Here is a 133,220-nt window from a genome sequence, read left to right as displayed (position 1 = left end):
TCTTGGAAAAGACAGGAAATGGCTACAGGAGCTAATGGCCAGTCTTGTCTGAGTTCTTTGATGGTGACACATGAACTACAACCATTTTGTTGTTAATTTCTCCGTGTTTTCCCCTTAGTTTTGGATGACTCTGCTCAAGGTTCAGATTCTGAGGAGCGAGTATCTGCTGGGCTATCTGAGGTACTGCTACCATTCCTTGGCCAGTAATAGGTAGTTTCACAGGGATTATATGCAATGGAGGAAAAGTTGTTCCCAAGGAAAACTAGGGAGCTTTCTCCAGAAGAAGATGTAATAGGCAGAAACAACAGGTGGTTGACCACAGAAGGGGACAATAATAATACTTGTAATTTATCGTGCGCTTATATGAGCCTCACCCTCTCCCAGGTGTCAGATAATGCTCGTAAATGCCTTAGTCCATCATCTCAGTAAATTTTTTTTATAACACTATGAGAGAAGCAGTATTTTTTTTTCTGTTACAGATATGGAAACCGAGGCTCTGAAAAGTTAACTAAAACTTCAGAGGTTATAGTACGAGGCAAAACCAAGATTTAAACTCAGATCTGTGCCTATCCAGAGTCCAAGCTTAACTCTGATCTACTGAGTGTTGTCAGAGCATCTGTTTCTAAGACATTAAGAATGGTTACAAGGAGCTCCTTGGCTCACGGTCAAGTGAGTGTTTTTAACAAAGTGAGTGGTCAAAATACTAAGTCATTTCTGGTATATCTACAACATGGATGAACCTCTAGGACTTTATGCTAAATGAAATGTTAGTCACAAAAGGACAAATACTTCCTAATGCTTTGTGAGGCAAAGGTGGCAGGCTTGTCAAAGGCCAGGAGTTTGAGACCAGCCTGGGCAACATAGTGAGATCCTGTCTCTACAAAAAATTTAAAAATTAGCCAGGTGAGGTGACATATGCCTGTAGTCCCAGCTACTTGGGAGACTAAGGTAGGAGGATCACTTGAGCTGAGGAGTTAAGGCTGCAGTGAGCTATGAATGCACCACTGCACTCTATCCTGGGCAACAGAGCAAGATCCTGTGTCTAAAAAAAAAAAAGAATAAAATAAAGTTAAAAGGTTAGATACTGTAAGATTCTACTTATTCGAATTACTTAAAATAATCAAAATTTTACAGGCAGAAAGTAGGATGGTGGTTGTCAGACTTGGGGAGGCAGAAATGGGAAGTTACTGTTTAGGGTATAGAGTTTCAGTTTTACAAGATGAAGTAACAGGGGTCGATGGTGGTGATAATTGCACAACATTATTAAGATATATAATGCCGCTGAACTGTATATTTAAAAATCACTGAGATGGTAAATTTTATGTTTTTCTGTACTTTACCACAGTTTTAAAAAAATACTAAATTAGAGCTGGGCCCGGTGGCTCACACCTAGAATCCCAACATTTTGGGAGGCTAAGGCAGGCAGATCACTTGAGGCCGGGAGTTCAAGACCAGCCTGGCCAACGTGGTGAAATCCCATCTCTACTAAAAGTACAAAAATTAGCCAGGTATGGTGGCACATACACATACCTATAATCCCAGCTACTTGGGTGGCTGAGGCACAGGAATTACTTGAACCCCCCAGAACGGGAAGTTGCAGTGAGCCGAGATCACACCATTGTACTCCAGCCTGGGGAACAAAGCGACACTCTGTCTCAAAAAGAAATTAATAAAAAAGCAAAATTAATAAAGCTGTTGCTACTCTCTCAAGTGAAGTGTGCTGTGCTATCTTGAAAGCAGCTCCAGACGTCTGTCTTCTGTTTGGGGGTTTTGCTCAGGATCAGTAAGACTGTTTTTTTTTTTCTTTTTTTTTAAGAGGATGTTGCTCTGTTGCCCGCCCAGACTGGAGTACAGTGGCACAATTATATTTCACTGCAGCTCTAACTCCTGGGCTCAAGAGATCCTCCTATCTCAGCCTCTTGAGTAGCTGGAATCACAGGTGCATGCCACCACACCTGGCTAAGTAAAAGTGTTTGAAGGAATTCCATACATTTTAAATAACCTCAAGCCCATCCCCAGTGTTTTGAGGGTATAGTGCAGTGGTGAAGGGCACAGAGGCTGTCTAGATTCAGAAACATTCTGCCCCTTATTCACATGTGACTTTCTGTACCTCAATTTCCTTGTTTGTAAAATAGGAATAAGAATTGTACCCGTCTCAAAGAGTTGTAAGGATTAGAATAGATAACATATACGAAGTTCTTTTTTTTTTTTTTTGAGATGTAGTTTCACTCTTGTTGCCCAGGCTGGCATGCAATGGCGTGATCTCAGCTCACTGAAACCTCCACTTCCCGGGTTCAAGTGATTTTCCTGCCTCAGCCTCCCAAGTAGCTGGGATTACAGGCATGTGCCATGTGCCGCCATAGCCAGCTAATTTTGTATTTTTAGTAGAGACGGGGTTTCTCCATGTGGATCAGGCTGGTCTTGAACTGCCGACCTCAGTTGATCCACCCGCCTCGGCTTCCCAAAGTGCTGGGATTACAGGAATGAGCCACCACGCCTGGAAACATATATGAAGTTCTTAGAACATTGCATGGCATTTAATAAATGTTAGGTATCGCTATCACCATTATTTTCATCCTTAGAAACAGTGATCTTGGTGGCAATGTGTAAAAACACACTCAGACTAACTGAAACCATGAAAGGAATTTATTGGAAGAATTAGGACTCTCACAGATCTAAAGGGCAGGACTTCCAACTGGACCTCACAAGAGAATGGAATCTGTACCTAGAAACCTGTTGGGACCAAAGGCAGCCACTCGGCCCTCTGAGATGGCACAGTTTCTAACATTCACCCCTCTGTGTGTCTGCTCCCCTTGTTTTCCCTCTGCAGGCTGCCTTTCTCTTTATCTCTGCAATTGGCCAACAACTGCCCCAGCCCTGAAGGTAAATCATCTCTCCTACACCACCAATTAAATAACCAATATTCCACATACAAACTCGCAGGGGAGAATCTGATTGGCCTAGCCTGGGTCAGGTGTCTACCCCTGGTCCAATCAGCTGTGGTCAGTGGGAGTCATATTCTATGATCATGGCTGCAGGTGACTCACTTTAGTGAGTGGGAAACGAGTTCCTTCCCCTGAGCGTGTTCTTTTTCGGTGGTGTTTGGAGAGTATCCTTTCCAGGGCTGGGCACGGTGGCTCACGCATGTAATCCCAGCACATTGGGAGGCCAAGGCCAGTAGATCACTTGAGCCCAGGAGTTCGAGACCAACCTAGAAAATATGGTGAAACCCCGTTTCTACAAAAAATGCAAAAATTAGTGGTGTGTAATGATGCACACCTGTAATCCCAGCTACTGGAGTGGACGAGGTGGGAGGATCACCTGAGCCCAGGGAGGTGGAGGCTGCAGTGAGCCAGGATAGTGCCACTGTACTCCAGCCAGGGTGACAGAGCAAGACTGTCTCAAAAAAAAAAAAAAAAAAAAGACAGTATCCTTTCTAGAAAATTACATTTTTATAGCCAAATTTGGAATCCCATTCATACTGCCTTTATCCTACTTTATTTTTGCCTTCATAGTACTTTTTACTATATGAAATTATATATTGTATTTGTATATATTTACTCTCTATCTTACTCAAAAGAATATGAGATTATGGCAGGAAGGAAGTTGTCTTTTAGTATAACCATAGCACCTGGCACGTTGCCAGATACATAGTAAGGGTCAAGATCTCATGATGAAAAAAGTGTTTGAGGACTATATTAGTAAGATCAGTTTCTTCAGAAGTGGCACTCATCAGTTGGTCTAACTGCCAGACTAACAGTTACCAGTATCACTTCCATTTAAGTGGGGAAGTCTTTCCTCTTTTGCAAGATTTGCCAGTATAATTAGCAGTCCAGTCTGTTGCCTGTAATTTGCATTGAATCCAGCTGTCTGGGAGAGACTACCTTTGACAAAGCTTGGAAGTGAAGGGTGGGGACAGATGATGGACATGTGTTTGGTGGGGACTACAATTAGAAGTTGTTGGCTGGGTATGGTGGCTCACTCCTGTAATCCCAGCACTTTGGGAGGCTGATGGGGGAGGATCGCTTGAGCACAGGCGTTTAAGACCAGCCTGGGCAACATGGTGAAACCCTCCCATCTTTACAAAAAAATACAGAAATTAGCTGAGCATTGTGGTGAGCACTTGTGGTCCCAGCTACTTGAGAGGCTGAGGCGGGAGGATAGCTGGAGCCCAGGAAGTCAAGGCAGCAGTGAGCTGTGTTTGTGTCACTATACTCCATCCCAGGTGACAGAGTGAGACTCTGTCTCAAAAAATATAAATGTCAGCCAGGCGTGGTGGCTCATGCCTGTAATCTTAGCACTTTGGGAGGTGAAGGCAGGTGGATCATGAGGTCAGGAGTGTGAGACCAGCCTAACCAACATGGTGAAACGCCGTCTCTACTAAAAATGCAAAAATTAGCCAGGCATGGTGGTGCACGCCTGTAATCCCAGCTGCTCAGGAGGCTGAGGCAGGAGAATCACTTGAACCTGGGAGGCAGAGGTTGCAGTGAGCCGAGATCGCAACACTGCACTCCAGCCTGGGTGACAGACTCCATCTCAAAAAATAAAAATAAATAAATAAATAAATAAATAGGCCAGGCGCGGTGGCTCACGCCTGTAATCCCAGCATTTTGGGAGGCCGAGGCAGGCAGATCACGAGGTCAGGAAATCGAGACCATCCTGGCTAACACAGTGAAACCCTGTCTCTACTAAAAATACAAAAAATTAGCCAGGTGTGGTGGCATGCACCTGTGGCCCCAGCTACTTGGGAGGCTGAGGCAGGAGAATCACTTGAACCCAGGACGCAGAAGTTGCAGTGAGCCAAGATTGCGCCACTGCACTCCAGCCTAGGTGACAGAGTGAGACTCTGTCTCAAAATAAATAAATAAATAAATAAATATTCGTTTTGAAGTTAATATTTGTATCTTATGATAAAATGTCCTGCCTTCTGTGGGACCAGCATAATGAATATTTAGAAAACAAAGACCCTCTGAGTAATAGAAGGGCCCAGAGGCAGAAACTTTTTACTCTGTTTAGGCCTGTCATGGGACTTTACAGACTAAGTGACCTTTGAACTGGGTTCTGAGGATGAGTAGGAGTTTCCCAGGTAGATGGGGATTGGAAGGATATTCCAAGGAGAGGGATGAAAAATAAAGCTTCACAAAGTTGGTCAGGACTGGACCAAGGGTAGGAGTCAGGGGAGAGGTAGAAGTGGCTGCTGAGAAACCAGGCAGATGTGAGATCCAAATAATAAAACCCAGATTCAATAGAAAAAAATTAGCTGGGCATGGTGGCATGTGCCTATAGTCCCACCTACTAGGGAGGCTGAGGCAGGAGGATCACTTGAGCCCAGGCAGTCAAGGCTGCAGTGAGCTGTGATTGCACCACTGCACTCCAGCCTGGGCAACAGAGCAATAAATCTTAAATAAGATTTATTATCCTACTTAGCAGGAAGTTCATTGGTAAGGTGGGCTGCAGGGTTGGTTAATTACATGTGTGGTGACATCAGTGAGGGCCCAGGGTCCTTCTCTGTCTCCACCCTCCTGGCCACAGCATCTGCAGCAGCCACAGTTGGCTGCCTGCAGCAGTCAGGCCTCTGCACTTCCTCCTTGGTGTCTGCTGGGGAGAGGGTGGCTTTCTATGGCTGTCTCCCAACAGCAAGGAAACTCCTAAGTACCCTCCCTCTACTCAACTTCCAAATTTTTAGCCATCCCTGCTGGGGAAGTGAGGGTCTCCATAAATCAGTCAGATCCAGAGCTGGAGATGAAGGGGGTCTGCGTGTCCCTGAGGTGCATGGCCAGGTGGGGAGTGGCAGGCACCTCAGCAAAGTTGGGGTTCAGTTAATGAAGGCAAGGAGTTGGGTCTTCATAAGGAGGGAGGTGCAGAGCCAGTGAAATGTTTTAGGCAGGGAAATGACATGAGCAGATTTGTGGTTTTTGAAAGGTCACTCTGGCAACTATGCCAAAGAGAGACTTAAGCAGGAGCAGATGGAAGCAAGGAGCCCCGGTAGGAGAAGATTGGAAAATGAGGCACAGAAAAGGGCTATTTTCATGATAGAGCCATGTTCTCTCATCACGGCCTCTAAGGGCCTAGATTAGGGTTCTCCAGAGAAACAGAACCAACAGGATATATATCTAGGAAGAGAGATTTATTATTAGGTAGTGCCTCACCAAATTATAGAAGCTGAAAAGGCCAAGTGCGGTGGCTCATGCCTGTAATCCCAGCACTTTGGGAAGCCAAGGCAAGAGGATTGCTTGAACCCAGGAGTTCGAGACCAGTCTGGGCAAGACCCCATCTTTACAAAAAATAGAAAAAAAAATTGGCTGGGCATGGTGGCGTGTGCCTATAGTCCCACCTATTAGGGAGGCTGAGGCGGGAGGATCACTTGAGCCCAGGAAGTTGAGGCTGCAGTGGGCTGTGATTGTACCACTGCACTCCAGCCTGGGAAAAGAGCAAGACCCTGTCTCAAAAAAAAAAAAAAAAAATAGATCAGAGGTGATGGCTTATGCCTGTAATTGTAATCCCAGCACTATGGGAAGCTGAGGTGGGAGGATACTTGAACCCAGGAGTTGGAGGCTGCAAGTGACCTATGATTGTGTCACTGCACTCCAGCATGGGCAACAGAGCTAGACCCTCTCTCTAGAAAAAATAAAAATTGATAGAGAAGCTGAGAAGTCATTTGATCTTCTTGTGCAAGCTGGAGACCCAGGAAAGCCAGTGGTGTAGTTGAAGGGCCTGAAAGCTGGAGAGCCAGTGGTATAGATTCCAATCCAAACCTGAATGGATTGGATTGCCTGAAATCCAGGAGTGCCAAGGACAGAAGATTGATATTTCAGCTTAAGCTGTGTGTTAGTCTGTCATTGTGTTGCTGTAAAGAAATATCAGAGGCTGGGTAATTTATTTTTAATTTTAATTTTTTTTTTTTTTTTTTTCCAGGCTGGAGTGCAGTGGTGCAATCTCAGCTCACTGAAGCCTCCACCTCCTGGGTTCATACGATTCTCCGGTCTCAGCCTCCTGAGTAGTGGGGATTACAGGCACACACCACCACGCCTGACTAATTTTTGTATTTTTAGTAGAGAAGGGGTTTTGTCATGTTGGCCAGGCTGATCTTGAACTCCTGACCTCAGATAATCCATCTGCCTTGGCCTCCCAAAGTGCTGGGATTACAGGTGTGAGCCACCATGCCTGGCCTTTTAATTTTTTTTTGTTTTTTTAGAGACGGGTGTCATTATGTTGCCCAGGCTGATCTTGAACCCCTGGGCTCAAGCAATCTTCCTTTCTGTGCCTCCCAAGTAGCTGAGACTACAGGCACTTGCACCACCACACCCAGCTGATACATATTTATATATATATATTATCTCTTTCAGATTAAGAAAAAAAAAACCCATGAAGTAGGCACTTAACCCTTATTTCTTAGATGAAAACAACATAGTTCTAATCACAATGCCTGTACACCCAACCACTACATTAAACTCCTCAACCACTTCCAACCCACTTAGCCTTTATCCTTTCTGTTGTGGTCTCCAGACCATTAGCATCAATGTCAGATGGAGATTTATTACAAAGACAAATTCTGGGGCCTCATTCCAGACCTACTAGATGTGAAACTGTGCGGCGGGGCCCTGCAATTCGCAACAAACCCTCCAGGTGATTCTGACACATGCTAGTTTGAAAACCATTGATCTAGATGTTGTGGGACATCTATACCTTACATCTTTTCTCACCTCTCCAAAGGGTCATGGCCAACACTCCTATAACAAAAGACGGGTTAAGACCAGGTATGGTGGCTCATGCCTGTAGTCCTAGCACTTTGGGAGGATTGCTTGAGCCCAGGAGTTTGAGACCAGCCTGGGCAACATGGTGAGACCTTATCTCTACAAAACTAAATAAATTAGCTGGGAGTGGTGGTGTGTGTGCCTGTCGTCCCAGCTGCTCTCTGAGGACTGAGGTTGCGAAGATCATTTGAGCCTGGGAGGTCGAGGCTGCAGTGAGCTCTGGTGGTGCCACAGAACTCCAGCCTGGTTGACAGAGCAAGACCCTGTCTCAAAAAAAAAAAGGCTAACAAGAGAAAAGCATAACAGATTTATTTAATTAAAGTTTTACAGGCTGGGCACAGTGGCTTACTCTTGTAATCCCAGCATTTTGGAAGGCTGAGATGGGCGGATCATTTGAGGTCAGGAGTTCAAGACCAGCTTGGCCAACATGGTGAAATCCTGTGTCTACAAAAAAATTACAAAATTAGCCAGGCATGGTGGTGGGTGCCTGTAATCCCAGCTACTCGGGAGACTGAGGCAGGAGAATCGATTGAACCTGGGAGGCAGAGGTTGCAGTGAGCCAAGATGGAGCCACTGCACTCCAGCCTGGGCGACAGGACTTCATCAAAAAAAAAAGTTTTATGTTGACATGGGAGCTTTCAGAAATAAAGACCGAGGGAAGGCTGTCTACTTTTATACTTAGGTTTGATGACCAACAGCCAGGTAGAAATAGGATTGAACAAAACGGTATGATTGATCTATTAGACTTAGGTGGGGGGATCCAGCAAGGCCTGTCCAAATTCTTGGCTTACCTGTATATCACGCCTTCCTCCTAGGTATAGGGCAGGAATAAGGGGGCATGACCACTTATTATCAGACAAAGTAGCTCAGATAATTGCTTTTTTTTTCTTTTCTTTTTTCTTTTTTTTTTTTTTTTTTGGAGACAGAGTCTCATTCCTTGCCCAGGCTGGAGTGCGGTGGTGTGATCCTGGCTCACTGCAACCTCCGCCTCCAGGCTCAAGTGGTCCTCCTGCCTCAGCTCCTGAGTAGCTGGGACTACAAGTACACACCAGCACACCCAGCTAATTTTTGTATTTTTTTGGAGACAGGGTTTCACCATGTTGCCCAGGCTAGTCTTGAACACCTGGACCCAAGTGATCTGCCCCCCCCTTGGCCTCCCAAAGTGCTGGGATTACAGGTGTGAGCCACCGTGCCCAACTGAGAATTTCTTTATGGCCAACTCTTAAACAGAAATAAGGGAAGGCTGGAGTAGTATGTCTAGGTTTTGTGGCTGGCTTTAGGGGAGAGGGGTTTGAGTTTCCCTGACCCATCTTGGGAAAGAGGAATTGGAGTTTCTGTGGCTTGCCTTGGGAAAAGAAAGACGGGCAGGAGGTCGGAGAACCTTTGCTTTGAGGCTGCTTCTGAGGCTTTCCACTGTCTTTGAGTTCAAAGTACTCGCTATGCCAAAACACCATGCTCTGGGATATGGTTTTCTGAGCTCCAACAATGTAAAAATGTTAAAGGATTGCAGGTGCTTACAATAAGTAAAGTTTCAGGAGTTGAAGGATGGTCCTTGGCAAGCTGTAGAGCTCATGCGCCCTGTAGCATGTGCAGACTCTAGTCATGTCCAGGTTTTGTTGCAATGTGGAAAGCTGGGTCCAGTGTTGCCAGATGTTTAGAATCTTCAAGAGATAAATATGTATTAAAGATTTTATTTAGGCCAGGTGCAGTGGCTCACGCCTGTAATTCCAACACTTTGGGAGGCCGAGGTGGGCGGATCACCTGAGGTTAGGAGTTCGAGAGCAGCCTGGCCAACCTGGTGAAACCCTGTCTCTACTAAAAATACCAAAATTAGCCGGGTGTGGTGGTGGGCGCCTGTATTCCCAGCTGCTCAGGAGGCTGAGGCAGGGGAATCAGGAGGCAGAGGTTGCAATGAACTGAGATTGCACCATTGCACTCCAGCCTGGGCAACAGAGCGAGACTCTCTCTCAAAAAAAAAAAAAAAAAAAAGGTTTTCTTTAACTCTTTAATGAGGAAACTGGTGAGATGTTCAAATCAGTCCAAAGAATGGATATCATGTATAGATCAGGAATGTTGAAATGGATGTGCAAGTTGGGGCAGAACTGGTTTTTCCACAAGAAGAAGTTTGTGTGTTCCCAGGACAGTATTCATTTGCATGTGTGTGGACAAGAATCATCACCCATTGCTATTCAGTTATCTACAAGGAAGAATTTGTGCTTCTGTATGGCATATGTACCTATGGTCTAAGAAGAATGTGTGTTCTGAGTTCCAAGCTACAGAATCACGGAGTGGCCAGCCCGGAGGTTCACTCTTTATCTAAGAGGAACATCTGAACCCTTGGCCCCATCCTGTGGAACGCAGGCCATACGGGGGATCAAGGCCCTTTGTTTGGGGTTAAATTGAGGTTGCCAGATGGAGGTTGCTAGGTGAAGGGTGCTAGTTGAAAATAAACTGATGCTCTTTACAAATGGTAGTGGTCCTCCTGTCCAGCCCACTGCCACTAGACCACCCGTAAGTCCCCTCAGTAAACCTTCCTCATTCAGTGGCTCTGAGTCTCTTCTGCCTCTCAAACATGGTGCCATCCCTACTGAAGTTAATAGGGTGCGGCACAACAGCTTCAATGGAAAATTATGCGTTGTCTAGACAGCACAACCTTCCAGGTTCTAGCCTTTCTTTGTCTTTGAGAAGTCTTATAACTCTGTTAAGTTGTAGACAGCTGATAGCAATGCAAAATAATTCTTGCCTATAAATAGGTAAATTAATTCCGCTCACTGGAGGGACAGCTCTCACCCCGGTGGAAAAGCCAGTTTTGCGTCCATTTGCACATTCGTCTTACATTCCTTTTTTTCCAGATAAATTTGCCCTTCTTTGACTTCACTTTTGGATTGATTATAACATCAGCTTGGTTCCCTCATGTAATTAAATAAAATATTTAACACGTGTTCATTTCATAATTATGAGAATCATGACATACTTTTTTGGGAAAATTATCTTTTAACAGAATAAGCAAATAAATAATACATCGATGGTGTACTGTGTGATGCAGAAAATAAAGCAGAGTATTGAGGAATGCAGGACATGTTATTTTAGAAGTGTTCCAGGAAACCGGGGAGGCAGAGGTTGCAATGAGCCGAGATGGCGCCACTGCGCTCCAGCCTGGGCGACAGAACGAGACTCCATCAAAAAAAAAAAAAAAAAAAAAAAGTGTTCCAGGAAAACCCTTCTGTGAATAAAAATGCAAGCACATAGGCCGGGCGCCATGGCTCACGCCTGTAATCCCAGCACTTTGGGAGGGTGAAGCGGGCAGCTCACAAGGTCAGGAGTTCGAGACCAGCCTGGCCAACATAGTGAACCCTCGTCTACTAAAAATACAAAAAAATTAGGTGGGTGTGGTGGCACGCACCTGTAGTCCCAGCTACTCGGGAGGCTGAGGCAGGAGAATCGCTTGAATCCAGGAAGTGGAGGTTGCAGTGAGCCGAGATGGCACCACCGCACTCCAGCCTAGGCGACAGAGTGAGACTCCGTCTCAAAAAAAGAAAAAAATAAAAATAAAAAATAAATGCAAGCACTTTGGGAAGTCGAGGTAAGAGGATCTTGTAGCCCAGGAGTTCGAGACCACCCGGGCAACATGGTGAAACCCAGTCTCTACCAAAAACACGGACACACACACACACACAAATTAGCCAGGCGTGGTGGTGCCCGCCCCTAGTCCCAGCTCCTCCGGAGACTGAGGCAGGAGGATCGCTTGAGCCTAGTAGGTGGAGGCTGCAGTGAGCCGTGATCGCGCCAGTGGACTCCAGCCTGAGTGACAGCAAGACGCCGTCTCTTAAAAAATAAAAATGCTAAAAGGATTATTCGTGCTCTTCTGAAAATCAAATTTAACTGGGCATCTTGTATTTTATCTGGCAACCGTACGGTGAGTGGTCTTAGAAGACCCGCGCTGGGTGGAGGGATCTGGGCTGAGAAATGTCCCGGCCCGGCCCGGCCCGCGTGGAGGCGGGGCCTGGGGTGGGCGAGGCACCAGCGGTCACCGCCCCGTCACGTGTCCACCGCTCCTGCCGCGCAGTCGGCAGAGAGCGCCAGGCGGCTACAGCAGCTGAGGAGGCAGTGGCGCCCGCGGCCGCAGCGTCGGGGCTGGAGCGATGGCTGCGACCGCGGTGGCGGCAGGGGCGGGGGCTGTGGCGGGAACCGAGTCGGCCCAGGGTCCCCCGGGCCCGGCAGCGGCGCTGGAGCTGTGGCTCAGTGAGTAGCCTGGCAGGCCCTCGGCGCGGCCGCTGAGCCGCACTTGAGGCCTCGCTTCCCGCCTCCCGGGGCCTTGCTTCGGGGCGGGCGGCCGCAGGGGAGGCCGGCGGCCCGGTAGGGGGTCCGGGCCCGGCGCAGTAGGAAGGATCGCCCAGGGGTCCCCTGAGAGGAGCCCCAAGCATCCGCCGGGGCTGCGGCCCCCTTCTGAGCTCTGCCGCTCCTCCTCCGGCCACCCCCAACCTTGCGGCAGCACAGGACCCCGACCCCGACCCCAATGGCTGCGTGACCTGCGCTTTCCCCTGCGCCAGGCACTGTGCTCACAGCGGCTCAGTCCTGCTTAATCCTCGTTCCCACCCCGAGCTGGCTTCTATTATTAACCCCACTAGGGAAGCGGGGACCTTGAGGCTTAAGGAGACGCAGTCGTGCAAAACGTGCAGTCTGTTTGGGGCTGAGAAAGATCTCTATCTGGCTACCGCGTCAAAAAGAGCTTTTTTACGTTTTGTGTTTACTTTGGCCAGACTTTTTTTTTTTTTTAAACACACACACACACACGTGTGTGTGTGTGTATATGTATTTTTTTTTTCCTCTAAGAGACGGGGTCTCATTATGTTACCCTGGTTGGGCTCAAACCCCTTGGCCAGAATTCTTTTGTATGTCTCCTGTAAGCTTCACAGTAATCTTAGGGGCTATTATTATCTCCGTTTTACCAATGAGGGATTGAGGTTCAAAGGGGATAAAGAATATTCCCCTTGTAGCCAGCTCTGCTAGGTGCCAGGAACACTGAGATAATAACACAGGGTCCTTGCTCACAAAAACATTTTTTAGTGGGTACAAGCCGGCAGTCACATCACCTTACTAACGGGTTTGGCGAGGAGGGCGTTCGTTTCACCTGTGGTGGTAGGAGCTGGTTTACCTGGGGGTCGTCACAGCCGACCGCATTCCAGGCAGAAGAAACTGCGTGTGCAAAAGCTGGGGACAAGAGAATGTGGAGCACTCCGGGAACAAGTAGGTCAGTCCGCTGGAGTGCAAGCCTAAAGCGCAGGAATCCGGGAAAGGGGCTGCACGGCTAATTGGGGCGAGATCTTCAAGAGCCTTGTGTGCTGCAGAAAGGAGTTTATGTTTTATCCGAGGGCGGGGGAGCTGTTTGGGAGTTTTCAGCCAGAGAATCTGATCAAGGAAGCCTGTTAAAGGCGTCACTTGGAGCCATATGGTGCTAAATTGGGCGGAGAGGGTGAGACTTCAGGCAGGGAGAGCGGCTAAAAAGCTCTTTTGGTGGTGGTTGAGGGCCGCAGGAGGACTAAGGCAGTGGGGAGAGGGAGAAGCAATGAGCAGGCGTAGTCAGCAGCCTCGGTGCCTTGGAATGCAGACAGGGGACAGGGAGAAATCTAGGCTAGATCGCGGGTTTCAGGCTCGAGGAACTGGTGGGTTACAGATGCCTCCCCTGTGAGGAGGAGGTGGTTTAGGGAGAGAAGGTTGAGATGTGGAGTTTGAGGTGCTTGTGGCATAGTCAAAAAAGAGATGCCCTCTAGGCAGCTGGTTGGCACTAGAGAGGGCGAGTGTGGGACGTATGGTTTGGGAGTCTGGTTCATTGGCAGTGAGCTTGCGGGAGAAGCTTGTGTATATTAAGAGCAGAGGTTTGGAGAGAGAGCGTGGGGAGCCCCAGCATTGAAGAGGCAGATGGAAAGAGAAGACTGAAGGCTGAGCAGAAACAGACAGGGGGAGACCTGCAGGGGCACCCACTGATAGCAAAGGAGGGATGTGGTTGTAACGTAGTTTTGCGCTTAAAGATGGAGGAGAATGAGGAAGGAGAAGAGGGAACTTTGAATTTGGTAACCAACCAGTTATTTAATGAGACATCCTTGAGTTAAACAGTTGAGACAGAAGGTAGTAGTTTTTGGAGGCAATGGAGAACAGAAGGCTTAGACTGGAGTTGCAAAAAAAAAAAAGGCTGTTCATGCCTGTAATCCCAGCACTTTGGGAGGCTGAGGTGGGCTGATCCTTTGAGGCCAGGAGTTTAAGACCAGCCTGGCCAACATGGTGAAACCCCGTCTCTACTAAAATACAAAAAATAGCCATGCGTGGTGGCGCACACCTGTAATTCCAGCTACTTGGGAGGCTGAGGTGGGAAGATCACTTGAACCCTTGGGGCAGAGGTTGTGGAGGTGGAGCCAAGATTGCACGGCTGCACTCCAGCCTGGGTGACAAGGCGAGATTCTGTCTCAAAAAAAAAAAAAAAAAAAAGTAGCCGGAGTAAGAGAAAGTAGCTGCCTCAGGTGGAGGAGATAAAAGGAGTGCCTGGAACTGAGGCTGCCCAATGACACAGTTCTTCAACTCCAGCTTTTTTTGAAACAGAGTCTCACTGTGTCACCCAGGCTGGAGTGCAGTGGCATGATCTCAGCTCACTGCAGTTTACCCCTCCTGGGCTCAAGCATTTTTCCCACATCAGCCTCCCCAGTTCTAGCTTTTTTTAAATGTATTTTTATTTATTTATTTATTTTTGAGATGGAGTCTTGCTCTGTTGCCCAGGCTGGAGTGCAGTGCTGCCATCTCGGCTCTCTGCAACCTCTGCCTCCTTGGTTCAAGCAATTCTCCTGCCTCAGCCTCCCAAGTAGCTGGGATTACAGGTACACGCCACCACAACTGGCTAATTTGTGTGTGTGTGTGTGTGTGAGAGAGAGAGAGAGATGGAGTTTCACTCTTGTCCAGGCTGGAGTACAGTGGCACGATCTCAGCTCACTGCAACGTCCGCCTCCCAGGTTCAAGCAATTCTCCTGCCTCAGCTTCCCAAGTAGCTGGGATTACAGGCGTTAGCCACCATGTCTGGCTAATTTTTGTATTTTTAGTAGCGACGGGGTTTCACCATGTTTGTCAGGCTGGTCTCAAACTCCTGACCTCAGGTGATCCGCCTGCCTCAGCCTCCCAAAGTGCTGGGATTACAGGCATGAGCCACTACACCTGGCCCGGGCTAATTTTTAATATTTTTTGGTAGAGACAGGGTTTCACCATGTCAGCCAGCTGGTCTCAAACTCCTGACCTCAAGTTATCTGCCAGTCTTGGCCTCCCAAAGTGCTGGGATTATAGGCATGAGTCACCGTGCCTGGCCTAATTTGTGTTTTATTATTATGGTTTTTTTCATGGCATATACATTGTATTAAGCTCCAGCTTTTGGGGGCAGTGTCCCAAAGTTGCTAGATCTTCCTGTTTTTCAGGAACAGCTAGAACCTATATTCTTAAGTGAAATATCTTGGGTTTTCAGAAGTTGGTGCCTACTTTGGACTGTAATTTGGGGAAGGCTAAGCAGAATAAATGTGTGGGGAGGGTGCAGCCAGTGGCCTCCTCAGCCGTTTTTCATGAGGCTTGAATGTAGAAGGAGGGGGAGAGAATAGCGAGAGGGAATTTAGGAGTAAAGGAGATTATTAGAAGGAGAGGGGGACATGTGAGCCCCTCTGCATGTTGATGTTCCTTTGGGGAACTGCCCTTCCCCCATTCTGGGTAGAGTGTCCCATCCATTGCAGAGGGGCCTGAAGGTGCTGAAGGAGCTCAGAGCCAGAGCAAAAAGGGGGGACTTGGCCTCACAGAGAGGAAGGACACCTTTTGTTTTTCTGACTGTCTGGGGAAGGAGATCAAGATGATTGCACATGCAAACAAGTTTGTCAGTGCCACCATTGCCACCTGAGTATTAGGTGCTCAAGTGGAACAGGGGACTTGAGGAAGGTGGGGAAGCGTGGGGGAGTGGCTGGTGAGGCAAACCGAAGGGGGCCCACCCAGACGGAGAGCTGAGTTTCTCAGCCTTTGCACAAGTGACATCTTGGGCCCAATAATTCTGTGTTGTGGGGGCTGACCTGTGCACTGTAGGATGTTTAGTGGCATCCCTGGCCTAAACCCACTGGATACCAAAGCTCACACCCTTCCTCCCAGTCATGACAGCCAAAAATGTCACCAGATACTGCCACGTTTCCCCAGGGTTGAGTGGGATGGGATCACTCCTACCCATCTCCCCGCTGAGTTCCTGAGTGAGGACTGCAGAATGCTGACTGGACATCAGGAATGTGGGTTGCAGTCTTCATGGCTGTATTTGTTGTTGTTTTCTTCTGGGAGTAGGAGCAGAGAAGATGAAGTGAACGATAGGTTAAGCCAGATTTGTTGGGGATGGCGGGCCATTGGTGCTGCAATGGAGGGATAAGGGGGTTGTGGGATTGATGGTATGGCCAAGACATGGTTGTGGTTGAAGGCAAAAGCGCATGGGTCTGAGCTACATGAAGTCACCAGGGGTGGTGTCTGAGGACTGGCCAAGCTCAGGTCCCTGCAAACAAGGCAGCTGTATCTTTAAGATGGGAAGAGAGTAATAAAACTTCTTCTTGGGGTTGTCGAGAGAATCAAAGGCTTTAATACACAGAAAGCACTTAAAATAGTGCCTTACTATGCTTGTAGTAAGTGCCCAAGAAGCGCTAGCTATTATTATCATTAGGCTTTTATAGCTGCAAGTAATCGAAACTAACTCATACCCATACCCGCTTACCAAAAAAAGGAAAGTAAAGAAAGTCCCAGAGTAGGGGTAGGCTCAGTCCAGGAGCTCCACGGTTCACTTCTTTGATTGAATTTTCTGTGCTTTGCTCTTCTCCCTACTGCAATCCCAGCAGAATTTCTTTTCCCCATTGATTCGCAAGAGTTATTGTTCTTCTGCCTGTTGGCTTGGGTTTTGTGTCCACCTTGGAGTCAGCATGACCTGGGGTCGTGAAATATGAAGATGGCCAGACATGGGGTGGGGTGGGGTGGGATGGGAGACAGTACCCAACCCAGAGCCAAGGGTGGGGAGGGTGAATGGGGGACCTGGAATTGAGGAGAGGGGTTGTTCCCAGAGGAGTATCAGGAAGCCGTTACCAGAATCTCATGCCTTAAAAATACAAACGGCAGCGCCTGTGCATTCTGTCATTCAGTTCTGTGGTGTTTTTTTCCACTTCATGTATTTTGGTCATTGTTCCACATGACTGCAGAGGTAGCTGCTCTGTTCTTTTAAATGAAAACCCTTAGATGCCCCGTTGTATGGGTGTCCTAGGATCCATTTAACTGGGTCCCTGTTGGTGGACATCTTAGGTGTTGCTAGCCTTGCGCTATTAAAAACAGCACTCAGTCCTCTTGGGCTGTAGGATTCTAGCTCTGGTAGTGCTGCCAGGGAGGCCATGGCTTAGTAAAAGTTGGGTGCTCAGTAAATCTGTTTCTTCCTTCCACTTGTCCTGCTCCCAGGTGATGTGTAGGACATTCCCATGCTGAGTCTTGGAGGTTTTCACATGTGCTGAATTGGATGATTGCCGGACTCTTGGGGTCCACGTGTCCCTCCCGGGGAAGGAGTCCCCCTGCAGCGTGGACTGCTGAAGGATTGCATTCTGCTCTTCGGGGTGACCACTTCCTCACAGTTTGGGGGCTCCCCTTGCTAGCACAGGCGGCTGCTGGTGCCAGGGTCATGACCCTGGTGGTTGGTTGGCAGCTGACGTGGGATGGTTTGGCTTCTGAATTAGTCACTCCTGGATGAGCCATTTCACTCACAGCCGGAGGTCTCAGCTGTTTTCTTAACACCTCTGGCCCTGTAGCACGCTTGAAATGAATCATACAAACACTGCTTTTAGTGAGGAAATACATGGCAGCAGTGTTATTTCTCAATACCCCTCTGTCCTGCTCAAGTGCCAGTTATAAACCACCTTGGAGTCTGGGATAGCCCAAAACAGAGAAGGCATCCTTTGAATTTCTCCCTGGCCGTGCCCTGTCTGGCCCCTAGCTAGTCCTTGGAACAGATTGTTGTCAAACAGACCTGTGGCAGTTGCTGTGGCCTAGTCAGACCCAGCTGCTGGCTCCCTGGGGGGTCATTTTTTGGAGCTGCTCAAGTCTTCTGAAATAGTTTGTGCAGGCTGGGATTATGTGTTTAGGGGCCCAGTTATTTCAGAACTGAGATAGCCATTTCCCCGCATTATCAGTATGTCCAGCCAGCTGGCCAAACACTGTCTAGCAAAAGAGGAATCATTCATTCAGTAGATACCTGCCAGCAACTCTTCTAGGTGCTGGAGCCTGTGAGAGTGAATGAGACAGGCCTGCTTTTTGCCTTCAAGGAGTTTATGAGCACGAAGATCAAGCTGGCTTCGAAGAGAGGCCCTAACTTTGTCAAGGAACTGAAAGACCTCACTGCAAGAGTAGTTAGAAACACATCCAGGCTGTGGAGCTGGGCCAGCCTGTGACTTAATTTTTGTTTCTGCCACGCCCTTGCTTTGTGGCTGGGTAGGTTTCTTCATCTGTAAAATGGTGTAGATGATCGTGCCAACCTGGATTGTTCTGAGGACATCTGGCATGGTACCTGGCCCATAGTAGGTACTTTTTTTTTTTTTTTTTTTTTTTTTTTTTTTTTTTTTTGAGACGGAGTTTCGCTCTTATTACCCAGGCTGGAGTGCAATGGCACGATCTCGGCTCACCGCAACCTCCGTCTCCCGGGTTCAAGCGATTCTCCTGCTTTAGCCTCCCAAGTAGCTGGGACTGCAGGCATGCAGCACCACACCTGGCTAATTTTGTATTTTTAGTAGAGACGGGGTTTCTCCATGTTGGTCAGGCTGGTCTCGAACTCCCAACCTCAGGTGATCCGCCCACATCAGGCATCCCAAAATGCTGGGATTACAGGCATGAGCCACTACGCCCGGCCCCATAGTAGGTACTTTTAAAAATGACAGTTACTGTTACTTTTGAGCCGTGATAAATCTTTTTTTCCCCCCCACAGGAGAATCCGTTTTCCTTTTATTCAGTATGCAGTGGAGCTAAAGTGCAGGGCACGAAGTATTTTACACAAAATTTTAAGTTCTTATGTATAGGTTTTCATGGAAATTTAAAAATTTAACAATGATGGGATAATACATAATAAACTCATCGTAAGTACATTATCACTAGGTTTCGGCAATTCTTGTTTTGCCATTTATTTTCAACTATCAATCCAAATATCCTAGTAGTATTTTAAATCAAATATAAGATATAATATCATTAATTTTGGAAAAATTTAAGTAACTATATCTGACAAGTAAAGATAAAAAAGAAAATATCATTATTACAACTAATACAATTTTTAATATATAAAATAGATCAATTTGTGTTTCACCAAAGAGGAGACTCTACAACCACTGGAGGCTTTGCATGAAATGTTTTAACATGTTTCATCTAATATTTCATCTTCAGACACATAAAATCAATACATGAAAATATTCAGTTATATATAAAGGGCTATAGACTATGGTTGGAGGAGGAAATCGCAAATCAACAGTGGGATATTCCAAACCACTGTATTGTGAAAGCAAACACAAGAAAGAAAATAGGGATTCCTATTGTTCCCGATAAAAGGAAAGGAAAGGTAACTCCCAAAGAGCCACTCCCTCACTTTGCCATATTCAAATGTTCTGAACAAGGCACAGGTCTGGCCATACCCAAGGAAAGGTGAGGATTCAGGGTGTAACAAAAGACGGCAGAGATCATGGGGCGTCTTAGGATTCTGCCCCCCACATCCACCCTTGCACAAAAACTTAATCTGACATCTCACATTGGTGGGGATCTGGTGTTCTTGTAAGAAAAAAAGAAAGTCTCAGAAAGTGTTTCCCTTGTAGACTCTGGGGCAGTTGATCCTCAGCACTTTCTATTTTGGAAGCCAGAAAATTCTTGACTGAGAAGGGGGGCAGTCCTGTGCACCATAGGATTCCCATTGTTGACTGCATGTCAGTGGGTGCCACCAGCTATTACAACCAGAAATGTCTGGGCAAACTTCCTCAGGATGCAGAAGCTGCTCCCGTGAGAACCGCTGCTCCTCTCCATATGTGAACAGACTGACAGATGCAGGCAGCACCAGCAATCTCTTGAACCACTGAGGTGCACTGGAAAATGTGAGTTTCAGTGTGTCCCTGTGTTAGAATTACTAAGAGGCTTTTGTTGACAATTGCTGAGACCATACAATGCACCACAGCAAAATTAGCTGGGAAAATGATCTTCTGATAAAGGTTTGAACCCAGATGTTCCTCTTTTGTTGTTTTCCTGGAACTGGGTAAATTCAGTTTTCACTTCAGTAGCTCCCCTAACAATCCCAAGGCCAGGTCTTTTACTGCTTCCCTAGGTGGCGTGACCATTATCAGCCTGGGGGAAGATGAACTGATTTCATCTCTTCCTTTATAATCATGATGTAGGGGCCTCATTTCACATGCACAGATTCCCTCCAAAGAGTAGATGAGCAGGCCTGAGCCACCCTGGTGCTTGGAGTAATGACAGCCTTGCCCCGATGCCACTCTCTCTTCCCACCATTGTTGAGTTTTGGGCCATCATGCATTCAGTGCCTCAGTGGACAGAGAACCATACCCAGGTGCTCTCACAAATCTGGAGCCAATTGTGAAGTTTTTTGGACTGCAGCTCAGCTCAGACCACTGTCACATGCTAGGGACTGTGGGTGACTATGGACACCACTGGCACCTGCTTGAGACTGTGGGTGACTGTGGACTCTGAGCAGGAATGTGCTGTGTCCATGTGACACTCCTTTTCCCCAAGAGTTGTTCAAGAAGTTGGTGCCCTAGGAATGCCATCTGGACCCAGTGGAACAAGAAGGGCTGAAAGCACCTGGCACCCACTGTTCATACCACCATCACCCAGTTCCACAATGTGGCTAACTTGAAGATGTTTTCCTCTCGATGAAAATCCTAAACAACAACAAAAAAAGAAAATCCTAATTTTGTTGTTTCTTTCAGCAGGAGTGATATTTTCTAGTCTTTACAGTTGAGAAGTTTAGGATCTTATATTGTTAATTTCTCTCTTTAAGATGGCATTAGTGCACCGACTACCAGTGAAATTCATGCTGATAGCCGTTGTCATAGCAGCAGCATGTTGATGCAAGTCTTTGTATTCACATGGCCATGACACAGCCTCCAGTTTCTGTGCTTTATCTTTGTGAAGAAAACGAAATAGAAAATACAGGTCACGGTCATTTGCCAAGGCACGCAGGTCGAAGTAATATCTTGCATAAACACTGGCAGACACATGAATATTAAACTCAAGTAGCTCCAAAAAACACTTCTCCATCTTGCTCATGTTCTCAACTGCAATGTCCTTGGGATTCTGGCTGTCATCCACACCACAGACCATGATTTCTCCAAACCTTGGAGGCAAGAAGCATGGCTCCAAGGACAATCTTTTTCCAATTAGTAGGACAAAGAGCGATGCTACCATTAGTTAAAAGTCGTTCAATGTACACCAAAGCTACAATTGCACATGGAGCTGTTAGTTTTATGACTTGAAAAAGAGTACAGAAATATCTGAAAGTACAGTTGTGTTTGGGATCATGCTGGAAGGATTTCCCTGGAACCTTCTCTTGTGAAAGTGGATGTATTGGCTTGTCAAAAATAGCCAGAGATCTATTTGCATATCCGTGCTTTATGTTGTAATATATTGCCCGTCACACTTTCTAATGTGTGTCTAAGATCAGGCTGGCTGACTGTGCTGTTATCTAGCAATATGGTGTAACACGAGGTGTATTTTCTATCAAGATGCCGTGGAGGTATATAATATAGGTGAGAGCTCCTCTTTTCTTGCACACTCATTTGATATTTTCTCAAAAATGTACTTTCCCTTGGATGGTCAGAAGCAAAATATTTGGGCATCTCCTGGTCGCTGATGTGCTGCAGGTCATGGCCCTCGAGGGCTCCTAAATCCGACTGGGCAGGCTCCACAGCAGTGGGGTGTGGCGCTACTGCCACCTCCGCCTGCATGATGTTATAGCTGCAGGGCGGTTCCACCCACCACACCCTGCACTGGCTTTGCTTGGGGCTGGCATTGGGGAGCAGCATGTTCCATCTGCGGCACCTCTGCTTCTCTCTGCCTTGGCCTGCACCATTGCTTGACGCTGCCTCATAGAGATGTCAGCACTGCAGGACAGCTCCCCAAGCCCCCCATGCTGGCCCCGCTTGGGGCTGGCATTGGGGAACAGCATGTTCCATCTGCTGTGCCTCCGCTCCTCTCTGCCTTGGCCTGCATCTCTGCTTGCCACCGCCTCATAGATGTCAGAGCCACAGTACAGCTCCGCAGACCCCCTGGGCCGACCCTGCCTGGGGCTGGCATTGGCACTCAAGCAACAGCTCAGCGTGTTCCCCATGAGGCAGCTCGGCTCCTGGCTCCTCTCCGGCAGCTTGGGCCTTCCCTTGCTTCCAAGTCTGCAGAGCTCAGCACTTACACCTCTTCCCAGCAAAGGCACGCTGGCAGGGCCAGCCCTTGGCTGTGGGGCTACTCCCCACTAGCAGCCTGCACCCTGCCTCAGCTGCTTCCCCTGAGCTGCCTTGTCTACAGGGGTCCCTTGGAAACCTGTTTGGTTTCCTTAAAATGGGTCTAGATACAACAAGCCTGAGAGCTGTGATTGCGGAGAAGAGGGCACAGAGGGAGCTCCTCTTCCTTCCACTGCTTCCCACCAACTGAAGGAGGTTGCCCTGCCAACCACCAGAACTCCGTCCTGGTTCCCAGGAACCAATCAGGCCCAGAGTCCCCTCCACATGCCCCGTTCCCTTCGTGACGCGGGAGCCTAGGCATGTGGCTCGCCAGGCCCTGCCCTGCCAGCGGCCCCGCCCCTACCTTTCATTCATTGCTGGCTGCTGGGAGTTTTCAGGTTTCTACACTGTGAGGAAGATCTTATGGTTTCAGCAAACGAAGAGGCTTATGTAAAAGAAAACCGAGCCAAGCGCAGTGACTCACGTCTGTAATCCTAACACTTTGGGGGGCCAAGGCGGGCGGATCACGAGGTCAGGAGATCAAGACCATCCTGGCTAACATGGTGAAACCCCGTCCCTACTCAGGTGATCTTCCTGCCTCGGCCTATCAAAGTGCTGGGATTACCGATAAATCTTGATTGAGTCCTCATGTTACAAGCTCTAGCAAATAAGAAAGAAACCTCCTTACATTTTGTGGGTTGTATTGCTGCTTGGCCTTGGTTAAGGGTTTGGAATGTAATTTAACCTCAGAGAGGTTTTTTCTTTCTTTAAGAAAGCTGGTGCCGGCCAGGCGCGGTGGCTCATGCCTGTAATCCCAGCACTTTGGGAGGCCGAGGCGGACAGATCACGAGGTCAGTAGTTTGAGACTAGCCTGGCCAATACAGTGAAACCCCATCTCTACTAAAAATATGAAAAATTAGCCAATCATGGTGGTGGGCACCTGTGATTCTAGCTACCTGAGAGGCTGAGGCCGGAGAATCGCTTGAACCCGGGAGGCGGAGGTTGCAGCGAGCTGATATTGTGCCACTGCACACCAGCCCGGGTGACAGAGTGAGACTCCATATCAAAAAAAGAAAAAAAGGTGGTGCCCGTCAGTGCTTTCACTTGGCAGCCAGGGAGGAGTGAGAAGGCTTTGGATTCTGTGAGGGGAGCTTGGGCCATGCCTCCTGTTCTCTGCCTCTCCTGTCCTGTCCCTGCCTCCCCTCCCCCTGTTCTCTCCCTGCCTCTCCTCTTCTCTCCCTCCAGGTCCAGTCACATGCTGAGGTCACAATTCTTTTGAGGTGTCAACCTTGACCTTGTAGTGAACTGAAACAGAAGCTTAAATGGTATAGACTTTAGGTGATTCAGACACATAATCACTGAGAATCACTGCTTTAAATAATTTATTTGATGAGTTTCTATGTTGTACCTATGGGTAAGGCACTGTAGGGAAGATACGGCTTCTGCCCTTAAGATTTCATTCTCTTTAGGTAGGACAAGACATGTCTACATATTACAGTAAAAGCCAGAGACTGTACGTAATAATAAACAATTATCCTTCGTAGACCTCTTACTGCATGCTGCTGTACTAAGCATTTTAGACACCTTCCCCTTTAAATCATGACAGTCCCATGAGGAAGGTACTATTTTCCTTTTTTTATTTTTTGTAAATATATTTGTAGAGATGGGGCCTCACTATGTTGCCCAGGCTTGTCACAAAGTCCTGGGCTCAGGAGATCCTCCTACCTTGGCCTCCAAAGTGCTGGGATTACAGGCATGAGACACTGTGCCCAGACTGTTTTTATTATTATTTTTGAGACGGGCTCTCATTTTGTCCCCCCAGGCTGGAGTGCAGTTGCACAATCATAGCTCACTGTAGCCTCAACCTCCTGGGCTCAAGTGATGCTCCTGAGTAGCTAGGACTGCAGGTGTGTGCCACCATGCCTGGCTTTTTTTTTTTTTTTTTTTTTTTTGGAGACAGAGTCTCACCCTGTCACTCAGGCTGGAGTGCAGTGTCGCGATCTCAGCTCACTGCAACCTCTGCCTCCCGGATTCAAGCGATTCTCCTGCCTCACCCTACTGAGTAGCTGGGATTATAGATGCACGCCACCACGCCGAGCTAATTATTTGTATTTTGGTAGAGACGGGGTTTCACCTGTTGCCCAGTCTGGTCTCCAACTCCTGAGTTCAGGCAATCCGCCCTCCTCAGCCTCCCAAAGTGCTAGGATTAAGGCATGAGCCACTGCGCCCAGCCTTCTGACTAATTTTTTAAAAAAATTTCTGTGGTGATTGGATCTCATTATGTTGCTCAGGCTGGTCTCGACCTCCTAGGCTCAAGCAGTCCTCCTCCCTTGGCTTCCCAGAGTGCTGGGATCATAGGCATGAGCTGCAGCACCTGGCCCTATTTTCTTTATTTTATAGTTGAGGAAACTGAGGCTCAGAGAGTCCAAGTACATGTGACTAATGGGTGTAGCTGGAGATCCCTGTCAGAGAAGGGGCAGATAAAATATCTGGTCAGAGGAGGAGGAGACAGCTTTTGTTTTATGGGGGTGGGAGATAAAAAGGTCAGAGAAGTCTTTAGGGTGGAATGTGACTTGGGACTCCAAGGGTAGATAGGATTTTAAGATACAGAACATGGGGAGAGAGCTTTGCGGGGGTGGGGAGGAGAATGTAGGAATCAATCACTGATCCTTCCCTAGCCCTTGTGTTCTCTCTTCACTTAGAATGGAATCAGTGGGCAGGAAGATGGTGATTACCTGTCCGTTGACTCTCCCTATCTAGACACATGACTTCCACGTGACATAAATGTGACTGCAGTCAGGAAAAATTCAACTCTGACTGTGCTGTGTTAAGTAATCAGAGGAAGAAGCAGTGGGGCTGGCGCAGCGGGAGGAAGTTTTCTGCAGGAGCTGGAAATTCAGATGGGTCTGGAAGAATATGGATAGGGCACTGAGAGGCACAGAGCGGACACTCGGGCCAGGAGAAGAAGAATGTCAGAAGTACTGCCCCGAGAAGCAACGCCTCATTTCCAGAGCCTAAAAGAGCTGCTCTGTCAGAACCAGTACGGTTTCTTCATCGGAGAGGCTGGGCAGGCCAGGACCAGATGGCCAGAGGGGAGTTGGAAGGGTTGTTTTTTTTTGTTTTTGAGACAGAGTCTTGCTCTGCCGCCCAGGTTGGAGTGCAGTGGCATGATCTTGGCTCACTGCAGCCTCAGCCTCCCAGGCTCAAGCAGTCTTTCCACTTCAGCTTCCTGAGTAGCTGTGACTACAGTCACATACCACCACGCCCAGCTAATTTTTTTTTTTTTTAAGATGGAGTCTCACTCTGTTGCCCAGGCTGAGTGCAGTGGTGCCATCTCAGCTCACTGCAACCTCCACCTCCTGGGTTCAGGCAATTTTCCTGCCTTAGCCGCCTGAGTAGCTGGGATTACAGGAACACTCCCACCACGCCCAGCTAATTTTTTGTATTTTTAGTAGACACAGGGTTTCAGCATGTTGGCAAGGCTGGTCTCAAACTCCTGAACTCAAGTGATCTACCTGCCTTGGCTTCCCAAAGTGCTGGGATTACAGGCATGAGCCATCGTGCGTGGTCTTAATTTTTTAAAATTTTAGTAGGTATGTGATTTCCCCATGTTGCCCATGCTGGTCTCAAACTCCTGGGCTCAAGTGATGCACCTCAGCCCCATGAAGTGCTGGGATTACAGGTGTGAGCCACCATACTGCCACTGGAAGTTTTATGAACGGGCAGGATGGTATTCCTTCTGGTGGTGTGTTCTTGTCTTCCTGTCACACAGCTGAGACACTTCCAGGTGGCCTCTCTTCTGTCTCCGCTTGTCACAGGCCAGGTGGGGGCATCCCAACTCGAGTGTGAAGACAACACCCGGGCCAACCTCTGCACTAAAAGTGGAGCCGCTTTCAGGAGAATAACTTGTCAGTTAATTATTTTTTTATTTTATTTTTTTTTGAGACAGAGTCTCCCTCTGTCTCCTAGGCTGGAGTGCAGTGGCGCAATCTCGGCTCACTGCAACCTCCACCTCCCAAGTTCAAGCGATTCTCCTGCCTCAGCCTCCCAAGTAGCTGGGATTACAGGCATGGATCACCACGCCTGGCTAATTTTTTTGTATTTTTAGTAGAGACAGGGTTTCATCATGTTGGTCAGGCTAGTCTCAAACTTCTGACCTCAAAGGATCCGTCCACCTCGGCCTCCCAAAATGCTGGGATTACAGGCATGAGCCACTGTACCCAGCCAGCTTGTTAATTTGCTGGTTCATTCAATCAGCAAATATTCAGTAAGGGCATACCATGTGCCCAGTGCTGTGCGGCGTGGTGGCAGGCAGCGCAGGCACAATTCCTCTCCTTCCAGCTGTCTGCCCACTGGTCTGATCCTGCAGATCTGTGATAAGACAGCTCTTGGCCACCATGTATATGGGGAGGGGTGTAGATTTCTTCTTCTTATGTACTCTCTAACTTTATTATTTATTTGACAGACAAAGCCACAGACCCAAGCATGTCGGAACAGGATTGGTCAGCTATCCAGAATTTCTGTGAGCAAGTGAACACTGACCCCAATGGGTAAGGTGACTTCTCACACACATAGTTGACTCTGGGGGCACCCCACACTGAGTGTAGGCCTTTGTCTCTCGAGACTGTTTTAGGGTTAAGCTCTCTAGGCAAGGATCGGTGGCTCACGCCTGTAATCCCACCACTTTGGGAGACCAAGGCGGGAGGATTGCTTGAGCCCAGGAGTTTAATGTTTAATCTGTGTGGTGTCGCATATTTGGCCAGTTTGAACCCAGAGTTTGATCGCACTTTCTGCTCTAGCATTTCCTAGGCATTTATCACAGCCATACAGGGCCTGTGCTGCTGTGGCTATGCATGGGACTGGGCTGGGACTGGCAGCTTGGAGTTTGGGGGCTGGGGGTTGGCTGAGGGGAGGGCAGTGTGCCCTGGGCAGAAGGAGGACCTTGGGTGCTATAGGTGCAACCAGGATGGGTGCGAGGTGGCCCTCTCCAGGGCCCCCGCGTGGGCTGTTTGTCAGGCACGCTCCACCTCTGCTTTTGGACACCAGCCCCTGGAAGAAAAGTGATTGTACTGAGCATGCTCAGCCACTCGGGTTAGTTTCTTTTTGCCTGCCCAGAGTCTAGGTCTTTTTGTTTCCCTGTAGCCCCACACATGCGCCCTGGCTGCTGGCCCACAAGATCCAGTCTCCGCAAGAGAAGGAAGCTCTTTATGCCTTAACGGTGAGTTTGGCTTGCCTTGTAGCCTAAGCTTTCCTGTCCTTGTGCTATAGAGAGCTGAGAGGTACTTTGCTTCCATGCAGATCCTTTTCACTGGGGAAGGGAGGTCCCCCGAGAGGTTTACCCTCACAGCAGGTTGGAGGAGGGAGATCTGGGCCAGGGTCCCCACCCTTCTTCCTCCTGTTTCTCATCTGTTTCTTCAGGGCAGCATTGAGTCTACTGTGGGAGAAGGAAAGGAAGGTTTTATTTCATTTGCCTTCTTAGACCAGGGCTGGCAAGTTCATGTGCCCTGTCTAGAGAGGGCAGTTCTAGCACAGGGCCCACTAGCTGTTGGCAGGTATGAGTATGGGCTCAGGATTGCTAGTTTAGGTCTTTGTATATGTTTGAGTGTTTAGATGTTGGTGACTAATTTGCAGTGTTGAAAGCCACAGTATGGACCAGAGGAGGGGTCTGCAGGCTCAGCTTGCCTCTTGAGTGCCAGTGGGTAACATCTGGCTGGTCTTGGGCACTGGATACCAGATTTCTGCCTCTGGGGAGGAGTTGGTTCTTTAGCCACTTTCCCCTCTCAAAGGGTCTCCTTAAAAGGTGGGGTGACCTCAGGGTTTGACATACCCCACTAAGCTGTCTCCTGGGCATAAACCTCAGGCAGTTATAGCAAGATTGAACAGGGGATGTTTTTTTCTTGATCTGAAAACATCCTCTTCATCAAAACTTCAGTGTCCTCATAGGCTTGAGGCAGGGTTAGCCTTGGTTCCAGTGCAGTCTCCAGCAAGTGATTACCAGCCTGGAAGGGAGCCTGGGACCACTGGCTTTCCACCTTCTCATGGGGGTCCTGTGTCTGTGCAGGTGCTGGAGATGTGCATGAACCACTGTGGGGAGAAGTTCCACAGCGAGGTGGCCAAATTTCGTTTCCTGAACGAACTGATCAAAGTGTTGTCCCCAAAGGTGAGTACCTGGGCTTGGCTCTGCTGATTGTGCCACACCTATGCCCACTGTCAAATGCCTGGCTCCCTCCTCAGGCCAGAGGCAGGCCCACGCATGGACAAAACCCGCTCCTGCCTGTGAAAGAAGCTCTCTCCTCTCCAAGCTCTAGGAGGAGGCTCTGCTCATTAGCTGACCCCTGCCCCTTCACATTTCCCTTTTAAGAAGGCCTTGGGGGATACGTGGCCGAGAGGAGATGAGGAACTCCAGCTTGGAGGCACAGGTTCCTGGTAGAGACAGTGAGAGATCCCAGGGGTGGCCTGACGTTTCCTATCACCTCCTGCCTTGTCGTCTGCACCTATCCTCCTGGCACCTGTCTTAGCTCAGCCAGTCTCAGGTAACCAACATTGAGCCCTACCTTGCTGTGTTCCCACAATAGTGCTGATGCTGGCCATGGGTCCTACAGTTCATTTCAGTTCTGACACTCCCCAGAGTTGCATGCTACCCGGACCCCACGCAGTGAGGGCTCAGTGCTGCTTAGGCTTCCTGTGTTTCAGCTGCCAGCCGTGAGTCTCATGTGTCCTCAAGCTGCTGCACTTCTGCATCCCCAGCTGCAGATTCAGGGGTTCCCATGACCCCCACTGCCCCAGATTCCATAATTCCCTAGAATGATTCACGTACACAGGAAAGCACTATACTTTCTATCCCTGTTTTATTGTAAAGGATACAAATGGAAGCAATACGTAGGCAAGGTCTTGGTGGGGCAAGAGGGGACAGAGCTGCTGTGCCCTCTCCTGGACTCTGAGCTTGCCATCCTCCCAACGTAGGTTCAACTGAGAGGCTCTCTGAGCTTCCTTGTTTCAGTGTTTTCATCTGAGGTTATTTTGTTTTGTTTTGTTTTTTTACATATCATTGCTGACTTGAACTAGCACTAGGTTTTATTACCTAGGCATGATCAGTCAAATCATTGGGCACATAGTTGAACTCAATCTCTAGTTCACACCCCCCTGCCTGCCCCACCACCTTCGTGGGTGGGGGGATGTGAGGGCACGGGTCAGGGGATGGGGCTGAAAGTTTCAGCCCTCTGATCACAAGGTTGATCTCTTTGGAGTGGCCAGCCCTTGAAACTCTCTAGGCACTCACTGTAAGTCATTAGTGAAAACTCAGGTGCACCCTGCGAGTGTGTCTCTTGAATAACAAGACACTTTTGTGACTCAGGAAATTCCAAGGATTTTTGAAGTTCTGTGCCAGGAACGGAAACAAAGACCAAATTTTATTATTATATTCTTGTCTGAGGCAAAAAATGACTGTCCCCAGTGGTGTAGAACAGGCTCTGACCTGGGCTCCTGCATGGTGGGGTTTAGTGTGAGTATTGGGGAGGTGAATTCCTTGAATCCCAGGAAGGGCTCCGGGGCTGGGTGCCAGATGGTGTGGCCTCTAGTCTCTCCTCACACTCATACCGCGCCTGGGAGCTTCTGTCTCTGGGCCTCAGCAGCTACCTCTTTAGTTAAAGTGTTGGTCTCCCAAGTCCCTTCCAGCTCTAGAATTCTCTTTCCTTTTTACTTTCAGTACCTGGGGTCCTGGGCCACAGAAAAAGTGAAAGGAAGAGTCATTGAAATACTCTTTAGTTGGACAGTCTGGTTTCCGGAAGACATCAAGATCCGAGACGCCTATCAGATGCTGAAGAAACAAGGTCTGACTTGCGTTACTGTGTCTTATTTCCTCTTGTCTAGGCCTGTATCTTCTTGCTGTTTCATCTGCCTTATAGTTTTTTGTTGAAAGCTGGACTTCTTATATAAGCCATAGACACTGAGGTAGAGTTTTGATTTTTTTTTTACGCAATAAATCTTTTATCTGCTTACCTTTAAAAGCCATAGTGCAAACCTGGAAAGATGATGTAGGGTTTGCTTTTTTCCCTGTTGCCTGGAAATCATAGGAAACCACAGCATGAAAAAGGTCAAAATACAAGCTACCTATGTCACTAAAGCACTTATTTATCTTTTAAAAGTCTTGTTTGCTTAAAAACTAACCTTTTGGTTTTTTTTTTTTTGGAGACAAGGTGTTGCCCTGTTACCTAGGCTGGAGCACAGTGGTGCAGTCATGGCTCACTGTAGCCTTGACCTTCTGGACTCCAGCCATTCTCCTGCCTCAGTCTCCCAAGTAGCTGGGACTACAGGCATGTGCCACCATACCCAACTAATTTATTCATTTATTATTATTCTCCCACCCACACCCCAACACACACACATAAACACACACACTCTCTCCCTCTCTCTCTGTCTCTGTCTCTGTCTCTGTCTCACTTGCTGTCTCACTTACACCAAATATTTTTATTTTTTGTAGAGACAAGGTCTTGCAATGTTACCCATGCTGGTCTCAAACTACTGGGCTCAAATGATCCTCCCACAGCCTCCCAGGCATGAGCCACCATGTCCATCTTTAACCTCCTTTCCTGAAATAGTGGAACCTTACTATGAAGTACAGATAAATGCTACCCATGAGCTAGAGTTTGAAAAATACTATTGTGATAAAAGTAACAACGTGCAGACATATAATATTTTATAGTTACAAAAGATCTTTCAGTTCATTTAGTGGATTTTTATTTACTTCTTTTTTTTTTTTTTTCTTTTGAGACAGAGTCTCACTCTTGCCCAGGCTGGAGTGCAGTGGGGCGATCTCTGTTCTTTGCAACCTCTGCCTCCTGGGTTCAAGTAATTCTTGTGCCTCAGCTTCTCGAGTAGCTGGGATTACCCGCCACCATGCCTGGCTAATTTTTGTATTTTTGGTAGAGATGGGGTTTCACCATATTGCTCAGGCTGGTCTCAAACTTCCAACCTCAAATGATCCGCCTGCCTCAGCCTCCCAAAATGCTGGAATTACAGGCGTGAGCCACCGCTCCTGGCCATGGATTTATTTTTAATTGACACATACTTATACACATTTATTGGAGTACAATGTGATATTCTGGTACATGCATACAATGTGTGGTGATCAAATCAGGGTAATTGGCATATCCATCAGTGAGGTAAGGAGTTTTTAATCCCTGGAATTGGGTAGAGCTTTCCTTTTGCTAGACAGGATTTGAGCTGGGTGTGAGATTTGTTGTTGCTGTAGTTATTATATCAGACTTCAGATTCCTCTAGTGTTAGCCGATGTTTAGGTTGCGGGCTAGTTTGTTAGTTTTCTTCAGTATCTGTTCTCTCAGCTGTAGGTCTTCACTTTCCTCTGCACCTCAGAGAGAGCCTTTCTCCTTGTTCTTGCCACTCGTAGCAGAAGACAGCCATCCCTTGTCAGAGGGATAGGGTGGCGGGCAGGGCCAGTCTCTGTTCTGATTCAGCCTGGTTCTTAGGCAGACACTGCATCCTGGGTCTTGGTAGGATCTGTTTGTGATCCTGCCTCACCCCAGTGTAGATCTGGGCCCAGGACATAATTCCTGCTCCTCCTCCAAGGGTATTAGGGTTTGTTTTTGTTTTTTCTCCCCTATTTTTTCTCTAGCTGCAGTGGGTTCCACAGTGCTCTAAGGCTGCAGGGTTTGTTACTCTTCTCCCTCTAATCCCGCCTTCAGGCCTTCCCGCTGTTTTCGTGAGCTTATTTTCTTTTTGTTGCAGCCTCCAGAAATTCTGTATTCTCTTGGTAGCTCACACTGGCCTGTAGACAATTTTTAAATAATTCTAGCTTAGTTGTTACTATTGGTATTGCCTTTTGTCAATCCTTGGAGGTTGTTTTTTTCCTTAGATTTCAGGTTACTTGGTTGTTGCCCTGTGATCTGAGCTCTCTGATGGATTCAGGGAAGCTGTAGGCTGGGCATGGTGGCTCACGCCTGTGATCCCAGCACTTTGGGAGTTTGAGGTGAGGAATCACTTGAGGCCAGGAGTTTGAGACCAGCCTGGGCAACATAGCGAGACCCCATCTCTACAAAAAATTTTTTTAAAAAATTACCTGGGTGTGGTGGTGCCCACCTGTAGTCCCAGCTACTTGGGAGGCCAAGGTGAGAGGACTGCTTGACCTTAGGAGTTTGAGGCTGCAGCAAGCCATGATCACACCACTGCACTCTAGCCTGGGAGACAGAGCAAGAATCTGTCTCAAAAATAACAAAAATGTTGTGAATTTGCACACTTTCCAGTGTTTTGTTGTTGTCACGGTGGGGGTGATAGTTCCTACCTTTGTGTGTCCTGTTTGGAAGATGGGAATCTGAATTCCTTTTTATGTTGGACTCTTAAGGAACTCAGGTTCAGGATGGACTGTTGTTCCCTGTCACATACACTCAGCATTTTCTGGAGCTTCATCAGGGACCCTCCAGAAACTTTTGATCCCTGGCAGGTTATGTAGCTGGATAAACTGATCCATGTTTTTACAGCATAAGGCCCACAGACTGCAGGCCTTCAGGACTGGCTCTTCTCTGACATAGTTGGCTCTGCTGTCCTGGCCACCATGGTCCCTTGGATTCCCCTAAGAGATGATGCAAAACTTCATTCATACACTGGGTGTTGTCTTTGAAGGCTGTTGACAGTGCTTTGCTAGCATGGTATTAGGAACCAGGGGTTTTCAGACTTTATACTGGATTCTGACTGAAGTTTCTGGGTACCATATCGGCGTCTTAACTTTGTAAATTGCATTTTTAGGAATTATAAAACAAGACCCTAAACTACCAGTGGATAAAATCTTACCCCCACCATCTCCCTGGCCCAAGAGCTCCATCTTTGATGCTGATGAAGAAAAGTCCAAGGTAAGGAAACAGACCTACATGGTGTCTGATCAGACCTTTTCTCTTAGGCACTGTAAATGCCCTTTGATGCTTGAATCGGAGTGTGGAGGGGGCCAGGTTACATGGGTTCTCCTCTCCAGACAGGCCCTTAGGAGTGAGGTAGCAGAAGGTTTGGGTGCGTTCTTCACGGATAAGTCAACTAATAAGGGCCAGTCTCTGTTTTGATTCAGCCTGGTTCTTAGGCAGACACTGCATCCTGGGTCTTGGTAGGATCTGTATGTGATCCTGCCTTACCCCAGTGTAGATCTGGGCCCAGGACATAATTCCTGCTCCTCCTCCAAGAGTACTTTGTGCCCTCTCTTTGTGCCTTCTCCCTTTTCTGCACAGCCTTCCTTGGAGAAAGAAGGTGCAGAAGGATAGCCCGTGGGGAGTGTGGGTGATGGATGGGTCATGTCCTGTGTGGGTGTGGTGTTGGGGTGGGGACAGTGGAAGAACTTGCTGCTATGTGTTGATTCAGCTCTTTCTCAGTGCCAGTGAGCCCGGCCCTATCCATTTTCCATCCACTATGAACTCCCCAAATTGTTATTCCTTGGACATCAGTATCTAGAGGGACAAGAAGAAGAAGGTGGCCAAGACCCAGGGATAACTATGGTGCCTGTGAGTGGGGAGCCCTTTGGCCTAGTGCTGGCAGTGCTTTTGGTCGTGACTGTTCTTGGTCAGTCACAAGGTCTAGTTCATGGAGCGTCGGAAGGCTACACGCTGCGTACTCATCTCTGCGTGGTATGCTCTGCCTGTCAACTGCACCCTCTCCCTATACTCACTCCTTGGGCCTAGATTCTCTGTGGCCGTCAGGTCCCTGTTGTTAGAATGAGCAAGGCTAGTCTAGGTTCCAGGCCACCTTTCTCCCTGGCTTTCCTCCTGCTTGGTGCCTTAGGTTTGCAGAGGGTGGGAGGAGCTAGGAAGGAGGTATGGTGTGACTTCTGAGAAAGAATCCTGTGTCACCAGCCCTCATTATGCCTACTTTTCCTGCCATCCGTCCCACAAAGATTGAGCGACTTCTCTGTGCCAGGCATCCTGCTAGGCGCTGGAAATGAAGGGATGAACAAGATCACCAGGGTCTGTTGTGTCATAAAGCACATGGTCCGGGGCAACTGCAGACCTAGTGCCCTCTTGGGCCAGAGAATTCTCTGTTGTTGGGGACTGTCCTGTGCACTGTAGGATGTTCACAGCATTCCTGACTCTACCCACGAGCTGCCAGTAGCACCCCTTCTCTAGTTGTGACAACCAAATTTCTCCAGACTTAGCCAGACATCCCCTGGGAGAAGTAATCCCCCACATCCCCTTACCCCACTGAAAACCAGTGGTGGGCCGGGCGCGGCGGCTCACGCCTGTAGTCCCAGCACTTTGGGAGGCCGAGGTGGGCGGATCGCGAAGTCAAGAGATTGAGACCATCCTGGCCAACATGGTGAAACCCCGTCTCTACTAAAAACACAAAAATTAGCTGGGCATGGTGGCACGCGCCTGTAGTCCCAGCTACTCGGGAGGCTGGGGCAGGAGAATTGCTTGAACCTGGGAGGCAGAGGTTGCAGTGAGCCGAGATTGCGTCACTGCACTCCAGCCTGGCAACAGAGCAAAAAAAAAAAAAAAAAAAAAAATGAAAAGCAGTGGTGTATTGGGATAGTCAGAGTGCCTGCATCGTAGTGTCCTTGGGACCATTTGGTGAGATGGTGCATGTAAAATGTATGCGCTGTTGTTAGTGTTAACTCTTCTGTTGCTGCTGCTTCTACTCTGGGCCTGAGGTAGTTGTGGTCTCACCTACTCTTCTTGTTCACTCTCTGCAGCTTCTGACAAGGCTTCTAAAGAGCAACCACCCTGAGGACCTTCAGGCCGCAAACCGGTTAATCAAGAATTTGGTCAAGGAGGTGGGCATTCTTCCAGTTGGTTCAGTAGAAGCAGCATTTGACAGAGGCTGAAGGACAGTGCATATGAGCCTATGATTGAGGGGTAGAGGAACGGTTGCCTAGGAGAAAGAGTGGCTCCTAGCCCTGAACTCTGGGGAAGAGCTATAGGCTCCCTCAAGGGCAGCAAGGTGGTGATTGGAACCAGAAATCCCGCTGCCATACTTCTCAGCTGCTTTCATCCATGCTGCTCAAAGCATTTCCTAGACACCAGCTTGGGTCCCAGCAACAGGTATTGGTATGGACAAAGTCCAGGTTTAGGAATCTGCTTTTCAGAGGGCTTGAAGCTGGTGGCACAAAGGCAGAGGTCACGGTCACCAGTCCCCAAACTGCATTTTCCTCCCCAGGAATTCTGGGCTTCTGAGTATTTTTTCATCCACTATGTGAGTTCTCCCATGCACTTAACATCCTGGTGATGCCCCTGAGCAAGCTCTCTCAATAGTGACTCTTTCCCATCCCTTGTTCAGGCTTCAGCCAGGGTTTCTGCTCCCTCACTCCCATCCTCCTCTTTTTCCCAAAAGGAACAAGAAAAAGCAGAGAAGGTGTCCAAGAGGGTCAGTGCGGTGGAGGAAGTGCGAAGCCATGTGAAGGTGCTGCAGGAGATGCTGAGCACGTACCGCAGGCCAGGTCAGGCCCCGCCCAACCAGGAGGCCCTGCAGGTAATCTTCAGGTGTAACACAGGGTGCTGCACGTGTTTACTAAAGTGGGTTTGAAATGCTTTCACCTGTTTGCACCCATGAAGCCATCTCAGAGTCAAGACAGTAAACCTATCTGACACCTCCCCAAATGTTCTTGTGCTGCTTTGTCCTCCCTTCGTCTCTCCCTTACTCCCAAATCCCCAGGCAGCTGCTAATTTGCTTTCTGTTCTAATTGGCTGACAACTCCCAGACTCTCGTATAAATGGAATGACGCAGTACATAACCCTCTATTTTTGCTTGGTTTCTGGATCTCACTTGAGATCCATTCACGTTGCTGTGTGTAGCAGTAGCTTGTTTCTTCTTATTGCCGGGTACTGTCCCGTCACCTGGATGTACCACAGCGTGTACCTGTTGATGGGCCTTGCGTTGTTTCCAGCTTTGGGTGATTATGAATCATGCTGCTGTAAACAATTGTGTACGGGATTTTGTGTGAACATCTATTTTCATTTCTTGTGGGTAAATGTCTGGGATTACTAGGTCTTGTGCTAAGTATATATTTAACTTGTTAGGAAACAAAGTGGCTAAGCTATCTTCAAGGGTGATTGCACCATTTTATAGTGCTAACAGCAGCATATGTAAGTTCTAGCTTCTCCACATCTTGAGATCTTGGATTTTGTATAGCATCTTTATTGAGATAATTAACATACCATAAAAGCAACCATCACACCTACCTAGTTATAGAATATCTTAATCACCCCTAAAAGAAACCTTGTACCCATCAACAGTCATTCCCCCTTTCCCAAACACCCCTTTCCCCAGTCCCTAGCAACCACTAATCCACTTTCTGTCTCTCTGGATTTGCCTATTTGGATGCTTCGTCCAAGTGCGGTTACACAATACGTGGGCTTTCGTGTCTGGCTTCCTTTACATAGACTAATGTTTGCAGGTGCATCCATCTGGTAGTATGTGTCACTGCTTCATTCCTTTTCATGGCTGGATAGCGTTCCATTGTGTGGCTATGCCACATTTTGTTTCTCCATTTACCAGCTGATGGGCATTTGGGTTGTTTCTACTTTTTGGCTATTACGAATGATGCCTTTGAATTATTCATTACGAATAATGACTTTGAACTTTGTCCAAGTTTTTATGTGAACATAGATTTTAAATTCTCTTGGGAATATACCTAGAAATGGAATTGCTGGATCTTGGGGTAACTCCATATTTAACATTTTGAGGAACTGCCAAACTGTTTTCCAAAGTGGCCGTGCCATTTTGAATTCCCAGCAGCAATGTATTGGCTCCAGTTCTCTGTATCCTGCCAACATTTGCTGTTATCTTTTTGATTGGAGCCCTCCTGGAGGGTGTGAAGTGCTGTCTCATTGCAACTTTCTGTATCTTGATGGCTTATTTATTTCCTATGCTTATTGGCAGCTTGTACATCTTAGGAGACATGTCTGTGCAAATCCATTGCCCATCTTTTGTATTGTCTTTTTATTTTTGAGTTACAAGCGTTTTTTTTGTATATTCTGGATACAGGTTCCTTATCAGACAGTTTTCTCCCATCCTTTGGGCTGTCTTTTCACTATTTTGATAGCATCTTTTGAAGCGGGAAAGTTTTGTTTTGTTTTGTTTTTTGAGACAAGGTCTTGCTGTATCGCCCAGGCTGGAGTGCAATTGCTTGATCTCAGCTCCCCACAACCTCCGCCTCCCAGGTTCAAGCAATTCTCCTGCCTCAGCCTCCTGAGTAGCTGGGATTACAGGAATGTGCCAGCACGCCTGACTTATTTTGTGTGTGTTTTTTTTTTTTTTTTTTTTTTTTTTTTTTTAGTAGAGACAGGGTTTCTCTATGTTGGTTAGGCTGGTCTTGAACTCCTGACCTCAGGTGATCCGCCCACCTCAGCCTCCCAAAGTGCTGGGATTACAGGTGTGAGCCACCGTGCCTGGCCAGTAGAGACAGGGTTTCACCATGTTGGCCAGGCTGGTCTTGAACCCTGACCTCAGGTGATCCACCTGCCTTGGCCTTCCGAAGTGCTGGGATTACAGGCATGAGCCACCATGCCTGGCCTTTTTTTTTTTTTTTTAATGTCTTGCTGGTACTTTTGTTGTCATATCTAAGAAACCACAGCCCAGCCGGGCGCAGTGGCTCATGCCTGTAATCCCAGCACTTTGGGGGGCCGAGGCAGGTGGATGACCTGAGTTCAGGAGTTCAAGACCAGCCTGACCAATATGGAGAAACCCCGTCTCTACTAAAAATACAGTATCAGCCGGGCATGGTGGTGCATGCCTGTAATCCCAGCTACTCAGGAGGCTGAAGCAGGGGGAATCATTTGAACCTGGGAGGCGGAGGTTGTGGTGAGCTGAGATCATTCCATTGCACTCCAGCCTGGGCAACAACAGCGAAACTCTGTCTCAAAAAATAAAACAAACAATCAAAAAGAAACCACAGCCTGTCTGTGCCAGGTTCAAGGCAGCCATGCTGTTGGACTCCCTTGGAGCTCTGTTCTCCACCTCCTTCTGCAGGTCTGTTTCAGCCATCTCCCTCTGCATTCCAGTTTTTGTTTTTTTTTTATGTTTCTCTGCACAGGAGGAGAGCCAACCTCCACATAACTTCTTTATTTACCTGTCCTTCCACTTCACAAGATTAGTAGAAATGAACTACTGTCTTTCCAAATTCCTAGGAGAAAGCCTCCCGAGTAGCTGGGATTACAGGCACCCGCTAACTTTTGTATTTTTAGTAGAGACAGGGTTTCACCATGTTGGCCAGGCTGGTCTTGAACTCCTGACCTCAGGTGATCTGCCCACCTTGGTCTCCTAAAGTGCTGGGATTACAGACATGAGCCACTCTGCCCGGTCAGATTCTTTTATTTTCAAAAATCATACACTTGTAGCCTGTAGTCTTTTCCTGAAACTCTGCCATGGTACTTCAAAACTGCAGTCTCTAAGTCAGGACCAATGGGAGGCCTTCTGAAGCCCCAGACTCTGCCGTCTGCCTGATCGGAGGCTCCTGGGGCCCTGGAGGGGGGCTTTATGGGGTGCCCGGGCGTGTGTCATGAACCAAGCTCTGCTCTTTCAGATCGTGTATGAGAGGTGTGAAAAGCTGCGGCCCACGCTGTTCCGGCTGGCGAGTGACACCACTGATGACGATGATGCACTCGGTAAGTTTTCTTTCCTTGGGTGTAGCTAGCAGCCCAGTTGCAAGACAGACTCGGTCCCTCCTGTCACACTGCTGTGCCAGGAACAAGACAGAGTGGACTTTAGGTTCCGTGGAGCTTGGGCTTGGGGAGGGTGTGGCCTGAGTTGCCTCAGAACTGACTTCTAGCAGGATCCAGGCTTCAGTAAGAAATCAGCAGCAGGTCTAAAGCCTGAAAAGGGGTGGAAATTGGCCATGGAGATTGGGGTGTGAGAGGTAGAAGAAAGATCCCACTGGAGGCTTCAGGAAAAGCTGACCAATCGCAGGGGCCAGAGAAACAGCTGCGGGTGGTGTCTCAAAGGGATTACGGGCTTTTGTACCTTCAGGGGCCAGGTAGGTCACCTAAGAGGGCCAGGCCGATGGGAAATGGAAGGTACATCTGTAAGGAAGTGGAGAATTGTCCACAGTTACTAAAAAAAAATGTTAACTCTTTATTATGGAAAATCTCGAAACATGAGAGAGGGGAATAGTAAAATAAATCCTATGTATTCTTCACTCATCTTTAATAATTACCAGCTCATAGCTGATTTTTTTTATCTTGTGTCATGTGTACCTCTGTACCCACCCATTCCCTAGTCTGTTTTGAAGCAAATTCTAGACGTTTCTTTTTCTTTTAATTATTTTTGAGATGGAGTCTCGCTCTGTCGTCCAGGCTAGTGTGCAGTGGTGCAGTCTTGGCTCACTGCAACCTCTACCTCCCGGGTTCAAGCCATTCTCCTTCCTCAGCCTCCCAAGTAGCTGGGATTATAGGCACCCACCATCACGCCTGGCTAATTTTTGTATTTTTGTAAGATGACGTTTCACCATTTTGGCCAGGCTGGTTTCAAACTTCTGGCCTCTGGACATTTCAAAATAATCAAAGATTCCGTCAGTGTTCAGATTTCCCTGATAAAATTTCTCCTTAATCATCTCTTGCTAACTTAAAAAAAAATTGTTCTAAGTCAGACATAAAAGAAAAGCCATACTGTATAATTGGTTTATATTTCTTCAGTCTCTCTTAGTGGATAGCACGTGCATGCCCTCTGCAATCCTTTTTCCTTTTTTTGAGACAATCTCACTCTGTTGCTCAGGCTGGAGTCCAGTGGCGTGCTCAGCTCACTGCAGCCTCTACAGCCTTTACGTCCTGTGTTCAAGCTATTCTCATGCCTCAGCCTCCTGAGTAGCTGGGACTACAGTTGCGCACCACCACACCTGGCTAATTTTTGTACTTTTAGTAGAGATGGAGTATTGCCATGTTGGCCAGGCTGGTCTCAAACTCCTGGGCTCAAGTGATTTGCCTACCTTGGCTTCCCAAAGTGCTGGGATTACAGGTGTGAACCACCACGCACAGCCTTTTTTCCTTGCATGAAAATAGCCCCTCTGAATTGAGAGTTCTCTCGGTCTCAGTTTTGTTCATGGCATCCCCCATGATGCTGCTAATGTTCTGTTTCTGATATTTCTTTTTTTCTTGAGATGGAGTTTCGCTCTTGGTGCCCCGGCTGGAGTGCAATGGCGCGATCTCAGCTTACTGCAACCTCCGTCTCCTGGATTTAAGCAATTCTCCCACCTCAGCCTCCCGAATAGCTGGGATTACATGCACCCGCCACGGCTGATTTTTTGTATTTTTAGTAGAAACTGGATTTCACCATGTTGGCCAGGATAGTCTCGAACTCCTGACCTCAGGTGATCCACCCGCCTCGGCCTCCCAAAATGGTGGGATTATAGGCATGAGCCACCAGCTTCAGGTTCTGAGTTAAAGTTAAAAGTTTGTTATTGAAAGGGCCTTAATTTGAGTGCTTACTGCTGGCCATTACTCTGGACAGTACAGGTGTAGAAGGTGAACAGATTTGCTTCCTTCTGCATTGAGAACTACTAACATGTTAGGACTCGGGTTAACTGACTAGGCCTGATAGGGTCCGATGACACAATCTGGAGACAGGAGGTGTGGATAAACTGAACATAGTCGAGCCATATGAAGGCTGTTTTATGGAAAAGCTTAGAAAAGACTGAGATTGTTGGTTGCCAAACCAGGGGGTTCTGAGTCTTCCCTCATTCTTCAGCGGAAATTCTCCAGGCAAATGACCTCCTCACCCAAGGAGTTCTGCTGTACAAACAGGTGATGGAGGGCCGGGTCACCTTTGGAAACAGAGTGACCAGCTCATTGGGAGACATCCCTGTCTCCAGAGGTATGTTTGAAAGCTTCTCCTTGCCTTCTCTGCCTTGGGGCAGCTTGCAACTCCCAGAAAAGAAATGGGTCCTAAACATATTCTGGGTTAAGGAATAGAAATGAGAGAACTCGCCCTTTGTTCCTCTTCCTGTGAAAGTGGGTTTCATGTTGCCACGCCCAGCCTTAGGAATTGTCATGAGCTGGTTGCCAGGCTGGACCCCAGCTTTGACTACACACAAAAGCAGATGGCTAAGCTGTGTCTGCGTTTGAATTCTCATAAATGCTTACATACAGGAGCTAGAGACAAAAGAAATGATCTTCCTTAGTGGTTCCTAGTGCCAGATCAGCTGTATCAGAATCACCTGGAGCACTGGTTGAAATGCAGTCCCTGGCTTGGACTTTCTGAATCAAGACTGCTTGGAGCTGGGCCTGGAGGTCTGCGTCTTTCAAGCACTGTGGGTGATTCTGATCAGCTGTGGTCAGAAGCCTCAGAATGGCCTGAGCTGGAGAAGGCCGAATCTGCTTTCCTCCAGGGTGATGGGACCTTTGCAGGAGGGCCGGTGATCTCTGGGGTAGGAAGGCAGGCCTTGGCTCCCTCTTGTCGTGGATGCCAGCTGAGCTGTGTGTCAGGACACTCAGCTGAGTGGAAGGTTCTTGGAAGGGCAGGGAGGGCGTTACCATTTGATTGGAGGTGGCCTGAGGGAAGCTGATAGGATTTATGTGGAGACTGCTCTCATGTCCAACTGACTTCTCTTCCTAACCCTGGGCTTTCTAGTCTTTCAGAATCCAGCAGGCTGCATGAAGACCTGCCCCCTGATTGACTTGGAGGTGGACAATGGACCTGCGCAGGCGGGGACTGTGGTGCCATCTTTGCTTCATCAGGACCTGGCAGCCTTGGGTGAGGGCAGGTGCTTGTGGGGAGCAGGCACAGGATGGGTGCGAGTAGGGGAGTGAGCTGGTTCCCTTCGCAGAGCACATGCCTGCTGCTGAGGGAGTCGAGATGGTTGTGAATAGCTGGTTCCCTCTGGGAGCATGTGCTTGCTGCTGAGGGAGTCAGGATGGGTGTGAGTAGGGGAGTGAGCTGGTCCCCTTGGGAAGCACGTGTCTGCTGCTGAGCGAGTCAGGAATAGTGTGAGTAGGGGAGTGAGCTGGACCCTCGGAGAACACGTGTCTGCTGCTGAGGGAGCACATACCTGCTGCTGAGGGAATCAGGGTGGTTGTGAGTAGGAGAGTGAGCTGGACCCTCAGGGAGCACATGCCTGCTGCTGAGGGAATCGGGATGGGTGTGAGTGGGGGAGTGAGCTGGTTCCCTCTGGGAGCAAGTGCCTGCTGCTGAGGGAATCAGCAGGGTTCTGAGTAGGGGAGTGAGCTGGTCTCCTCAGGAAGCACATGCCTGCTGCTGAGGGAATCAGGGTGGTTGTGAGTAGGGGAGTGAGCTGGTCCCCTCAGGAAGCACATACCTGCTGCTGAGGGAGTCAGGGTGATTGTGAGTAGGGGAATGAGCTGGTTCCCTTGGGGAGCACATACCTGCTGCCGAGGGAATCAGGTGTTCTGGGCAGTTCAGAGGGTCTCCCTTGCATATTAGTCACAGATTGGCCATGAACAAGTCGCATGACCTTCAGTAAGTTGCTTATTTGTCTAGACTTTCTGGATGTCCTAGAAAGGATGGGTGTGGCATTACTCTTCATCTTGAAGCAAGTGGAGTTACTGTTAGGCATCTCACTCTACTCCTTTCTTACAGGAATCAGTGATGCTCCTGTTACAGGCACGGTAAGGATGCCCTTCCCAGGGCCTGGAGAGAGAAGGGGAGGGTCTCAGACCTGCCCTTGTGAGGCAGCACTGCCTGGTGAGCAGAGAGGTGCTCCTGCACTGTCCTGGTGGGATCATGGCCTTGGAGGTCCAAAGCCTCTTCCTCACCCATACTGTCTGGCTGGTACCCTGGGCGGAGACAGGTTGCACCAGTCGCCTACTTCCTGGAGGTCTGCCCAGGAGCTGCATGTGATCTTGCCCTTTCTTTCCCCTCTTGCCCCAAGAGATGTCACCAGTCTGGGCCACAGCAGCTTGGGTGGGCTCAGGAGAGCTGTGCCTTGGTTTTACTGTGGCTGATGGTCATTCATACCCTGGTCTTATTTTAGCCATTCCTGATTTGACAGGGTTCTGGTCAGAATTGCTGTGAGGAAAAGAGGAATCCCTCCCTCATGCTGCCAGGCGGTGACGTTCAGAACCCTTCTGCAGACAGGAATTTGCTGGACCTCCTCTCACCACAGCCAGCTCTGGGCCCTCTGTGAGTCTTCTGGGCAAGGGGACTGGGAGAGTGTGGCTCCTGAGTGCGGTTCCTTCTCATGGGACAAGGGCCAGAGAATGGTGCTCTAAGACAGCCTCTCGCCCTGGAGAAACATCTTTCTTTCTTTTTTTTTTTTTTGGTCTTTTTTTCTTTTTTTTTTAGAGGGGGTTTCACTCTGTTGCCCAGGCTAGAGTGCAGTGGCACAATCTCGGCTCACTACAACCTTTACCTCCTGAGTTCAAGCGATTCTCTTGCCTCAGCCTCCTGAGTAGCTGGGATTACAGGCACGCGCCACCATGCCCAGCTAATTTTTTTTTTAATTTTTAGTAGAGACGGGGTTTCACCATGTTGGCCAGGCTGGTCTCAAACTCCTGACCTCAGGTGATCCGTCTGCCTGGCCGAGAAACATCTTTCTATTGAAAGTTTAGGCCAGGTGCGGTGGCTCATGCCTTGTACTTGTTTTCACACTGCTGATAAAGACATACCCAAGACTGTGTAATTTAAAAACAAAAAGAGGTTTAATGGACTCATAGTTCCACATGGCTGGGGAGGCCTGCCAGTCATGGCGGAAGGCAAAAGGCATGTGTTTTCTTTTTTTGTTTTTTTTTTTTTTTTGAGATGGAATCTCGCTCTGTCACCCTAGGTGGAGTGCAGTGGTGCGATCTCAGCTCGCTGCAACCTCTGCCTCCCAGGTTCAAGCGATTCTTTTGTCTCAGCCTCCTGAGTAGCTGGGATTACAGGCGTGTGCCACCACACCCGGTTAATTGTTTGTGTTTTTTTTAGTAGAGATGAGGTTTCACTGTGTTAGCCAGAATGGTCTCGATCTCTTGACCTCATGATCCGCCCGCCTTGGCTTCCCCAAAGTGCTGGGATTACAGGCATGAGCCACCGCACTCAGCCAAAAGGCATGTCTTATGTGGCGGCAGACGAGGGAATGAGAGCCAAACGAAAAAGGGTTTCCCCTTGTAAAACCGTCAGGTCTCGTGAGACTTACTACCATGGAACAGTATGGGGAAACTGCACCCATGATTCAGTTATCTCCTACTGGGTCCCTGCTACAACATGTGGGAATTGTGGGTGCTACAATTCAAGATGAGATTTGGGTAGGGACACAGCCAAACCATATCATACCTGTAATCCCAGAACTTTGGGAGGCCAAGGCAGGTGGATCGCTTGAGCCCTGGAGTTCAAGACCAGCCTGGGAGATATGGCAAAACCCCATCTCTACAAAAAATACAAAAATTAGCCAGGCGTGGTAGGTCATGCCTGTAGTCCCAGCTGCTCAGGAGGCTGAGGTGGAAGGATCACTTGAGCCCGGAAAGTCGAGGCTGCAATGAGCCATTACCATGCCACTGCATTCCAGCCTGGGCAGCAGAGTGAGACCCTTTCTCAAAAAAAGTTTAATATGCTGCTTCCCTTTTCTCATTTTACTTCTTTTCCTAAGTCATAGGAAAATACCTGCTTTGGCCAAGACATCTGAAAAGAGGTTTAAGGACTAGGAGTAGTAGAACATGAGGTTTTTGCTATTTGTTTTCGTTTTCCCTTCTAATAACCATATAATTGAAGTTAAGCAAAATTTGATCCATGGAGAAATATACAACAAAGTGCAAAGTGCCACTCCCTAAAAACAAGGTTGAATGTTCCTTCTTTGCTTTTTTTCTATACATGTAGTGGTACATTCCTGTGTCTTGTTACACAAACAGGATTTTAATTTATAAACTGCACTCCAGCATGACCTTTTCATATTATATTATATCTGTGATGCATTTCATATCAGTTTCTATAAATATGCCTCAGTCTTAATAGCTATATTACAGTTTATTGCATGGATGTATTTGATCATTTCCCTTTTGTGGACATTTACATAATTTCAAGTTTGGAGGTGCTTGGGGGAGTGCCTTATAGTATAGATCCCTGAAGGGAGAGGTTCTCTAAGGTGTGAATGTAACAACATTTTCATAGATCCTGTCTCTTTGCCTCTGGAAAAGTGCAGCTTACCTTCACCCAAACAGCCTGAAAGTGCCCATGTTCCTGATAGAAACCACCAGGCTCTGGCAGAAGTGGGATGTCCTGGGAGTTCATTCCCATTTGCCACCCAGAGATCATTTCTTTCAGTCTTCTTTTTTTCAGCCACTCGGGCAGGGTGGGTTATTTCTCCTCTCGGGACTTTAGTTTTCTAAAATGTTTTCAGTTTGTGTCCCAAATGGACAAAATCATGGAGTGGATAGTAGCTGGTGTAATTTGTGTATCATCTGCCTGGCTCAAGTCCCTCTGTGATCACACCTGGGAAACAACCTAACTGAGCTACTTATTGTCAGGGACTGCCTGACAGGTACAACACGAGCAACCTTCATAACAAAGGCTCTAGGTTATTGGGTTCTTATTATGTGTGGACATTTTAAGTGCTTTTCTTTCTTTCTTTTTTTTTTTTTTTTTTTCTGAGATGGAGTCTCACTCTGTTGCCCAGGCTGGAGTGCAGTAGTGTGATCTCGGCTCACCACAACCTCCGCCTCCCAGGCTCTAGCCATTCTCCTGCCTCAGCCTCCTGAGTAGCTGGGATTACAAGCGTGCGCCACCACCGCCTGGCTAATTTTTTCTTTTTTATTTTTTTTAAATTTTTGTATTTTTAGTAGAGACGGGGTTTCACCATGTCGGCCAGGCTGGTCTTGAACTCCTGACCTCAAATGATCCACCTGCCTCGGCCTCCCAAAGTGCCGGGATTACAGGCGTGAGCCACCGTGCCCAGCCTCTAAGTGCTTTTCATACATTGTCTCATTTGATTCTTATAACAGCCCTAGGAGGTAAATTACTTCTGTTATTCCCATTTAACAGATGAGGAAGCTGAGGTATGAGTTCGATTACTTGACAAAAGTCATATAACATCTGGCGCATTAGCTCATGCCTGTAATCCCAGCACTTTGGGAGGCCGAGGCGGGCGGATCACCTGAGGTCAAGAGTTTGAGACCAGCGCAGCCAAAGTGGTGAAACCCTGTCTCTAATAAAAATACAAAAATTAGTCGGGCGTGGTGGCAGGTGCCTGTAATCCCAGCTACTCAGGAGGCTGAGTCAGGAGAATCGCTTGAGCCTGGGAGGCAGAGGTTGCAGTGAGCCGAGACTGTTCAACTGCACTCCAGCCTGGGCAACAGAGCGAGACACTGTATCAAAAAAAAAAAAAAAAAAAAAAAGGCATATGACATCTAACTCTGTGTGTGTGTCTGTGTGTGTCTGTGTATGTGTGTCTGTGTGTGTTTGTTATTTTTTCCTTGTTCTTTAATAAGCCTAACCCAAATTCCAGGAAATCGGTACAATTTTTGCTAATCTTTGATATTTTTTATTTCTTTGTAGGAATTATGTTTCGCAGAAAAGTGTCCCCAAGGAAGTGCCACCAGGTACTAAGTCCTCTCCAGGTTGGTCCTGGGAGGCTGGCCCGTTGGCTCCTTCCCCATCTTCACAGAATACACCTCTGGCTCAAGTGTTTGTCCCTTTGGAGTCTGTTAAGCCCAGTAAGTACAGTTTCACTCCCCACCTTTTTTTTTTTTCCTGGGAATCTATTAGACTCCCAGCTTTTTCCACTCCGATTTGGTAGAAGTGGCCCTTAAATTTGGTTGATAAATGGGAGAGATTTTGCATGAGGGCAGGAAGTAAGAGGTTGTGGCCAGGTATGGTGACTCACGCCTGTAATCCCAGCACTTTGGGAGGCTGAGGTGGGAGGATCACTTGAGGCCAGGAGTTTGAGACCAGCCTGGGCGACATAGCCTTGTCTCTGTTTGGGGGGGAAGAAAAAAATTTGGAGGCCAAGGCAGGTGATCACTTGAGGCCAGGAGTTCCAGACCAGCCTGGCCAACATAACGAAGCCCTCTCTCTACAAAAAATACAAACATTAGCTGGGCATGGTGGTGCATGCCTGTAGTCCCAGCTACTTGGAAGGCTGAGGCAGGAGAATTGCTTGAACCCAGGAGGTAGAGGTTGCAGTGAGCCAAGATCATGCCACCACACTCTAGCCTGGGTGACAAAGTGAGAGTCCGTCTCCAAAAAAAAAAAAAGTTTGCTTCTTTGTCTTTTAGCTGATTTCTTAGCCTTCCTTAGTATTGACACTGTCAAGGATATGGGCAGGCAGAATTTAATGAAAAGGCTTACTTAGGCACATAATGTTCATTGATTTGGGATTAAGAAGGGAATGTTTAATGTGGCCTGAAATGACTGGCAAGAGGTAGAATTCAAATGAGTGGATGAATTTGGCTAGTGATCCTCCTTCTCTAGGGATCCTCATTAAAGCAGAAAAGTGGATATTATCTCTGTTAAAAGGGAAGGAAATGGAAGGCTCAGCTAATTAAGGTGCCTACTGTCTCTACACTAGTATGCAGAGCAGGACACAACTCAGGTCGTCTGTTCCAGGGCCTGGGCTCTTTAGCACAGAGCCGTCCTATGGCTCTTTGTGGTGAGGTTAGATTTCAGAAAGCCCTGAAAGCCAGGCAGACAAATTTATAAATAAACAGAGTTGGTAAACAGTGGGAGCTCTTTGCACATTTCTTTACTGATTTTTGATTTAAGAAATAATACATGTTCAATGTTAATTTTCTGAATTCAATAATTGTACTGTAGTTACGATGTTTACATCTGGGGAAGCTACATGAAGGGTATATAGAAATTTTTGTATTAGTTTTATAACTTTTTATAAGTCTGAAATTATTACAAAGGAAACTTTAAAAAATAAAAAAGTTAAAAATACGTGTTCAAAATGTAGAGTTTTATTAAAGATGAAATAGGCCAGACGCAGTGGCTCATGCCTGTAATCCCAGCACTTTGGGAGGCCAAGGCGGGCAGATCACTTGAGGTCAGGAGTTCAAGACCAGCCTGGCCAACATGGTGAAACCCTAAAAATATAAAAATTAGCTGGTTGTGGTAGTGTACACCTGTAATCCCAGCTACTCAGGAGCCTGAACCAGGAGAATCACCTGAACCCAGACGGCAGAAGTTGCAGTGAGCTGAGATCGTGCCACTGTGCTTCAGTCTGAGCAACAGAGAAGACTCTGACTCAAAAAAAAAAAAAAAAAAAAAAAAAAGACTAGAAAAGTAAAATCATCTATACCATTACCAGCCAGGGATGGAAATTCTGTTCATGTCTTGATAGATTTTCTTCTTGTCTCATCATGGACATATATATGTGCATACAGTTCTTAATAACTTGATACCACAGTGTATACAGAATGTGTTATACTCCATTTACTGTTACTTATAAGCCTATACCATTTTTATGCCCTTAGTTGTTCTTTAAAAACTTGATTTTTAATGAACTTATATATATGCACCATTAAGTAGAGGTACTGTAATCTGTTTATTCAGTCTTTTTTTTTTTTTTTTTTTTTTTTTTTTTTTTTTTTTTTAAGACAGAGTCTCACTGTCGCCCAGGCTGGATTGTAGCGGCATGATCTTGGCTCACTGCAAGCTCCACCTCCTGGGTTCACACCATTCTCTTGCCTCAGCCTCCCGAGTAGCTGGGACACAGGTGCCAACAACCATGCGCAGCTAATTTTTTGTATTTTTAGTAGAGACAGGGTTTCACCGTGTTAGCCAGGATGGTCTCGATCTCTTGACCTCGTGATCTGCCCACCTCGGCCTCCCAAAGTGCTGGGATTACAGGCGTGAGCCACCGCGCCCAGCCCTATTCAGTCATTTTTTTTTTTTTTTTTTTTTTTTTTAATTTTATTTTTGAGACAAGGTCTGGCCCTATCACCCAGGCTGGAGTGCAGTGGCGCCATCTCAGTTCACTACAACCTCCGTCCTCCAGGCTCAAGCCATCCTCCCACCTTGGCCTCCCAAGTAGCTGGGACTACAGGCATGCGCCACTATGTCCAGCTTATTCAGTCCTTGTCTGAAGGTCAATTTCTTTCTACCTGTTTACTGTTAAAAACAGGGCTACAGGCCGGGTGTGGTGGCTCACGCCTGTAATCCCAGCACTTTGGGAGGCCAAGGTGGGCAATCACCTGAGGTCAGGAGTTTGAGACCAACCTGGCCAACATGGTGAAACCCTGTCTCTACTAAAAAACACAAAAAAAATTAGCCAGGCGTGGTGTGGGCACCTGTAGTCCCAGCTACTTGGGAGGCTGAGGCAAGAGAATCACTTGAACCTGGGAGGCGGAGGTTGCAGTGAGCTGAGATTGCACCACTGCATTCCAGCCTGGGTGACACAGTGAGACTGTCTAAAAAAAAAAAAACCAAAAAAAACCCAGGGCTACAAAGAACATCTTTGGATGCCTTTCTTTATACCTTCCTTTTATACCTTCCTGATTATTAGGAGATCATAATACCAGTGAAATGCCACATGTAGACATTTAAAATTTTGATCTGCATTACCAATTTCCCTTCTGAAAAGGTTGCTTTTTTTCCCCATACTCTTGCCACCATACCCCACTGGTATTTTCAGTCTCTTAAATCTTTGGTAGTTTCATTGTTAAACTATGTTTTAATTTTTTTGAGATGGGGCTTCACTCCATCGCCTAGGCAGGAGTGCGGTGGCACAGTCATAGCTCACTGCAGCCTCATATTCCTCCTGGGCTCAAGCAATCCTCCTGCCTCAGACTCCCAGGTAGCTAGGATGACAGGCATGCACCACCACATCCAGCAAATTTTTATTGTCTTTTTGGGGGTGGGAGGCAGATCTCACTGTATTGCCCAGGCTGGTCTTGAACTCCTGACCTCAAGCAGTTTTCCCATCTCAGCCTCCTGAGTAGCTGGGATTACAGGCATGAGACACCATACCCAGCTCTAAGCTATATTTTAGTAATGTATATTTTGATATTAAGGTTTTTTCCCAGCTGATTAACCAATCTGAGTGCCATTCATTGAGCCAGCCCTGATTTTTGAAGGATATGTTATGTTACAGTCTCATTTAGATTTGTTCTGCACGTTTTGTTTATGTCACTTTACTTGAATTGTAATTTTATCTGAGTATTTGCTATAGCCCTGCCCCCCTTTTTAAATTTATTGGTTAGTCTTACATAGTTTTTCCCCCTCAAATAAACATTAGAGTCACTCCTTAGCTAAATTAAAAGTCTCTTTAGAATTTCCATTGGAATGTTATTAAACTTATTAATTTGAGGTGATTTGGTATCTACGGTTTTGTACAATTAAATATAAGGTGGTATATGTGTGTGTGTGAGCATATGTGTGTGTTTGTAGTCATACAAAAAAGACCAGAAGGAAGTAAGTGGTTATTTCTGGGTAGAATTAAGAATGCATTGGCTGGGTGTGGTGGCTCACGCCTGTAATCCCAGCACTTTGGGAGGTCGAGGTGGGCGGATCACCTGAGGTCGGGAGTTTGAGGCCTGAACTCCCCCAGCCTGACCAACATGGAGAAACCCCGTCTCTACTAAAAACACAAAAATTAGCCAGGTGTGGTGGTGCATGCCTGTAATCCCAGCTACCCGGGAGGCGGAGGTTGCAGTGAGCCAAGATCATGCCATTGCACTCCAGCCTGGGCAACAAAAGCGAAAGTCCATCTCAAAAAAAAAAAGGCATTTATTTCATTTTTTAATGATAATCCTGTTTGTGTGTGTGGTTTTTTGTTTTTTGTTTGTTTTTTTGAGACAGTCTGGCTCTGTCACCTAGGCTGGAGTGCAGTTCACTGCAACCTCCGCCTCCCGAGTTCAAGTGATTTTTGTGCCTCAGCCTCTCAAATGGCTGGGATTACAGGCGTGTACCACCATGCCCGGCTAATTTTTGTATTTTTAGTAGAGATGGGGTTTTGCCATGTTGTCCAGGCTGGTCTTGAACTCTTAACCTCAAGTGATCCACCCGCCTCAGCCTCCTAAAGTGCTGGGATTACAGGCGTGAGCCCCCACGCCTGGCTGATAATTCTCTGTTTTCTATAGTGTTCATGCATGATTTTAATCATGATCATATCTTCCTCAAAAATGTGATTTTTAATAACTGGTGGTGTGTGTATGATGGTTGGATGGTGGAGAAAGGTCAGTTTGAAGGGTCATAGGAGTCCAGCTAGAGTCCAGCTAGGACTTGAATTATGGTAGTGCAGAGGAATTCAGTCGTGGACATGTTCTGCATGGAGAAGCAACAGCATCTGGGGATAACATGTACATCTCTTTCCAGCCTGGCTGTCTGGGGGGTTTGTAGTGGTGTTAACCCTTCTGCTCACACCCTCTCTGCCAGGCAGCCTGCCGCCTCTCATTGTGTATGACCGGAATGGATTCAGAATTCTGCTCCACTTCTCCCAGACGGGAGCCCCTGGGCACCCAGAGGTACAGGTGCTGCTCTTGACCATGATGAGCACGGCTCCCCAGCCTGTCTGGGATATCATGTTTCAAGTGGCTGTGCCAAAGGTGAGTCATCTGTTGAGGATTTCTCAGTAATGGCTGTCGTTTTTGAGTGCCAGGTTCTTTGCTGGGACTTATCTGTCGAGTGTCAAGGAAAGAATCTTCACTCAAACTATCTTAAGTGGGAATGTAATGGCTTACCTGACTGGGGATTCCTGAATATCTGGCTTCAGATATGAGTGGATCCAGATAGGTTCTTAAACGATGCCTTAAGAATCTGTCTGTATCTCTTGACTCTGCTTTTCTTTGGCACCATTCTGACAGTTTCGCCACAAACAGGAAAGTGGCTACCCACAGCTCCAAGGTTGCATGGTCCTTAACCCTCTTTATCTCAGAAACTCTCACCAGGCATGAAGCATGTATGTTGATTACCCAGGAAAGGGCTCTGATTGGGCTTGTTGGTGTTACTTCCATACCTTGGACCAGGAACTTGTATCCTGGGATATGAGACACTTGGCCAATGTGAGATAAACATATCCACCCCTTTTCAAGGGAAGTGGGGCCCTACTGATTAACAGGCACCCCACAGTCACAGGGGAAGGGGCCTGTCCTGAAAGGAAAAGATTCGAGACAGACAAAAATATGACCTGCAGTCTCTACTTCTTATGGTAGTCCTGTGGACAATGTTCTGCTACCACCTCTGTTTTATAAGTTAACCCGAGGCTCAGAAATTAAATATTTTACTCAAGGTCACAGAGCTAGTGAGAAGCAGAGTTAGAATTCAACCCAAGATGTGCCCTGGCTGTTGATGCTGCCTCTCAGATGCCGGTTATTGACCGCACAACTCCCGATCCATTCTGTGTGTGGAAGGAAAGGCCTCTTAGATCCTTTTATCAATTAGTGGGAGTCTGTCTGCTTGGGCTCCCATAGGTGCCTCGGGGTACCACGTCTAAGAGGGCCATTTCCTCTTGGAGGGGTGTTGGGGAGGTCCAACTCCCCATCACCTGATCTCCGTCCTGGAAGCTGTGGTTAGGAATGAGTTACATGCTGGTTTTCTTCCCCCGATAGTCAATGAGAGTGAAGCTGCAGCCGGCATCCAGCTCCAAGCTTCCTGCATTCAGTCCTTTGATGCCTCCAGCTGTGATATCTCAGATGCTGCTGCTTGACAATCCACACAAAGTATGTTCCAGTGTCTGTGGTAGCAGGGAGATGGGGGCCTCTGAACTGTAAGGGGAGGTAACTTTGTGGGTAGAGAGAGAGACACATTGAGGCCTTGCTCTAAAGTCTCTGGTTTGCCGGGCACAGTGGTTCACCCCTGTAATCCCAGCACTTTGGGAGGCTGAGGCAGGTGGACCACCTGAGGTCAGGAGTTTGAGACCAGCCTGGCCAACATGGTGAAACCCCATCTCTACTAAAAATACAAAAATTAGCTGGGTGTGGGGGCACGCGCCTTTAGTTCTAGCTACTCAGGAGGCTGAGGCAGGAGAATCGCTTGAACCCAGGAGGTGGAGGTTGCAATGAACCAAGATCGCACTACTGCACTCCAGCCTGGGCAACAGAGCAAGACTCCATCTCAAAAAAAAATAAAGTTGGCCAGGTGCAGTGGCCCACGCCTGTAATCCCAGCACTTTGGGAGGCTGAGGCGGATGGATCACGAGGTCAAGAGATCGAGACCATCCTGGCCAACATGGTGAAACCCCATCTCTATTAAAAATACAAAAATTAGCTGGGCATGGTGGCGTGTGCCTGTAGTCTCAGCTACTCGGGAGGCTGAGGCAGGAGAATTGCTTGAACCCAGGAGGCGGAGGTTGCAGTGAGCCAAGATCGTACCACTGCACTCCAGCCTGGTGATAGAGTGAGACTCCATCAGATAGATAGACAGACAGACAGACAGATAGATAGATGAAAGAGAGAGGGAGGGAGGGAGGAAGGAAGGAAGGAAGGAAAAGAGAAAAAAGAAAGTCAGTCTCTGGTTTGGTTGGGTGTTAGGGGTATATGTGGAATATCCCTCGCTGGAGTCTGTCTTTGGGGCTCATTGAAGGAAGATCAGATGGATTGTCATAACTGGGGACCAAGGGAGGGACACATGAACTCTCCCTAATCCTCTGGAGTCCTCTGAAAGGACAAGGCCTGTTTTCCTTAGCTGGTCTCTGAATTGCAGCCCATCTCAGGATTTCAGGACTGCAGAAGTATCGAAGGGTTCCCAGGATATGTGCCTGTTTCCCCTTGTTTGTAGTCCCAAAGAGAGTATCCCAGGTATTTTGTGTCAGAATTGTTTGAAGCACTCACTTGACTTGAGTTAACATTGACCCCTGTTCCTGGGTTGCTCTCCACTGATAACATCTTCTGTCTCTTCTGTCCCAGGAACCTATCCGCTTACGGTACAAGCTGACATTCAACCAAGGTGGACAGCCTTTCAGCGAAGTAGGAGAAGTGAAAGACTTTCCAGACCTGGCTGTCTTGGGCGCAGCCTAACTTTTCACAAGATGGACCCTTCATTTCAAGCTTAGGCTGGCATTACTTTTGCTGTCTAGTCAAGACTAATCACGGTGTTTCAGTGCAGAGTGCCAAGAGTCCTATCCTGATGTCAGGCTCTGGGTGTCAACCTCTGACTGTGTGTGTGTGTGTGTGTGTGTGTGTGTGTGTGTGTGTGTGTGTGTGTGTGTGTGTGTGTGTGTGTGTGTGTGTGTGTGTGTGTGTGTGTGTGTGTGTGTGTGTGTGTGTGTGTGTGTGTGTGTGTGTGTGTGTGTGTGTGTTCGGGGAGAGGGTGGTAGCACAGGGCTTGGGATATCGGCATTGTGGGAAATGCGAAGCATTTCTCATCATCATCATCTCTGCTACAGTTACGTTTCTGCATGTCAGCGAGCGACACTGTCCCTGCCTCAGGTTGGAGGTTCTATCAGCCAAAGTGTTTTTTTCATGTATTGTTCGTTCCATTCATCCACTCTGTGCCTTGTCAGCCTTTGAAAGTCTTGGTTGCTCCCAGGCTGCTGTTCTCAGGGACCTTAAAAGGGACCTGGTTAGTCTTGGGGCAGAGAGTATCTACTTGGGCACTCTCTTCCAAGAAAGACCTTGTCTCCATTTTCATTAGACAATGCTTCTTGTGTGTGTTCTGGAAGATCTTCTAAATGGAATGCTTGTTGCACTGTTACCAGGCGAGTGGCTGCCATGAGACCTGAGGACCACACTTGGGGGACCAATCATGTCCTTCACCACTGTGCCTTAGAATCACCCCTGGACAGACCTCCCAGGCCTTACTCAGGACTCAGGTCCATGGGTTGGGCAGCCAGTCTGGGCCCTTCTCAGGATCCTCATCTCCATCCTCATCCTCTTCCTTCACAGCATTTACTCAGAGCTCTTTGTGACACACCATGTCAGTCATGGTGAATCGGCCAACAGCAAGCCCTTGCCAGTTGATGTCACAGTCTAAGATGGGAAACTGTGGTACAGATAGACGTGAAGAGAGCTTAGCAGTGATTGAGGTGGTGACTAAATATACAGTCATTGAATAAATACCATGTAGCAAAAGTACTTTGTGGAGTGTTGAGTAAGTGGAAAATGGAAAGCCAGTTGCATTTAGAGATGATAGGCCTAAAGGGAACTGTCTTCTGTCGAGAAGTAAAGGAAACTTCATGAAGGATGTAGAAGCTTAGCTGCCTCAGTGAAGAGAGAACCTGAAGATCTGAGGCAAGTTGGACAGGAGAGGTGGATATTTGTTGATGGAAGAATTCAAGTTTATAATCAATTCCCACTTAGCACCTACTGTGTGCTAGGAACTTGAATGTGTATGTTTGACAAGTCCTGCTTGGCCTGATCTGTGGGAGAAGGAACCTGAGCCTGGCTGAGATGGCCAGGCGGAGGGCTTTGAAGTCCAAGCAGCTGAACTGGCTGGGTGGGTTTCTACCTCCGAAACTGCAAGACTTGTTTGGAGCTCTTAATTACAATATCTGATATTTTTACAGTCTGATCTTTTGACTTCTACATATAGTGGAAATCTGCCAATACTAATTGGTGGAGATGGAAACTATAAAAGATCAAGTATGCTAATTTTAAGCAAATGTAAAAACTCATAAAACAGATAAACAGTGGGGTGATTTCATTTGCCATAATTCACATAAGACGAATTTTAATCTAAAAGTACTTTCTTGCTTGTGTTCTGTGTGGCTTTTTGTTTTTTGTTTTTTGAGGCCAAATCTCACTCTCACTCAGGCTGGAGTACGGTGGTATAATCTCAGCTCACTGCAATCTCTGCCTACCAGGTTCAAGCTATTCTCGTGCCTCAGCCTCCCGAGTAGCTGGGACTACAGGCGTGAGCCAGCACGCCCAGCTAATTTTTGCATTTTTGGTAGAGACAGGATTTCACCATGTTGGCCAGGCTGGTCTCGAACTCCCGACCTCAGGTGATCCGCCTGCCCCAGCCTCCCAGAGTGCTGGGATTACAGGCGTGAGCCACCGCACCCGGCCTCTGTGTAGCTTTTATAGACTCTGTTGCTGTTGCATAGTCTTGAAGAGGTACCCATCATAATGACAGCATCTCCCTCTGAAGGGTTTTGGTCAAAATGAGTGAATGAGACTTATACATAAAGACAGGTTTTCTCCCCTATAGTTAAGAGGTGAACTCACACGTGTGTACCTGAACATTCTTGCTTTTGAGGAGACAGACTTCCAATGGTACTACTATACTTAGGTGTTGGACAGGATAAAGGTAGGAGGAGAGGAGGCAGGCTGCTGTCCTGAAAGTGGCTGTGGTTTATGGCATCACTCCCTTCTAATCAGCAAGTCCAGTGGCCACTTACAGCCCAGCTCCTATCTCTTCATTCACTCAAGTAGTTATTGGCTGTGCACAGTGGCTCATGCCTATAATCCCAGCATTTTGGGAGGCTGAGTGGGATGATCGCTTGAGCCCAGGATTTCAAGTCCAACCTGGGCTACATAGTGAGACCTTGTCTCTGTTTTTTTAAAAGCTAGTTGTTGACCAGCTACCGTGAGCCAGGCACCACGCTGAAGGAGCTTCTGTTCCTCTGGGGAGAAGCAAATTCATGATGTGTGTGCTGGAGATCTGGCACTCATGGCCAGTGCTTTCCAGTATCTTGAACTCCTCGGGGGTCCTGTTGACCCCTATTTCGTGACCTACCTCCGTGACTGCTCTTTTTTCTCTGTCTCTTAAGTGTGGTGGTTTTCCAGAGTCCAATCCTCAGGACTTTCCCATCCACACAGAGGCCTGGTAGTCAGGCGGCTCTAAACCATTAGGTGGATTGTAGACCTCTCTCAAGCTACCACCACCTTGCTGTCCCCAGATCGTATTTCAGTCTGTCAGGGGTTATCTGTATCTGGAGGTTCCACTGCTGCGTCAGTCTCAGTTACTTAGAATGGAACCCAGAGTCCTGCCCCTTTCCACCTACATGGTCTTACTTGAAAGTACCTGAGACTTATTGGGTCCCTGATTCCTGCTTCGTCTGTATCCGCGGAGTAGTTGCATGTCATTTGGCCTGTTTTCTAAATAATCCCACATCATGTCCTCCCTGCACTTACATTGCCACTGCTCTGATTTGGGCTTTTTTTTTGGGGGGGGGGACAATGCCTCTATCCCAGTTCTGAGCACCAGCCCTGGTTCTTGCCACTACCAGAGTTCTCTGGCAAATCTGAGCATCTGACCGGGTGAAAAATTCTGAATGGCTTCCTGATGCCTAACTTTATGGGATCAAATTCAAGTTGCACACTGGCACTCAGTGCCCTTCTGCTATCATCTGCCAAGACCAGGGCCTGCTTCACCACAGCCACAATAAAGTCCTTTCAAGCCCTGATAATGCCATGTTTTGTCGTAACCTTTTGCTGCAGTTAATTACTCTTCCTATTATCTTCCATGAACTTAAGACTGGGCAAAAATGTTTCCTTATCTGTGAGCCACTCTGAACACAAACAGGTCATGAAGATAGTGTTGAAAACAATAAATGACAACCAAAAGAAAAGTGAATATTACCTAGTAAAAATAGTGTAAATTGAGACAAAATGTTAAAGCTAGAAAGCAAGGGCAATATTCTAGAATACAAATAGTGCTTGCCTACTACAATATTAATCTCAAATCCTTTAAATATACCCATTATAGAAGATGCTTACCCAGCGTCAGGAGTATAAAAGTGAGTTTGTTTGTTTTCTTGAGACAGGGCTTTGCTCTGTTGCCCAGGCTGGAGTGCAGTGGCATGATTGTAGCTCAATACAGCCTTGAATTCCTGTGCTCAGGCGATCCTCCGGCTTCAGCCTCTGGAGTAGCTGGGACTACAGGTGCATGCTGCCACGCCCAGCTAATGTTGCAGTTTTTGGTAAAGACTGGATCTCTATGTTGCCCAGGCTGGTCTCCTGGGCTCAAGAGATCCTCCTGCCTTGACCTCACAAAGTGCTGGGATTACAGGCATGAGCCACCATGTCCTGACCCCAGTTTGTTTTAAAGCCAAGCGATGCACCAGGATGTTTGTGTGCCCATCTGACAGGTAATCTTTGGGTCAGGGAATTATAGATAAATTTTCTTTCAATTTTTTCTGAGCTTTCTAAAATCAGCTGAAAATAAAACCTTATTTTTTTGTGCTCAGTGTCGTCTTTTTTTAAGATAAAGACATTGTCATGATTCAAAATTATGAAAGATGAAAATTCTTCCTACCCAGTTGCCATCCTCTCTTTTCAAAGCGATTCTAGGCATGTTCAAGAAAATACAGTATACTGTTCTGTGTTTTGTTCTTTTCATGTAACACCATAGATAGCTTGGAGAGAATGCCATTATCAGTATGAATTACTTAGAAACATAACCCCGCTCTCTTCCCTGAGCTCATATGGTACAAATCAAGCATTTATGTGTTGAAAGTGCTGCATGTTAAAACTGGGGTAGCAATTCCCTCACAGTTTCCTTGTATCTTCTCCCTCCCGCTGGCACCATTCCCAGGCAGCCAAGCAGGCCAGACTTTTCCCTGGCAACCGTCTCTTGCCTCAATTCTGGCAGCCCTGTGCGCTAGAGTGAACCCAGTGTGGGCTGGGGAGTCAGGTTCAATTTCTAGTTTTTTACCACCTGTAGCATCTTGGGCAAGTCAGTGATCTCTGGGCCTCAGTTTTTATATCCGTAAATGGTAAAAATGTTAGAAGTCTACTTCACACATTTTGGTGAGAATTTAATGAGGTGTACAAAATAGCAGATAGGATAGATACTCTATAAATTTAGGTGCTATTTCTCAAATCACCTTCACATCTTAGCAGATAGGATAGATACTCTATAAATTTAGGTGCTATTTCTCAAATCACCTTCACATCTGAGATTTTCTTGACCATTGTAAAGAGTGGTGACTTCCATTTCATCACTGTTCATTTCACAGCCTCTCCTGCTCTCATAAAACCACAGAAATTGTGCTAAGAATACTGATAACTTATGAACATTTTTATAGGCAGCAAAAAAGGTTGATACTTTTAATAAAATCTGACCATACCAGCCGGGCATGGCGGCTCATGCCTGTAATCCTAGCAGTTTGGGAGGCCAAGGCGAAGGATTATGAGATTAGGAGTTCGAGACCAGCCTGGCCTTGTACTAAAAGTACAAAAATTAGCTGGAAATCGCTTGAACCTGGAAGGTGGAGTTTGCAGTGAGCCGAGATCGTCCCACTGCACTCCAGGCTGGGCAATACAGCAAGACTCCATCTCAAAAAAAAAAAAATCTGACCATACCCTTTGTTAAGATCAGGATCAGCTGCAATAAACAAACCCAAAGTGCCAGTCGAAATATTTATTTTTCTCTGTATTAGTTCCTTAGAACTGCTGTGACAATGTACCGCAAGCTGGGTGGTTTAAGTCAACAGATGTGTTGTCTGAGCTCTGCGGGGTGGGAGTCTAATATTAGGGCCACGGTACTCCCTCTTGTGGTTGCTGGCTTCCACCATCTTTGACTTCCTTAGCCTGTAGCTGCATAACTCCAGCCTTTGCCTTCATTGTCACGTGGTGTTCTCCTTGTGCCTTCTTTACATGACCAGTTTTTTTCTTTTTTTTTAAGAGACATGCTGGAGTGCAGTGGCATGGTCATAGCTCACTGCAGCCTCAAACTCCTAGGCTCTAGGGATCCTCCCACTTTGGCCTCCCAAGTAGCTAGGATTACAGATGCGTGCTGCCACACCTAAGTTTTAAATTTTTGTAGACATGAGGGCCTCACCATGTTGCCCAGGCTAGTCTTGGACTCCTGGCCTCCCAAAGTGCTGGGATTACAGGCATGAGCCACCATGCCTAGCCTGACCCTACTGCATCTCTAATCATATTTAATTAGTACTGCATATCTTTTTGGATTAAGTAAAATCAATTGCCCTAGCATTCAAGTTTCTCTACAGCATAGCCTCATCTCAGCTTCAGTTTCCTCTTTTGGAAATAGAAATACTACCTGCCTTAACTCAAAAGGCTGTGAGGAAACCGTGTGGTGGCTTGAGCCTGTAATCCCAGCACTTTGGGAAGCTGAGATGGGAGGATTGCTTGAGCCCAGGAGTTTGAGACCACCCTCGGCAACATAGTGAGACCCCTGTCTCTACAAAAAATTACCTGGGAATGGTGGCATGTGCCTGTAGTCCCAGCTACTTGGGAGGCTGAGGTGGGAGGCTGGCTTGAGCCCAGGAGGCAGAGGTTGCAGAGGAGGCAGTGGTGAGACAAGATCATACCACTGCACTCCAGCCTGGGTGGCAGAGCCAGACCCTGTCTCCAAAAAGGCGGAAACTGTCATACTGGATTGAAAACACCACCACCACCACCAAATTCCACCTCTGTGCTGTCTGCAAAAGGTACACTTAGGTTCACAAATCAGTTGGAAGTAAAGGATAAAAAATTAGCCATGCAAATAGTAATAAGAAAGCTAGAGTGGCTGTGTTAATATCACACAAAATACTTTTTTTTTCTTTTCTTTTTTTTTTTTTTTTTTTGAGACAGTCTTGCTCTGTCTCCCAGGCTGCAGTGCAGTGGCGCGATCTCACCTCACTGCAACCTCCACCTCCTGGATTCAAGCGATTCTCCTGCCTCAGTCTCCCGAGTAGCTGGGATTACAGGTGCCCACCACCATGCCTGGCTAATTTTTGTATTTTTAGTAGAGACAGGGTTTCTCAATGTTGTTCAGGCTGGTCACAAACTCCTGACCTCACGTGATCCACCCACCTCGGCCTCCTAAAGTGCTGGGATTACAGGCATGAGCCACCGTACCTGGCCTCCAATTATTATTGGAGTGTGGTGGTGCATGCCTGTAATCCCAGCTACTCAGGAGGCTGAGGTGGGAGAATCACTTGAACCTGGGAGGCGGAGGTAGCGGTGAGCCAAGATTGCACCATTGCACTCCAGCCTGGCCAACAAGTGCAAACTCCATCTCCAAAAAAAATAAGTAAATAATAGGGCCAAGTGCAGTGGCTCACGCTCGTAATCCCAGCACTTTGGGAGGCCGGGGGAGGTGGGTGAATCACGAGGTCAGGAGTTCGAGACCAGCCTGACCAACATGGTGAAATGCCATCTCTACTAAAAAATACAAAAATTAGCCGGGCCTAGTGGCACGCACCTATACTCCCAGATACTCAGGAGGCTGAGGCAGGAGAATCACTTGAACGCGGGAGGCAAGGTTGCAGTGAGCTGAGATCGTGCCACTGCACTCCAGCCTGGGCGACAGAGCAAGACTGTCTCAAAAATAATAATAATTGGAGATCTAAATACCTTACCTTCAGTAATGACAGAACAACTACATAGAAAATCAGCAAGGATATAAAATAGTTGAACAACACTATTAACGTAGCTAAAATATACATGACACTCCACCCAATGACTGCAGATACATATTTTCAAGTGCACATGGAACAGTCTTCAGGATAGACCAATGCTAGGCCATAAAACAAGTCTCAATAAATTTAAAAGAATTTAAGGGCTGAGCACGGTGGCTCAGGCCTGCAATCCCAGCACTTTGGGAGGCTGAGATGGGATTGCTTGAATCCCCGGGGAATTTTGAAACCAACCTTGGCAGCAAAGCAAGATGCCATCTCTATAAATAATAAAAGAATATAAACCAGCCGGGCGCGGTGGCTCACGCCTGTAATCCCAGCACTTTTGGAGGCCAAGGCAGCTGGATCACGAAGTCAAGAGATGGAGACCATCCTGGCCAACATGGTGAAATCCCATCTTTACCAAAAATACAAAAATTAGCTGGGTAGGCCAGGCGCGGTGGCTCATGCCTGTAATCCCAGCACTTTGGGAGGCCAAGGCAGGTGGATCACGAGGTCAGGAGATCGGGACCATCCTGGCTAACACGGTGAAACCCTGTCTCTACTAAAAATACAAAAATTAGCTGGGCGTGGTGGCGGGTGCCTGTAGTCCCAGCTACTTGGGAGGTTGAGGCAGGAGAATGGCGTGAACCCTGAAGGCGGAGCTTGCAGTGAATGGATATCGTGCCACTGCATTCCAGCCTGGGCCACAGAGCAAGGCTCTGTCTCAAAAAAAAAAAAAAAAAAAAAAGCCAGGTGTGGTGGCAGGTGCCTGTAGTCCCAGCTACTTGGGAGGCTGAGGCAGGAGAATCGCTTGAACCTGGGAGGTGGAGGTTGCAGTGAGCCGAGATCGTGTCACTGCACTCCAGCCTGGAGACGGACTGAGACTCCGTCTCAAAAAAAAAAAAAAAAAAAAAAGAATATAAATCATATCAAGTATGTTTTCCAATCACATGGAATTGAATTAGAAATCAACAACAGGAAATCCAAGAAATACCCAACTATTTGGAAATTAAACAACATGCTTCTAAATAACCCATGGGTTAAATGAGTCACAAGAAAAATTTAAAAACATTTAGAATCAAACAAAAATGAAAACATCAAAATTTATGAATTACAGCTAGAGCAATGCTTCAGAGGAAATTTTTTTTTTTTTTTTTTTTTTTGAGACAGAGTCTTCTCTGTTGCTCAGGCTGGAGTGCAACGGCATGTGTGATCTTGGCTCACTGCAACCTCTGCCTCCTGGGTTCAAGTGATTCTCCAGTCTCAGCCTCCTGAGTAGCTGGGACTACAGGTGCCCGCCACCACGCCCGGCTAGTTTTTGTATTTTTAGTAGAGACAGATGGGGTTTCACCATATTGGCCAGGCTGGTCATGAACTCCTGACCTCAGGTGATCCACCCGCTTCGGCCTCCCAAAGTGGTGGGATTACAAGCGTGAGCCACCGCGCCCGGCCTCAGAGAAAATTTTTTTTACAGGCCGTCTCACACTGTCACGCAGGCTGGAGTGCAGTGGCACTATTATAGCTCACTGCAGCCTCAAATTCCTGGGCTCAAATGATCTCTGGCCTCTCAGACTTTTGAGTAGCTGTAACTACAGGTGCAAACCACCATGGCTAGATAATTTTTTTTAAACTTTTTGTAAAGACAGTGTCTTGCTTTATAATTTTATTTTTTGTTTTTTTTTTCCTAGCCATTAGATTATGAGGGAAAAATTAGTAATTTTAGATGCCTATATGAGAAAATAAAGTATTTCAAATCAGTAACCTAAGATTCTACTTTAATATACCAAAGAGCAAACTGAATTCAAAGAAAGAAGGAAACTGATTAGCACAGAGATCAATAATAGAAAATGAAAAATAGAAAAAAATTAACGAAGTCAAAGTTGAATAGAAAAAAAAATCAACAAAGTCAAAATAGGTTCTTTTGTTTTATTTTGTTTTTTTGAGACAGAGTCTTGCTCTATCACCCAGGCTGGAGTGCAGTGGCCTGATCTCGGCTCACTGCAACCTCTGCCTCCCAGGTTCAAGCAATTATCCTGCCTCAGCCTCCCGAGTAGCTGAGATTACAGGTGCCAACCACCACAGCTGGCTAATTTTTGTGTTTTTAGTAGAGACAGGGTTTCACCGTGTTGGCCAGGCTGGTCTCGAACTCCTGACCTCAGATGATCTGCCCGTATTGGCCTCCCAAAGTGCTGGGATTATAGGTGTGAGCCACCGCACCTGACCTGCAGCTGGTTCTTTTAAAAGAGCAACAGAATTCACAAATCTCAGCAGACTGACCAAGGGAAAAAAAAATTACCAAAGTCAGGAAAGAACAGGCAGACGTCACCACAATTCTACGGATGAGAAAAGACTATATGAGAATCCTTTGAACAATTTTATGCCAACAAATTATACAACTTGGATGAAATGGACAATTATTTTTGAGATGGAGTCCTGCTCTGCTGCCCTGGCTGGAGTGCAGTGGTACAATCACGGCTCCCTCCAACCTCCACTTCCCAGGCTCAAGCGATCCTGCCTCAGTCTCCCTAGCAGCTGAGACTACAAAAAAAAAAAAAAAAAAAAATTAGCCATGCAAGTGTAATCATAAGAAAGCTGGAGTGGCTATGTTAATATCACATACAATAGACTTTTTTTTTTTTTTTTAGACAAAGTTTTGCTCTGTCTCCAGGCTGCAGTGCAGTGGCGCCATCTCACCTCACTGCAACCTCCACCTCCTGGATTCAAGCGATTCTCCTGTCTCAGCCTCCCAAGTAGCTGGGATTACAGGCGCCCACCACCATGCCTGGCTAATTTTTGTATTTTCAGTAGAGACGAGGTTTCACCCTGTTGGCCAGGCTGGTCTCGAACTCCTGACCTCAAGTGATTCGGCCTCCCAAAGTGCTGGGATTACAGGTGTGAGCCACCACGCCTGGCCTAAAACCGACAATTTTTTTTGGGGGGGGGGATGGAGTCTTGCTCTGTCGTCCAGGCTGCAGTGCAATGGCATGATCTCCACCTACTGCAACCTCCGCCTCCTGGGTTCAAGCAACTCTCTTGCCTCAGCCTCTCGAGTAGCTGGGATTACAGGTGTGTGCCATCATGCCCAGCTAATTTTTGTATTTTTAGTAAAGACAGGGTTTCACCATATTTGGGCCAGGCTGGTCGTGAACTCCTGACCTCAAGCTATCCATCGCCTTGGCCTCCCAAAGTGCTAGGATTACAGCACTTTGTGCCTGGTCCCAAGATTCATTTGCCATCTTAAAATCAATTACTATATCATTTGAATAGAATGTGACAAGAACCACATGATTATCTCAATTGGCAGAGAAAAAAAAAAACAAAATCCAACATCCTAAAAAACTCTCAACAAACTAGGAATAGAAAGGGACTTCCGGCCGGGTGTGGTGGCTCATGCCTGCAATCCAGCACTTTGGGAGACAGAGGCAGGTGGATCACCTGAGGTCAGGAGTTCGAGACCAGCTTGGCCAACATGGTGAAACCCCGTCTTTAGTAAAAATATGAAAAATTAGCCGGGTGTGGTGGTGGGCACCTCCAATCCCAGTTACTTGGAAGGCTGAGGCAGAAGAATCGCTTGAACCCGGGAGAAGGAGGTTGCAGTGAGCCGAGATTGCGCCATTGCACTCCAGCCTGGGCAACAAAAGCAAAACTCCGTCGCCCCACGCCCGCCCCCCGCAAAAAAAAATTGGAAAGGAAAAAGGAAGTGTCTATTCACAGATAACATGATCCTGTATGTAAACAAATCCCAAACAACACCCCCACACACAAACTAGAAAACAAATTTAACAGTCAAAGGGTACAAGACAAATCTATAAAAATCAATTGTTGCTGAGTGTGGTGGCTCATGCCTGTAATCCCAGCACTTTGGGAGGCTGAGGCGGGTGGATCACCTGAAGTCAGAAGTTCAAAACCAGCCTGGCCAACATGGCAAAACCCTGTCTCTACGAAAAATACAAAAATTAGCTGGGTGTAGTGAGACATGCCTGTAATCCCAGCTACTTGGGAGGCTGTGGCAGAAGAATTGCTTTAATCTGGGAGACCGAGGTTGCAGTGAGCTGAGATTGCCCTGCTGTACTCCAGCCTGTGTGACAAAGCAAGACTCTGTCACACACACACACACACAAAATCATTTTTCTGTAACAAGAAACTATGAAAATTAAGAAAATTCCATTCATGGTAGCATTAAAAGGAAATACTTATTTTATTTATTTATTTTTTGAGACGGAGTCTCACTCTGTCACCCAGGCTGGATAACAGTGGCCCGATCTCTGTTCACTGCAACCTTTGCCTCCAGGGTTCAAGCAGTTCTCCTGCCTCAGCCTCCTGAGTAGCTGGGATTACAGGTGCACACCACCACGCCAGGCTATTTTTGTATTTTCAGTAGAGACGGGGTTTTACCATGTTGGGCAGGCTGGTCTCGCGTCGAACTCCTGACCTTGTGATCCGCCTGCCTCGGCCTCCCAAAGTGCTGGGATTACAGGCATGAGCCACTGCACCCGGAAAAGGAAATACTTATAAATAAATAAATTTAACAAAATAAGAGCAAGACTTATACAATGAAAACTACAAAATATTGCTGAGAAAAATTAAAGAAAATCTAAATCAGATCTAAATCCCCAGGGGTGATTCCTACTAGGGGACACTTGGCACTGTGTGGACAGATTTTTGGTTATCACAACTTGGAGAGGATGTTGCTCCTAATGGGTAGCAGCCAGGGATGCTGCGAAATACCTTACAATGCATAGGACAGCCCCCATAACTAAAAATTATCTGGGCTCAATAGTGCCGAGGCTGAAAAATTCTCATCTAAATAAATGAAGAGGTGTTTCATGTTATGGATTGGAAGAGTCAATACTGTCATGATGGCAATTCTCCTAAAATTAATCCAACAATTAATTCAACAGTTCAACATAATCCCTGTCAAAATCCCAGCAGGAGTTTTTTTTTGTTTTTTTTTTTTTTCCAAGATGGAGTCTCGGTCTGTTGCCCAGGCTGGAGTGCAGTGGTGGATCTTGGTTCCCTGCAACCTCCGCCTCCCAGGTTCAAGCGATTCTCCTGCCTCTGCCTCCTGAGTGGCTGGGATTACAGGCGCGTGCCACCATGCCCAGCTAATTTTTGTATTATTAGTAGAGATGGGGTTTGACCATGTTGGTCAGGCTGGTCTCAAACTCCTGACCTCGTCATCCGCCTGCCTCGGCCTCCCAAAGTGCTGGGATTACAGGCGTGAGCCACTGCGTCTGGCCTAAATTTTTAACAAGAACAAAGTAAGAGGACTTACACTATCAGATTGCTCCCCTCACCTCCCCTCGTCTCCCCTCCCTACATTGTTCCCCTCCTCTCCTCTTCCCTCCCCTCCCCCAAAATAATTGGGACTCCTAGCAGAAGGGTTACCCCAGTTAAAAACTACTCAACCCAGAAGAATGAGACAAACCAAGGGAGATGCCAATGAAAAACCAGTGGCTATCAGGCATGGAGATAGCAGCCAGCCACTCATACGCCAATGGCCGGCCAACCTGGAAAACTGTCCCCTGTAGGGTTTCCAAGGATTACATCTTGTCCTCCCCCTTGGGTTGGTCCCACTCTTGAAACAACATAAAACCTTAGAACCTAAAGAATACCCTCATACCTTTCCCTACCTTTTCTTCTTTTCTTTTCGAGACAGGTTCTCGCTCTGTCACCCAGGATGGAGTGCAGTGGCATGATCACAGCTCACTGCAGCCTCGACCTCCTGGGCTCAGGCAATCCTCTCACCCCAGCCTCTCGAGTAGCTGAGACTACAGGTGTGCACCACCACACTCAGCCAATTTTTAAATTTTTTGCAGATACGGGGTCTTCCTGTGTTGCCCAGGCTGAGAAATTGTTTGTGATTATGGGTTATGCACAGATTTCTCAGCCGCAACACCAAAAGCATGATCCATAAAAAAAAAGGTGATAAGGAACTTAACAAATTTTAAAAGGTCTGCACCTCAAAACACATCATTAAGAAAATAATTAGGCCAGGCGTGGTGACTCACGCCTGTGATCCCAGCACTTTGGGAAGCCGAGGCGGGCGGATCACCTGAGGTTGGGAGTTTGAGGCCAGCCTGGCCAACATGGTGAAACCCCGTCTCTACTAATAATACAAAAAGTAGCCGGGCGTGGTGGCACGCGCCTGTAATCCCAGCTACTCGGGAGGCTGAGGCAAGAGACTCAATTGAACCCGGGAGGCGGAGGTTGCAGTGAGCCGAGATCGCGTCACTTCACTCCAACCTGGGCGACAGAGCAAGACTCCGTCTCAGAAAAAAAAAAAAAAAAAAAAAAAAAGAAAGAAAGAAAGAAAAAAAAAAGAGAAAGAAATAGCCGGGCGTGTTGTCGCGCGCCTATAGTCCCAGCTACTCTGGAGGCTGAGGTGGGAGGATCGCTTGAGCCCAGAAATTTGAGGCTGCAGTGAGCTGAGATCATTCAATTGCCCAGGAATTTGAGGCTGCAGTGAGCAGAGATCGTTCAATTGCACTCCATTGCTGCCCACTGCGCTCCACTGTTGCCCAGGCTGTCCTTGAACTCCTGGCCTCAAGCGATTCTCCCGCGTCAGCTTCCTAAACAGCTGGGATTACAGGCGCGAGCCACCGCGTAAATGCGCTAATGTATGTCAGGGCTTTATAGTAGGCACATAGTTCAATCCTCGGCAAATGTTAGCAGACGTGGGATGTTTGTCGGTGCCGGGAGCTCTCAGTCCGGGGCGTTTCTCCCGCACACAGCTCTGCTCAGCGCTCCGGACGCCTGCAGTCGCTATGGTAACGGCCAACTACTTCCGGAAGAAGAACGGCGGGCGGCGAGGGTCATTCCCAGCCGTAACCTGAGTGGGCTGAGCAGGGAAGCGCAAAGGGGCAAGCTACCCGTCCTGGCGTTTCTGGGGTTCGCCTCGGAGGCTAGCCTTGGTGCTCTCGCAGGCTTGCTCGCTTCTGCATCCCCGTTGCCGCCTGGAGCCAACTCTTAAGTCCTGGACGACAGGCCTGAGACAGTTCCGCCATGGACTTCTCCAAGTTCCTGGCAGACGACTTCGACGTGAAGGAGTGGATCAATGCGGCCTTCAGGGCCGGCTCCAAGGAGGCGGCGTCTGGGAAGGCGGATGGCCACGCAGCCACCCTGGTGATGAAGCTGCAGCTGTTCATCCAAGAGGTGAACCACGCCGTGGAGGGTGAGCCGCGCGGGGCCCTGGCCGCGGGACCATCCCCTGCTCTCGGCTGGGCAGAGGTCACCGAACTTGCGTGGGGCACTCAGGTGGGCGGGGCACGCATGGACAGCAAATACCCTCCGCAAAAGAGCAAGCCCCGAACTCCTGATCACATCAGCGGGAGTCTCAGCTGGGTGCCGGGCTGTCTTGAACACTTGCTAATTTTGGGTGTTGTTTTTCCTCCTCTGGCTGGGCTATAAGTTTCCTTTTTCTTTTCTTTCTTTCTCTTTGTTTTTTCTTTTGAAACAGGGTCTCTCTCTGTTGCCCAGGCTACAGTGGCTCGATCATAGCTCACTGCAGCCTCGAACTCCAGCACTCAAGCGATCCTCTCGCCTCTCGAGTCGCTAGGACTACAGGCGCGAGCCACCACGCCCCGCAAATTTTGTTTAAAAAAAAAATTGTAGAGATGGGATCTCACTGTGTGTTGCCAGGCTGGTCTCAAATTCAAATTCCTGGGCATAATGGGTTTTCCAGTCTTGGCCTCCCAAAGTGCTGTGATTATACCTGTGAGCCACCACACCTGGCCTCAAGTTTCCTTTTGGAACTTAAAAGAGTGGATCTTATTGCAGTAGCTCTTCTCTAACTCAATAGCAGATCTCTGGGATTCCTTGTTTATTATTATCCATAGGCACTGGAAGACAAGATGGATCTTTTTAAATGCTAGAAGTTTTAACCAGTTCTTAACATGTCTTTGTTGAGGTACCTTCCAGAACATAAGATACAACAACTCCAGTTTCTATTATAGTGACTTGAATCTCAGAGTCAAGGGCCCAGTGTCAAAGAAAATTGGCTTTGACTTTTTGTAATCTAGGAGCACGAGTCTGTGAGATGTTTATTCAAAGAGTTAAGGAGCCTGTTTTGTACCAAACAATATACTGTAAAAAGAAATTTACAGTGAATTTTGAGAGTATGAAGGAATAGCCAACGGATCCTTATATCTGGAAAAAAACGTATTATAGTATAGGTGTAAGAGAACGAAACAGATCTGGAAAACATTGTTTTAGTGGATTTTATGTCAGCTGAGGAAGATAGGCTGGTCTCAGTGGAGACTTAAACCTTTTTTTTTTTTTTTGAGACAGGGTCTCATTCCTCATTCTGCTGCCCAAGCTGGAATGCAGTGATACCATCATAGTTCACTGCAGCCTCAAACTCTGGGTTCAAGCAGTCCTCTCGCCTCAGCCTCCCAAGTAACTGGAACTATAGGCATGTGCCACCATGCCTGGCTAATTAAAAAAAAAATTTTTTTTTTTTTAGAGACAAGGTTGCACTATGTTGCCCAGGTTGATCTCAAATTTCTGACCTCAAGTGATCCTCCCATCTTGGCTTCCCAAAGCGCTAGGATTACTGGTGTGAGCCACCACTCCTGGCCTAAACCATTTTTTGAGGATAAGTTAAATTATAAAAAATAACATGCACTGGCAACCATTTCATGTAACTCCTCAACTTGACTTTTATTCACCGTGTGTTGATTCACTGTGTGTTGATTCAGTACATACTGCACACAAGTCTCTCTCCTAGGCTCAGATGGAAAGACCAAACAGACTGCTTCCACTGGGAGTGGATAGTCCAAGAGATGTTCCCATTTTTGTTTGTTTGTTTGTTTTTTTGAGACGAAGTCTCACTCTTTCCCCCTGGCTGGAGTGCAGTGGTGCCATCTCAGCTCACTGCAACCTCCCCCTCCTGAGTTCAAGTTATTCTCCTGCCTCTACCTCCTGTGTAGCTGGGATTACAGGTGCGTGTCCCACGCCTGGCTAATTTTTGTATTTTTAGTAGAGACGGGGTTTCATGATGTTGGCCAGGCTGATCTCAAACTCCTGACCTCAGGTGATCCACCCATCTCGGCCTCCCAAAGTGCTGGGATTACAGGCATGAGCCACTGCGCCCGGCCAGATGTGCCCATTGTTTGAGAAAAGGTAGGGAGAGGGCTTTATTTCACTGCAGATTGTTTTCTTTCTTTCTTTCTTTTTTTGAGACAGGGTCTCACTTTGTCACCCAGGCTACAGTGCAGTGGTGTGATCAGTGCTCACTGCAGCTTCACCTCTCGGGCTCAAGGAATTCTCCTGCCTCAGCCTCCTGAATAACTGGGACCACAGGCTTGTGCTACCATGCCAGATGGCACAATTTTTTGATTTTTTATAGAGATGGGGTCTCACTATGTTGTCCAGGCTGGTCTCAAACTCCTGAGCTCAGGTGATCCTCCAGCCTTTGCCTCCTAAAGTGCTGGGATTACAGGCGTGAGCCACCACGCCCAGCCCGTATTCTTTATTGTACCTTGCATCTTTTACTAATTATTGAGCATCTACTATGCATGTGTCCAGAAATGGGCAGTGGGGAGGAAAAGTTTATCTTGCTCGAGCTTGCTGCCTGTGGGGAAGATAGAAACAGTAAATTACAATGAGGGATGGCTTTACTCAGAATAGAATCTGGAGTTGTGAGAGCTGGCAGGAGGGTGCAGTTACGTCTTATTTGGGAGGATCATAAAGCACTTGCCCTGTGTTAGACCTTGAAGGAAAACTTTGTAGGGCAAAGAGGAAAGGACATTAATAATAATATAATAGCAAATTGGCTGGGCGCAGTGGCTCATGCCTGTAATCTCAGCACTTTTGGAAGGCCAAGGCGAGAGAATCACCTGAGGTCAGGAGTTCCAGACCAGCCTGGCCAACATGGTGAAACCCCATCTCTACTAAAAACACAAAATTAGAGGTGGGTGTGGTGACATGCGCTATAGTCCCAGCTACTCGGGAGGCTGAGACAGGAGAATCACTTGAACCCAGGAGGCAGAAGTTGCAGTGAGTAGAGATCCCGCTACTACACTCCAGCCTGGGTGACAGAGTGAGACTCTGTCTCAAAAATAAGAATAATAACGATATAATAGCACATATATGAGGTTTGGTACATGTCAGACACTCTTTTTAGTGCTCTATATGTATTAACTAAGTGATTCTCAAACATGGGTTGCAATGCTTTCCTCACCTCCCCTTATCCTTGTTCATGCCCTCAGGAACAGGGAATATTTGGAAATTGGTGGTGGGAGGTTTTTTTTTTTTTTTTTGAGGTGGAGTTTCAATCTTGTTGCCCAGGGTGGAGTGCGACGGAGTGCAATGACGTGATCGTGGCTCACCGCAACCTCCGCCTCTCGGGTTCAAGCAATTCTCCTGCCTCAGCCTCCCGAGTAGCTGGGTGTACAGGCATGCACCACCATGCCTGGCTAATTTTGTATTTTTAGTAGAGATGGGTTTCTACGTGATGATCAGGCTGGTCTCGAGCTCCCAACCTCAGGTGATCCGCCTGCCTCGGCCTCCCAAAGTGTTGGGATTACAGGCATGAGCCATTGTGCCTGGACTGTGGGAGCTTTTTTATTTATTTTATTTATTTTTTATGTGTTTATTTTTTTTTGAGACGGAATCTCGCTCTGTCGCCCAGGCTGGAGGGCAGTGGCGTGATCTCGACTCACTGCAAGCTCTGCCTCCAGGGTTCACACCATTCTCCTGCCTCAGCCTCCCGAGTAGCTGGGACTACAGGTGCCTGCAACCACGCCCGGCTAATTTTTTGTATTTTTAGTAGAGACGGGGTTTCACCTTGTTAGCCAGTATGGTCTCAATCTCCTGACCTCGTGATCCACTCGCCTTGGCCTCCCAAAGTGCTGGGATTATAGGTGTGAGCCACCACACCCGGCTGTGGGAGCTTTTTTAGTTGTTGCAGTAGTGGGGAATGTTGCAGTGACATTCAGACATAAGACATTCAGTGGGAGGACCCAGTGATGCTTAATGTCCTACAGTGCTTGGTACAATCCTGCACAATGAAGAATTGTCCTGGCCTAAATGTGAATAGTACCTGCTTTTGGGCATGGTTATCTAATTTAAACCTGACAGTTATCCTTAGAGGTAGGCACAGTTATTATGTCCACTATAGACTTGTAGAAACTGAGGTTGAGAGAAGTTAAGTAACTTGCTCAGCATCATGTTCCTAATGAATGAGGAGCCTGGACTGAACCCAGACAGTTGGCTCCATAGCCCAGGCCCTTAACCATTATATTTCACTACTTCCTTCGTATTAAAGAGAGAGAGAGAGTAACATATGCACAGGAGTGTGGCTATAAGAAGGCATAGTCCAGGGAAAGGTGAGAAGTTCAAACAGAGCTGCATGAATAATATCAATAAACAGTCTGGGTGTGATCTCAGTGCTTTGGGAAGCTGAAGTGGGAGGATTGCTTGAGGCCAGGAGTTCCAGACCAGCAGTTCCAGACCAGCCTAGACAACAGAGCAAGACCCTATCTCTACAAAAAATTAAAAAACTAGCCAGCATGGTGGTTCATGCTTGTAGTCCAGCTACTTGGGAGGATTGCTTAAGCCTAGAAGTTCGAGGCTGCAGTGAGCTAGGATTGCACCACTGCACTCCAATGTGGGGGACAGAGTGAGACAAGATAATTAGTAGTGTTATTATTAGAGAATCACACTTTCGTAGGGGAAATGTAACTGAAGATGAGGCAGATAAATAGATCGGGATCAGCCTGCGAAAGACCTTTCTGGCCAGCCTTAGGAGTTTGGCTTTTATCCCTTAGGCAGCGGGTAGCCTTCATAGGTTTAAAACTTCATTTATTTTTATGCAAGATGAGACAAGGGCCCAAGTCTGCGATGAGGAAAGGTGATTGTAGCCGTTCAAGCACATGTTGAGGACCCCAAATTGGAGGACCAATTTCTTCATTTAGTCAGTCAACAAATATTTATTGGGCACAAACTCTTTTCTAGGTTCTAAAAATACACTGTTGAACAAGACCCAGTGTTGGATTGGAGAGGTCCACAGGGGCCACGTTATGCAGAGATTTTATTTTTATTTTTATTTATTTATTTATTTTTGAGATGGAGTCTCACTCTGTCACCAGGCTGGAGTGCAGTGGTGTAATCTCGACTCACTGCAACCTCCGCCTCCCAGGTTCAAGTGATTCTTCTGCCTCAGCCTCCCGAGTAGCTGAGGCTACAGGCACACACCACCACGCCCAGCTAATTTTTGTATTTTTAGTAGAGACAGGGTTTCACCACATTGGCCAGGTTGGTCTTGATCTCTTAACCTCGTGATCCGCCTGCCTCGGCCTCCCAAAGTGCTGGGATTACAGGCGTGAGCCACCAAGCCTGGCCAGGGATTTTATTTTATTTCTTTATTTTTAAGAAACAGGGTCTTGCTCTGTCACCCAGGTTAGAATGCTATGCAGGGATTTCAGTGTCACATTAAAGAGTTTGATTTTAAGGCCGGGTGCAGTGGCTTATGCCTGCAATCCCAGCACTTTGGGAGGCTGAGGTGGGTGGATCACCTGAGACCAGGAGTTTGAGACTAGCCTGACCTACACAGCAAAACCCCGTCTCTACTAAAAATATAAAAATTAGCCGGGCGTGGTGGTGCACAACTGTAATCCCAGCTACTTGGGAGGCTGAGGCAGGAGATCACTTGAACCTAGGAGGCAGAGGTTCCAGTGAGCTGAGATTGTGCCACTGCACTCCAGTCTGGGTGACAGAGGGAGACTCTGTCTCAATAAATAAATAAATAGAGTGTGAATTTAATTTAAAAATAAGGCATTGTAGGATTTTTAAGCAGCGGAGTAACATGGTTCAGGAGGCTATTGCTGAGGTCCAGAAAGGAGATGATAGTGGCTTCAGCTGGGGTGACGGCAGTGAAGATGATGAGTCATGGGTAGATTTAAGATATTTTTAGGCTTGGCATTGTGGCTCACACTTGTAATCCCAGCATTTTGGGAGGCCTAGCCAGGCAGGTCCCTTGAGCCCAGGAGTTTGAGACCAGCCTGGGCAACATGGCGAAACTCTGTCTCTACAAAATATATAAAAATTATTCAGTCCTGGTGGTGTGTGCCTGTAGTCCCAGCTACTTGAGAGGCTGAGGTGGGAGGATCACCTGAGACCAGGATCCTGGTTGAGGTTGCAGTGAGCTGTGATTTCACCACTGCACTCCAGTCTGGGCAACCGAGTGAGACCCTGTCTCAAAAATAATTTTAAAATAGCCTGGGCCTGGTAGCTCATGCCTGTATTCCCAGCACTTTGGGAGCCCAAGGTGGGTGGATCACCTGAGGTCAGGGGTTCAAGAGCAGCCTGGCCAACATGGTGAAACCCCGTCTCTACTGAAAATACAAAAAATTAGCCAGGCGGGTGGCGGGTGCCTATAAACCCAGCTACTCTGGAGGCTGAGGCAGGAGAATCACTTGAACCCGGGAGGCAGAGGTTGCAGTGAGCCGAGATTGCGCCACTGCACTCCAGCCTGGGTGACAGAGCGAAACTCTGTATCAAAAAAAAAAAAAGACCATGGAAAGCAGGCATTGGGGCCAGACCCATCTGAGGCTTCGTTTCAGCTCTGTAAGATCTTGGGCAAGTTACTTTAACCTCTCTGAGTTTTCTTATCAGGAGGAGGTGGCTGCTAATGACTGCCATGGACATTAAGGAATACGATGTATGCAAAGCTCCTGAGGCATGCCTCCTTGCAAATGGAGTTATGATTTCACTGGTGGTGGCGAGTTGGTGTTGGGACAGGTTGATTGTTGATTCTTTGTGAAATCAAAGGCCCTTTCCCATCAGTCTGGGGACATGATCCCGGCAGGGGCCACCTCACTACCCATCTCCCCTCCTGCCCCATATTTTGTGCAGGCTCCAAAAACAGTTTGGTTGGTTGTGCATTTCCTTTCTGTTGTCTTGATTTGTTTCCTGTTTTTTTACTGGTGACTGGTCCAACTTTCACCTTTTGTGGCTATCGCTGTTGTTAATCTTTTTTTTTTAACTACAGAAACAAGTCACCAAGCTCTCCAGAACATGCCCAAAGTGCTCCGTGATGTTGAAGCCCTAAAACAGGAGGCATCTTTCCTGAAAGAACAGATGATTCTTGTCAAGGAGGACATTAAAAAATTTGAACGGGATACATCTCAATCCATGCAGGTATTTTGGCTCCTGTCGTAAATGGTGATTCTTGTTTTGGGAAGGTGGTCACTCTCGTAAGGGGTTTAGAACAGCACGGTGTTTTGGGAGGCCAACCATCACTCAAGATTCTGCCCAGCACTCCAGCTAGGCTCTTTTTTTTTGAGACAGAGTGTCGCTCTGTAGGTGGAGTGCAGGCTGCAGTACAGTGGCGTGATCTCAGCTCATGGCAACCTCCACCTCCCAGGTTCAAGCGATTCTCGTGCCTCAGCCTTCTGAGTAGCTGGGATCACAGACGTGCAACACCATGCCTGGCTGACTTTTGTATTTTTAGTAGAGACAGGGTTTCACCATGTTGCCCAGGCTGGTCTCGAACTCCTGGTCTCAAGTGATCCTCCTATCTTGGCCTCCCAAAGTGCTGGGATTACAGGCGTGAGCCACTGTGCCTGGCTCCCCGAAACTATGCTTTTGCTTGGGTCTTTCAGCTGATTCATCTCTTCAGCACTGCTGAATAAATTAAGCCAGATGATTGGTGTTTTGGGAGACAGAAGCTCCCTAAAGACAGGAGCAAGCCACCATACTTACATTTCAAGTCCCTGGTGGCAGATGGAGAAAAAGGACCTACCCCTTCATTTTTCACCCCTCACGCCTCTTTCAGGTGTTGGTAGAAATTGACCAAGTGAAGTCCAGAATGCAACTTGCTGCTGAATCTCTTCAGGAAGCAGATAAGTGGAGCACGTTGAGTGCTGATACTGAGGAGACATTTAAGACTCAGGTAGGTTTCTTGTTTAGGGGATGTTATGAAAGGTATTTAAGCAAGAACTTGAGGTTTGGAGAAAGCAAAAGAGATACAAAGTTGATAGCCAATAGCAGCATTCAGAAACCTTCAGACTCAGGGTGGGGAAGATCTGATGCTGCTCGGTGTTTCCAGCCTCTTAGGCTTGCACCCTCTGTGTGACTGAAGCCTCTTAGTCACAGAGTGAGTTCAAGAGAAGCCTCAATAAAGATGTACAGGCACCAGGCACTGTGGCTCATACCTGAAATCCCAGCTCTTTGGGATACTGAGGTGGGAGGATCACTTGAGGCCAGGAGTTTGAGACCAGCCTGGGTAACATAATGAGACCCCCATCTCTACAAAACATAAAAAAATTAGCCAGCTGTGGTGCTGCACACTTGTAGTTCCAGCTACTCAGGAGGCTGAGGCGGGAGGATCTCTTGAGCCCAGGAGTTGAAGGCTACAGTAAACTATGATCATACCACTGTGCTGAGGGACAGAGCAAGACCCTGTCTCAAAAAAAAAAAAAAAAAAAAAAAAGAAGAAAAGAAAAACCAGCACAGACAGAGAAGGTTGGTGGTAAATGGATGAGAGGGTGGAACATGGGGAGAGGAGAGCCTTATATACCTTGGGGACTTGGTGGGTTATTGACCCCTTCTGAGGCTGCAAAGTGTGGAAAATAGTAACATTTTCCACCTGGGATATAAGGATGAAGTAGGATGATGTCTTATGAAGAACTCTTACTCAATTGTAAAGCAAAATGAATGATTTATCAGTCAATTTTTAGAAAAAGTTACAAATGCACATAGGAACAAATTTATTACACAGGAATAAACTGCAAAAAATAAGTTTTTTTCCTAACCCTGACCCCCACCTTAGTCCTCTAATTTTTCTTTTCTTTTGAAACGGAGTCTCATTCTGAAGCCCAGGCTGGAGTACAGTGGCATGATACCTCCACTTCCCGGGTTCAAGTGATTCTGCTGTCTCAGCCTCCCGAGTACCTGGGATTATAGGCGCGCACTACCATACCTGGCTAATTTTTGTATTTTTAGTAGAGATGGGGTTTCACCATGTTGGCCAGGCTGGTCTTGAACTACTGACCTCAGGTGATCTGCCCTCCTCGGCCTCCCAAAGTGCAGGGATTACAGGCGTGAGTCACCATGCCCGGCCAGGGGTTAATTTTTCTTGTACAGACAAGCCCTGTTATCAACTTTATGCCCATCCTTTCAGATACACACATACATATGTATGTTCCCTGCCCCTTTTTTTCCTCACAAAGCTCATTGTGAACACTGCTTTTCACTTTATTTTTTCACTCAACAATCTGTCTTTTATTTATTTATTTATTGAGACAGAGTCTTGCTCTGTTGCCCAGGCCGGAGTCCAGTGGCATGATCTCGGCTCACTGCAAACCTCTGCCTCCTGGGTTCAAGCGATTCTCCTGCCTCAGCCTCCCGAGTAGCTGGGATTACAGGTGGACGCCACCATGCCTGGCTAATTTTTGTATTTTTAGTAGAGACAGGGTTTCACCATGTTGGCCAGGCTGGTCACAAACTCCTGACCTCAGGTGATCCTTCAGCCTCGGCCTCCCAAAGTGCTGGGATTACAGGGGCGTGAGCCACCCCGCCCGGCTGCCTGACCAATTTCTTAAAATGTTTTGTAAAGACAAGGTCTTGCTATATCGGTCAGGCTGGTCTTGAACTCCTGGCCTCATGCAATCCTCCTGCCTCAGCCTCTGAAAATGCTGAGATTTATAGGTATAAGCCATTGTGCCCAGCCTGGATGTGAATATTTTTAAAACTCTTAGCACATATTGCTAAATTGCCTTCCAGAAAGACAGTATAAATTTAAATTTATGATACCAGACAGATTGTCTTTTTTCTTTGTACCCTCACCAACAATAGCTATTATAATTTTTCGAACACTTTTCCAATTTGTTAGGAGGAAAATGACACTTTCTTGTTTTAATTTAATTTGCATTTATTTGAGTACAGTTTTTTTTTTTTTTTTTTTTGAGACAGGGTCTTTCTCTGTTGCCCAGGCTGGAGTGCAGTGGTGCGATCTTGGCTAACTGCAGTCTCCACCTTCCAGGCTCAAGTGATCCTCCTGCCTTAGCTTCCTGAGTAGCTGGGACTACAGGTGCGCATGACCACACTCAGCTAATTTTTACTGTTTGTAGAGACTGGATCTTGCCATGTTAACCAGGCTGGTCTTGAACTCTTGGCTTCAAGGGATCCTCCTGCCTCAATCTCCCAAAGTGCTGGGATTACAGGCATGAACCACCCCCATGCCCAGCCCCATTTTCTTACTTGATGAGTTGCCTTTTTCATGTATTTTATCTATTCCCAATTGAGGCAGTAGGGATCTTTTAAAATGAATATTCTCTATTCTGGTCTTTTCTAGGACATAGCTGTGATTTCTGCCAAGCTAACAGGTATGCAGAACAGCTTAATGATGCTTGTTGATACACCAGACTACTCAGAAAAGTGTGTGCACTTGGAGGCACTGAAGAACAGGCTGGAGGCCCTAGCCAGTCCGCAGATTGTAGCGGCGTTCACCTCTCAGGCTGTAGGTGAGTGCTAGCTGCTTCTCATCTCTGTGTATATCTCTCTATAAAGATAAGGCCTTGTAAGTCTTCAGTTTTTAGAATGTCTTAATGGTGATTGAATTATATAGATTAGAAGGAACTCTGTAACTTTTTTTTTTTTTTTTTTTGAGACGGAGTCTTTCTCTGTCACCGAGGCTGGAGTGTAGTGGCGCGATCTCGGCTTACTGCAACCTCTGCCTCCTGGGTTCAAGTGATTCTCCTGCCTCAGCCTCCCGAGTAGCTGGGATTACAGGCGTGTGTCACCACGCCCAGGTAATTTTTGTATTTTGAATAGAAACGGGCTTTCACCATGTTGGCCGGGCTGGTCTCGAACTGCTGACCTCAGGTGATCCACTCGCCTCGGTCTCCCAAAGTGCTGGGATTAACGGACGTGAGCCACTGCGCCTGGCCAGGAGTGTCTTTCTATTGCTTTTATGTGTAGAAAGCAATAACTGCTTTTGGAATTCTTGGGTCACACGCTTTCCCCTTCAGAATTCTTCATTGTCTTCTGCCATCTATATTTATTTTTCTTTTCCCCCAGAATGTCTCACAAAACAGCCAAATATACTTCTGTAAAGACAAAAGGTGAAATGCTACTTCTGTGAATTCTGTCTTCTAGTGCGAATGCATTTCCCTCTATATTCTGATAAGTATGAGATTGGCCTGCTTCTTCTTCCTATTATTTTGTTTGTATGTAGCTTGTTTCTTTTCCCTGAATAGTTATAACAGGGAATGACAAACGTTTTCTGTAAAGGGCCAGATCATAAATATTAGGATTTGGCGGCCTTATGGTCTCTCTCACAGATACCTCTGCAGTTGTGGCACAAAAGCCCACTCATAAATGGATGGGCTTTGCTGTGTGCCAGTAAATTTTTTTTGTTTTTTTTAAGACGAAGTCTCGCTGTGTTCCCCATGCTGGAGTGCAGTGGCGTGACCTCAGCTCAATGCAGCCTCTGCCTCCCAGGCTCAAGCGATCCTCCTGTCTCAGTCTCCCGAGTAGCTGGGATTACAGAAGTGCGCCACCACACCTGGCTAATTTTTATATTTTCAGTAGAGATGGGGTTTCACCATGTTGTCCAGGCTGGTCTTGAACTCCTGATCTCAAGTGATCTGCCCACCTTGGCCTCCCAAAGTGTTGGGATTAGAGGCATTAGCCACCATGCCTGGCCAAGTAAAACTTTATTTACAAAAACAGATGGCAGTTTGGCCTGCTGGCGCATAGTTTGCCAAATTATGGCTTATAAGATTCTTTTACCTTGTAGTTTAGTAACTTCTCTAGGTTCTTTTTCAGTTTTGAAAATTTTTAACTTTTCCAGGACCCAGCGTCAGCCATTTTCACCTACCAATTCATATCTTCATTTACAGAAAATCACCTTCCTTAAAAATTTTTTTTTCTGTTTTATTTGTTCTCTTTTCTGTCTTTGAGAACATCAACTATCTGTTCATTAGCTCTCCTTTTTCCCTCTCCATATATCTCATATTTTCTCTGGTCTCTTTTGGATGTTTGCCTGCTCCCTCTCAGTCCCCTCCTGCCATGTGTGGTTTTTCTAAAGCTTGTTTTTCATTTGGCTGATGGGGTTTTCTGAAGTATCTGTTCTGGAGCATATATGCAGGGCAGCGTGAATCCATGACTCTGGTTTGCAGTCCTCAAACTTCACTCAAATAAACTCTCTACTTATTTAAAAAAATAAAGTATCTGTTCTTGGCCGGGTGCAGTGGCTCATGCCTGTAATCCTAGCACTTTGGGAGGTCAAGGCGGGAGCATCACCTGAACCCAGGTGTTTGAGACAAGCCTAGGTATCATAGCAAGACCCTGTCTCTACAAAAAATAAAAAATTAGCCAGGCATGGTGGCACACACTTGTAGTCTCAGCTGCTCAGGAGGTTGAGGCAGAAGGATCGCTTGAGCCCAGAAGTGACAGAGTGAGACCTTGTCTCAAAAAAAAAAAAAAAAAATAGGTTTTGTTATCTTTGTTCTTCTAATTAATTTTTAATTTTTGTTATGTCATGATTTACTTCCTAATTTTTTTCCTTAGCTCTGCCAACCTCCCTTTATATCTCATTGTAATACCTTAGATTCTTTTTTTTTTTTTTTTGAGACGGAGTCTCATTCTGTCACCCAGGGTGGAGTGCAGTGGCATGATCTCTGCCTCCTGGGTTCAAGCGATTCTCCTGCCTTACCTCCCGAGTAGCTGGGATTACAGGCACGTGCTACCACACCTGGCTAATTTTTTGTATTTTTAGTGGAGATGGGGTTTCGCCATGTTGGCCAGGCTGGTCTTGAACTCCTGACCTCAGGTGATCTGCCTGCCTTGGCCTCCCAAAGTGCAGGTATTACAGGCGTGAGCCACCGTGCCCAGCCTATTTTTTTTTTTTCTTTATAGATGGGGTCTTGCTATATTGCTCAGGTTGGTCTTGAACTCCTGGCCTAAAGTGATCCTCACACCTCAGCCTCCCAAAGCCTTAGGTCCTATTAAAGAAAGGATATGTAATTTCTTTGAGAGTGTGAAGCAATTGTTGCCTAAAATTTTCTTCTCTTTCTTAGGGAAAATCTTTGGAAGTGTTCTTTTTTAGAAAAAAATTTTAAAAACTGTGGCAAAATACACGTAACAAAATCTACCATTTTAATAATTTTTAAGTGTGCATTTCAATGGCATTAAGTACATTCACATTGCTGTGCAAACATCACCACCATCCATCTCCAGAACTTTTTTCATCTTTCTGAACTGAAATTTCATACCCATTAAACAGCAACTGTCCGTTCCTCCTACCCTCACCTGCCAGCAATCGTCATTCTGCTTTTGTCCCTATGAATTTGACGACTCTACATGCCTCCTATAATGGATTCACGTAGTATTTTTCCTTTTATGGCTTAGCATAACATCTTCAAGTCTCATCCATGGTGTAGCATGTGTCAGAATTTCCTTTCTTCTTAAGGCTGAATAATATTCCATCTCATATGTTACCACATTTTCTCTATCTATTCATCTGTTGATGGACATTTAGGTTATTTCTACCTTTTGGCTGTTGTGAAGAATGCTAGAATGATCATGGGTGTACAAGTGTCTGTTTGAGTTCCAGCTTTCAGTTCCTTTAGGGATCTACTCAGAAGTGGAATTGCTGGATCATATGCTTATCTTTTTTTTTTTTTTTTTTTTTTTTTGGAGACACAGTTTAACTCTGTTGCCCAGGCTGGAGTGTGCAGTGGCATGATCTCGGCTCACTGTGACCTCTGCCACCCGGATTCAAGCGATTCTTGTGCCTCAGCCTCCCGCGTAGCTGGGACTAAAGGTGCGCACCACCACACCTAGCTAATTTTTATATGTTTAGTAGAGACAGGGTTTCGCCATGTTGGCCAGGCTGGTCTCGAACTCCTGGCCTCAAGTGATCCGCCTATCTTGGCCTTCCAAAGTGCTGGGATTACAGGTGTGAGCCACCACACCTGGCCATATGGTAATCTGATGTTTAATTTTTTGAGGAACTGTTATACTGTTCTCCATAGTGGCTGCACCATTTTACACTACCACCAGCAATGCACAAGGGTTCCAATTTCTCCACACCTTTCCAACCCTTGTCATTTTTTGTTTTTTTGGATTATAGCCATACTAATGAGTATGAAATGGTATCTTATGGTTTTGATTTTCATTCCTCTAATGATTAATGATATTGAGTGTATTTTCATTTGCTTATTGACTATTTGTATATTGCTGGAAAAATGTCTGTTCAAATCCTTTCCCCATTTTTGTTTTGTTTTGTTGTTTTTTGAGACAGGGTCTTGCACTGTTACCCAGGCTGGAATGCAGTGGTGCAATCATGGCTCCCCACAGCCTTGACCTCCCAAGCTCAAGTGATCCTCCCACCACAACCTCCCAAGTAGCTGGGACTACAGGTGTGCACTGCCACACCCAGCTAATTTTTTGTTTTTTGTAGAGATAGGGTCTTGCTATGCTGCTCAGGCTGGTCTTAAACTCCTGGACTCAAACAATCCTCCCTCCTCAGCCTCAAAGTCCTGAGATTACAGGCATGAGCCAAGGTGCCTGGCCCTTTACCCAATTTTATATTGGGTTATTTGGTTTTTTGCTGGTGAGTTGTAGAAATTCTTCATATATTCTGGATATTATTCTTTAATTGAATATATCTTGCAAATATTTTCTCCCATTCCATGGATTGTCTTTTCATTCTATTATTGATGAAATCTTTTGATGCCCAAGTTTTTAATTTTTTTTTTTTTTTTTTTTGAGACGGAGTCTTGCTCTGTTTCCAGGCTGGAGTGCAGTGGCTTGATCTCGGCTCACTGCAACCTCCGCCTCCTGGGTTCAAGCGATTCTCCTGCCTCAGCTTCCCGAGTAGCTGAGACTACAGGCGTGTGCCACCACGCCCAGCTAATTTTTGTATTTTTAGTAGAGATGGAGTTTCACTGTGTTGGCCAGGATGGTCTCAATCTCTTGACCTTGTGATCCACCTGCCTCAGCCTCCCCAGGTGCTGGGATTACAGGCGTGAGCCACCGTGCCCAGCCCCAAGTTTTTAATTTTGTTGTAGTCTAATTTATTGAGTGCATAGGTACCGTGGTGGAGTTTTCTTTGTTTCTGCTGATTCATGTTTGTATGTGATAGTGCTTTTGTTCTGGGCCTGGTATTTACTGAAAAATAGTGGAATTTCCTTGAAAGCCCCTCCTTGTTTAAGAGAGCTTTCCTTTAGCCCTTGATTGAAAGTTTACATTCTCTGCTGTGCTCTTCAGTTACCTAGAGAGAATGGCCTCAGTACTCATCTCCAGCCTTCTAATTCCCTGTCTTCCCCATTCGTTAATTCTTTATTTTGAATCTTTTGTTCATTCAACCCCCCAGGCTGGAGCTGGGGGGTTGGAAAGTCGCCATCTAGGAACTTCGTTCCTCACAGTCTCTTGTGAATTTGTGGCTACTACAGAGCTCACTTTTCTGGTTGGGGTTACATCCAGTTATGTGGGGTTAGGGGAGTGGGAGTGGGGATGGAGAGGTGGTGGCTCCATGCATTTAAGGTTTTTTGTTTCCTTCTGAGTGAGCTGGCTACTGGGAGCTGGTGTTGGATTTGAGTGATGCCTGGTGGTTCAGCATCATGGGTTTGGTTTTGGAGATAAGCAGTTTTTGACAGCTTTCGCGCACAAATTTGAATCAGGCTTGACTCTAGGCAGGACACGGATTCAGAAGGCGAAAATGGCGCTTTTGAGCCCCGTAGACTGCCTCATCTGCTAGGCTGCGGTGGAAACAGCCCTCCCTCCCATGCCTGGCCCAAGCCCCCTTGGCCCCCAGTCTTTGGCCCTTTGTACTGTTCTGCGCCACCCTTAGCGCCCAGACTTTTACCAGCTTCCCCACCCATTGTGGCCCAAAGTGATTGGATATCTGGTTGGGATTCTCTGAAGTATGTAGTACAGATATTTTCCTGGCTTCAATGCAGATAAAACGATGTTTTCTTTTGGTGATTAATCTTAATTTTGGCGAGTATCAGGAAGGGTTTCCCCACCCCACAGGTAATGTGTTGTTTATAATCAGCCATGTTTCCTAGAAGGCTGAGGTAGTTCTTTATCTAACAATTTTTACTTTTTATTTTTTTTGAGACGGAGTCTACACTCTGTTGCCCAGGCTGGACTGCAGTGGTGTGATCTCGGCTCACAGCAACCTCCACCTCTTGGGTTCAAGCGCCTCAGCCTCTGGAGTAGCTGGGATTACAGGCGTGCACCACCACGCCCGGTTAATTTTTTATATTTTTAGTAGAGACAGGGTTTCACCATATTGGCCAGGCTGGTCTCGAGCTCCTGACCCCAGGTGATCCACCCACTTCAGCCTCCCAAAGTACTGGGATTATAGTCGTGAGCCACAACACCCGGCCTAGCTAACAGTTTTTAAAGGGAATTCTCTGATAAATTTGTTCATCCCCAACATGTTCCCCTTTTCCATCTCTCTCCTAAAATGACAATGTGGGTATAGCCAAGTATACATGCCCAGTTCATTTTATATAACCAATGAATTCAGCTGATACACTGAAGCAACTTTTTATAGAATTATTTTAATTAATTTTTTTGCTTCTCACTGGTCAAACCCAATTTATAGAATTTTGTTTTTTGAGCTAGAATCTTGCTCTGTCACCCAGGCTGAAGTGCAGTGATGTGATCACAGTTCACTGCAGCCTTGTCCTCCCAGGCTCAAGTGATACTCCCAGCTCAGCCTCCTGGGGTTTACAGGTGCACACCACGCCCAGCTAATTTTTTCTATTTTTTGTAGAGGGGTCCTGTGTTGCCTAGGACATTTTTGAACTTCTGGGCTCAAACAGTCCTCCCACCTCAGCCTCCCAAAATGCTGGGATTACAGGTGTGAGCCACCACACCCGGCCTATGGAATAATTTTAAGTGTAACAGGAAGATTCATTTATTTAAGTGTTCTTATGAAAATAATAAGCATTTTAAAGGCAAATATTCGTTTTCTAACTCATGGATTTCTGCCCATTAAGTCAAGTTCCACTGGCAGGTCTCAGCGCTTAGCTGGGTGTCCCACAGCGGTTGCTGTTACAACATTTCCTTCTCAGCAGTTTATTGGGCTTCCCAGAAGTGAAGGGGAACAGAGCAAATATAAGAAGTTTGGAGACCTGTTAGCTCAAGGCTTTTTTTTTTTTTCCTTCCTTCCTTTTGATATAGTTCTAAGGCTGTGGCATGTACGTTTTGGCCAGAAGGGGGCGGACGGGAGCCAGAGGTGGCGCTGCTGTGCACACTATTCAGAGACTGCACTGAAACCCACCTTCCTGTCTGTCCAGTGGTGAGCCTGGAAGCAAGTGCTTTGCCCAGTCATTTCCTCCGCCCTTAGGGAAATATGTAAGAAACTACTTGATATTAAGCCCATAACTTGGGTCTTAGAATCCATTGTTATGTGTGGAATGCTAATAGTTATCAAATTATTTGATTTTATGTTTTTTTTTTTTTGTTTTGCTTTGTTTTAGACGGAGTCTTGCTCTGTCGGCCAGGCTGGAGTGCAGTGGCGTGATCTTGGCTCACTGCAACCTCTGCCTCCCGGGTTCAACCAATTCTCCTGCCTCAGCCTCCCAAAGAGCTGGGATTACAGGTGTGCACCACCACGCTCAGCTAATTTTTTTTTTTTTTTTTTTAGTAGAGATGGGGTTTCACCATGTTGGCCAGGCTGGTCTCGAACTCCTGACCTCAGGTGATCCACCTGCCTTAGCTTCCCAAAGTGCTGGGATTACAGGCATGAGCTACCGCGACCGGCCCAAATTATTTACTTATTCCTCAAACCACCAGATATGTTGACATATAGAAGTTCAGTGTGTTTGCTTTTTTAAAGTTCCCATCTGGTATAATCGAAGTAGGAATTTTCAAAGACATAACTAACCTCTCAATATCATGTTAAAATATGAATTCTGTGAGGAACAGCGGGCAATACCCTGCAGTATCTGGTTTTCAAGTCATGCTTATTTTTCAAATTTATGATCCTCATGCATGAGTTAATTCAGTATCTAGGCAGGAACTTGTGAATACTAGCTTCCATATATCCACCTTCATCCTGGTGACTTTTTTCTCATGTCTGCACCAGAAAGGCTGGTAACAGTATATATACATTGTATGTTCTTTAGATCAGTCCAAAGTATTTGTGAAGGTGTTTACTGAAATTGACCGGATGCCCCAGCTCCTGGCCTACTACTACAAGTGTCACAAGGTAAGAAGCTGTGCGTGATGACAGTTGTGCAGTTGTGGAATGCTCATAACTCTGGGTCACAGAATCGCAGGTTCATAATTCAGAAGGTAAGAACATTTGTCTCCTTGCCCTCTGGCTGTTTTTCTCTTAGTTAGCCAGTAGGGGGTGCTCTTGGTCTAGCATATGGATTTGTTTAATTACCAGTTGGAAAAAGTTATCCGTTTTCATTCTGTTTTCTGTTTACAGCTGGATTCATTATAGACTTGAAACGTTGTTTTAATTTATTCTCATTTTTGTCTTTTAAGGGAGATTTATGTCTTAAGCTTTATTACACCCTCAGGAAGCAGTAAGAATTTCTCTTTTTTTCTTTTTTTCTTTAGAGATAGGGTTTCACTATTTTGCCCAGCCTGGAGTGCGATGTCTAGTCACTGATCCAATCATGGTGCACTACAGCCTTGAACTCCTGGGCTCAAGTGATCCTCCCGTCTCAGCCTTGGGAGGAGTTGGGACTACAGGCGCGTGCCACTCCACTTGGCTTGGAATTTTATGTTTTCTAGGTTTGCTGAAGTTAGATTGCCAAAAAACTTGACAGCTTCCTGAACTGACCTTAATTCCTTCAAGTCCAGTGCTCTGTGTCTTTTAAGCAGTGATGTTAGGACATGAAGCTTAAACACACACGTCTGCCCGCTCTTGCCCTGACGTCTATTCAGAAGAGTGATGGTGTGCCAAGTGGTTGCACATTACATGTTTTTAGGGCAGGATAAATGGAGAGAGGATCACATCCACCGGGTGACAGATTAAAGCTGTGAATCAGTGCAGATAACTGCAAATGGTTTTTTTTTTCCTGCCTTTCTTTGAAGTGGATGGACCTCGCTGGGCTGCCCAGTGAGCCCATTGAGCAATCCGTGATTACTCTGGGTAGCAGGGCAGGGCAGTGTTCGCAGGCAATCTATGTTGACGTACCCAATAAGATTCCCTTTGTTCTGTCTCTGCAGGTGCAGCTTTTAGCAGCCTGGCAAGAGCTGTGTCAAAGTGACCTACCCCTGGACCGGCAGCTTACTGGACTCTATGATGCCTTGCTTGGTGCTTGGCACACACAAATCCAGTGGGCTACACAGGTAACAGCTCATTTTTGTTCTAGGGAGAACAGAGTCTGTGGTGACAAGGGAATGGGTGACCGCCTCAGGAGTGGCCACCCTCAACTGCAGAGCACGGCTCAAAGAACTTCCCCGTTTGTTGCTGTCATTCAAGAGGTTAAAAAATAACCAGTTAGGCCAGGTGCGGTGGCTTACACTTGTAATCACCACACTTTGGAAGGTCGAAGTGGGCGGATCGTTTGAGCCTAGGAGTTCGAGACCAGCCTGGCCAACACGGTGAAACCCCAACTCTACAAAAAATGCAAAAGTTAGCCAGGTGTGGTGGCACAATTACTAAGGAGGCTGAGGCAGGAAGATTGCTTACGTCCAGGAGGTGGAGGCCACAGTGACTATGATCGCACCACTACACTTCAGCCTGGACAACAGAGCAAGCAAGACTGTCTCAAACAAACAAACAAACAACAACAAAAGAAAAACAAAATGATAACCAGTTAAATGGTTTAAGTTTAAAAATAAAAGATAAGCTTAGAAACCCACGTCAGTGAAATCTTTAGGTCTCCACTGAAACTCTTCTTACCACTCTTATCTATAACTTAAATAGGACCTAATGTGACAGTGCCGCCTATTGTCCAACAAGGGAGCCTGTGGAATTCCTGAAGACCATTTTCTTCCCATCTAAAAGCAGGAGGCCCCTGGTCAGGTGGTGTTTGAATGAACAGGAATGTTTTTATCTTTACTTCAGGTAAAATTTACCTACCTGAAGTGAGTCTCCCTTGTTCTCATGATACACCAAGAAGTAGGGGAAGAGATAATTTTAAAGGTACCCCTTGACTAGGAGTGAGGAGAGACAGAGGAACTTTGTTTCAAGTGGCAACTTTCCATCATTTACTTTCCTCAAGTCTCTAGGCATTTCCAGCCATAAAGGTTTTAAACCATTGTTCTCTTGCCTTGAGACGGGAGACACAGTGGAACCTCTTGTAAGCAGGGGAAGAGCCTGTCTTACTTTGCAGTAATGACTTACTGGGCCTGTTTCTAGTGTGGCTTATTTTATTTGTTTACTTTTTTTCTTATTTCTTTTTTTTTTTTCCAAACCCTTGTGTTGAGGGCCGATTTTCAATAGTACTCAGATAGAGAGCTATTGAAATAGATTGCAGTGAGGGAGCTGTTCTGCTATGTACGAAACCCCAACCTAGAAGCAGGTCATCTACAAGTGGTTTAGTGTCACGTTCCCCATATTTTATTTTTTACAATGGTTGTGAATCACTCTTCAGATGTTCATCAGTCATTTGCTGGAATGAAGTTGACTAAGGTTGGAGAGAATTCCTTATACCAGGTCATGTCATTCAAGTTGTTGGTTAAAGCACTTTTCTCCATCCTTGTTCTTTTTCCTTGAACTAACCTAATTCATTCTTAGGATTTTGTTTTGTTTTGTTTGAGACAGAGTCTTGCTCTGCCATGCAGGCTAGAGTGCAGTGGCATGATCATGGCTCACTGCAGCCTCGGCCTCCTGGGTTCAAGCTGTCCTCCTGCCTTAGCCTTTCAAGTAGCTAGGAATACACGTGTGTGCCAGAATGCCTGGCTAATTAAAAAAATTTTTTTTTGTAGAGATAAGGATCTCACTGTGTTGCCCAGGCTGGTCTCCAATTCCTGGCCTCAAGTAATCCTCCCACTTTGGCCTCCCAAAGTGCTGGGATTACAGGCATGAGCCACCATGCCTAACTTTATTTTATTTTTCTTATGAAGAATATTTCTTTTTTTTTTTTTTTTCTTCGGACAGAGTCTTGCTCTGTCACCCAGGCTGGAGTGCAGGGACACAATCTCGGCTCCCTGCAACCTCCACCTCTCTGGTTCAAACGATTCTCCTGCCTCAGCCTCCTGAGTAGCTGGGATTACAGGCATCCGTCAACATGCCCAGCTAATTTTTGTGTTTTTAGTACAGATGAGGTTTCACCATGTTGGCTGGGCTGGTCTCGAACTCCTGACCTCAAATGACCACCCACTTTGGCCTCCAAAAGTGCTGGGATTACAGGCATGAGCCACTGTGCCCGGCCAAGAAAAAAATTATTCATGTGTTCTTGCCTCTTCTACTACTTCTTGTATCAAAAGGATAAAAACAGTTCATGTCCATACATACGAATGCCTTTCGTCATCTAAGAAAAAGAATTAGACTTCTCAGACTTCTCTTTGGGCCTCATCCTAGATTTTGGGAGACATGAGTTTCTGCTGATTTATACTGTTGGCCTGTGGCCCATTTTCTTTTCAGGATGTAAGTAAGCATAATAGCTGGGCTGTCCCCTCCTGAAGGTCGGTATAGCACACAGGAGCCAGGGCACATGTGTCTCCTTCAGATTTTTCCCCTTAGCATTTTCATATGAGAAATTTCCACTATATAAAAATGTTGAAGGAATTGTACAGTGAATACCCATGTAGCCACCTCCTACGTTGTACAGTGTGCATTTTGCTCTATTTGCTTTATTGCAAATCTGCCCCTCTATCCCTGTCTCTGTCTGTTCATTAATCCATCTTATTTTTTAAAATTATTTTTATTTGTATTCTTTTTTTATATAAAAATATTAAATTAAACAGAAATGGGGTCTCACTATGTTGCCCAGGCTGGTGCTGAACTCCTGGGCTCAAGTGATCTTCCCGCCTAAGCCTCCCAAAGTGCTAGGATTACAGACGTGAGCCAAAGTGCCCAGTCAATCATCTTATTTTTTTTTACTAATTTCAGAACAAGTTACAAGACTGGGTGTGGTGTCTCACACCTGTAATCCCAGCACTTTGGGAGGCCGAGGCAGGAACACCACCTGAGGTCAGGAATTCGAGACCAGCCTGGCTAACATGGTGAAACCCCATCTCTACTAAAAATACAAAATTAGCTAGCCGTGGTGGCAGGCACCTGTAATCCCAGCTACTCGGGAGGCTGAGGCAGGAGAATCGCTTGAACCTGGGAATGGAGGTTGCTGTGAGCCAAGATTGTGCCACTGCACTCCAGCCTGGGCAACAGAGCGAGAATCCATCTCAAAAAAAAAAAAAAAAATGGAGTAAGTTGCGAACTTCATTCACTTCAGACCATACATATTATTAACTAGAGTTCGATGTTTACTTACATTTTTTTAGGTAAAGTTGTGAAATACGATCTTTTTTTTTTTTTTTCTGAAACAGGGTCTTGCCCTATATTCCCCGCTGGAGTACGGTGGCATGATCATGGCTCACTGCAGCCTTGACCTCCCTGGGCTCAGGTGATCCTCCCCTCTCAGCCTCCTGAGTACTGGGACTACAGGTGCGCGCCACCACACCCAACTAACTTTTGTATTTTTTGTGGAGACAGGGTTTTGCCATGTTGCCCAAGCTGGTCTTGAACTCCTGGGCTCAAATGATCCTCCCACTGTTGGGCTGCACGCCTCCCAAAGTGCTGGGATTACAGGAGTGAACCACTGCACCCAGCCATAGTGAACTTAAATATGCCATCCCATTCATTTGACAACTACAAATACCTGGGTAACCTAATCCCCTTTCAGGATCCAGAACATCCATATCACCATCACCCTGGAAAGTTCCCTCATGCTCCTTCCCAGTTGGTGTGTGCACCAGCACCCTTAAGGCAACCACTGCCCTGATTTTTTCCATCATAAGTTAGTTTAATGTGTTCTAGAATTTCACCTAGATGGAATCAGACAGCATTTCATCTTTTGTAGGCTTCTTTCACTCAGCGTGTTTTTGAGATTTGCTCGTGTTGTGTGTATCACTAGTTTGTTCCTTTCTGTTGCTGAATACTGTTACATGGTGTGAATATACCTGTTTGTTTACACTTTTATTTTTTGAGACGGAATTTTGCTGTTGTTGCCCAGGCTGGAGTGCAGTGGCACGATCTCGGCTCACTGCAACCTCCGCCTCCCAGGTTCAGGTGATTGTCTTGCCTCAGCCCCGTGAGTAGCTGGGATTACAGGCACACACCACCATGCCCAGCTAATTTTTGTATTTTTAGTAGAGACGGGGTTTCTTCATGCTGGCCAGGCTGGTCTCGAACTCCTGACCTCAGGTGATCCGCCTGCCTCGGCCTCCCAAAGGTGCTGGGATTACAAGTGTGAGCCACTGCACCTAGCCTGTTGACACTTCTTACTGGTAGACCCTTGGTATGTTTCCAGTGTTGGGCAATTATGAATAAAGGTGCTTTGAATATTGTTCTGTAGGTTTTTTTTGTAGACACATCTTCCCATCTCTTGGGTAAATACCTAGGAGTGGAATTGCAGGGTCAAAGCGTAGGTGTATGTTTAGATTTGTAAGAAACTGCCCAGCCAGGCGTGGTGGCTCACACCTGTAATCTCAGCACTTTGGGAGGCCAAGGCAGGAGGATTGCTTGAGCCCAGAAGTTTGAGACCCACCTGGGCAATATGGCAAAATCTTGTCTCTACAGAAAATACAAAAATTAGCTGGGCGTGGTGGCACATGCCTGTAGTCTCAGCAACTCAGGAGGCTGAGGTGGGAGGATCACCTGAGCCTGGGAAGTTGAGGCTTCAGTGAGCCATGATTGCTCTACTGCACTCCAGTCTGGGCGACAGAGTGAGACCCTGTCTCAAAAAAAAAGAAAGATGGCTGGGCGTGGTGGCTCATGCCTGTAATCCCAGCACTTTGGGAGGCCGAGGTGGGCAGATAACCTGAAGTCAGGAGTTCGAGACCAGCCTGGCCAACATGGTGAAAGCCCGTCTCTACCAAAAATACAAAAAATTAGCCAGCCATGGTGGCAGATGCCTGTAATCCCAGCTACTCAGGAGGCTGAGGCAGGAGAATCGCTTGAACCTGGGAGGTGGAGGTTGCAGTGAGCCAAGATCGCACCATTGCACTCCAGCCTGGGCGACAGAGTGAGACTCTGTCCCCCACAAAAAAAAGGAAAAGAAACAACCACTTTGCTCAAAGTGGTTGTACTTTTTCCACTCCTACACAGTCTGTGAGAGTTCTGGTTGTTCCACATCCTTGCCAAAATTAGGTGTTGACATTCTCTTTAATTTTAGCCATGCTGGTGGGTGTGTAGTAGTATCTCATCATGGTTTTTATTTGCATTTCCCTGATGACTAAGGATGTTGAGGAACTTTTCACGTGCTTATTGGCCATTTGTGCATCTTCCTTTGCGAAATGTCTATTCAGGTCTTTTGTCCATTAAAAAAAAAAAAACAGGTTATTTGCCTTTTTATTATTGAGTTGTAGCAGTTTTTTTTGAAAGGGAGTCTTGCTCTGTCACCCAGGCTGAAGTGCAATGGCATGATCTTGGCTCACTGCAACCTCTGCCTCCTGGGTTCAAGCAATTCTCCTGCCTCAGCCTCCTGAGTAGCTGGGATTACAGGCGTGTGCCACCAAACCCGGCTAATTTTTTTTTTTTGTATTTTTAGTAGATATGGGGTTTCACTATGTTGGTCAGGCTGGAGTACAATGGCACGATCTGGGCTCACTGCAAACTCCTCCTCCCTGGTTCAAGTGATTCTCATTCTGCAGCCTCTGGAGTAGCTGGGACTGCAGGTGCATGCCACCATGCCCGGCTAATTTTTGTATTTTTTAGTAGAGACAGGGTTTCACCATGTTGCGCAGGCTGGTCTCGAACTCCTGGCCTCAAGCGCTCTGCCCACCTCGGCCTCCCAAAGTGCTGGGATTACAGGTGTGAGCCACCGTGCTAGGCCTTGAATTTTAAAAATAACATTTAAAAATAACGAATTTGGTGGTGGTCTAGAGGGTGAACTGATGAGGCTATGCTGGAGACAGGTAAGAACCTTTGGTAGAGGATGGTGATGGAAATGTTGAAGTTCAAGAAGAATGAACAGTTGTTAGGACCTGGTAACTGATGAATGGACCACAAGAACAGAGAGTCAGAGGGCGGTTTTCATCCTGGTTGAATGGAGATGTTACTGACAGAAACAGAAATTGGAGGAAGCAGGTCTGGGGAGGTCAGTGGCAAAAGAATGAATTCCAATTCTGACTGCTTTTAAATTCCAAGTGAGAGTGACGCATCCTAGTGGTGACATCCAGTAGGTGGTTGGAAGAAACACAAATTGGAGAGTCCTCAGCAGTTTAGCTGTTTTTTGTTTTTTTTTTTTCTTTTGAGACAGAGTTTCGCTCTGTTGCCCAGGCTAGAGTGCAGGGGCGCTATCTCAGCTCACTGCAACCTCCACCTCCTGGGTTCAAGCAATTCTCTGCCTCAGCCTCCCAGGTAGCTGGGATTACAGGTGCCCACCACCATATCTTGGCCTCCCAAACTGCTGTGATTACAGGCGTGAGCCACCGTGCCTAGCCTGGTTGTTTTTTGTTTGTTTGTTTGCTTTTTTGCAACAGAATTTTGCTCTTTCGCCCAGGCTGGAGTGCAGTGGTGCAATCTCAGCTCACTGCAGCCTCTACTTCCTGGGCTCAGGTGATTCTCCCACCTCAGCCTCCCGAGTAGCTGGGACTACAGGTGCACACCACCACACCTGGCTAATTTTTGAACATTTTTTGTAGAGACAGGATCTTGCTTTGTTGCCCAAACTCCTAGGCTCAAGCGATCCTCCCACCTTAGCCTCCCAAAGTGTTGGGATTAGAGGCATGAGCCACTCTGCACTTGTCCTGAGTTTGTTTATTAACTCTAAAAGTATTTTGTGGATTAAGATTTTCTACACATAAAATAATGTCATCTGTGAACAGAGATAACTCTTGTTTTCAATTTGGATGCCTTTTCTTTCTTTCTTTTTTTTTTTTTTGTCCAATTGCTCTGGCTAGGACTTCTGGTTCTTTGTTGAATAGAGTGGCAAAAGCAGGCATCCTTATCTTGTTCCTGTTCTTAGGTGAAAAGCTTTCAATCTCTTACATCGGGTATCACGTTAGCTGTGGGTTTTCATATATGGCCTTTATTATGTGGAGGAAGTTTCCTTCTATTCCTAGTTTAGTGTTTTTCTCATGAAGGGTATGGAATTTTGTCAAATATATTTTCTGCATTAATTGAGATGATCATGTATTTTCCCTTCATTCTGTTAATGTGTATTACATTGATTGATTTTAAAAAATTAGAGATTTATAATATTTTTATTTTTTGAGGCTGGTCTCAAATTCCTAACTTCAAGTGATCCTCCTGTTTTGGCCTCCCGGGTGCTGGGATTACAGGGCTGAGCCACCACTGTGCCCAGCCTTGATTCATTTTTGTTTAGTTTAACCATCCTCACATTGCTGGGTGAATCCTACTTGGTCATGGTGTACAATGTTTTTTAATATGCTGCTGAACTCAGCTTACTAGTGTTTTCTTGAAGATGTTTGCATGTGTATTCATAAGGCATGTTGGTTTATAGTTCTTTTCTTTTCTTTGTTTCTTTTTTTTTGAGACAGAGTCTTGCTCTGTCACCTAGGCTGGAGTGCAGTGGCAACATCTCAGCTCACTGCAATCTCTGCCTACCAGGTTCAAGCAATCCTCCTGCCTCAGCCTTCCAAGTAGCTGGGATTACAGTCGTGCACCACCATGCCCAGCTAATTTTTTTGTGTTTTTAGCAGAGACGGGGTTTGACCATGTTGGTCAGGCTGGTCTCGAACTCATGACCTCAAGTAATCCACCTAGCTAGGCCTCCAAAAGTGCTGGGATTACAGGCATGAGCCGCCACACCTGGCCCATAGTTCTCTCTCTAGTTAATTTTTGGCGACCATCAAAAAAATGCCACATGAATGTGTTCGTTAGATTTGAAAATAGCTAGACACTTGGAGCCACTGATAGACATGAACTTGCCAGTTGTTCCAGGCAAGTTGCAAGTTCCAAGTCTTGCCAGTTTACTTTCTGAGCATGTTCACATTTGCCATGAGGAAAACTTTGGGCTTATAGCTCTAAACTAGACCACTTTTCATCTATCAGGGGAGATCCTTTTGAGATGACCGAGGAGACAGCTTCTTTAAAAGTTATACTTCTTTAAAAGGTGATGTGGCTCATACCTGTAATCCTAACACCTTGGGAAGTTGAGGAAGGAGGATGGCTTGAGGCTAGGAGTTTGAGACTAGCCCGGGCAACATAGTGAGACCCCGTCTCTACAAAAAAATAAAATAAAATAAAAAATTAGTCAGGTGTGGTAGTGCTCCTGTAGTATCAGCTACTTGGGAGGCTAAGATGGGAAGATCACTTGAGCCTGGGAGTTAAAGCCTGCAGTGAGCTATGATTATACCACTGCACTTCAGCCTGGGTGGCAGAGTGAGACCCTGTCTCAAAAAAGTTTTTAATTTTTAATTTTAATTTTTATTTTTTTGAGACAGAGTCTCGCTCTGTCACCCAGGCTAGAGTGCAGTGGCACAGTCTTGGCTCACTGCAACCTGCGCTTCCCGGGTTCAAGTGATTCTCCTGCCTCTGCTTCCCGAATAGGTGGGATTACAGGCATGCGCCATCACACCCCGCTAATTTTTGTATTTTTAGTAGAGACAGGGTCTCGCCATGTTGGCCAAGCTGGTCTTGAACTCCTGGCCTCAAGTGATCCACCTGCCTCGGCCTCCCAAGGTGCTGGGATTACAGGCATAAGCCACCATGCCTGGCATCTCAAAAAAGTTTTTTAAAAAAGATAGGCTCCTATTTGGCTCTATGTGCTAAGGCAGGTACACCCCTCTCTCATTGCAGGTTTTCCAGAAGCCCCACGAGGTGGTAATGGTGCTGCTGATTCAGACCCTGGAGGCCCTCATGCCCTCGCTGCCCTCCTGCCTCAGCAACGGCGTGGAGAGGGCAGGGCCCGAGCAGGAGCTCACCAGGCTGCTGGAGTTCTACGATGCCACCGCCCACTTCGCCAAGGGCTTGGAGATGGCACTGCTCCCCCACCTACGTAAACATTCCTTCCTGCCAGTTCTCTAGCTTGTCTTTACTCACTCTTTCTGAAGCTTCTGGGGCCTGGATTTGTTTGCCTTTTCAGATGACTGATTTTACAGAAATGGAAGGGATCGGTGTTTTCCTTCTCAGCAGATGTGGAGGGCTTTTCCATGAAAAAACATTGCCATCAAGGAAATAGTTGTTTAAGATCTTTACCTGGCTCCAGTGCTGCCTGGGTGCCTGACATGCTCCGGGGAAGTGATGGACACCTCTGCGGGGCTTGGGATATAAAAGAGGCATCGCAGTGAGGCAGGTAGATGTTATGGCAAAGAGTTGGCGGCAGATTACACCAGGAGGCAAGTGTGCTTATCCTTTGAAGTCATCACAAAGCCTCAGACAGTTCAACCTCAAAAGTCAGTTTTAGAGAACAAATAGGCTACAAGGGCTTTTTTTTTTTTTTTTTTTTTTTTGAGATGGAGTTTCGCTCTTGTTGCCCAGGCTGGACAATGGTGCGATCTCGGCTCACCGCAACCTCTGCCTCCTCCGCCTCCTAGGTTCAAGCAATTCTCCTGCCTCAGCCTCCCAAGTAGCTGGAATTACAGGCATGCAGCACCACGCCTGCATGCCTAATTTTGTATTTTTAGTAGAGATTGGGTTTCTCCATGTTGAGGCTGGTCTCGAACTCCTGACCTCAGGTGATCTGCCCGCCTTGGCCTCCCAAAGTGCTGGCATTACAGGCATGAACCACTGTGCCCAGCCTACAGGGGCTTTTTGAAGGAGCAACAGCAAGTGTCCCAGGGCAGGGGAGCTGTGTTAGGACTACAGGTGGTTGTAGAGAAAATGGGCTTTCCCCGGTGGTCGACTGAGAGCAGAGCACCCCTTACTCCCATTTGGGTAAACAGTGCCTGGTGTGTGATGCTCTCTAAGCTCTTTGCCGTCTATGTTAAAAGCTTCATAAATTTTTAAAGAACACAGACCCCGTGACGCATGTTGCCGTCAAATCAGGAAATTGCTTCAGGAAGGCCTTGTTCTACTGTTCGGCGGCTGTGTGTCACTGACTTGGTTTATTTAATAGTTATTCTCTCTTTAATTACATTTGTGTATAATTGCCTCATACGTTCCAGGGAGTGTATTTATTGTTCGGATTCCTGATGACTCATCGGTGTTTTAGGCATGCTCACAGGTCAGGCCTTAGTTATGGGAAAGGCCCAGTGGATGGGGAAGCTTCCAAGGGACCGTGATGCCTTTGTGGAAGTGGCTAAGGAGAGTTGAGAGAGCTGGGCTAAGGCGAGTTGCCGCAGCACAGTGGGACGAAGGTGGAGCAAGGAATGGCCGCATCCTTCCCCTGGGGATGGATGTAGTGGGGAAGAGAACTACCCTTGAGACAGATCTGGAAGTGCTTTGCTAGTCAGCCATGGGACGAGTCTCACTCTCGCCCAGGCTGGAGATCTTGGCTCACTGTAACCTCCACCTCCTGGGTTCAAACAATTCTCCTGCCTCAGCCTCCTGAGTAGTTGGGACTACAGGTGTGTGCCACCACACCAGGCTAATTTTTGTATTTTTTAGTAGAGATGGGGTTTCGCCATGTTGGCCAGGCTGGTCTCGAACTCGTGACCTCAGGTGATCGACCCGCCTCAGCCTCCTGAAGTGCTGGGATTACAGCAGGTGTGAGCCACCATGCCCGGCTGGGACTTTAGATTTCTTTTTTTTTTTTTTTTTGAGACAGAGACTTGCTTTGTTGCCCAGGCTGGAGTGCAGTGGCGTGATCTTGGCTCACTGCAACCTCTGCCTCTCAGGTTCAAGCAATTCTCCTGCCTCAGCCTTCTGAGTAGCTGGGATTACAGGCACACACTACCACACCTGGCTAATTTTTTTGTATTTTTAGTAGAGATGAGGTTTCACCATGTTGGCCAGGCTGGTCTCAAACTCTTTACCTCAAGCAATCCGCCCATCTTGGCCTCCCAAAGTGCTGAGATTACAGGCGTGAGCCACCACACCTGACCTAGATTACTAATGATTCTCCCTGAGGTTTTCCAAAAGGGTTTTAGTTTTTCTTTTAACTTAAAAATTCTTTGGAAACACACACAAAAATAAAAATATAAAGAGAACAAGAACAATCCATAAACTCATCAGTCAGAGCCACCAACATTATTTGCTTCTGGTAATACAAATATAAATATACGTTGTTCACAAATATTAATATAAATGCTTAATATCTACCGTATAAACATTATGTAATAAATACATAATATATATTAAATATATTATATACTTTTATATATTTACATGTAATAATATGTTATATAATATATACAAAATATCTTAAAATATTGGTTGTAGACAGTCTTATATTTTCATTTTTTGAAATGCTCAAAATAATATAATGAGCATTTTCTTATGTCATTAAATGTTTTCCTAAGACATAGTTTTGTTGTCTTTATTTTTTTTTGTTTTTTTGAGACAGGGTCTTGCTCTGTTGCCCAGGTTAGAGTGCAGTGACACTATCACAGCTTACTGTAGCCTTGAACCTTCTGGGCTCAAGCGATTCTCTGAACTCAGTCTCCTGAGTAGTTGAGACCACAGGCACATGCCACCAAGGCTGACTCATTTTTTAAAATTTTTTGTAGAGACAGGGTCTTCCTATTTTGCTCAGGCTGATCTCAAACTCCTAGGCTCAAGTGATTCTCCTGCCTTGGCCTCAAAGTGCTGGGATTACAGGTGTGAGCTACCACACCTGGCCAATTTACTACCATTTTTAATCACTATGATATATAAAACTATAATGAACTGTTTTATACATTCGTTTTTGAGCCTAGCCCCGATTATTCCTTAGGATAAGTTTAAATTTGCAGTTGCTCAGAAATGAAAAATTTGAAGATACTTGTCACATTTTGTTCTTTTTTTTTTTTTTTTGAGATGGAGTCTCGCTCTGTTGCCCAGGCGGGAGTGCAGTGGTGCGATTTCGGCTCACTGCACGTGGATTCATGCCATTCTCCTTCCTCAGCCTCCTGACACATTTTGTTCTTTAGACCTGTTTTTGTATTTATCAGTAGTGAATGAAGGTGCCTGTGTTCCCATCCACTCACCAGCACTAGATTCTTTTTTTCTCCTGTCATTGCCAGGTTCTTAGACAATTACTGATATATCATTTTAGTTTTTCACTTTGGTTATTAGCAAGTTTGAAAGTTACATGATAAAAAGTATCTTTTCTCTTTTGAATTGCTTATTCTTTAGCCTGTTATTCTGTTTGGGAGTTTAACCTATTTCTGGTTAATTTGTAAGAGCAATTTATTTAAAGTAATATATTATTAAATATATTATAAAAAGCAACAAAATATGTATTATAAGAATTAATGATATAGAAATCTGTGACACAAAATAACTCTCCTATAATCCCACTTTAACCACTGTTACAAATTTGGTGCATATTCCTGAAAGAGCCTTATATAGTGAGGAATTTTTACCATTGTTTATCAAATATGTTGTAAATATATTGCCTAACTTTTAATTTTACCTTTAACATTTTTTGTATTATTTTAATAGTTAATATATGTACCTAATACAATTCAAAATATAAAAGATTATGCAATATAAAGTAAATTTTAAAAAATTTAGTTTGACTTTATCATTATAGAAAAATCTAGGAAAAAACAAGGAAGGAAAAAGAAATCATTCTCAACCCACCATTCAGAAACAGCATTTTGGGCCAGGCATGGGGGCTCGCACCTGTAATCTCAGCACTTTGGGAGGCCAAGGTGGGGGAGTCATTTGAGTCCAGGAGTTTAAGATCAGCTCTGGCAACATAGACCTCATCTCTACGAAAACAAACAAAAAAAATTAGCCAGGTATAGTGGCACACACCTGTAGTATTAGCTACTCAGGAGGCTGGGGTGGGGAGATCTCTTGAGCCTGGGAGGCCAAGGCAGTGGTGACCTATGGTTGGACCCCTGCACCTTAGTCTGGGGAACTGAGTGAGATCCTGTCTCGAAGAAAAAAGAAAAAGAAAAAAGACATAACACTTTGGATTCTATACATGTGCAGATTTGATTATTACCACGTTAGACCCACATTACTTTACCTAGTCTCTACAAAACCTTGTAAAATTGGTGCCAGCAATCAAGAGCAGCAGACTTTAGCTGAGTGAGTATTGAAGGAGAAGTAGGAGTTAACTAGATGGAGAGGGGAAGGGACGAAGCCGGTCCTTCCAGACAGAGGATCAGCATGGGAACAGAAGGAAGCTTTTAGGAACTGAGAGAAGGCTGGGAGCTAGAGGAAGAGGGAAGGAGGATAAGGCTGTAGAAGTAATAATAAAACGAGCTGAAGGAGGGGGCCAGAAGGATGTGAGGATACCAGTAAGTAGGCTATTACATTTACTAATCCCCTGTTGAGACTGTGTCCAAAGCTTTCTGATTCTGAGCCGTGTTTCCATGAACATCCTTCTATCTCTGTGTATTTGTTGATTTCTTTGAGATGATTTTCAGGAATTGAATTACTGTGTTGTAGAATATGCACATTTACATTCGGATACAGCGTTTTACATTTTTATGTGGTTGAACGTAGGAATTTTTGGAATGCCTGGCCTATGGGGTATCCTTTTGTTTTTTGTTTTTGTTTTGAGACAGAGTCTCGCTCTGTCGCCCAGGCTGGAGTGCAGTGGTATAATCTCTGCTTGCCGGGTTCAAGCAATTCTCTTGCCTCAGTCTCCCAGGTAGCTGGGACCACAGGTGCGTGCTACCATGCCCAGCTAAATTTTTTTTGTATTTTTAGTAGAGACGGGGTTTCACAATATTGGCCAGGCTTGGTCTCAAACTCCTGACCTCAAGTAATCCGCTCACCTCGGCCTCCCAAAGTGCCGGGATTACAAGTGTGAGCCACCGCGCCCGGCCTCTGTGGCAATTCTTGAACCTGACCTTGATGAGGGTTATTTATTTATTTTTTTTTGAGATGGAGTCTCGCTCTTGTTGCCCAGGCTGGAGTGCAATGGTGTGATCTCAGCTCACCACAACTTCTGCCTCCTGGGTTCAAGTGATTCTCCTGCCTCAGCCTCCCGAGTAGCTGGGATTACAGGCATGTGCCACCATGCCCAGCTAATTTTGTATTTTTAGTAGAGACAGTGTTTCGGTTTCTCCATGTTGGTCAAGCTGGTCTCGAACTTCTGACCTCAGTTGATCTGCCCGCCTCGGCCTCCCAAAGTGTTGGGATTACAGGCGTGAGCCACCGCGCCCGGCCAATGAGGGTTATCTTTTGAAGGGATTCTTATCCGTGATGGGTCATGGGATTCAGGGGGCTGGTGTCTTTAATAGTGCTTTAGGCAAACAATGTGCAAAGCCCAAATTTATCCAGATATTTGCTGAACTGATTGTAGGAGAAGCTTCCATGAATGATAAAAGCTGCTTAACAAAATGTAGTCCCCTCTGGAGATCAAACGGGGAAAGTTCTAGTAGAGCGCCTCTTGATTGTTGCTTTCCCACAGTTAATTTCAGATTCTTTATTCATTATGGTTTTACATTTCTGATTCCCTAAAGATGAACACAATCTGGTAAAAGTCACGGAGCTGGTGGATGCTGTGTATGATCCATACAAACCCTACCAGCTGAAGTATGGCAACATGGAAGAGAGCAACCTCCTCATCCAGATAAGCGCCGTGCCTTTGGTAAAGTCGTAGTGTGTCCTGGGGCCACTGAGGAAGCATTCTGTTAGCCAGGCTGTTGGCCACATCTGGGAGAGGGCTGGGGGTTGTGATCCGGGGTGCTGAAATACGGTCTTTAAGCACTTGTGGGCTCTTGTAATCCCAGTGTAAAATGAGACCGTGTATTTGCTACCAATTTTCTATTGATTGATGGATTGAGACAGGGTCTCCATCTGCTGCCCAGGCTGGAGTGTAGTGGTGCGATTACAGCTCACTGCAGCCTTGATCTCCTGGGCTCAAGTGATCCTCCTGCCTCAGCCTCCTGAGTAGCTGGGACTCCAGGCACGCACCACCACGCCTGGCTCATTTTTGTATATTTTTTATAGAGACGGTTTTGACATGTTGCCCAGGCTGGTCTCAAACTCCTGGACTCAAGCAACCCACCCACCTGGGGCTTCCAAAGTACTGGAATTACAGGCATGTGCCACCCTGCTGGGCCCTAGTTTTCTATCTAAAATCCCCAATGAAGGTTTAACAAAGTGAGAGGCTTACATCTTTTGGGGGATAAGTTGATTATCTCCCTCGTTTAGTAATTTCTTACTAAGGCAGTCTTTTGTTTAAGGAAGACATGCAAATGGGCACAGGATCTTAGCACTCAAGGGCAATGCTGCAGGGGCAGGTTCACTATGTGGGTACCAGAGGTGGAACTGAGGCCATTTCCATTTCAAATATTATTTTGTTTTCAAGTCATAAGGTTGTCTAGCATGAGGTGCATTGATATTTCAGAATTGATCTTATAGTAGTTCAAATCTACTGCCTCTTACCATTTTCTTGTTTTCTGGGGATATATCTAGAAAGTCTATTGCACTTCAGTGCCATACTTGCCCCTGAAGGAAGGAAGCATTTTCCTTTTGCCTTATTTTTTATTTTTATTTTTTTGAGAGGGTCTTGCTCTGTCATCCAGGTTGGAGTCCAGTGGTGCCCAGGTTGGAGTGCAGTGGCACAATCACAGCTCACTTCAACCTTGATCTCCCAGGCTCAAGCGATCCTCCCACCTCAGCTTCCCAGTAGCTGGGACTATAGGTGCACGTCACCACGCCAGGCTAATTTTTTGTAGAGATGGGGTTTCGCCATGTTGACCAGGCTGGTCTCAAACTCCTGGGCTCGAGCAATCTGCCCACGTCTGCCATCCAAAGTACTGGGATTACAGGCTTGAACCACCGCACCCAGCCCCCTTTTGCTACATTCTTTGGAGCATCTGATAAGGAGAATTTGAATCCTAGCTCGAGAGCCAGAGGGAGAGATGCCATCTTAATAATCACAGAAAAAGAGGAAAGCAATGAAAAACATTAGGATCAAGTAGACAGACATTCGATCATGTTTTTCTGCCAGGAGTGAATTTCCATGATCCCACTGATGACTTAGACTGTTCTCCTTTGATTCAGGCTCTAGAGAAGCGTTCAAAGGTTGGGACTATATTTCTGACATCGTTATTAAGTGATTTTACTACAGATGAGAGGGCTTGGAGGTCTTCCCCTATCTCGACATTGTCTGTTCTAAAGCCTAATGCAGCTTTATTTGTCTGTATTTGCTGACCAGGAGCATGGGGAAGTGATTGACTGTGTGCAGGAGCTGAGCCACTCTGTGAACAAGCTGTTTGGTCTGGCGTCTGCAGCCGTTGACAGATGCGTCAGATTCACCAATGGCCTGGGGACCTGCGGCCTGCTGTCAGCCCTGAAATCCCTCTTTGCCAAGTAAGGCTGGGGAACTGGGGACCAGATGGGTCACATTGGAGCAGTGTCTGTCCCAGATAAAAATGCACGTGTTCTGTATTTGTTCTCTGAACCCTGGGAAACGCTTGCACCTGAACCCAAGAGGATGTTGTTAAGGATAGTCATAGTGGCATTGTTTGTAATGGTGTAACATTTGAAACAACGTAAATGTCTACCCATTAGGGAAGGTTACTTAAGATGTGACATATTCATATGAGGGAAACTTGTGCAGCAGTTAAAGTATGTTAAGAAAAAAAAAAGAAACCTTAGACAAGTTAAATTTAACAAAGTTTATTTGAACAAGAAAAAGGATCTTTGTCCTGGTGCGGTGAATCACGCCTGTAATCCCAGTACTTTGGGAGGCCAAGACAGGTGGATTGCTTAAGCTCAGGAGTTCGAGACCAGCTTGGCCAACATGGTGAAGCCCTGTCTCTGATTGTTCCAGAAATACTGAGCATGCGTCTGTGAACTGTGGAGGCTCCTGGACCCAGAGCTCCCTGGCATTGCCATCGGGCATCCAGCATCTCCCAGGGCAGTTCCACGTAGGCATTTCTATAGGAACACATCATCTGGTGTGGCCAGATGAGCCTGGATGTGTTCCTACAGAAGAAGAAACATTAGGCTGGGTGTGGTGGCTCATGCTTGTAATCCCAGCACTTTGGGTGGCTGAGGCAGGTGGATCACTTGAGGTCAGGAGTTCAAAACCAGCCTGGTCAATGTGGCGAAGCTCATCTCTACTAAAAATGCAAAAATCAGCTAGGCGTGGTGGTGGATGCCTGTAATCCCAGCTGCTCAGGAGGCTGAGACATAAAAATCGCTGAATCCAAGAGGCAGAGCTTGCAGTGAGCCAAGACTGCGCCATGGCACTCCAGCCTGTGCAACAAGAACAAAACTCCATCTCAAAAAAAATAAAATAAAATAAAATAATACATTTCCATATTAAGCATTCAAACTGTACAAAAGTATATCTGGAAAACCCAGGCCATCTTCTCTAAAAGGGAAGATTTTGAAGTTCCCAAAATAGCTGATGCTTATAAAATCAGGGAAATCAGGTCGAAGCTAACTTGAGCAGGGCTCAAATGGCACATTGTTCAGTAGTGAGGAGGGTTTGGGGAAGGGTATTAAGGGAGGCAGGGGCAAGGAGGACAGGGTACGCAGGAAAGGCAGGTGCAGGTTGGCCTAACTCGAACTAGGATGAAGCATAGAGTATAGCGGCCAACTGGTGGTTCAAGAAGGAGGGGTATTAAGACTGTGATGGGCACGGGAGCTCTGGACACTTACTAGTGGGGACCTCAGAGACGGTAGTGTTCCTCTCTGAGTAAACTGATGATGACAATATCTCCTTTCCAAGGAGGTTGTGAATATTAACCAAAAGCATATCATTAAAGCCCCTAACACAGTGACTCTGACATGGTTGACAATTGGAAATGTGTATTGTGAGAAACAGCTGGAGGGTTTGAGAACAAAAATGATGTGATGAAAGCTACGCTTTCCTCTGAGATTTCATGACAAACCCATTTAGAATTCTGGATTGACAGCTAATGAAATAGAGAAAGCATTTGCTTATAGCCATACCCGAGAATAGTGGCTAAACAAAACTCCTTCTCCTGCAGTGTGTACCTGCTCTTTCTGCAGAGCACATGGATATTTGCCATAGTTGCAGAGGTGGTGACACAGTTGTTTAACCTCCCATGGCTAAAGCACAATCATGTTCCTTAACATTCTCCTGTCAGTTTGTGCTTGAGGCCAGCCCCTCTCCCTCCTGGGATTTATAACCCTAGAAAGCTGTCACCTCTCTTGGTGCAAGGGGAAGGTGTTGTCAGTGGTACTCTGGGTTTTGCAGCTTTTCACCTGAAAGCATTGGGGTCTCTGTAAAGGGAGCAGCAGGATCATTTGCAGTCAGTGGAGTGGCCTGAAGCTGTTTCTTCCACTTGGTTCGTTGACTGGCCTGTGTCTCCACTGCATGGACTGACCTTTAGGGGCTGTGCCCTGGGTCCTCACCTTTCACTTTCCTCATTTAGAGCTTCATTTTGGGAGGGGCAAGCGGCAAGGCTTCTTGTGATGCATGCAAATGTCACAAGTTTCGTAGCTTTCAGAGGACACGACTCCCTCCTTTATGTCCAGCTCTGTGCTAGTTCCTGGGGATATAAGTATGAGGCACAGACTCTGTTCTCCCAGAGCTTAAAGTCTAGCAGCAGCAATAAGCATCATACAGATTATTTCTTTATCTGGAGACTGGTCTTGCTCTGCCACCGAGGCTGGAGTGCAGTGGCGTGCTCATGGCCCACTGCAGCCTTGACCTCCTAGGCTCAAGCCATCTTTCCACCTCAGCCTCCTGAGTAGCTGGGACTACAGGCACGCGCCACCACGTCCGGCTAATTTTTGTATTCTTTGTAGAGACAGAGTTTTGCCATGTCACCCAGTGTGGTCTTGAACTCCTATGCACAAGTGGTCCTCCCACCTCGGCCTCCCAAAGTGCTGTGATTACAGGCATGAGCTACCACACCCACCTAATTTTTTTTGTTTTTTTTAGAGATGGGATCTCACTGTATTGCCCAGGCAGGTCTCGAACTCCTTGAGCTCAAGTGATCCTCCCTCCTCAGCCTCCCAAGGTGCTGGGATTACAGGTGTGAGCCACCATGCCCTGTCTAAACAAGCTGTTTAATTACAGTGTTTTAGATGCTGTGAGGGAAAAGTATGTGTGTACAGTGAGAGCAAACAATGCAGCCTGTGAGGGAGGATCTCCTGGCTTTGAATCCACTTTCATGCGTCTGTCCCATTAAAGTCGGACCCTTGCCAGCTGTGAAACTTTAATCTTTGTGCCACGGTTATTTAATCTAAATTTAGAGGATGAGAATGATGCAGAGGTGCCCTGGATGTCATGACCTTCCTTACGTTATCCCAGGTCACAGTCAGTTACTACTGTGGGACCGTGATGTTTAAACAGTTCTTCAAACCTGCTTTCACAGAAATGTACTTATCTGGATGAGGGGGGATTTATCAGCATCATCTCTCACCTGGTTGCTTCCTGGAGTCAACTTCACGATTATTCCTTCCTTCTCCTCTTGGGCATCTCTTTTAGAAACTGCTCAACCAGGTGGTAAAGACAGTCTTGCCACATAGAGAAGACCTTTTTGTGTTCAGAGGTTTACAAGGAGTTTCACTCCTCGGTGGGAGCCTCTAAAGATGCTCTCAAGGCCATTAGCAATTTGTCCAGAGCTGTATAATTCCAGGTCTCTTTAGAGTTGGGGAATCAGTGGTGACCTCCCTACCATTTTCTTCCCTTTCCCGGCAGGTATGTGTCTGATTTCACCAGCACTCTCCAGTCCATACGAAAGAAGTGCAAACTGGACCACATTCCTCCCAACTCCCTCTTCCAGGAAGATTGGACGGCTTTTCAGAACTCCATTAGGTAAACCGGGGGTTGTAATTCAAGCTTGTTCCTAATGTAGCCAGCATAAACATGCATGATATAGTATATAAAAATGACGAATGTGTTTAGAAGGGGTTCATTTTTTTCTTTCACTGCCTTTTTAAAAAGCAAATACTCCAGACTCTAAACACAAACCAATAAAACCCAACCCAAACCAACCAACAAAAAGACCCCTCCAGCTCTTAAGATATTTTTTAAGTTCTTTACAAATGCCATATCTCCTTTAATGACTTAAATTTTTTATATTTGATGTGAGATTTTTTACCCCCCCTCAGCATATAGTTTTTATAGACCTAAAATAACTTAGGGCTTATGTATTAGAAAATGCATAGGTGATTGGATCCTGTTTCTGGATCTGAGAACCATGGTACATGGTACTAAATGGTTCCAGGCAACGCTATTTGGCCTGGAAAGGGCCATTTAAGAGTTCAGTGAAAGGGCTGGGCTTGGTGGCTCATGCTTTTCATCCCAGCACTTTGGGAGGCTGAGGCAGGCAGATCACTTGAGGTCAGTAGTTCAAGACCAACCTGGCCAACACAGTGAAACCCCGTCTCTACTAAAAATACAAAAATTAGCTGGGTGTGGTGGTGTATGCCTGTAATCCCAGCTACTCGGGAGGCTGAGGCAGGGGAATTGCTTGAACCTGGGAGGCGGAGGTTGCAGTGAACCGAGATCCTGCTGCTGCACTCCAGCCTGGGTGACAGGGCAAAACCCTGTCTCAAAACAAAAAAGGTTCAGTGAAAGGAATTGAGGTGACCCTCTCAAGTGGTTGTTGATGGCCAGATTCTGGAATAGCCTGTGTGGCCTGTGGGCCACTAGGTAGACACCCTATTTTGCCCCAGGCCCTGAGGCTTGATGGAGGTTCAATCAGCAGTTGCCTGAGATTTGGTCCTCAACATGTCCAGCTGGAGAGCATGGACTGTTGGCCTATGGCCAGATTTGACCTATGGACATGTTTGATCATTGCAGTTTTTAACAAGTGGATTTGTTACCAATATTTAGAAACTAGATTTAACATGATCCGGATTTCTACTGTCACCTAAAAAATGAGATGCTCAGGCAACACTGGGCCTGCATTGTCATAGCCACTGGGGCTGGCAGCAGGGGTACCTGAGAAACTGGGCACGGGTTCCCTGTTGTGCGGTGCTTCTCTCCTCTCCCAAGTTGGCTAATAGTAATACGATTAGGCTCTCAGACCACTTGGCAGAGGAGAGAAGCACCATACAACAGATGAAAAGCAGGCTGGGCACGGTGGCTCACACCTGTAATCCCAGCACTTTGGGAGGTCGAGGCAGGTGGATCATCTGAGGTCAGGAGTTCAAGACCAGCCTGGCCAACATGGTGAAACCCTGTCTCTACTAAAAATACAAAAATTAGCTGGGCATGGTGGTGCGCGCCTGTAATCCCAGCTACTTGGGAGGCTGAGGCAGGAGAATTGCTTGAACCTGGGAGGTGGAGGTTGCAGTGAGCCAAGACTGCACCATTACACTCCAGCCTGGGTGACAGAGCAAGACCTCATCTCAAAAAAAAAAAAAGCAATCTGGAAGTTTCTTTTTCTTAAAACCATTCTTCCTGGATATATTTTCCCAAGAGAGAAATGGCCACTCACTTGGCGCACTTCACCCACTTTCATGTCTTACCTGACCCTTGCCTGTGACACATGTAGTTCTTAATGCAGTGGCCCATGCCAGAGCAGACCCAGACCCACCCAAGGCCATTGGGTAGATCCAGGACCACTCAGGACCATTTTAGATTATTACCTCACCTCACAGGCTCTGTTCTGGATTTTTTTGATGAAATTTAATGTTCTATGGGTTGATAGGTGCAGCAAACCACGATGACACACGTTTACCTATTAACAAACCTGCACGTCCTACACATGTATCCCGGAACTTAAAATAAAATTAAATAAAAAAAAGTAATGTTCTAGATGCTAACTGTATTCCTTATCACCCGTGGTGGTTTGGTATTCTGGAAAATATTATGCACAAGTTTGTTCTGTTGCACGTAAGGGAAGTGGAATATTTTACCTTCTCATAAACTTTTCTTATGATGGAATGCCTAGATACCCTGGTGATGATGGGCACTTTTAGAGAAAGTTAAAAGTTAACTAGACTTAAGATGTTTTTAATCCTTGGATTTGTCCTGACATTATGAGTTTGGTGTTGAAGGACTCAGCAACTGGGAGTTTGAGGCTTGGCATAAAATTACTTGAAAATTAAAGGATCATTCAATATGGATATGATGGTCATTTGGGCTTATCTCTGAGAAACAAATGGATTAATCTTCATCTGCCTTTCATATGATCAGGGAAAGATACTTCTAGTACCAAAACATTTTCTGTGTCTGGAAACTAGCAGGCATCTAACAAATATTAAGTAATACATTTTTTTTTTTTTTAATTTTAGATACAGGCAGGATGTGGTGGCTCATTCCTATAATCCCAGCATTTTGGGAGGCCAAGGCAGGTGGATCACTTAAGGTCGGGAGTTTGAGACAAGCCTAGCCAACATAGTGAAACCCCGTCTCTACTAAAAATACAAAAATTAGCCAGGCGTGGTGGTGTGCGCCTGTAATCCCAGCTACTTGGGAGGCTGAGGCAGGAGAATTGCTTGAACCTGGGAGGCAGAGGTTGCAGTGAGCCGAGATCACGCCATTGCACTCCAGCCTGGGTGACAGAGTGAGACTCAGTTGCAAAAATAAATAAATAAATAATAAATTTTAGATATAAAATATCTCTACACTGTTTTTCTCAAGGACAAAGCTGAGTATTTTGGAAATGTAAAATTATTTGAGGAGGCCATGGATAGAATTGTGCTTTCATAGCAGAGATGCCAATGACAATGGAGGTTATTGGAAGGGACCAGCATTTTCTTTTTACATTAATGACTAATGAATGAAACATTTCAGGCCAGCAGATGTTTAACAGCTTTCCCAGAACCAAACTACCCAAAGGAGCAAATAATTAGGATTTTTATAAGACAATGTTTGTCCTGTAAAGGCTGGCATTCCAGATACTTGACCTTGAAGTGCTTTTTGTTTTGTTTAGGATAATAGCCACCTGTGGAGAGCTTTTGCGGCATTGTGGGGACTTCGAGCAGCAGCTAGCCAACAGGTAGGAGAGAGGAGTCATTGTCCTCTAGACCCTGGGGTTCCTGATCAGCACGAACTTGGTCTAGTACACAGTAGAGCAAGGACAGCATAGGCCAGATGTGGAGGCCACAGGGCTGGAGGACTGTCTGTACCTAGATACGGTGTGTCATTCTTGTCATCATTAAACGTTTATTGAGCACCTAAAAAGGGCAAGGCTTTGTCCTACTTGGCAGGGGTCACATAATTTTGGTTTGATATGGTGCTTTCAGCCTAAATGAGGAAACAGTGCATCTTGTCTCCAAATTAGGAATGGGCTGGGTTCCGACTGCTTGTTTATAAATTAGTTGTTGGGACTAAAAATAAATTTCCGTATAGAAACGGTGTGACAAGTGGTGGTGAAGTCCCTTGGGCCAGCCTTCAGGATCCGGGTGAACTTAGGCAGCCTGCCTTCTGGGTCCTGCAGTCAAATTGCGTGCTGCTGAAGGGCTGTGTATCGAAGGGGAATCTCTGGGGTCTGCCCTGGAAAAGCTTGTTCTACTCCCTTCCTCTCTTCTCATACCTGCCAGGGCTTTTATGTTGCCCTGAGGTGGCCTTCTTCAGACAGTTTTTCCCTTCAAGGGGCTCTGGCTTCCCACATTTCTTTCTGTATTCCTTTCAATGAAATCTCTTGATTCCCTTGGTATGGCTGATGCCTCTATTCCTTAGGAGTTAAGGGGAAGAAGTCTGTTTCATACAGGTGTTTGAGGGACCAGCAGCAATCCCTTAACCTCCTTCTTGCGTGATTCTTTATTGCCCTAAAGTAATCTCTGGGTGATGAAATTTTTAGTGGTGGTACAAAGTGAAATGAAAGCACCACTGTTCCAAAAGTAAGTAATAGGCGCTAGGAAAATACAGAGGAGCCACAGCAATCTCCCTGTATCTGGCCCAAGCTGCCCAGGACGAGAGAAATCTCTCAGATGAGATTTCAACTCGGCCTTGCTTTACTCAGCCCGTAAATCACAAAATGATCCCTTTCTGCAAAGAAGTGATCATGAGAGCCGGGTGGCCAATGTCAATCTTGTCACTGGAGCAGCCCAGTGCGTTCTGACCTGTTGCCTCTGCTACCCGCCTGTTGGTGGGGAGTGGTCCTTGGTAGGAGTCTAGGTGCTGCTGGTGAGATTGATGGGGAGATAAGATAAGCTTTACAGGCGCCTGCCACACACACACACACACACACACACGCACGCACGCACGCACACTGTGCAGCCTTCCAGCCAGGCACACAGATGGTGACTGTCCCTTTCCAGGCTTAGTGCTTCCAGGATGACATCATCTCTTTCAGGAGCTCCCTTGGATACACCCAGGCTGTTCTTGACTTGAAGCTCAGCCAGGGAGAGGCCCATCTTTTATCTATTGTGTCCCCATTCGTGCTCCTAATCAGTCTCTCCTTACCCTTCAGAATGTAATACTTGATTTCATTAAGAGATTAAGGAAAATCTGTGTCCTAGGAATTACCATTTACTTCATTTATATTATTTACACACACTCCACTGTATGCCTGTGGCACTTTGGTTTTATTCACTCCAGAAAGTCACCCAATTTCCGTGCTGGGCATTCAGGAGAGAGAGTTAGGAACAGCAGCAGCTGCTCCCACTCTATCCTGCTGGGAGCCTTTCCCCATAATGAGAACCATCACAAAAAATCTTGGACTAAAGACAGTTGGTGGTCTCAGAAATGACAGAAAACAAAGAATCGTGAGAAGAAACTGCCAACAAAGAGCACAGACCTTCCTTGGCAACTCGCCCCTACCTCCTGCCCCACCTCCCACCCCATTCGCCTCTCCCTTCTGCCCCACTCACCCCCTGCCTCCCGCCCCACTCGCCCCTACCTCCCGCCCCACTCGCCCCCTGCCTCCCGCCCCGCTCGCCCCCTGCCTCCCGCCCCGCTCGCCCCCTGCCTCCCGCCCCACTCACCTCTGTCTTCCACTTTACTCACCCCTACCTCCCTTCCCACTGGGCCACAGCTTTCCTGGGCTCTGAACTAGGTCTTGGGGATATCAGATAATTAAACTCAATCCTTGCCCTCAAAGAGTTTAGAGATGAATGGGAGCATCCAGCGTGTGCCAGTATGCTCATTGCTGTGCCAAGAGAACGCAGTGTGCACAGAGGAGGGAGCATTACAATTCCATTGGTTCCCTCGACTATGACAAGTTATTGCCCACTTCTCAGCCATGGAAACTTGTAAATTTATACTAGATTTCCAAAACCTGACTTGTCTCATTGAACTGTCCTCCGAAGACCTGGTCACTAAAGACAGGGTCACCCATCCTTCAACAGTTGTGGAGCCCCTGCCATGTACCGGGCACTGTGCTAGTGCTAGTAATTCACAAATGAAGAACACTCAGTGTTTTGTCCTCACCGTCCAGTTGGAGGGAAATGAGACGGCATGTGTTAAATGCAGAACAGAAGCAAGAGCCCTTTGGGAGCTCTGCCATTGGCTGATGGCGCAGAGGGCTGAAACCTCCCGGGGTCCCTGAGGCCTCTCCTCTGCCAAGCCTTTCTAATGCCCCTGTGAAGCACTATCTTCGGGAAAAAGCCAAAATCAGATTTGCCTTCTGGGAAGATCATTCCGCTAACCCTTAGGAGGACAGAGTAAGTAGAACTTCGAGGACTAGAGGAAGGGAAGCCGGTTAGTTGGAAGCCTGCTGCGATCCAGGCAAGAACTAGTGAAGACTGGAAGGAAGGCAATGGCAGAGACAGGCCACAGTTTGACAGATAAGAGACCCAACCAAAGTTACTGGTTGGCTCAAGCAACAGGAAGAACGAACTTGAACTCAATGGCAGAGGCAGGTAGCTGCTTATGTCAGCAGTTCCTCCTGAGGAAGATCGTATCGCTGGGATTTATTTGCAAGTACAGGCATTTCTTGACCAACTCAAGGATCTGTTTCTGAAATAGTGAGTGCATCCTAAGAACTGCTATGTCCAAAGCAATGTTTTCATAAGAAATTATAGTAAAGGAGAAGGCAGGGAATTAGCCACGTTTGGGATATGTCATAATGCGGTTCCCTAGTTACACATGTTCATGTAATTCTGTACATATTTAGATGGGTAGGATGGGTGGTAAAGTTGGGCTAAGGAAAACAGGGTGGAGGTCAAGATTCCACTTCCCCGGCGGTACAAGGGGTGGATTATCATATGAAACCTCCTCTAGGTGTTTGTCTTTCTCGAAGAGTTTGGAAAGTGCCAGCCTCAATAGATCTCTCTGTAGCACCTAAACCACAAAAATAAACCTCCCAGTGCCATCAAACACAAGCACCACACAGGCTTGGCATGTAGGACAGGTGAGCCCGTGGGTAAAGAGGCGTGCAGCGAGCTGCTGTCACTGTTCTCCAGGAGCCAGCTAGCTGCTATCCTGCCCGGCGGTCTCTCTGATGGTGGTGCTGGTGGCCCATGCTGGCATTTGACTGTTCTACACCCTGATGCTCATATAGCAAGAAAAGTCTCCATAGAAGGTGCACAGTGTTCCGGACTAAACTGAGAGCTGCCCCTATGTAGGCTGTCGGTCATATTAGGGAGATGGCATGTTCTGGCACTGTGAGTGTTCAGCAGGAATAAAAACACTGGATTTTTTTAATTGTGCACCTGAGGTCCAGCTCACTCCTCAATGATGGAGGGCATCCTTTCATTGCCTTATAAACTGGACCTTAATTCAGTCTGTCTCATGAGGATTATCTTAGAATTTAGTAAGGAGCAATCTGACTGCTCCAAGAAGAAAGTTCCATGCAAATAGCTCAGGGCATAATGGTCATTCCTTTCATTACAGGATTTTGTCCACAGCTGGGAAGTATCTGTCTGATTCCTGCAGCCCCCGGAGCCTGGCTGCTTTTCAGGAGAGCATCTTGACAGACAAGAAGAGCTCTGCCAAGAACCCATGGCAAGAATATAATTACCTCCAGAAAGATAACCCTGCTGAATATGCCAGTTTAATGGAAATACTATATACCCTCAAGGTATGAGACCAAATGGATGGCATTCTTGCAAATGAAAGGCTTCCTCTCATCACTCAACCTCTCCCTCTCCGGGATACAGGCGGGCCCTGTGTGTGTCCCTGAGCTGTGACGTACCCTGCTACTACTTCTCTGTCTCATTTATGTTGGGATTTTAAGGAGCTAATATATTAAACTTGAAACCCATTGAGATACAGATGTAGAGGTTAGAAGAGATGGATCTTTATTACTGATAAAAGCCAGGTTAGAGAATGTGGCTTTAGGCCAGGTGCGGTGGCTTACACCTGTAATCCCAGCACTTTGGGAGGCCAGGGTGGGTGGATCCCCTGAGGTCAGGAGTTTGAGACCAGTCTGGGCAACATGGTGAAACCCAGTCTCTACTAAAAATACAAAAATTAGCCAGGTATGGTGGCACGAACCTGTAGTCCCAGCTACTTGGGAGGCAGAGGTGGGAGAATCACTTGAACTAGGGAGGCACAGGTTACAGTGGACTAATATTGTGCCACTACACTCCAGCCTGAGTGACAGAGCGAGACTCCATCTCAAAAAAAAAAGGAAAAAAGAGAATGTGGGTTTAGATCTGCGGCTAGGGGGACTTGCTGTAATTTACTTCAGAATGAAACTTGTCAGCCGGTCAGACAGAGCTGGACAGCCCCTGGCCCTGTTCAGGGTCAGCCTCCTGAGAGGGGACCAGATGTGTACTGCTTGCAGGCAGGCAGAACCTGTAATAGAGGATCCCAACCCAGGATACCAGGAGGAGCAAGAGAAGTCACTACTCTTTCCTAAGGGAGGAGCCAGGCTGCAGAGTCACCAGGAGTCTACCCAAGTACAAGTTCTTCCACACGGGACCATGAGGACTTGGGGATTGGTGTTCCCTCCTGGTTTTTTTCTTTAAACTCTTAGTTTGCCTGCCATAAAGCTGCCCTTGACTTCGAGCTTTGAGCCCCTTGGGGTCCAGGGACAGGAGAACTTCCTAACAAATGGAATGAGTCACATAACTCCTTGGGAATGGCCTCCAGGGTCATAAGAAGACCATGGGCATCCTTTGCAGAACTGTCCCCCTCCCTCACTGGTCTGGCTTTAACTTCACTCTTGGTGATAGACAGAGGAGACATTGCTGTTCCTGGAGCACCAGATGCAGTGGAAAATTTTTTTTTTTGAGATGGAGTCTCACTCTGTCACCTAGGCTGGAGTGCAGTGGCAGGATCTCAGATCACTGCAACCTCCGCCTCCCAGCTTCAAGCATTTCTCATGCCTCAGCCTCCTGAGTAGCTGGGATTATAGGCATGCACCACCACACCTGGCTAATTTTTGTGTTTTTAGTAGAGGCAGGGTTTTACCATATTGGCCAGGCTGGCCTCGAACTCCTGACCTCAGATGATCTGCCCGTCTCAGCCTCCCAAAGTGCTGGGGTTACAGGCGTGAGCTACCGCACCTGGCCAGATGCAGTAGAAAATTATCCAGGGCCTATAGCTCTGGAATGAACTGCACAGGGGGCCTGGACATGTCTGAGGCTTCAGTGCTATTCTCCCAGGGCCTCCCCATCTCTTTGCACCTTGACCCACCAACTGGTTGCCTTGAGCTTGGCAAACACTTCTTAAAGCAATTCTGTAAACTCATTCATCCATGCTTCTGTGATTAGGTTAAAGCAACTCTGTTTATCTTTATTGCTAATCTGATTTATGTCTGTTGTAATCGGTTCATTTATAATAACAAAACTAAGGTTATACTTTCCATCTCCATTTTCTCAGCCTATTTGGAATTCCTTGGGACTCATGGAGGTTGTACATACTTTGGCTTTCAGCCAAGTATATTTGACCTGACCTCCCCGGGAATTAGGGCTCTGTCCATCACTCTGATTTATATGTGAAGCTTCCGATCTTGTTTCCCCCCTCTTTCCCACCTCCTCTATCCCTGAGGGATGGTCACAGGTGAACCTTTCCTAAACTGCTAGTCCGTGAGCTCATGTTAGCCCAAGTGCATCAGAATCACCTGGGAAAGTGAATTTAAAATATAGATTCCTGGGCTCCAACCCCAGTGAACTCTGATGCAGTAATTCCGGGGTGGAGCTTGGGAATCTGTAATTCAGCATGTTCTTGAGAGGGGCCTGGGGCACAGCCAGGTTTGGGAACCACTATTGCATAGAACCCCCAATTCTCCTGTGAGTTTTCAAAATGGTTAACTAGCTAATACTTGGGTTAGGTTTCAGGCCTAACAACTGCCTTTTGCATTTTCTTGTCTTAGGAAAAAGGGTCAAGCAACCACAACCTGCTGGCTGCACCTCGAGCAGCACTAACTCGGCTTAACCAGCAGGCCCACCAGCTGGCTTTCGATTCCGTGTTCCTGCGCATCAAACAACAGCTGTTGCTCATTTCCAAGATGGACGTGAGTTTCTCACTGACCACATCAATTTTCCCTGGGTCCTGCCTCCAACTCAAGCATACTGAGTGTGGGCTTAACCCTCCCTGTTCCAAGAGCTTTGGGAAGATCCCGCTTTAACTTTCCCAAGCCGGAAACAGCCACTTTCCAATTTCACCTCATTGCTTAGCATGAATTTCTTATCTTTATTGTAGCTACTCTGATACTTTATTCACAGGCGGTTCTCAGGATTATTAAAATTGCTTGATTAACTTTCCCCATTTGGAGCAGCAGAGAAGTAATAGAGATTATGTGCCGCTTCGTAGGTTAGGCCAGATCAGAAGAGCTAATTGTCTTTTGAGATTGAATTATTTTCACACCACACGAAACACTTCCGGAGAATTGGTTCTGGAACTTTACTCAGGGGAGTGCCTTATCAGAATTGATCTTGTGTTTTTGAGGGGGCTTTGGAGGGTTCTGTTCCTTTCTTTCCTTGATACCTTTTCTATTTGGCTGTTTCTAGAATCGACTCACTTTCCTTTCCTCGCACCCTCTTCTCTTTTCTGGTTGTCCGAATTATTTTTCAAGGCATTGCCTATTAGTTCTATTTTCTCTACTTGCTGTCTTTGCCCTGCTCCAGATCTCGTTAACTTTCCTTTTAGGTTACTGGGCAGGACAGCCCCCTGGTTAATGTATCTTACTGACCCTTCAAGGCCATTTGGATTCCAGTTATGGGCCTTTAATAACCAAGAGATCTTTTTACAAAGTGACAAGAACTCATCTGGCAAAATCAAACGTGCTCTCCTTTCTGCCACGCTCTAGAAAGCCTGCAAGGCTGGGAGTCCAGGACTCCTGCATGGTCTCAGTCAGGCCTCATCCCCTCACTGGGAGTCAGGATTCCCATCCGTAAAAGGGCTCAGTTAAACGACATGATCGTGAGGTTCCTTCTACCCTTGAAGTTTGTGATTTTCACTCTTTATGATTTTTCTGTGCAAAATGCCATGAGATCTATTTCAATCAGATTTTGTATTTGTAACGCAGAAGGGGACGTAAAGTGGAGGAGAGCTGTAGCAGAAATGTGGCGGGTGCCATCACGTGGCTGCGTTATTCCTTCCTCCGTAAGCCTCCGTTTCCTCATCTGTGTGATGAGGATACAGTAATTCTCATAGATTGGTGAGGATTAAGTGAGATTTTGTATATTGATAGAATTTAGCATAGCACTGGCCACAGAGTAGATGTATAATAAGTGGTAGTTTTCTTCTTTTCTGTGATTCTCATTTTTAAGAAGAATGACTTACTTGATTTTTTTAAAATAAAAGTTGTATAGGTATTTATTTTTAGAAACTCAAGCAATACAAGAAAATACAAAAAAAAAAAAAATCTAATAAATACCTCCAAGATCCCACCATCGAGAAATAATCAGCATCAGCAGTTTGATGTCCAGCAGCCCAGACATCTCTTTCTGCACGCCTGTACACGTTAAAGGTTGAGTGGGCATCAGTGGATAGATCTATAGGAAGAAATGGAATTATACTATAGTGCTGTTTTTGAGAAAAACAAGATATGCACAATATAATTTTATTTTAATTTAACCAGAAAAGAGACACTAAATGAGTCCAAAGGAATTATTGAACTTGAGACATTTTTCTTTTCTTTTCTCTTTTTTTGAGACTGAGTCTCACTCTGCCACCTGGGCTGGAGTGCAGTGGCACGATCTTGGCTCACTACAACCTCTGCTTCCTGGGTTCAAGTGATCCTCCTGCCTCAGCTTCTTGAGTAGCTGGGACTATAGGCGCCTGTCACCACTCCGGGCTAATTTTTGTATTTTTTGGTAGAGACGGGGTTTCGTCAGGTTGCCCAGTCTGGTCTTGAACTCCAGACCTCAAGTGATTCACCCACCTCGGCCTCCCAAAGTGCTGGGATTACAGGCATGAGCCACCAAGCCTGGTCGAGATTTTTTTTTTTTCTCCACAAAAGATACTCATTCCCCAGAAGCTCTCTCCAAGGTTATGAAAAAAAGATTATGAGTATGAAGAGATTGGAGTTGCCATTGCTTTTTGTTAATCCTGTTTCCATTGCAGACAGATACTGATACTTATGATCCATTGAAAACCGAAAGGATTAGCTTTCTTTGTCTCTCTCCTGTCCCCTCCCCCACCTGCAGATTGGGTTGTTTGTATTATTTTTATTTTGTCAAAGCTGACGGTACTGACCTTCTGTTCTGAAACCTCAGTGCTTCCCGGCTTAGTTCTACATTTAAACAGGGGTGGTGCTTCCCCCATCCTTTTCCCTGTACTTCTGCATTCCAGAGTTCATTATGATGGTGGAGTTCCTGGGCGCTTGGCCCTACCTTCTCATTCCGGCTTCACCACAGCACTGCGGGCCCTTGGGAATGGGCGCAGGTGGCTTTGGAGATTAGGAGGAGCACTCCGAGGGTGCCAGCACACAATACCAAGGCAAACACTCTGGCCTTAAGGATTTGAAAATTAAACCCTCGTCATCAAATGTTTGTTTTCAGCATTTGCTGGTAAATTCTATTGCCCTTTTATATTCCGAGACTACAAACCAACGCTATATTTGATTTCAAAATAGATTATTGAAGTTTACCTATTTTACCTGGCGACAGATGGATAGAAAAGCTCATTTGAAGGACGCTTTAAATAAATTCTGAACAATTAAAAAATGACTTGCAGCATTTCCCTATTGCCCTCAAGTGACATTCTCTGCTGCTTTTTTTTTTTCCCCCTTTTTTTTTTTTGAGACAAAGTCTCACTCTGTTGCCCAGGCTGGAGTGCAGTGGCGTGATCTCCACTCACTGCAACCTCCGCCTCCTGGGTTCAAACACTTCTCATGCCTCAGCCTCCCGAGTATCTGGGACTACAGGCGAGCGTCACCACACCCGGCTAATTTTTGTATTTTTAGTAGAGACTGGGTTTCACCATGTTGGCCAGGCTGGTCTCAAACTCCTGGCCTCAAGTGATCCGCCCGCCTCAGCCTCTCAAAGTGCTGAGATTACAGGCGTGAGCCACTGTACCCAGCCCTCTGCTGCTTTTTAAGCACCCTCCTATTTCAAGCCACTTTGTCTTGCCCTTCTTCCGAACTTCTTTCCCACTCCAGCTGTTCTTTCCCTCTCTCCGCCGCCTGTTCATGTTTTCAGGCTGCTCCTCCTGCCTCCTCTTTGAGGCCTTTCTTGGGGCCTCCAGGCTGCAGTCCCTGGGATGGATGGCAGCAGTGCTTGTCTTCGCCCTGCACATTGGTACCTGCTCTTGGTCTCCTGGAAGCCGTTGCTTCTCCCCACACTCTGCTTCCCAGCCTGTCACCATCTCGGCTCCCTTGCTGCACCCCTCTTTGCCAACAAACCACCAAGGATTGCTGTCCCTTCCTTTTCTCTGTGTCCCACACCTGTTTCCACATGGGATTCTCATCATCTCTGAGCTGTTTTTGAGCTTTTCATCTGCCCCCCACCCCAATTTTCTGCAGAGCTGCTGTATTCACCTTCACAAAGCATTGTTTTGGTTTTATCTCTCCTCATTCAAAACCCTCCCCAGGGCTAGTCTGATTGTCTGTTTTTAGAAACTTCTTATGGACCTTTTCACACATACACAGAAGTAGGGAGAAGAGTATAAGGAACTCCATATACTCATCACCTGCTCCAACCATGATCCACTCCTAGCCATCCTGTTTCATACATACCCCCTCATCTGAAATAGAAGGACTCTAAAAATAATCACAGTACCACAGTCAACCCTAAAAAAGAAAAAGAAAAGGAATTCCTAATATCATCAGTGTTCAAATTTCCAGTTGTTTTATAAATGGCATAATTTATTTTAACCCTTTGAGTCAGGATCTAGGATCCAGGATCCTGCACGTAGAGATTTATTGGGATGTCTTTTTTGTCGTTTTTGAATGGTAAGTTTCCTCTCTCTCTCTTTTTCCCTTGCAATTTACCTGTTGAAGGTAAAGCCTTTACTTAGCCTGGTGTTTAAAGCTGTGCCTTCTCCCTCCAGCCTCTTTCTGCCTCTGTGTACCACATACCTATGGCCAGCCGCTTCTCTAATCGCCCTGAGCTCTTGCTCCTTGCCTCTGACACTGAGAGCTCTGAAAGTGGGAGGCAGCACTCATGTGTCTGCAGGGGGGAGAGGGAAGGGGCCAGAACAGGATGGGAGGTGTGGGGGTGTACAGGGTGGGAGCATGTCAGGGGGCCTTGCTTCCCCAAGTAGCTCCCTTCTAGAGAGCAAGGAGCAAATCTTACATTTCTTTGTCTCTTCTCTGCAAAGCCTAGCACAAGACACTCGACATCCTGGGTACTTGGTAAATGTGGATGGTTGGTGTGTTCCTTCTCGGTGGATTGGGAGTTAGCTGGAAAAAAAAGTAGGCTCTTTTGAGACAAAAGAGCATTCTCAGGCAAGAACAAAGAGTCTAGAAAACTGTAGGACAGGGGTTGGGGGCACCTGGGGTGGGGAAGAAAAGAGCTCATTTACATCAAAAAAATGAGACCGAATCGAGTGGGTGCTAGAGAGCATGGGGAGGGCTGCCAAGGCTGAGCCTGGGCTGGGAGCCCAGAGTTGGACATGGTCATTCCTTTCCCGGAATGCTACTTAAAGGATCAGGCAACCGGATCCGGCATCAGGTGGCTGCAGACAGCAGTTCCTACATGACCGCCGGAGTCACTCCCGGAGTTCAGCCAGAAAGGGCCTTGTTTTCCAGGCTGGCTTTAGAGTGGCTCAGGTTGGAAGTAAGAAGTGAGATTTCTGTGTGAAGGTGTGCCACGCTGAAGTCTGTGACACAGAGCACATGTGCACGGGTCCTTTACCCAACTCTATATAGACTGCTGGGAAGGCTCCCACAGCAACACGGAAGATGTTTCCACTCCAAATGGCAAGAAACACGTGTTGGTGCCGAGGTTCTCCTCGCACAGGGGGACTACAGAGAGGCCAGAGGGGCAGCTGTTGGGGTTTGGAAGTGCCGTCCCATCCCCGTCCCTCTGAGTTCTGATCAGTTGAGAAACAGATCCAGAAGGTGGTGAGAAATAAAGCAGCAGCTTTAGTTGAGGTAAAGCAGTATTGCCGATGAGGCTTGGCTCTTCCTGCAGCCAGAGGGGCTTCGCTTCCTAAGCCTCCCTCCCAGATAAGGGACTGACATGTGGCCTCTGTGGGGGACCTCAGGGTGCCCTATTCTCCTTAGGGTGCCAAGGACCCATGAAGTAGTGAGGCTGTCTGCACCCAGCACCTCTCTACACAATGGCCCCGCTACGCAGAGAAACTTGGACCAAAAATATCCAACTTTTTCCTGTCACGGTCTCAGCGAGATAAATGAAAGGGATCAGTTCCCAGCCCACAGTTCAGCCAGTGTGGCAGTTCCTGTTTCATGGACCTGCAGGAATGCGGAGAGAGAAACCATTGCCTTCTGTATGATGGGCTTCCAGGTGAAGCTTTAAAGAAGAGAAGCTCCTGCCTGCTGAGTGGTGGAGGCTCCAATGGTCAGCTCCAACCAAAGACAGTGCTTTCGGGGAAGGCCACGTTCTTCTTGTGTATTTCTGGGTGGCGTCTTCATGGCTGCCTGGCTGCTAGGTACTGATTGTGTCCTCTCCTTCCACCCCTAGAGCTGGAACATGGCTGGCATCGGAGAAACCCTCACGGACGACCTGCCTGCCTTTAGTCTCACCCCTCTCGAGTACATCAGCAACGTAAGAGCTTCTGTGTGCTTCTCTGGAGTGGTCCAAGCCTTTCAGACCTTCCTTGTCTTTTGATTCTTGCCCTTATAGTCATTTCCCCATGGGTGCTATCTGACCCTTTTGGGTAGCCTGTGCTTTGGGGTAGTCTGCACCCAGATCCTGGAGTTTAAGAAGATCAGCAGAGCCACATGGCGATTCCAGACCCCAGCACATTCTCACTCCTTCACCATCTCTCCCTATATGAGATGTGGCCAGTACCTGAGGGCGTCAGAGTTGAGTCTAATAGGAAATTCTGACTTGGGAAGACAGGAGGCAGGTGGCCAATTCTTCTCTGTGACTTTCAGAAGAGTAGTGTGTGTTTGTGGTTGTGAATTCAAATTCAGCCAGCTTTTAGTGATCACCTACTATGTGCCAGGATCTGTGTGGAGTGCTTTCATGTTTAACTTCATAGCAACAAACAAATCTCTTCAGAAGAATTGCAGTTATAGAGGCTTAATATTAAAAGAAAACAGAATAAACTATGCAGGGGAGTGGGGGCACGTGGAATCCTTGCTGCCCTCCCCATTCACCCCTGGGAATTGACAGTCACCCAGACACCTGCACACAGTCTTTCCTTCCGTCCTTCCTGCAGTCTAGCTCAGGTGCTCTTAAATGTCGGTGTGCGCAAGAAACACTATAGAGGAGTAATATGTGCCAAACCACACTCACCTCACACAATGGGAGATTTCTGGGACTTTTCAAGGTAACTTCTGCCTTATGCTCTTGCCTTATAATCCAACCCGTATGTGTAAATTGTCACTCTGCCGAAATAACTAGAAAGGCATTTAAAAAGTATTATAAATGTTAGGCTGGGCATGGTGGCTCATGCTTATAGTCACAGCACTTTGGGAGGTGGAGGCGAGAGAATTGCTTGAGCCCAAAAATTTGAAACGAGTCTGGGCAACATAGGGGAACCCCACCTCTACAAAAAAGTAAAAAATTATCCAGGCATGGTGGTGTGTCCTGTGGTCCCAGCTACTTGGGGTGCTGAGGTGGGAGAATCGCTTGAGCCCAGGAGGTCGAGGCTGCAGTGAGCTGTGATTGCGCCACTGCACTCCAGCCTGGGCCACACAGCAACCCCCTGCCTCAGGAAAAAAAAAAAGTACATGTTGTATAATTGCAAGAAGTGCATGACAGTCCCTCTGGCAGGCAGTGAGGCGGCTGGCTCTCTGCTCTCTGTTCATTTGGGGCAGTATCAAGTCTAAAACAACAGTCATTTCCCTTCTATTTCCCAGGGCACCTGATACCCTCTATTGATGAAACTGTTAAGATGTGGGTTGGTCTTTACAACCCGTGGGAATAATCTGATTTTATTTTTATTTATTTATTTATGTTTGAGATGGAGTCATGCTCTGTCACCCAGGCTGGAGTGCAGTGGCGCGATCTTGGCTCACTGCAACTTGACCTCCTAGATTCAAGTGATTCTCCTGCTACAGCCTTCCGAGTAGCTGGGATTACAGGCGCCCACCACCACACCTGGCTAATTTTTGTATTTTTGATAGAGACGGGGTTTCGTCATGTTGACCAGGCTGGTCTCAAACTCCTGACCTCAAGTGATCTGCCCACCTTGGCCTCCCAGAGTGCTGAGTTTATAGGCATGAGCCACCGTGCCCGGCTGAATGATCTGATTTTAGAACGGAGATAGTATGCTTGCAATCTAAATTGATTCAGAAAATGATGGTGCTTGAAGGGACCTGAGAGGCTACCAAGTTGATTCTAAGGTTGAAGAAACTGAGGTCTAGAGAGGGAAGGAGGGCTAGGAGGAGTTTCCAGGCCCGGGCCCTTCCCTGCCTGCTGCTGTCCTCCTGAGCTGTATGGAGGCTGATGACCTGAACCCAGGAAAGGAACACCTAATTGAACACGTACCGTGTGCAGGGACAGTGCCAGGTTGGTTAGTGGCTGGGCCAGATCGTGTCTGTGAGACGGGTGTGGCAGCCCTCCTTCACAGTGGGAGTGGGGCCGGGAGGAAGCAGCGACTTACCCAGTGGCTGCTCTGTTAGGACGCCAGCTGCTTTACGTGCATAGCACACGTACTAGTTCTACCCTCACAACAACCTTTTGAAGTCATATGAGGTCATCCTCGTTTCAGTGATGATGATCCAAGGTCCTGACAGATTAAGTTGCCCAGGTTCTCACAGTGCTACGTAGAGCCAAAACTCCACCCCAACTCTGTGTGACCTCAAAACTTTTCATTTTTCCCAAGTCACTGAGTTAACCCAACTAAGATATCAAGAAATATTGATTGCATATGTGAGAATAGTAGACAAATACCCTCAGGTGGGATGATAAGCAGCCCTTTCCATATTGATTTCCAAAGAATGAATAGAGACAAGACCCCTGAGAGAAACCTGCACTGTGAGATCCATCTAGGAACCCCAGCAATCCCTACAGTCTAAGGCCAATTGATTGAAGTTAGAGATGTCAGATTATTGAAATTTTTCACCTAAATGATACTTTGCCTTGTTGGTGAAAGCCCTAACCCACACAGAATCATGTGAGCATTGTAAAGAGATGAAATAGGAGAAAATGCTTTGAAATTTAAAAACAATATATATGTAAGGTAAAACTGAGTCTGTGGACTTAGCCAAAAGCTTATGGCTACAGATGAAAGGTATACCAAATATAGGAGTATGTCTGGGGTCTTTGTACATAGTAGGTGTTCAGGAAGGGCTTGTTGAGAGGAGTTATTACAGTATGGAGAAATTCCAACACCAGAAATCAGCATCCTTCTCTTCCCCCAGCCTTGGGGAAAAATGATGAATTTTTTAACACTTCAAGCTGAAATTTACAGTAGCTGTTGTTATTAGTGAGGTAAGTGGCCACTTGCTTACTTTGGGTGAAAGATTATACTAAGTACATGAAAGAAAAAAATGATTTATTTTACCATCTGTGTACCGCTTATAAAGGGACACCAGGCCAGGCGTAGTGGCTCACGCTTGTAATCCCAGCAGTTTGGGAGGCCGAGGCGGGCGGATCACCTGAGGTCAGGAGTTCGAGACCAGCCTGGCCAACATGGCGAAACCCCGTCTCTACTAAAAATACAAAAAAAATTAGCCAGGTGTGGTGATAGGCACTTGTAATCCCAGCTGCTCGGGAGGCTGAGGCAGGAGAATTGCTTGAACCCAGGAGGCGGAGGTTGCAGTGAGCTGAGATTGCACCATTGCACTCCAGCCTGGGCAACAAGAGCAAAACTCTGTCTCAAAAAAAAAAAAAAGAAAAAAGGGACACCAAACTAATAATGGATGTTTACACTTACACAGCCAAACCGTATTGAATGTTTGGAAAGAAGGGCATGATCATCCTGCAGTTCTCTGGTCTGGGTAGATTTTCAAGTCTGTGTTAACTTCTGAACACCACACCCTGAAAGGAGCCCGCTGTCACATAGACATGTGTGAGGCCAGATTGAGAAGATCCTGCCTTGATAGTCTCCTGACTTTTAGTTTACAGAATTAATTATCAGTGACAGGAATGTCATGGAATGAATATGTAGCAGGAAGAAAAAAAAGCAACAACAGGCTGAAAGACCTTTTAAAAACATATATTATCTTTTTGAAACCTGAAAAGTCAACCCCTTTATTTTGAAACAAAACATATACTTCACCTTAAAACACAAAACAATGAAATATAATAGAAATAGGAAACAGTGGCCTAAAATACACTCTTGGCATCACTTGGATATCTGACAAACACATGACCAAGACTGTGCTAATTGTGGGCATGTCCTAAATGTCTTTTAGGACAATTGCAAATGACCTTTTGCAATTCCCCGCCAGCCAGGGTTTTGTCTATCTTTAGTTTCAAGAGTTTATATAATGAAAACAATATAGTTTTTTCTCCAAATTAATTTATAGTTATAAATGGCTTTTTTTCAAACAGAATTCCTTTCTTCTTCTGGTTAAATTATCTAGGAGGGAGAGAATCAGATCCAAATCCAGAAGACAGGATTTTTTTTTTTTTTGAGACAGAGTCTCTTTTTTTTTTTTTTTTGAGACAGAGTCTACCCAGGCTGCAGTGCAATGGCGTGATCTCGGCTCACTGCAACCTCCGCCCCTGCCGAGTTCAAGTGATTTTCCTGCCTCAGCCTCCCGAGTAGCTGGGATTACAGGTGCCTGCCACCATCCCCGGCTAATTTTTGTACTTTTAGTAGGATAGGGCTTCACCATGTTGGCCAGGCTGGTCTTGAACTCCTGACCTCAGGTGATCCATCCGCCTCGGCCTCCCAAAGTGCTGGGATTACAGGCATGAGCCACTGTGCCTGGCCTCAGAAGACAGGATTTGAATTCTTGCCTGGCCCCACACTTTCTGACACTAGTATCTTATTGGTTTTTCACCTATGAACAGTAATAATACTTATATTTACACAGTGCTTCAAATTTTACAAAGCATTTTGATATCCATTACTTCACTGGAGATAGAGATTGTGTTGAATGCATTTCAAAAATATTGGGGCCATTATAAGAAGGGTGAATCTATAATCTATATGCAAGCTACCAGTGATTATTTTTTAGGGTGCTGCCATAACAAGCATCGCCACATACTAGAAAGATCAGACTTGGGATCACCCGAGGTCTAGCAATTTTGTCTCTCTGCCGTTTGCCTTCACACAAATGTACCCATAAAGTAATAACCCGTATGTGTCAATGTCAGGCTAACAGCACTTTCTTTTGTTTCAGATCGGGCAGTACATCATGTCCCTCCCCCTGAATCTTGAGCCATTTGTGACTCAGGAGGACTCTGCCTTAGAGTTGGCATTGCACACTGGAAAGCTGCCATTTCCTCCTGAGCAGGGTAAGCGGGGACCGTTTCTGGCAATGTTACAAGTCAAGTTGTCAGTTTCCGGGGTAGAAACTCCAGATGACACCTTATCCTTGGGCTCATTTGTCACCAAGCCCTGTTTTTTTTTTGTTTGTTTGTTTGTTTGTTTTTTAACCTTCTAACTTGTACTTTTTGTACAGATGCTGTATCTAAAACAATACCACAACTTGAAAAAATCTATAACCACATCCCACTGTGGAACACACTGGTATTTCCACTTTTGCCTGTGCTCTCTGGCTCTGCTCTGTAAGCAGATAGTATTTTGTGTGTAACTTTATGTTCTGTATTATTGTTATTATTGAGACAGAGTCTTGCTGTGTCACCCAGGCTGGAGTGCAGTGGCACGATCTCGACTCACCGCAACCTCCACCTCCTGGGTTCAAGCAATTCTCCTGCCTTAGCCTCCTGAGTAGCTGGGACTACAGGCATGCACCACCACACCTGGCTAATTTTTGTATTTTTAGCCGAGACGGGGTTTCACCATGTTGGCCAGGCTGGTCTCGAACTTCTGACCTCAAATGATCCGCCCGCCTCATCCTCCTAAAGTGCTGGGATTACAGGCATGAGCCACAGCACCTGGCCCTAAGATGTAACTGTTTTCAGTTTCCTGTGTTTCCCATTGAGACCGGAAGCTTCCTGGTACTTTGGTGCATTCAGCAGCTACTGCAGGCCCGGTCACCCAGCAGGCCTGCGTTTTCCTTGGTGACCTCCTTTTCTTTTCAGGGGATGAATTGCCCGAGCTGGACAACATGGCTGACAACTGGCTGGGCTCGATTGCCAGAGCCACAATGCAGACCTACTGTGATGCGATCCTGCAGATCCCCGAGCTGAGCCCGCACTCTGCCAAGCAGCTGGCCACTGACATCGGTGGGTCCCCACAGGACAGGTGGTGGGAGGGACAGCTCTTGCCCGCTGCATCTGTCAGTTTCTCCTTTGCCCTCCAGGAATCTCATCCCAAGTCTCCCCTTAGCTTCAGCTGTGGATTTGGCTCTGAAGCTGGTTGAAAATTCAGGTTCTCCAGGCCCTGCCCCAGAGATTCTGACTTAGCAAGACCGGGTTGAAGCTTAGACATCTATGTTTTTGAAGAGGACTTGAGAACCATTGAGGGGAGCTTCAGTGAGATAAGCTTCAGTGAGTCCTGCAGCCTGGCCCCACCTGGCCCACTCCATTTGTACCATAATTCCCAACCAGTGTTTAATGAGCTCTTACTGCATACCAGGCATGCCTGGCGCTGGACCAAGCACTCGCACCCATCGTCTGATGTAATTCCAAACTCCCCTGTGAGGTGGGTGCTCTCTTCTCCATCATACCGATAGGGAACAGAGGCCCAGGGCAGTTGCATAACAAGGCCGTGTGGCCAGGGTCGCTCTGTGGTCTCCATCCAGATAGCATCCTGCCTGCCAAGTCAGTGGGCGTGTCCCCTCTGCTCCTGCCTGCCCTCTTCACTGGAGGGCCTCACTGCCCAGGTGTACTGTGAGCATGGGGCTACTGCTGGCGGGTGGCAGGGAGTCTCCCCAGTCTCTTGATGCCATTCCATTGCCTTGCCTGCTCTTTAGCCTAATGCACCTCTTGGGGTGGTCAGGAGAGCGGGTGGTAGAAGCCTGAAAGATCAGCTCCCTGGGGACACAGCCAGAGCTTCGTCCTCAGTGACCACAGGGCTGAGCCAGGCTCAACCGGCTTCTGGCTCTTGTTTTGCAGAAGAACAACTAGAAGCAAGGTGCTTTCCTCCAGGTCCCAGAGCTGTTAGTGATGGAGCCAGGCCTGGGATCCAGCTGTCCTGAGTTCCTGACCCCTGCTCATTTCATAGTCAGCTCTCAGCACTTACCAGAGGAACAGGCAGCCTTTTGGCTGTTTCCCTTCAGAGAAAGAGAGATGAGAGAATTCAAATGCGTGTTGGTGTTCCCTGTTAGTACAAGCAGCAGGGGGAAGAACTGGAACTAGTGAGTGGAGTAAAATGTAGGGATTGCCCCTCAGTTTCAGTTGTCCTTGTTATTCCTCCCTGTTAAGCTCCCCCTGCAGATTCATTTCTTCACTCATTCAGCATTGCTCGAGCATCTGTGTGCCAGCTGTAGTTCTAGGAGATAGAGACAACAAAGCTTTAGGCAGCTCCGATGCTTACTGAGCTTACACTGTAAGGATGTGAGGTTAGGGGCAGGGAAGGTAAGGCTAGTATATGAAACTGACAGGGTGTAAGGCGATAGAGTGGTGAGGTCTGTGGCAAAGCATGCACACCTGAAAGACAATCAAATTAAGCATGAGCACAAACAGAACAAAAAACACTGCTCGCCAAACAAAAATGTCCTAGTAGACTGTGGGCCCGCTGCTTGCAGCTCTTGGCTGACAGTCAAGTGGAGCTCATGGTTTTATGGATAAACTTGTAAAGGAGTAAGTACCTGCCTGGCGGCACCTCTGCTGGGAAGCAGCTCTTCCTGAGTCAGCCAGGACAGAGCAGGCATCTCCTCCCGGCCCTGCCCTGAGTTGGGCCTAAAAAGAAAACACAGGGGGCCGGGCACCATGGCTCATGCCTGTAATCCCAGCACTTTGGGAGGCCGAGGCAGGAGGATTGCTTGAGCCTAGGAGTTTGAGGCCAACCTGGGCAACATAGCGAGACTCTGTCTCTACAAAATATTAAAAACAAAACAAAACAAAAAACACAAGGAAGGTTGAGGCCTTGTCTGGAGCTCCACTTTAGTCAAGGAGAAGAGATGAACCCAAGATCAGAAAGTAGCCGGTGGTGGGGGCTGGGCGTGGTGGCTCGCGCCTGTAATCCCAGCACTTTGGGAAGCCGAGGTGGGTGGATCACCTCAGGTCAGAAGTTTGAGACCAGTCTGGCCAACATGGCAAAACCCCGTCCCTACTAAAAATACGAAAAATTAGCCAGGCGTGGTGGTGGGCACCTGTAATCCCATCTACTTGAGAGGCTGAGGTAGGAGAATTGCTTGAACCCAGGAGGCGGAGGTTGCAGTGAGCCGAGATCGCAGCATTGCACTCCAGCCTGGGCAGCAAGAGTGAAACTCCGTCTCAGAAAAGAAAAAAAAAAAAAAAAAGTAGCCAGGGGCATATCGGGTGGTGCTGTCTTCTAGTCTTTCCAAGCATGAACTGGGAGGAGCTGGAGAAGGCTTTGCAAGGCTTCCCTTGGGTTGGATTGCATTGCCCAGGAAGGAGGGAAAGGCAGCACTGATATATTGATCACCTGCGACACATCAGGTGCTCTCATGTTCGTTTCCCGCTTCATCCCCTATCCATGCTGCCTGATGGGTGGTAACTGTGTGGACAGACGGAAGCAGAGACTTAGGGAGGTGGAAGGGCTTCTCTGAGGTCACACCTGGCTGCACCTGGTTTGCTCCCCCATGCTGTCCGTTTCACCCAAGCTTGCCTGGTGGTTAGAACCACTGGGGTCGCTTTGTAGAATGACAGAACCCTAGAATCCTCTCTTGGGATGCTCATCGACCTAGTCTGGGGGTAGGCTCAGAAATCTGTATCTGACTGTATCCCCAGTGCCTCAGGGGTCATCTGGGAAATGTGGAAACCTGCCTTATACCAGGGTCCTACCCCAGACACTGTCCTTGTCTTCACTGCGGGGTTCTGGCAGGAGGTCTTTAGTAACTGCTCAGACAAGCTGGTGTGTCTCCTGACCCTCTGGGTTTTCCAAGTGGTCAGTGGATACACTGGGGTCAGGGCTTGGAACCCGGGAGTCCCCAGAACAGAGCTTTGGGTGAGGTCAGCTGGTCCTTCAGACTGGTGCTGAAGGCGAGTGTGTGCATGTGAGTGTGTATGTGTGTGTGAATGTGGATGTGAGAGTGTGTGTGCATGTGTGTGTGCATGTGAGTTGTGTGTGTGAGTGTGGATGTGCGTGTGAGTGTGCATGTGAGAGTGTGTGTGCATGCGTGTGTGCATGTGTGTGTGTATGTGTGTGTGGATGGGGATGGGAGTGATGTTGGTTAGTTCTTTATTAAATTAGAGTTCCTAGACTCAAGCCAAGCTCACAGTCTGGTCTGACACTGTGGGAAGAACCTGGTGAGTAAAGGGCCTGTTGAGGGCAGGGTTGGCGCCCCGCATCTAGGGACTTGGCAGGGCAGCTTCTCTGTTTCGTATTCAGGGGAGGCCCTGTGGGGCTCTGACCTGCTTGTTGCTGAGTCTGTGGAGCCCTGTCTGTCTCCTCTCCGCCCCCACAGACTATCTGATCAACGTGATGGATGCCCTGGGCCTGCAGCCGTCCCGTACCCTCCAGCACATCGTGACGCTCCTGAAGACCAGGCCTGAGGACTATAGACAGGTCAGCAAAGGCCTGCCCCGTCGCCTGGCCACCACCGTGGCCGCCATGCGGAGTGTGAATTACTGACCACACTACACACCCGACCACCGAGAGAGTCAGGGCTGCTGTTTCGCGACTCACCAGCACAGATTTGCTCAGAAACTCTGCCCAAGATTGGGCAGAAGTTACTTTAAAAAGACTTGGTTCGGCTGGGCACGGTGACTCACGCCTGTAATCCCAGCACTTTGGGAGGCCAAGCCAGATGGATCACGAGGTCAGGTGTTTGAGACCAGCCTGACCAACATGGTGAAACCCCATCTCTACTAAAAATACAAAAATTAACAACAGAGCGAGACTCCATCTCAAAAAAAAAAGACTTGGTTCATTTGTATAATCAAAAACAGTTGTAAATTAAAGATGTATTATTTATCAGAGAAGACTTTTTAGATAATTTTTTTAAAGGATCAGATCTTGAAAATGGAATAAATAACTACTGTGAGATGCAAGAAGACTGTTTCCTTCTTTTTTTTTCTTCCTCCTCACTCTTTAACCCAGGCTGGAGTGCAGTGGTGTGATCTTGGCTCACTGCAGCCTCTGCCTCCTAGGCTCAAGTGATTCTCCCCCTTCAGCCTCCCGAGTAGCTGGGATTACAGGCACCCGCCACCATGCCCGGCTAATTTTTGTATTTTTAGTAGAGATGGGGTTTTGCCATGTTGGCCAGGCTGGTCTCAAACTCCTGACCTTAAGTGATCCGCCTGCCTCAGCCTCCTAAAGTGTTGGGATTACAGGCGTGAGCCACTGCGCCCGGCCTCTTACTTCTTCAGTGCATTTTTTAGTGCTTCCCACGTGTCTGCCATGTTGTGCGCACTGGGGATGTCTGGGGATATGGGTCCTCCCCTGTAGCTTATGTTCAGTGGGAGAGGGAGGGAGAAGAAGGTAAATGGGGGTAATTTCAGAGGTAAGTGCTAGCCAAAAAGCGGGTGTCAGGGTGGAAGCTGGCACTGCATAAAGTGGGCAGCCCGAGACCTACAGAGTAAGAGCCATGTGGCAGAGAGTGAAGGAGGAGGTGCGTTCAGGCCCAGGGAGTGGTGCAGACCGGGCCCTGAGGCCTGTCCAAGGGCAGCTGGGGCAGGAGAGGAGGGGCTTCATGGAGGAAGGGGTGAAGCAGTATCCTGAAGAAGCTGGGGGCCAGATCATAAGGGGGGTCAGCCATGGTAAGGAATTAGGCTTTCACTTTTTTCCTTTTTTTTTTTTGAGACCCAGGCTGTCACCCAGGCTGGAGTGCAGTGGCACAATTGCAGCTCATTGCAGCCTCAAACTCTTGGGCTCAAGCAACTCCCCCGCCTCAGCCCGTTAAATAGCTGGGACTGCAGATGGGGGCCACCATACCTGGCTAATTTTTTGAAACATTTTTTGTAGGAACGGGATCTTGCTTTGTTGCCCAGGGTGGTCTCGAACTCCTAGGCCCAAGTGATCCTCCTGCCTTGGCCTCCAAAGTGCTAGGATTACAGGCATGAGCCACTGTGCCTGGCCCACATTTTTTCTTTTTTAAAATGTATGGTGTATGAACGTCAGTGTTAAGATTATATTTGGCTATAAGTAATGGAATAACGTAATTTGAGTGACTTAAACAGAAATTAATTTTTCTTGATAACAAGAAATAAAAAAGAAGTAAAAAGTGGCTGGGCATGGTGGTTCATGCCTGTAATTCCAGTACTTTGGGAGGCTGAGGCAGGCAGATCACCTGAGGTCAGGAGTTCGAGACCAGCCTGGCCAACATGGCAAAACCCCGTCTCTACTA

At 46.8% G+C, this 133,220-nt stretch overlaps 2 protein-coding genes across 6 annotated transcripts; both read left to right on the top strand.

Annotated features, from left to right (window-relative positions):
* The first annotated feature begins 11,705 nt into the window (after window positions 1-11,705).
* Window positions 11,706-57,386, top strand: GGA2 (golgi associated, gamma adaptin ear containing, ARF binding protein 2). 4 transcript variants are annotated; one of them, XM_063654637.1, is made up of 18 exons: window positions 11,706-11,996; window positions 12,822-13,005; window positions 26,718-26,802; window positions 27,395-27,470; window positions 28,314-28,412; window positions 29,958-30,081; window positions 33,011-33,114; window positions 34,935-35,015; window positions 35,573-35,710; window positions 38,763-38,844; window positions 40,919-41,044; window positions 41,801-41,923; window positions 42,767-42,795; window positions 43,179-43,309; window positions 46,655-46,812; window positions 51,476-51,645; window positions 52,648-52,758; window positions 53,944-57,386. In XM_063654637.1, the coding sequence occupies exons 1-18, from the start codon at window positions 11,721-11,723 to the stop codon at window positions 54,052-54,054; spliced, it is 2,208 nt and encodes a 735-aa protein (XP_063510707.1). In that variant the 5' UTR covers window positions 11,706-11,720; the 3' UTR covers window positions 54,055-57,386. The 4 variants fall into 4 exon arrangements, with proteins under 4 accessions (XP_063510707.1, XP_054308547.1, XP_063510708.1 ...); XM_063654638.1 differs by lacking the exon at window positions 12,822-13,005 and adding an exon at window positions 19,788-19,897 and having other exon boundaries at window positions 11,874-11,996; XM_054452572.2 differs by lacking the exon at window positions 12,822-13,005 and having other exon boundaries at window positions 11,795-11,996.
* A 10,711-nt stretch (window positions 57,387-68,097) lies between these two features.
* Window positions 68,098-131,925, top strand: LOC129015535 (conserved oligomeric Golgi complex subunit 7-like). Of its 2 annotated transcripts, XM_054453668.2 has the most exons (17): window positions 68,098-68,502; window positions 75,322-75,470; window positions 76,108-76,224; window positions 78,628-78,796; window positions 86,423-86,505; window positions 87,480-87,602; window positions 96,184-96,382; window positions 101,892-102,019; window positions 103,595-103,749; window positions 107,063-107,179; window positions 110,250-110,315; window positions 114,095-114,281; window positions 116,523-116,663; window positions 122,239-122,322; window positions 127,023-127,137; window positions 127,888-128,031; window positions 131,340-131,925. In XM_054453668.2, exons 1-17 carry the CDS (start codon window positions 68,334-68,336, stop codon window positions 131,504-131,506), a joined length of 2,313 nt encoding a protein of 770 aa, XP_054309643.1. In that variant the 5' UTR covers window positions 68,098-68,333; the 3' UTR covers window positions 131,507-131,925. The 2 variants fall into 2 exon arrangements, with proteins under 2 accessions (XP_054309643.1, XP_054309645.1); XM_054453670.2 differs by lacking the exons at window positions 68,098-68,502; window positions 75,322-75,470 and adding an exon at window positions 78,246-78,363 and having other exon boundaries at window positions 76,102-76,224.
* The last annotated feature ends 1,295 nt before the right edge of the window (window positions 131,926-133,220 follow it).

Source organism: Pongo pygmaeus, chromosome 18 (assembly GCF_028885625.2).
Source record: "Pongo pygmaeus isolate AG05252 chromosome 18, NHGRI_mPonPyg2-v2.0_pri, whole genome shotgun sequence".
Taxonomy (NCBI): Eukaryota; Metazoa; Chordata; class Mammalia; order Primates; family Hominidae; genus Pongo; species Pongo pygmaeus.
The sequence above is the reverse complement of the archived record's forward strand: the minus strand, read 5'-3'. Positions and strand labels throughout refer to the sequence as shown.

Excerpts from the sequence above, each read along its gene's own strand:
- GGA2 (XM_063654637.1), top strand. The coding sequence starts at position 11,721 with ATGTCCCGGCCCGGCCCGGCCCGCGTGGAGGCGGGGCCTGGGGTGGGC. Across the intron at positions 30,082-33,010 it reads TCAGATGCTGAAGAAACAAG|GAATTATAAAACAAGACCCT; the intron begins GTCTGACTTGCG and ends TTGCATTTTTAG. Across the intron at positions 35,016-35,572 it reads TCAAGAATTTGGTCAAGGAG|GAACAAGAAAAAGCAGAGAA; the intron begins GTGGGCATTCTT and ends TTTTCCCAAAAG.
- LOC129015535 (XM_054453668.2), top strand. The coding sequence starts at position 68,334 with ATGGACTTCTCCAAGTTCCTGGCAGACGACTTCGACGTGAAGGAGTGG. Across the intron at positions 96,383-101,891 it reads GGCACTGCTCCCCCACCTAC|ATGAACACAATCTGGTAAAA; the intron begins GTAAACATTCCT and ends GATTCCCTAAAG. Across the intron at positions 102,020-103,594 it reads AGATAAGCGCCGTGCCTTTG|GAGCATGGGGAAGTGATTGA; the intron begins GTAAAGTCGTAG and ends TTTGCTGACCAG.